Below are 123,741 nucleotides of genomic sequence, written 5' to 3'. Positions count from 1 at the left end.
CCCCGGGACGCCGCGTGTGTCCCGGGGGGGCTCCTGCTGTGGCAGGACACCGTGCTGCTCTCTCGGGACAGACGGACAGGCTGTGCCCGTGCGTACGTGTGCGTGTGTATGTACGTTCACCCCAGCCATGCTTCTCACGCGCCGTGGCATGCGTGTGCCCGTGTGCATGCATGTGCATGTGCACACCCGCGTGCGCTGAGCCGCAGTGCGGGGCGGAGGTGTGTGGTGGGTGTGTGGCCCCCCAGCCGTGTCCCCGTCCTCGTCCTGGCTGTGGGTGGCCCTGCGGGCCGGGGACGTCTGTGTGTCTGGGGGGCAGCCCCCTCCCCACGCCTGCTGCGTGCCCCCCTCGCCAGCCACCGGTGCCCCCCAGTTCCCCCGGATCCCCCCCAGCTGGGGGGCCCCCGGCCGCTCCACCCGCAGAGCCGGTGGGACGGGGCAGGGGGATGCAGCCCCCCCAGCATCATCCCAGCCCGCGGTGCCACCCCACGCACGGGGCGGGGGACACCCCAGTGGGGAGGGGGCACGGGCAGGACTGGGGGCTGTGGGGCTGCTGCCCACCGACCCGCTCGCCCGCCGGCTCCTGGTAGCGTGTGCCGTGTTCGTGCCGTCGTCCCGTAGCCGGGCGCTGCGTGTGCCCGACCTGCCGTTTCACCCAGCCCTGCATGTCGCCTTCCGCGGTAGGTGCCCCCCGCCCCCAATAAACCGGACAGACCCCCCGGCTCTGTGTGCGGCTGCGCTGCGGGACCGGGCCACGGCAGAGCCGTGCCACCGCGGCTCGCGGGACGGGAAGGGACAGGGGTGACGCCAGCACCCGTCCCACGTGGGCCGTGGCCCCAGGGGGTGCAAAGGCCGGGGGAAGGGTGCACCTTGAACGGCGGCGTCATTAAATAGTGCAAGAGCTGATCGGCGAGGCAGGGCACTCCCTGTGCCCGCACCAGCTCCGGTGCCCGCGGCGGTGCCAGGGCTGCCGCACAGCCCAGGCAGAGACGGAGCCGGAGGAGGTTGCATCGCCTTTACTGAGCCTGGGACGTGGCACGGCACGGCACGGCACGGCCCGGCATGGCACAGCACGGGCCACGCCTCGGTGTCCCCGTGGCCGCCCCTGTCCCGCACGGCACAGGGTGCCCGGGGCCCCGCCGGCCCGGGGGCAGGTCACTCCTGCCGGTAGGTGCCGTTGTAGGTGAAGGGCCCCGGGGCGACGCAGGGGCCGGGGCTGGCGGGCGTCCAGCGCTGGATCTCCAGCCGGGAGAAGGTGGGGGCGTCCAGCGGCCGGACAATGACGGGGCTGCGCGAGGCCACCGAGGGGTCCTCGTCGAAGAAGTTGAAGGGGCGCAGGAAGAAGCCGACGGCGTTGCCGGGGGTGGCCGTGTTGGGGATGTCCTCGGCGTGCGGGACGTGCAGGAAGCCGACGGTCACCCAGGCCACCAGGTCCTGCGCGGGCAGGGGACCATGGCCGTCGGCAGGGCATGCAGCACAGTGGACCCCCCCAGGACCCTCCCAGCTGCGATGCCCCCCTCCCAGCTCTGTCCCCGCCACCCCGTGTCCCCAGGCTGTCACCTGGTCCTCGATGGTCTCGTTGTTGTGGAGGAAGCCCTCGAAGCTGACCAGGGGCTCCCAGGGGTTGTTCTGGGTGTAGATGCTGCTGCTGGTGGGCTCGTTCTCGTGGTGCCGCGTCACGGCCAGGTGATACCTGCGAGGGACAGGGTCAGGATCGGGCCCATCGTCGGGGGCAGGGAGCAGACCCACGTGTGTGGGTGCTGGGGCGGGGGGAGGACCCATCTCCCACCCCTGCCCGGGGTCCCCCAGCTGTGCCTCCCACTGCCCACCCGCGCGGGGGGGATGTGGGGCTGGTGGGAGGCGAGGGGTCCCGGAGGGCTCGCCGGCTCCGGGGGGGCTCGGCGTGGCAGCCGGCACTGGTGAGGCCACCGGCCGCACCCCTGCTGTGCCAGGCCAGGGGGCCGGGTCCCCCTCAGCCGCAGTGCTCACAGCTGGGACCCGGTGCCCCTTGGGCAGATGCCACCGCCTGCGCCGGGGTGCTACAGCAGGAACGGGGGTGTCTCTCCAGGGGTCACCCAGCAGCCAGGGATGGCGGCAGCCCTGACCGTGACCGGCTCAGCCTGCAGAGGGGCTGCCGGGGGGGGTCAGGGAGCCGAGGGCACGAGGTGCCACCAGGAGAAGGTCCCCATGCCGTGACCATGGTGGCTGGGCGATGCTCGGGGCTCGGCACACAGACAGCGGGGCTGGCCGTGCCGGAGCCCACCGGGGCCGTCAGGAGCCACGTCCTCGTGCTGCAGGGAGCCCCCACCCCACCTGCCCCAGGAGACGCCCTTCTCCTCCTGCCAGCCGCGCGGCAGCACCCGCCCGGCGTGGGAGCTCTGCTGGATGCGGTAGCTGCGCGGGTGGCCCCAGCGGTTGCGCTGGTGCGGGTTGTAGAAGAGCAGGTAGCGGGGCAGCGCCTGGCCGAAGGGGAAGGCCGCCTGGCGCTCGCTGCGGCGGGGCTGCCGGTGCAGCCAGGGCTGCACCACGCGGGCGCCCGGGCTCCAGGGGTTGGAGATGTTCTCGAAGCGCACGTCCATCGTCTCGAAGCTGTTGCCGGTGCCTGCAAGCAGAGAGGCCGTGAGCGGCCGTGGGGCCGGGGTGCACCCACATCCTGCAGACGGTTGCCCACCCGGTGGCCCTTGCCCGGGGCACGGGGCTGGGAGCCCACAGAGGTGCCACCCTGGCAGGGGGTCATCTTCAGAGGGTTCGGGCGGTGCCCAGATGGCAACGCTCCCCTGGGGATGAGGCTCCTGAGCCCCCGGTGTGGGGTCCGGTCCCACCTCCCCGCACCCTCCCCAGAGCCGGGGGGCCGGCCGCGGGAGCAGGGGAGGCCCCGGGGCGGCGGGGGGCTGCACCTGCGATGTCCAGGTCCACCTTGTAGTGCACCAGGTGGGTGTGGAGGTTGCCCAGGAGGTGGCTGTGGACGCGGCTGCCATAGCGCCGGCCCTGCGGCGTGTAGAAGGTGCCGTGGATGAAGCCGGTGGCGTGGACCTTGGCCTCCATCACGCCGTTGGGGTAGAGGAGGAAGTCCCAGATGTAGTCGTAGTTGTAGACGGTGGAGGTGGTGCGCAGGACCAGCGCCTGCCCCTCCAGGCCGGCGTAGAAGTGGAACCCCCCCTGGTAGTCGCTGTCGAAGTGGCGGCGGAGCGGGACACCGGTGGGCAGCTCGAAGATGCAGATGGCGCTGGAGAAGCGCACCGGCCCGTCGGCGTCGTAGAGGTGGTGGGCGTCCAGGTAGGTGGCCGCCTCGGGGCAGTCGATGCCGCGGGCCAGCTCGTAGGAGCTGGAGCCCATGCCCCAGCCGGCGTCCATGTACTTGGTCTGCATGGCGGCCGGCGTGTGGCCCCCGTAGAAGGCGATGGCCTCCTGCACGCTGACCTCGTAGGCCAGGCGCTCGCCGTTGAAGCGCAGGTCGAAGAGCTGGAGGCCGGCGGAGGAGCGCAGGCGGAAAGCCAGGCTCCAGCCCCCGTACTCCAGCTGGTTGCCCCGCAGCCAGTACCGCTGGCCCTGGGGCTCGCACACCTTGGCCCCGTGCACCTCGGTGGGGGTGCCGGTGGCAAAGTGCCCGCGGGGCTCGTAGCTGGAGAAGAGCTGCTGGAACGGGGGCTCGGCCAGGCGGGCCACCGCCAGCGTCCCCCGCTCGTAGCGCTCGGCCAGCTCCTGCGGGCTGGAGAAGTACTGCCCGTTGTACCAGAGCTGCTGCACCGCCCAGCGCCGCGGGTCGGGGTCCCGGTGGTCCACCAGCACCTCCAGCCCCACCGGGTGCAGGAAGAAGCCCTCCACGAAGCGCTGCAGCACCAGCCAGCTGCGGCGCTCACCGGGCGCCAGCCCCCGCGGCGCGATGTCCGAGAAGGTCAGGCAGCGCTGGGAGCAGTTGTGGTACCAGAAGCCGGTGGAGTCGCGCAGCAGCCGGTAGAGCGGCTCCATCGCCTCCGCCAGCGTGCGGTGCAGCAGCTCGTACTCCAGCTGGGTCATGGGCCGGGCGGCGAAGGGGACGGTGCGGCCCCCCTTGAAGCGCAGCGGCCGATAGAAGCTGGGCCGGGGCAGGGGCCCCACGGCAAATTCGGTGACGTTGGGCTCCGCCTGGCCCCCGAAGAAGACGACGGCCCGAGCCTGGCGCCGGGGCCGGGGGCCGCCCTGGTCCAGGTAGCGCAGGGCCAGCCGCTTCTTGGGGGGCAGCAGCTCCACCAGGAAGAGGCTGTTCTTGGCCAGGGGCCCCCCACGGCTCGGGGACAGCCCCAGCTCCGGGCGGCTCATCAGGAAGGTCCGCACGGCCCGCAGCTCCGCCGGAGACAGGTCGGCGAAGATGGAGGCCTTGTCCGGAGGCGGTGCGGTGGGGCCGGGGCTGGGACCGGGGCTGGGGCCGGCTGTGACGCCCAGCACGGCCAGCGCCCAGGAGAGCCGGAGCAGCCACATCCTTGGGGGACCTGGGGGCAGAGGGAGCGGTCGGCCGCGGGGCCGTGTCCCTGCCTGCAGCCGGCCGTGACCGACACTGTCCCCTGGGACGGGGAATCGGCGATCCCCCCTCTCCGCAGCAGCCTTCGGTGCAGACCTGGCGCTCACCCCACGGCCCTTCCCCACCGGCAGCCGCTGACAGCGCCGGCATCCCGGCAAAACGTGGCACGGGCACCGCGGGATGACAACAGCACTTGCGAGCGGCTGCTGCTGCAAAGTCCGCCCCGTCCTGCCGTCCTGCCTTGCAACACCACGCCAGCAAGGCAGGCAGCGCGCTGCGCCATGCCACACCGTGCCGTGCCGTGCCGTGCCGTGCCGTCTCTCCCATCCTAGGGGAGCGTGAATCCCGTTGGGTGCTGAGCACCAGTCCCATGGGAGCGCCCAGCCCCCGGGAGGGAGCTGTCAGGGTGCTGGGGGTCCAGCTGCAGGCACGGTCCCCCCAGTTGAGGGGTTCCCGCTGCCAGCCCGAGCCTGGGGGGCTGTGCTGGAGCCCGGCCCGGTGGGGGCCCGGCCAGCCCCGCAGCGGCAGGTAGCGGGAGAGGAGCAGGGGGGACCGGGCTGGCCGCAGTAGCAGGGGACCGGCTCAGCTCAGGGCGTGATGGCCTCATCCACCCGGCACCCCCACCCAGCGCCCACTGCTCCCGCAGGCTGTGGGGTGCTAGAGGCGACGGGCGTGCGGTGGCACCCATCACGGGGGCTGCGCAGCCCCCTCTGACCCAGCCCTGCAGGGGGCTCGTGCCAGCAGACGGGACCGACCCAAAGCGGGAGCTTTGGCCTGGGGGGACGCTGGCTCGTGGGGCCGGGGGGCTTTTGGGGCTGGGGGGCTTTTGGGGTGGGGAGGGGGCCTGTGCTGCGTGGGGACGGACTGCGGGGCTCATCTCCCGTCGGCAGGACGGAGGCACAACCAAAACCCCGAGGGTGCCCCCGCCCCACTCAGGGGTCCTGCTGCGGGGCTGCTCCCCACGGAGCCCGGCCGGCCGCCCCCGGAGCCCCCTGCGTGGCGCTGGGGCCGCCCCGGCGCCCCAAAGCACGCGCACGATGCGGCTGCCGGGCAGGGTGCCAGGGGGGCAGGAGAGCTCTGCACCCACCCCAGGGCGGCTGCTGGACCCCGACCCGGAGCCAAGCACCCCACTGGGGCGGACGAGCCGGGACCCTCGCCTCCCCAAGGAGCTGCCCCCCCCTTGCAGGCAGTAGCCCCCGGCCCCCCTCCTCCGCCCCCCACTCACCTGCCCACGCTCCGGGCACCTGCCTGCGCAGCGGCTGCCCACTCTCTGCCCCGGCCCCGCCGCCCCGGGGGGGCCGACACCCCCCCCTCCTCCGCCCCCCCCGCACTGCCCGGGCCGGGGGCCAGCCCCTGCCCGGGGTCAAGGCTGCTGCCGGCGGGGCCCGGCCCCCCCGCTCCGCCACACCCCGGGGGGCTGCGGGCCCCCCCCGGCACGGGTTTCCCACGCCCTCCCCTTTCCCCCGGGGGATGCGACCCCCGCTCCGCCGCCCCGCACCTGCGCGCTCCCGCCGCCGCTCGCCGCCGCGCTCCCGCCCGACACGCCCACGCGTGGGGGGGCCGGGGAGGGGCCCCACGCGGGAGGGGGGGGCGGGGAGGGGCCCCGCGCCCCACAGGGGGTGTGGGAGGGGGGAGCGATCCCCCCCTTCGCATCCTCGAGCCGGGCACCGGGTGGGCGCGCAACCCACGCGCCGTGACAGTGGTGGGCGGTGTGGGGGCTCCTTCGGGACGCATCCCGCGGACCCCCCACCCCCCTCGCTTGGGGCTGGGTGTGAAGTAGTGTGGGGGGGTACTGCCCCGCTCCGCCTCCCACCCCGCGCGTGGGGCTGCACGCCCGGCCCCCCCGCGGGTTAATGAACACCCGGCAGCCACGCAGGCTCCGTCCGCCTCCCCGTGGCCGCCCGGTCGTTGGCCCCCCACCCCCCACTCCGGGGGCTCCGCTCTTTATGGCCTCGCTGCGATCAAACTCCAGGGACGAGGCGAGATAACAGCCGGGACAAACCCACGCGGGACCACGGACACACAAAGGGGCCGGGGGGGTGCGGGGGGGTGCGGGGGAGCCTCAGGCGCTCCCCCGCACCCCCCCGCACCCTCCCCCGGCCCCAAAAAGCGCAGAAGCCCCAAATGTCCCCCCCACCGTGTCCATCCCCCAGATGTGCCTCCCCTCGGTGGACATCCCGCGTGGGAAGTGGGTCGACCGGACACCCCCGCCCCCGGTGCCCCAGGAAGGTCTCCATGAGGGTCCTCCCCTGTGCCCCGCGGAGCCTGGGGGGGGCTGGAGGCTCTCCTGGGCGGGGGGGGGAGGAGGAGGAGGAGGCGGTGCCCTCCCCCGGCCGGGCGCTCTGTTCGTCGCCGGGTTAATGATTGCCGGGGTCCGGCGGGTCCCGCTCCCCGGCCGTGCCCGCCCCCGGGACCTGCCCGCTCGGTGCCGCTGCCCCCGGGGAGGTGACACCCCCCCCAGCCGGGACACCCCGTCCCGCTGCTCCCCAAGCCGGGGCTGCCACTGCCGGGAGCGGGGCTGGGCAGGGGTGGGAAGAGGGGTGGGGGTCTGCAGGGTGGGGGTCTGCGGGGGTGGGGGCTTTGCTGGGGTGGGGGCTTTGCTGGCGTGGGGGTCTGCAGGGGTGGGGGTCTGCAGGGGGACGCTCTGCAGGGTGGGGGCTCTGCAGGGGCAGCACCGGGGCTGGGGAAGCCCCTGGGTGCGGCGGTGCCGTGCCGTGCAGAGGGACAAGGACAGAGGGGGGGAGGACGCCGGGGGCCCGGAGCTCTCCCAGCTCCGGCCGGGGGTCGCGCAGTCAGGACAATTCCCAGGGGAAAGGCGGGTGCGTGGATGCGGGGAGATGCCGGAGCGTCCCGGTGGCTGCCTGCGGGCAGGGGGGCGGGTCTGCAGGCGCAGCTCGGTAAATCCAGCGCCGGGGGCCGTCCGGCCGGGAACGCGTGGGCTGGGCGGGGACGGGGGTCCGCAGAAGACCCGGCCGGGCCGAGCGCCGGCGGCGCAGAGCGGAGGGGAGGCTGGAGGGGGGCGACAGCCCGAGTTACGGGGGTGGCGAGCCTGGCTCTGCCGGGGGGCGGTGCAGGGAAGACGGGGGTCGCAGGGGCGGGGGGCAGCGGCGGCGCTGGGACGGCCCGGGGGAGCAGGGGCCGAGCTGGAGGCGTGGGGGGGCCCAGCCAGGTCCCTCCCTGCAGGGGGGGGCTCTGCTGGGGGGGGGCGTCAGCAGAGGACGGACGGGGGGGCGAGGATCTCCCCAGGGGCCGCTGGCTCCTCGTCGCCTGGTGGCACCCACGGCGCAGAGCACCCACGACACGGCCCGCGCGGCCCCAGCACCCACACGTGGCGTTCGCCGATCCCTGCCGGGCGGGGGGACGGGGGCTGCCGGGGGGCTCAGCCACGCGGCCCCGGGGACAAGGGGCGCGATGCGGGGTTTGCCTCACCCCTGCCCCGGGGCAGGAGTGCCGGCACGCCGCCGGGCCCCCGGCTCCCGCAGGGAGACAGCCGGGGGGAACGGGTTTTGAGTGAGAACTGGGGAGAAAAGGGCAAAACTGGACGTGTGATGAAGCGGGGGGAGCCGGCCCCCGGCCCCCAGCGCCCTTGTGCCTCCTGCCCCCAAGCTCTGCCCCGCCGGGCACCCCAGCCCCCCCGGCCGCCCAGGAGGTGCCGGGGCCCGGGTCCATCCCGCTCCTGCTCCGGGAGCCTGGCGGGTGCCCTGGGGTGCTGGGGCTGCCGCACCTGGAGGTGCCGACAGACAGACAGATGGACAGGCTCTGCCATGCCAGACGTGGCCAGGCCGCGGCCGCAGCTCCTGCCCCAGCGAGGAGATGCCCAGCCCGGGTCCAGCCGTCCCGACCAGCCCCCTCCCTCACCGCGGCCACCCAACCACCGCTCCCTGCCCTGATACGGACGGGGGAGGCGAGGGAGCGGGGTCCGGCCCCGGAGCTGGGATCAGGTGCTGTGGGAGACCTTGGGACCCGTCCCTGGAGCATCCCCCCTGCTCCCCGGGGCCACCCCCAGCCTGAAGCCTGGCAGGGCTGTGCGGGGGGAGCGAGCCCCAGGCTGCGGCACAGCCGGGGATGAGCCATGCTCCGAGGAGCCTCCATGCCCGCAATTCCCCTGGGGCCTGCAGCAGCTGCGGCAAACGATGCTGCTGCCGCGGCTGTTTCCGACCCTGTGCACCCTCTGAGCCCTGCAAAATTAAATGTTTGGGTGTTCAAGATGTGGGTGGTCCCAGAGGACTGGAGGCTTGCCAACGTGACGCCCATCTACAAGAAGGGCCAGAGGGAAGATCCGGGGAACTACAGGCCGGTCAGCCTGACCTCGGTGCCGGGGAAGATCATGGAGCGGTTCGTTTTGAGGGCGCTCACGAGCCATGTCCGGGACAACCAGGGGATCAGGCCCAGCCAGCACGGGTTCATGGAAGGCAGGTCCTGCCTGACCAACCTGATCTCCTTCTATGACCAGGTGACCCGCCTCGTGGATGAGGGAAAGGCAGTGGATGTGGTCTACCTGGACTTCAGTAAGGCCTTTGACACTGTCTCCCACAGCATCTCCTGGAGAAGCTGGCGGCTCACGGCTCAGACAGGTCCACTCTTCGCTGGGTAAAAAACTGGCTGGACGGCCGGGCCCAGAGAGTTGTGGTGAACAGAGTTAAATCCAGTTGGCGGCCGGTCACGAGCGGTGTTCCCCAGGGCTCAGTGCTGGGGCCGGTCCTGTTCAATCTCTTTATCAACGATCTGGACGAGGGGATCGAGTGCTCCCTCAGCCAGTTCGCAGACCACACCGAGCTGGGCGGGAGTGTTGATCTGCTGGAGGGCAGGAAGGCTCTGCAGAGGGACCTGGACAGGCTGGGTCGATGGCCGAGGCCAATGTATGAGGTTCAACAAGGCCAAGTGCCGGGTCCTGCACTTGGGCCACAACAACCCCAGGCAACGCTGCAGGCTTGGGGAAGAGTGGCTGGGAAGTGCCCGGAGGAAAAGGACCTGGGGTGCTGGTCGACAGCGGCTGAACATGAGCCGGCCGTGTGCCCAGGTGGCCAAGAAGGCCAACGGCATCCTGGCCTGTATCAGAACTGGTGTGGCCAGCAGGAGCAGGGAGGTGATCGTGCCCCTGTACTGGGCACTGGTGAGGCCGCACCTCGAATCCTGTGTTCAGTTCTGGGCCCCTCACCGCAAGAAGGACATGGAGGTGCTGGAGCGTGTCCAGAGGAGGGCAACGAAGCTGGTGAAGGGCCTGGAGCACAAGTCTGATGGGGAGCGGCTGAGGGAACTGGGGGTGTTCAGCCTGGAGAAGAGGAGGTGAGGGGAGACCTCATCGCTCTCCACAACTCCCTGAAAGGAGGTTGTAGCCAGGTGGGGGTCGGTCTCTTCTCCCAAGGAACAAGCGATAGGACGAGAAGAAACGGCCTCAAGTTGCGCCAGGGGAGGTTTAGATTGGACATTAGGAACAATTTCTTCACCCAAAGGGTTGCCAAGCCTTGGAACAGGCTGCCCAGGGCAGTGGTGGGGACACCATCCCTGGAGGTATTTAAAAGATGTGTAGATGTGGTGCTTAGGGACATGGTGTAGTGGGCATGGTGGTATTGGGCTGACGGTTGGACTCGATGATCTTAGAGGTCTTTTCCAACCTCAATGATTCTGTGATTCTATGATTTCCTGTTCCATGGCTACAAAACCCATATTTTTTGCCGGCCCATATTTAGGCTTCCTCGGGGCAGCGTCAGCTCAGCGCTCGCTGGAAGCTGCCTTGAATAAGCAAAAACATTCCCCCGGCATCTGCTCCCACGGGGCGGTTCTGGCACTCACGCCCTGGCTGGGGCCGTTTTGTGATCTCCTACGGGTTTTACAGCTGGCCGAAGTGACGGGGATGACGGCTGCCACCGACTGCCTGTCCCTTCCCTGCCACGTTCCCCACGGAAATTCCCGCCCCCCCGGGCAGGTCCAGGGATGCTCCATGGGGTTGGATCCCGTGGGGACACGCTTTGCCAAGCGGCTGCACCCACGGGTGCAGAGCCAGCGTGGGACACGCTCGGTGACGCCTCGCGCCTGCTGTCCCCAGGGAGGGGGCTCCGGGCCACTGGGCCTTCAGGAGCCGGCGCTTTCCTCTTGGCGCACAGCGGAATTGCAGGGAAAAGCTGAGAAACCGCCTGCGTTTGCGGGAGCGAAGCCCGCGTGCCTAAGTGGGAGCTGCAGAGCCGACCCCTGCAGCGGAGCAGCGTCTGCAGGCGAGGTCTGGCAGAGCGCAGGAGCAGGAGCAGGAGGGCGATGCCTGGAGCCGGGCAGCCTTTGCCTCGGAGGGGCGACGGGGCTCGGCGGAGCTCGTGTCAGCACGGCCGCGTGTCGGCCCTCGCCGGTGGGAAATGAGGAGGGGTCTGCGGGGTCAGCCAGGGCCAGGCTCGGAGGGGACCCCCCTCACCGAGGGATGCTGAGGGAAGCAGCTCCTCCTTCTTCGCCCCCCTCCATCCAGGGAACATGAACCTTGGCTGTGCCGGATGTGCTTAAACACCGTCTCCCCCCCGCGCTGTCCTGGCCTAGCCGGCGGCAGCCGCCAGAGCCCGGGGGTGCTCCCCACGGGGTCTTGGTGGCCACGTCCCTCCAGGGTCCTGCTGGCCCCTGCAGCTCTGCTGTCAGAGGGGTCCATCCCGGAGCAGGCCCCCGAGCTGGGAAGAGCCGCAGGGGGTTCGGCCGGACGCCTGCAGCCCCCCCCGCGGAGCGGGCATCGGGAGCGTCGGAGGACGCAGCGGTTCGGCCCACGAGCTGCCGCGGGGCTTTACGCCGCGTGGCTGTGCCGGGATTGCTGCCCTAAAGGCTGAGCAGGGAAAGCCGTCACGTCGAGATAATCCGTCACGGAGATAATCGCACCGTGCACCGCCCGTCCTGCCCTCCCCGAGCCAGGGAGCTTCTCCGGGGGCGATGGGCGCCATGGGCAGGAGGAGGGCCAGCTCCGGCACGGCACGAACGTGCGGCTCTGGGAACGCCCGGGGTTTGGCGTGCCGGGACGGGGGGAGCGATGGCGCAGGGGTGGGGGCAGGGGCCACGGGCTGCCCCGAGTGCTGCGGCGCCCGTGGGGTGTTGGTGGACAGGGGATGCTGTCCCGGAGGGGGCTCGCTCCCACTCGCCCCCTCCCCAGGGCCCTGCAGGCCCCCCACAGCAGGGCCAGGGCTCGTTTTGGGTGCGTTTGCCCCGTTTGCCCTCCGCAGCCGGGCGGGAGCCGGCACGGCCCGGGGAGGAACCCGGCGGGGAGGGGTTTCCCCCACCGGTGACGGTCCCCCCGGGCGCTGGACGGGGACCTCTCCCCGCGGGGCCACCCCGAGCCGCTGGGCCGGCGCCGTGGGGGCACCGTCAGCCCCTCCCGCGGGGCCGTGACACCCTGCCCCGCTCCCCCCGGGGGTGGGGGGCCCCGGGGGTCTCCCCAAAGCCCGGGGGGGCACAACCCCGTGGCAATGCCTGTCCCCCCTACACCCCGTCCCCATGGCAACGCCTCCCCTACCCCCCCAACCCCACAGCCACACCCCGTCCCCATGGCAAAGTGTCCCTGACCCCCCCCATCCCCACGGCTACACCCCGTCCCCATGGCAACGCCTTCCCCCACCCCCGTCCCCATGGCAACGCCTCTCCACACCACCGCACCCTCCACGCCTCTCCTTCCCGCACTGTTCCCATGGCAACGCCTCCCTTAGCCCCGCCCTCCCACGCCCCCCACGGCAACGCCCCTTCGCGCCTCTGTCGCCATAGCAACCCCCACCGCACCCCGCGGGGGCGGGGCGCTCTGGGGCGCGCGCACGCGCGGGCGGCCCGGCAGGGGTCGCGAGGCCGCCGCTCTGTGGTCGGCTAGAGCGGCTGCTGTCGCCATGGCAGCGCCGTCCGGCCGGGAGGACCGGCCTGCGGCCGCCGGGCGCTGCGTTACCCCCAGCCCGGCCGCCGCTCTCCCCTCCCCGGGCCTCCGCAGGCCGGCCCCGCCGCGGGTGGTTGCCGTCCCGGGGCGCTCCCCTCGGGCTGGAGCCCGGCCAGTACCGGCACCGCCAGCCCGGGCCCCTGCGGTGGACAGCAGGGCCCTGCCGTGCGGGCGAGGCCCAGCAGGGCCTGGGCTGGGCTGGGCTGGGCTGGCGGGGCCGGCCTGCTGCCCCCCCGCCAGCCTGCGGGAGGGGTCTGAGGGCCGGGTGGGTACGGCCTGGCGGCCTCGGGAGCGTTGGCAGGGTCCGCAGACCCCGCTGAGGGCAGAGGGGGGTGGGGGAGGCTCTACGCGGCGGTGAGGGGCGTGAGGGCTCAGGAACCAGCCGCGGGTCGGACCTCGGTCAGAAGGGGGAACCTCCTCACGCCTGGCTGAAGCCTTGGAAGGAGCCGTTTCAGACGTGCCCGTGCGTGCTCCCGGTGCTTGTGCGAGAAGGGTCCCGGAGGACGTGCGCTGTCCTCTGCATGACCGCGGTCATCGCATTCTACAGGGGAGGTTTATGGGGCTCTCTGCAGGATCGCCGTAGCCATGGCCTCGGGGAAGGTCAGGGGTGTCTCTCAAGAAAACGTACTGCAAGTCCAGCGAAGCTCGCTGTTTTGGGGGAGTAAGAGCTCTTCAAAAGCCAGAGCTCCAAAAGACACAAAGGGACGTGGCGGGCAGGCCAGGTGCCATCACAGGTGACACAGAAGGGCACAAGGACCTTTTAGAAGCAGAATAGTTTCACCAGCTGTGGATGCAGAGCGGCAGGCTGACTCGGTGAGTACATGGCAGTTCCCCAGTGGGAGTTTGAAGCACATCTCGGCAGCAACAGAAGCTCTCCCTAAACCTACTTGGCAGTTAAAAGCATTATATTTGGCATTTTATTGGTCATACCGAGCCAAAGCTGTGGTTGTAGAGCGCTTCAGCAGCATTTTAGAATCTGAGATGCTGAGACCGCGATCTCTTGTGTGACCCTGATGTGCTCCCGGAGCACGGGAGCGTTTACCATCGCAGCTCCTGCAGAGCCGTATGCTCCAGCTGCTGGGTTATAAACTCGGCCTCGCTGAGGATTTGGAAAACTGTTCTAGTTTTAAAAGGAAAATTCCTCTGTTTCTATAAAAGGAAACCACATGAGGATGTCTGGAATCAAAGGAGCCTTTGAAACAAAACTTCTGAGCGGGTGTTTATGTTTCATAGCGGATTAAGTTATCAGCCACATGCAGAGTGTGGTGCAGGTGATAAATGGCCGTGGGAGAGCGGAGGTCAGTGCTTCCTCTTGCCCTGAAGAGCGACAAAAAGGGGCAGCAACCGGGGCAGAGCTCGCGGCGTTGAAGAAACTGCTGCTGCCAAAGAAGAGGCGAGAGGAAAGCGAGTACTAAGGAAATGGCTGGATAAACTCGATAGCTCTGTGGAGCTGCTCAAGGCTGCGGAGGTTAGAGAGTCTGCTGCGGCAGGGGGGTCTGCTCCTGCAGGTTTTATGCTGCAGAAACGGGCTGGGGCGAGGTTGCACAGAGCAGCAAGGCGTATTTTACAGTGCAGCTGGTTAACTGTTCAGAGCCTCCACACACAGTCTGAGGAGACACGTGATGGGGTAGTCTGTGTCTTCAGCGTCTCCTGGATCAGCGGGGGGGTAGGAAGAGTATCTTGTGACCCCCCCCTCGTGCTCCTACGCTGTCCCTCAGCAGCTCGTCCTCACCTTCGGGCGTGGCGGGCATAAGCGTCCTTTCCAGACGTATCCCAGAACGCTCACCTGCAGGAGCTTTTCCGTGCCCTGTTATGGCATGTCCCACCGGGGAAAGGATGAGAGAATTCGGCACTGTTGGACGTGCCAAGCTGCGTTAATTCCGTTAGTGAAGAGCACGGCAATGCCGTTATCACGACAGTGAGGGTGAACCAGATGAACACCTCTCATTCTGTTTTTTAAGGTGCCAATCTCAAAACCTTCGTGTTCATAGGGGATATGTGTTCTGGTGGTGGCAAGAATTGGGGACATCCTCCCTGTGCTGGAGCCTAGGATAGACCTGGCCTTTGGGATAACCCGGTCCTCTGGAGGTGGCGGCAGCAGTTCCGCAGCCTCTGAAAGGCCATCCCTTTTAAAGAAGGAGGCTGGAGATACCGAAACACTCTGCAAAAGCAGCTGCTCACAATATTGCCAGAGGTGCATTGGACACATCTCTGGTTTTCCATAAGGTGAGATTACAGATAACTCGCTTCTGCATCGTTATTAGCCTGCAGTGAGGTTCTCGCCTCTGAACACATCGCTCTCCTCTTGACCCTGAGTTTTGAAATTGCTTCACCTGGTGGCCCCCGTTCCTTGCTGGAACAGGCAGGCGATCTTCCTCCACCCTCTCCAGCTGCTTGTGACTTAGCAGAGCTCCTTCACCTTCCTGATGACTTCTTCCCCGAAGCTGAAGCCTCCCAGCCGGCTGTTCCTCGTGTGGAAGCTGTTCCAGCTGATCCCTTTTAGGAGAAGGGGCCCAGAAGTGCTTGCCCTGCTGAAGGATTGAGTGGGCACGGAGCGAAACGGTGGGGCAGGGGCATTCTCTCTTGTTCTCCTCTGTCTCAGGTGACTCCTGACATCTGCGTTGGCTTTTGACCTCTTCTCATCTTTTGTGCCTTTGGCCTGTCTCCGAGGCATGCCCCGACTGCTGCTCACCGATTAAGACGGGGCAGGGAGCAGTCGTACGTTTCCTAAGGGTTTTGCCAGCTGACTTACGCGTGGCCGTGCACGGGGGCTCTGACAACGTGATAAACCAGAGAAGAAACGTGCTGTGTGGCTTCCTGTGAATACGCATGCCACCCTCTTCCCTCGTGGGAGATCTCCCTGCAGCGAAAGCTCGTGGATGTCTCCGGAGACCGGCTTCGTGTCAGCCAGCTGCCCCCGGGGCCTCTCACCGGTGAGTCAGAGGTGGGTGCCGTCGGCTGGTGAGCACCGGCTGGCAGCGTGCCTGCCTGCGCCCGGAGCGGGCAGGTCCCATCCGAACGGCCACCTCCCGGAGCAGAAGGGTTTATCAGATGTGGCATTTCAAAGTAAACCTCTGCAAGACTTCTGTGGCCTTGAGCCGTCGTCCCACGTTCCCTTTGCTATCGTGGCGAGGACTGCCGTCGGAGCAGGCTGGAGGGGAAGAATGTGTTGTGAAGATTTTTGTTACAAAGGGGCTGGACTGTGGTGCAACTTGTGAAAAGCAAACACAAAGATTTGGACATGTCTGGAAAGTTTCAAACATGTTTCCACAACACTGCTGTGTTTCTTGTGGGACCTTTTGCTGTCATATTTCTTAGCGGAAGACCTGTTTCTTGTTTATGAGAAAAAATTGTTTGCTGTCATCCCCCTCCAAAAGTACAGCAGCCTCCTGGAAACCTTGTACCCGCCAAGCAACAGAAATGGGGTTATTTGTCCTGTCTTACCGAACATCTCTTCTTCCTAAACCATCCCTTTATACCGATCCTCTTTAGACCCGAGCGGCTGCACTTCACTCCTGCTCGGCATGAAACAGGGTTGATTTTCCTTTGCCTTCATCACCTTGCCGTGTACATCAGGTACTTTTAAAGCACGGAGGCGTGAAGCTGAGCTTTACTGTCTCCTTTAACGCTGTCCTTTGGAGCCGATCCCTCTGCTCACGGTGCAGCGCAGTTGCTGCAGTTCTCGGCTCTCCCCCTTCGGAGGAGGGTTTGAATTGCTCCAGCTGGTGCCTTCACACCAGATGCAGTTTTTTTCCGCCTGTTCCATAACTGCAGTCAAAAACCTTGTAATCAAAAGAATAACAAAACACACAATGGCCCCGCAAACTCCCTCATCTCTTCCGCCAGCTGTTTCTTTCTTTTAAGAGAAAATCTTCCATTACTCAGGCCTTTAATGAGTTTATGCTGCTTTTTGGGGCCTGGATTCAGTGTTTCACCAAAGGGATGTTTCCTTTTAAGGCATAGAGGGCTGCTTTGGGAAGGGCAGCTACTAAATCACCCGAGCTGAGCAGCGCCCTTGCTGCTGGAGAAAGCAGGATAAGCAGTTTTAAAAGCCCAACCTTCCTCCCCTGCAAGTGCAGCTTTCCCCTTCAGCTGCCCCAGGCTGTAGCGCGTCGGTTTGCATCCGCAGCTCCTCCGTTTTACAGCACAGACTGATGTCCCCGCTGGAGGGTAGCCCTTGGGTGCGGATACTGCTAAACCTGCCCTTCTCTCTTCCCCCTTCAGACACGAAAAGGACGCGCAGAGCCTCCTGGTTGCATCTCGGTAGCTTCTGGAGAGAGCCTGCGCGCTCCAGGCTGCCTCCGGCCACCTCAGTCCCCGTCTGCAGCTTCCCCAGGTGTCTTCACCTCGGTCCCGTACGCTGGATTTGTGCCGCAGCTCCTCCCCGCTGACAGAGCGTCCTGCAGGCCGTACTGGTGAAGGCTGGCAGCGTGCGAGCTTGCCCCGGGCTGTCTCAGTTTTGTCATTTGTCACTAGCAGAGTCCTTCGTGTCACCTGTGATGACCAGATTGTTTTATTGATTGAGCGTAGCTGGTTACCTCTGAGAGCAAAAGGGTGCTCTGCAGTTCCCAGGGGACGCTGCCCGGCACCGCTGCTTGCAGGGGCTGCCCACGCGCTGTCTTCCAGCTCAACAGAGCCTTCCCTTAGCTTTATCCACGCTGTTTCGGTAAAGTAATGCTTACAGCGGGGGAAACTCCATCCCGAATTCCAGAGGGAATTCCTTTGTATGCACATGAGGTGGAGATTGAACCTTAATAACCCTCTGCCCCCTGCGACTTTATCTATGTCACCAAGGGGTTTTGTCCCTGTCTCCTGTGTCTTTTTAGGGTTTTCTCTGAGCGCAACTGAGTAGTCAAGAGCTACTTCTTTCCACCTGTCCAAGTGTGGGGTTTTTTTTCCTCCGGACTTTGCAGTCTCCAGGGTGAGCCCTTCTACTTCTGTGCAGGCCCTTCCGTCCGACGAGGTGTCCTTGCGACATCAGTGCTTGGCCGATGCCTCAGCATCTCGCCCGCCGGGTGTCGTTTGCCAGCCCCGCGGAGGCTCCCCGCTCTGCCTCGTGGCGTGCACCTACGCCGAGCGGGCGCCGCAGCGCTGCGGTGAGCCCACAACTTCTCCAGCGTGCTCCCGAGCACGAGGAGGTGGCAAATCTGTGTGAGCACGTGGATGTGATGCTCTGTGGCGTCCCTCCAAGATGTGCCCTTTATTCCCTTATTGGTATTCACGTAATGAAATCTCTTCTTCTGGGGAAAGCTAATTACAGAAAGGTTAGTTCAGATCTCGCAGGTGTGGGAGGCAGGGAAGTGTGATTTTCGGCCAAAAATACCCAACAAAGAGTTTTGAAACAACTGAGCGATTTTTCTTCCAATTAATCTATTTTTGTTGCTGATTGTGACACTGTCCTCCTCTTTTTCTTCTCTGGTACCCAGGTGAAGTGGGCACAAGGCTCATACCCCTGTGTGAGACGTGATTTTCTCTATCCCGAGAAGAGGGACTGAGTACCGCTGTGTCCTCCTTACTGCTGTAGCCAGTCCCCCAGGGCGTTGTCCCTTGTCACGGTGACGGAGGTGCTGCCTCCCTGCTGTGTGCACTGTGGTGGGAGCGCAGGGAGGAGGAGACCTTGCAAAGGCTCTGGTCCAGAGGAGGCCACGAAGATGATCAGAAGGCTGGAGCACCTCCCCGATGAGGACAGGCTGAGAGAGTTGGGGTTGTTCAGCCTGGAGAAGAGAAGGCTCTGGGGAGACCTTGTTGCGGCTTTCAATGCTTAAAGGGGGCCTACAAGAAAACTGGAGAGAGACTTTTTACAAGGGCCTGCCGTGATAGGACCAGGGGTAATGGCTTTGAACTGAAAGAGGGTGGATTTAGATTAGATATAAGGAAGAAATTCTTCACTATGCGGGCGGTGAGGCACTGGAACAGGTTGCCCCGAGAAGTTGTGGGTGCCCCATCCCTGGAAGTGTTCAAGGCCAGGTTGGATGGGGCTTTGAGCAACCTGGTCTGGTGGAAGGTGTCCCTGCCCATGACACGGGGTGGACTTTAAGGTCCCTTCCAACCCAAACTATTCTATGATTCTATGATTAACCCTGGCAATGCCAAAATAATACGAATGGGGAGCAATTTGTCATGAAAAATTTTTGAGTGATCATGAAGGCTTTTGTTGTTTGGGTTTTTTTTTCCCACAGATCAGGAGACTTCTCTGCTGGGAAGTCCTAGTGGATATTGTTGCTGGGATGAGATGTGTTCTACAGAGAAACAGTGTCGGTGCTTCCAGCATCCCTGGGCACCAGCTGCGTTGGTGACTGGATTTTCTTAGGGAAAGCTGGAAGCTCGCTGCAGGAAGGCCTCCCCGTGCCCCGCTGGCCCTCGGGGTGGCTGCCCTCCCTATCTGGGTCTGGTAGAGAGGGCTGTGCGGCAACCCTGGAAAATGGGAGGGGTATTGCAGGGAAAGCTAACGATGGGACCGTTTGCCAACTGCAACGTCACTGTCCATCTTTGATCCCCTCTGGGAATGTTTGACCGATCTAGTTTTTGTGTAACGGCGGTTGCTTGGTACGGCAGCTGCTGTAGGGACGGAGGTGCACGCCTCTGCCCCGGCAGCTGCCTGGGGGAGATGTGGGATCCGCCGGGGCCCTGAGGATGCGAACCAGCGTGCAGACACGAGGGTCGGGCGCTAGAGAGGGTCTGTGCATCGCCTGCTGTCTCAGGAGCATCCCCTTTCCGAGGCAGGCCTCTGCTGCCGTGCCCTGGTCCGTCCTGCGCAGGACGCGAGCCTGCCTCGGCGTCCGACAGACCAGAGCAGCCCCAGCTCCTCCCTGAGCTCGGCAGCCTTACCTGCCCCGTCCCTCCGACCTCCCGCAGACGGATTTCTCCTCCCAGCCGGCACCGCTGCAGGCACCAGCCTGGTGACGGTCTGTTTTTTCAGCGTATTAGAAAGTCAGAGGAAATGTCCTTTCCAGACCTCAACCCCGTCACCTGGAAGAGCCTGCGGGTCCTTCTGGGCGACAAAATGGCTGTCCAGAGACCTCGCTCCACGCGCACCAGGCTATGCCTTTGGGCGAGCCACGTCCAGCCTCTCCTTTTCCTTCAGTGCTTGGTTCACGGTGAAGTAATCGCCGTAATTTTTAGCCCTAAGGAAGTGTAGACCCAGAAATCTGTGTCCTTAAGGGTATTAAGAGGAGGATGATGGACGCTCTTCCGTGTCTTAAACTCTCCTGGCCCTTCCAGCTCTGGACTCATTCCAGAAATATAATTGGAAAAATGTCTCCCAGCCTCACGTATTCATTCCGAATGGCAAAGAAAGAAGAAAGTGAGTTTTGGACTTTTCATGATTTTTTGAGTCATAAAGCACAAACGAGCGTTCACATCTGAGCGAGCCCCCTTTCGCGGTCCTGTGCTCCCCGGCCCTCCCCGGCCCCTCCGCGTGTGACCGGCTCTTGGCCTGGTTACCCGCGGCCGAACCACGTGTACGCCCGGCACGTTGCGGGACGGCGGCACAACTAGGGCATCCCAAAAAAAACCACCTGGGGCCACGGCGTGTGTCGCGCTCGGGGGTGGCACAGAAACCGGCAAGAGGGGAAGTGTCTGTGTAATAACCGGCGTAAATCACCAGCGGCCCCCCCGAGCGCTGGCCTGGAAATGCTCCTGCCGCGCCGCTGCGGTGCTGAGCGCCGGCTTCTCCTGATCCGACTGCCCCAGTTCCTCCTGAAGCTTTCTCGCCCTGCCTAACAGCTCCGGGGGTCACGAGCAGATGGGGAGACAGGAGGCTGCCTGCAAACCCGAGGGGGGTTTGCTCCTTCTCGATGATATCATACAAGTGTGAACGCTTGCAAGATGTCTCTTCATGCTTGATGCAATCCTTCTGGCTGCTGGGTCTTAAATTCCTCGTACCCCCAGTGCGCTGAAGCAGCCTGGCCTGCTTGCTAGAAACTGAGGAAAAAAAAAATCCCCAATTCGCGCCTTCGGGACGCCCGTGTGGAGAAGAGCGGAGGTCGACACGCGCGGTGCAGGCCGCGGCTGGAGGAACGGGGTTTCCAGGCTGCAGCACGTCTGCCGGCCCTCGGGAAGCTCCCGTTCCCCCGGGAGCGGAGCGCGGGGCGGCGGGTGTGACCTAGGGCAGCGTGTGGACCGCGGACCCCGGGGAGGAGGGGAGCCGGAGCGGTTCTGTACATCGTGGTGGCGGTGCGGCGTGCCGCAGTCCCACGCGAGCACGGCTGTTATAACCAGCGCCCCACCGTTCGATGATCGACGGGGGCTCTGGACCCCCGCGGGGCTACAGGGTGGCAGGGGGGCACCTCTGGCTGTCACACTCCGGGCGTCTCTGGAAGGGGCTGCCCACCTTTCCCGGGTCTCTCTAAGCACCCGTCTGCAGGCAAGGAGGCTTCGGGGGCACTGGGGGTCAGTGCCCAGTGGGGTGCAGCCCGTCCCCGCTCCACTGCTGCTGCCCACCCGGTGCCCTCCTCTGGCTGCCTGTGCCCGGCGGCACTGCCACGCTCTGTGTCCCAGGGGGTCCCTTCCTCCAGCGCTGGCCTGTGTTTGCGGTGGCCCCCGGAGATGCTCCTCTGCTCCAGCAGCACAGGACGGGGGCTCCCCTGCGGTGGCCCGGGACTGAGGGCCCCCCGCCTGTCTGTCTGTCCGTGCCCTGGTCAGTGTGTCCAGCCCTGCCACGCTGCTCTGCCAACTTGGGAGTCCAGGGGGTCCCGGGCACCGTGGGGTGGGGGCCCTGCCCAGGCTGTGCCAGGAGCCCCGCGGTAGAGGCAGCCGGTGCCAATGTGGGCAGCGCCTGGCACCGGGCACCGTGGGACAGGGCTCTGCGGCAGCGCGGGCACGGGGCCCGTGGGGAGGAGCATGCCGAGGCACGTCCCTCGGGGGGATGCCGACTGCCGCAGACCCCCGGGACTCGCCGCGGTGGGAAGAGCCCACCCGGCACCAACCCCTGGTGCGGGTGGACAGCGTGGAGGGGTGCGCCGTGGGCACGGACACCACCATCATCAACGTCAGCGTCGGCCAGGAGTCATCACCATCCCACCTGGTCACCGCTGTTCGTCCAGGAGGCCACGGCCACGAGGTCCTGCTGGTGGCTGCAGCGTGGATCGGGCTATGCTGGGGGTGGCTGTGGGGCTGCTCCGTACGGACTGGGCCATACTGGGCCATTCTGGGGATGGCTGTGGGGCTGCTCCGTACGGACTGGGCCATACTGGGTCATACTGGGGATGGCTGTGGGGCTGCTCCGAACAGACTGGGCCACACTGGGGGTGGCTGTGCGACAAACAGACTGGGCCACACTGGGGCTGCTTCGTACGGACTGGGCCATACTGGGCATACTGGGGGTGGCTGTGGGGCTGGTCCATACGGACTGGGCCATACTGGGCTGGGGCTGGTGTGCATGGTGCTGGGCATCATCCTTTCCTTCGGCCCCGGCCTCTTCGAGACCCTGTCGGCATTCCCCTTCGGGCCGGGGTGCTGGTGAGCATCCCGGCTGTGCGCCCGCAGCCGGCTGCGTGGGGCTGCCCCAGCCCTGCCGGGGGTCCCTGGGGCCGGGCGTTTCTCCCCTGCCAAGGCTGGGCAGCCGCGCTGTCTCCTGCGTGCTGGGCGCATCCCTCCGGTCCTTCCCTCCTGCATCTCGGAGGAGATGGAGGCTCTTCTCCGTGCCCTCCTGCGTCTCCCCTGGCACTGCAGCCCCGGCCAGGCAGGCTTTGTCCCCAGGCTGGCTTCATCCCTGGGCTGGCTTCGTCCCCAAGCTGGCTTTGTCCCCAGGCTGGCTTTGTCCCCGGGCTGGCTTTGTCCCCGCTCTGGCTTTGTCCCCGCTCTGGCTTTCCTCCCGTGGTTTGTCACCTCCAGAGCCCGCTGCGTCCTGCGTGCGAAGCACGCCTGTGGCTGCTGGGTGAGCGTGAGCGGCACCGAGGGCTTTCCCGGGGGACTGGTGACTCGGTGACCCAAAATGTGCCGCTGCTGACCTGCCAGCCCGGGCCCCCTCCCCAGGCTCCCATGGCTCCCGCATGGCCGCGTGCAGGGACAGGAGCCACCCCACAGGGACCTGCATGTCCCCATGCCACGGTCCTGACCTGGAGCTGTGATGCCGTGGCCTCAGCCCCGCCAGCCCCCTCCTACTGGGGCTGGCGGGGGGGGTCCTGCCTGCCCCCCGCCTGCGCTGCCCAGAGCATCTCCCGGCAATAGAGCCCAAAGCCGCCCTTCCCGTGGCTGCCTGAGCCGGTGCCGTGGCGGGGACCGCAGGGCGGGGGGGCGGCAGCCCCGCAGACCCCCGTCAGGGGAGAGGGGTGGGGGGACTCTGGTGACACTGGGGGGGAGCTTGTGACTGTCCCCTGCAGAGACAGGCAGAGCAGGTCCTGCCGGGGCATCGCCCCTCGGGGACCCCAGGCACCGGGATGGGAGGGGGGTTTCTCCCCAGGCCTGACGTGAAAGAAGCAGGTTGTCCCGCGGGAAGCTGGGGAAGGGCCTCGCTGGGAAGAAAATGCTGGGAAAACCGGTGGGATGGCAGCGGCTCCGCGCCCCTCAGCTTCCGAAGCGCTCCAGGGCAGGACTGCCAGCCTGCCTTCCCCGCGGCCACGTTCCCAGCCTGCTGCCGGCACAGGGGCCGCCGGGCTTTGCCTCCCCAGCCCCTCGCGCAGGGACGGGCTGTGCCGCCGTGCCGCCACGCTCCCGTGCCCGGCGTGAGCCCTCCTCGCCCGCTCCTTTATTTTGCATTTTAATGCCAGGCCTGCATTCGTGGCTCTTGACCTTCCCCCTGGCCCAGAGCCAGCACCGCTCTAATCAAAGCTCGCTGTTTCTGCCCCAGTGCGTCAGCGGGTGCCCGTGCTTCCTGGCACAGCATGGCACGGTGCAGCATGGCACGGCATGGCACGGCATGGCACGGCATGGCACAGCATGGCACAGCACGGCACAGCACACCATGGCACGGCTCGGCACAGCACGGCACGGCTGCCTCCCCGGCCACCCACGGCTGCTGGGTGGGCACACCAGAGCGGGGATTTCTCACGTGTAACGACAGCAGAAGTTTGGCATCTTGCAGGGGTGTTTCTGCTGTCTGTGAAATTTCCATTCTCTTTAGCAGAAAAAAGAAAGAAAAAGGCCTTTTCTGTGTTTTCAGCATTTCTGGCTGTGTCACAGCTCCCGCAGGCGCAGCCCCGTCTCTCTCTGTACGTGCCCACAGCAACCCCCCATGGCTGCAGGCAGGGGAGGGCAGAGGGACAGCGGGATGTGGCACGGGGGGACACATCCCTCCTCCTGCCCTGGGAAGGTGGCCTGGACTGCCGGGAGCATCAGGAAGAGGTCTGTGCCAGCCCCGCGGCCTCACACGGGATGGGGGAGTGAAGGGGATGCGGGATGCACCGGGACGGGGGTTCCCAGCCCAGGACGTGTCCCTGCGCCCTGTGCCAGCAGGTCTGGGGGCCGCAGTGTGCGGAGAGCAGCTCTTGGCTCCCGGTGCCAGGAAAATCCTTCACTTGGCACCTCCCGCGCGGCGCCGGGGGTGTTCACGGCTTCCCCATCTGCTGGGCTCCTCTCTGGCTTCTCTCCACCCCGGGGATTTTGCGGCAGTCCTGGTGCCCGGAGGAGTGCTGCCAGCTCCCTGCCAGTGCTGCCTGCAGCTCAGCAGCACCCTGCCCTGCCAGGCTGTGCCCGCCGGGCCCTGGGCACCAGGATCCTCCACCTGCGGCTCTCCGGGAAAACCCCCTTCATCCCAGGCTGCCAGCGCAGGTCTGGCAGCTACGAGCTCTGGAGCAGCCCTGGGCCCCCGCGGCCGGGCTGCCGGGGCTCCCCTCGCTCCGGGCACGGAAGGTGATGCCGATGCTGGCATTTTCGGGGCTGTTCCGGCTGGGGGTGAGAAGCGCGGAGCACAGCAGGGGAAGGGGTACCTGTCCATGCACCCTGCCGGGGGAGAGCCCAAAGGGCTTTCCTTGAACGAGGCGGTCCCGGCACCACCAGCCCTTCGCCCAGCCGGGAGAGGCAGAAGCTGCAGAAGCCGAGAGCTGCCCGCGGCTCCGGGCGAAGGAGGGATGGGTTTGTAATGGGGGGCAGAGGCTGAGCCTGGCCGGTGCTCCCTCCTGGGGCCGGGGGCCGGCTGCCCGGCACGCTTCCGGGGCACCGGTGCCTGCGGGGCCCAAGGCTGGCACAGGGAAGGGCTCCCGCTGTCCCCGTGCCGCAGGGGACCCGGCAGGTTCAATTATGTTTCCATCAACCTTAGATTTATGATTTCAGGGTCTTCTAAGTTTAACTTAACACCTGGAACGGGGTGAGCAATCGCGAGGACGGTGCATCTGTGGGCAGCGCACTTTCAGGCGCCATTTCGCTAGCGGTCCCTGCATGCCGTGACCTCGGCTGCGTGCCGGCCACCCAACGCGCGGGCGCCCGACGGGAGGGAGCACGGCCCGCTCCGTCCTGGTCAAACCCGCCAGGCTGAAACCCAGGGGTTTGCAGGGTTTCTCAGCAGTTTTCCTCCCAGAGTTATTTATATTTGTCCATGTTTCCACCTGCGCAGCAGCAAGACCTCTGCGAAGCTTGTTCCTTCCCTGCCTGCGGCAAGAGAGAAGCCTGCGGTGTGTCCTGCCCGTGCCAGTTATTGCCGTGGTTTGCCCTTGTCGGCTGGCCGGAGCTCGGTGAGCGCCGGGGGAAGGCCGGGCTGGCTCCTGCCGGGTGGCTGGGGACTCCCGGGGCTCTGTCCTGCGCCCCTGCAGCCAGCGGGTCCGTCACCCTGCGGGACACGTGGCGGAGGCGCAGGGCCCCTCTCCCCGCACCATGGGTGCCCGGGGTCTCCCACAGCACCTGCCTCCCCGGGGGCTCCCACCTCCTGAGCCCCTTTGCTCGGGACCCCCGCGGCAGCCAGGGCGTTTGCACGGTTCTGCTCCTTTGTGCAAGCGCTGCAGGTCCTTGGCCTTGTGCGCAGCTCTCCTCGCTCCCCCAGGGCCGCTGGGCTCATTAATTTCCTTCTCGTTACGGCTCCGAGTACCTCCCAGGCAACATTTTTAGATGTTTGACCTATATGCAGAAGCTGATTTATCTTCTTGTTCGATGCCAGCCCGAACGGCAGCGTCCCTCCTCGGGGAGGCACGCGGATCCCGGGGCTGTTCCCTGGGTCGTGGCTCCGGGAAGGGCACGTCCCTCTCTGCCCTGCCCGGCCCCAGCTCTGCACCCTGGTCCCGGGCTGCTGCGGGTCCAGGGGCCGGTCCCCCGGGAGGGGGGGGACCCTGAGCCGAGGCGCCGGGGGATGCGGTGGGTGCCGCGCTCCCCTCGCTGCCTGCTTCTGCCCGTTGCAGAGTTGCTGGTAAAACTGGGAAGGGAACCAGCAGACGGCTCTCGGTGCTGCCCGGGCGCGGGGGGAACGTGCACGGCCCTTGCTGGTCTCTGTCCGGACAGACCCGCCCCGTGCCCTGGCCTGGGGGGTTTGCAGGGGCCGGTTCTCCGCTGAGCCTGCCCGCAGCTCTGGGAGGGTCTCAGCTGGGCCTTGCTCCCTCTCCCGGGTCTCGGTTCACCCTCGAGGCGCAGTCCCCGGGAGCGGGGTACGGTGCTGCCGACCCCGGGCCTGCCCCATCCCAGCCAGCGTGGGCTCAGGCGCGGCGTGGCCGTGCCTGGGGGTTGCCCCTCGGCAAGGGGAGAGCGGTGACGGGGGGGGGTCTGCGGGACCGGGCAGGGTGCGGCGCCAGGGCAGGGAGGGGGTCGGGGCATTGGGGTACCAGGGCTGTGCTCTGCGTGGCACCGCTGGGCACCAGGGCTGGCAGGGGCTGGCGGAGTGGGACCCCCGGTCTGCTGCGGGACAAACATCGCTGCCAGGGCTGGGGGTGCGGGGGGTGGCCGGGGCTGCGGCACCGCGCTGCGCCCCGGGGTGCCCCTTCCCCGCCACCCCCAGGGCTGCGGCTCCCGGCCGGCCGCGGCGGGGGCCGCACCCCCAGCGCCCCGGGGCTGCCGTCACCCCAGCACCGGGCTGCGCCCCGGCCCCCCGGTAGCAACCCCCCCGGGACCCCCCGCGCCCCGCAGCCCCCGGCACCCCCCGGCCCTCGGCCCCCGGGACCGCTCCCCCCGCCGCCGGGGCCCGGCTGGGCCCCCCCCCCCGCGGTGCCTCCTCCCCGCCCCGGGCGGCGGCTCCGGCGGCGGAGGGGAAGATGGCTGCGGGCACCGCGCCGCAGGTAGGGCCGGGCCGGGCCGGGCCGGGGGGACGCGGGGCCGGGGCGGGGGCGGCTGCAGGGGAGCGGGGCCGGGGGCAGCCGCGGCCCCGGCCCTTTGTCTGGGCCCCGCTCGGCGGGGACGCGGCTCCGCGCCCTCCCTTTGTCCGCCGTCGGCTCCGCGGGCTCCCGGGCTCCCCCGGCAGGGTCCCGGCACCGGCACCGCCGGCACCCCCGGTGCCCCCCGGCCCCAGCACCCCCGGCACCCCCGGCACCTCCTGGCCCCGGCACCCCCGGTACCCCCCGGCCCCAGCACCCCCGGCACCCCCGGCACCCCCCGGCCCCAGCACCCCCGGCACCCCCGGCCCCAGCACCCCCGGCACCTCCCGGCCCCGGCACCCCCGGCACCCCCGGCACCTCCCGGCCCTGGCACCCCCGGCACCTCCGGCACCCCCGGCACCTCCGGCACCCCCCGGCCCCGGCACCTCCCGGCCCCGGCACCCCAGCACCCCCCGGCCCTGCAGCCCAGGGCGGGTGGGCTGAGCCGGGCTGGCGCAGGCTGTTTTCCAGGAGCCGGTGACCTTCGAGGACGTGGCCGTCTACTTCTCGGCGGAGGAGTGGAGGGGGCTGGCGGGGTGGCAGAAGGGGCTCTACAAGGAGATGATGATGGAGAACTACCAGCTGATCGCGTCCCTGGGTGAGAGTCGTCCCGTCCTATCCCATCCCATCCCATCCCATCCCAACCCCATCCCATCCCCACCCCGTCCCACCCTGTCTCATTCCATCCCCATCCCCACCCCCATCCCATCCTATCCCATCCCATCCCCATCCCACCCCACCCCATCCCAGGGACCCATCCCGGGGCCGGGGCGATGTTGCGTGCCCCACATCCAGCCACCCCCTGACCCCTCTGCTGCTTCTGGGCCCTTTTGGGGGGCTGCTGTTAAACAGCCCCTCCTGGAGCTGGGACTGCGGGAAGGAGCCAGAGGCCGGCGGGGATGGAGCCGGGGTGGTGGGGGTGGCCGGGGGGACGAGGTGTGGCAGGGAGGTGGCGGAGGGGTGTCTCAGGGGAGCGAGGAGGGGGGCTGGGGGCTGCAGGGGCTGCCCCACGGCTCTCCCCTCCCCGTGAGCTGAGCACGAGGCACCCCGGGCTCTCTCCAAAGTGCCCGAGCAGGACGGCGCTGGGGCAGAGGCTGGTGCCAGCGCTACGGCCGCCCGTGGGGGCAGCAGGGGCTGCTGCGTCGGGGGCCACAGGGTGGAGGGGATCCCCCCACTCCCACTGGGGACGTTGGAGCGGTACGGCTGCGGTGGCAGGGTCCCCTTCTCTCCCCGGAGCAGGCTCAGCCGGCCCCAAGCCGGAGGTGGTCCTGAAGCTGGAGCGAGGGGAAGAGCCACACCTGGGGGACCCCCCGGCTGCGCCCACAGGAGGGAGCCTGCAACCCCCCGGCAGAGGTGAGCGGCGCGCCGGCCCCCGCTGCCCACCCTGCCCCTGCCCCTGCCCCGGTCGGGGCTGGCGGCGGCTGGCTGACGTCTCTCCCCGTGCCACGTTCGCCGCGTGGCGGGGCCGAGCTGCCCCTTCCCATCTCCTGGGCCGGTCTCTCCCAGCTCAGGATGGCGTGGCTGGGCCGGCAGTGGGGGCCGGCTGCTCCGCGAGCCGAGCTGGGAGCCGAGCCGAGACCTCGCCAGCGAGGAGCCGGGGTGCCGAGCGGCAGGCGCGGGGCAGGATCCGGCCAGAGGCAGTGGTCAGGGACAGGCGCACCCCGTGATCGCCCGGCGAGGCCGTAGTGCCGAGGCAGGTCCACGGCCAGGGCAGGAGGGAGGCAAGCCGGCGGGTCCGGGTTGGGGTGGTGTGAAGCCGCAGCAGGCGCAGGGACGCATCCGCGGTGCCTCGGCCCCGAGCAGCTCCCGAGGGAGAGGAGGGCAGGTCCCACAGCAGCGCTTATCGGCGCCGGAGCTGACCTTGGCCTCGGCCAGCGTGGGGGGTGCGTGCCGGGCCTGCGGCTGCCGCTCCGGCGGCTCCGGTGTGGGAGGGAGGTCGCCCCGCGGCGCTGGGGTCTCTCGCAGAGCCGTGCCCGGCCAGGCAGAGGCGTGAGCAGCTCCCCGGCTGCGCCCGAGAGCGGACCGGGGGCAACCCGGCAGCTCGTGGGGGAAAGGGTCTGTTCTGGGAGCGACCCTCAGCTGCCCCCAGCCCCGGCTGCTTTCCTGACGCGCGCCCCTCCGTCCGGCACTGCGGGCCTGGCTCTGCCTGCGGGCCCCCGGCCCACCTCCTCGGCCCCTTCCCCACCTTTCCACGCACGGCTCGGCGCGGGAAGCCGAGCCCTGCCCGGAGGAGCGCTGCCGGGGTGCCGTGCCGGGCCCCGCTGCTGGCAGAGCCGGCTGCCTGCGGGAGGGCTGCCGCCCCCAGCCCTCGTGGCGCGGGGGTCCGGCGGGGCAGGGGGCTGGCGCCGCGGCTCTCCTCGCTGTGCCGGAGGGGCTGGGGGCTCCTGCCTGCAGCACAGGGAGCGGCCTCTGCCTTCCTCCAGCTGCCTGCGTGCCTCGGTTTCCCCATTTGCGAATGGGGACGGTGGTTTTCACCCCCCCCCCCCAGGGGGCTGAGGGCAGAAGGGCCCTTGCAGGGGTCTTTGCAGGGGACCCGGAGCCGGGGGCCGAGGAGGGGCTCTCAGGAGAGGGGGTGAGGGCAGCGAGGCTCTGCGCCTGCCCGGGCCCCGACCAGGGACGTCTCTTGCAGTGGACTCCCCCGGGCGCCGGCTCTCCGGCTGCCCCGCCGCCGCCTCCAAGAGGAAGGAGCTCTCCCTGGCCGACCGGGTGAAGCTGCTGCAGGCGCTGGAGTCGTCCTCCGCCTCCCTCTCCAGCGTGGCCAAGCTCTTCGGCATCTCCAAGAGCCAGGCGGGCAGGATCGGCCGGCGCCGGGAGCAGATCCTGGCCGACTGGCGCACCAACGCCAACCCGCTGCGCAAGCGCAAGCGGGAGGGCAAAGGTGGGGAGGTGGAGGACCGGCTCTTCGCCTGGTTCCGGCAGGCGCTGGCCCGCGGCGAGCGTCTCTCGGGGCCCATCCTGAAGGCCAAGGCGCAGGAGCTGGCCCTGAGCTCGGGACGGGACTTCGAGGCCACCGACGGCTGGCTCTGCCGGTGGAAGACCCGCCACAACATCGTCTTCAAGCGGCACCAGGGCGAGAAGGTGGACGCGGACGTCGGCAGCACCCAGAGCTGGGTGAGCGAGGTGCTGCCCGCCCTCCTGGCCGGCTACCGCGCCCAGGACGTCTTCAGCGCGGAGGAGACGGGGCTGCTGTACCGCGGCTACCCGCAGCGGGCGCAGGCCCCTGGGGACCTGCCAGGGCTGGGCGGCAAGAGGGCCAGGGACCGCGTCTCCATCCTCTGCTGCGCCAACCACACCGGCACGGAGAAGCGGCGCTTGCTGGTGGTGGGCAGGAGCCAGCGGCCGCGCTGCCTGCCCAAGGACCCGCGCGCGCTGCCCGTCACCTACGCCAGCTCGGCCAACGCTTGGGTGACGGCGCGCATCTTCCAGGAGTGGATCCTGCGGTGGGACCAGGAGCTTGGCCGGCACAGCCGCAGGGTCCTGCTCCTCGTGGGCCGCAGCAGCGCCCACCCCCCCGAGCTGCAGGCCGAGCTGCGCAACATCAGGCTGGTTTTCTTCCCCCCCGACACCTCCAGCATCACCCAGCCCATGAGCGTGGGCGTCATCCCCAACCTGAAGGGCCACTACCGGGCGCTGGTGCTGGCCAGGGCGGCGCAGGACCCGGCGCTGGCCCGGGCAGGGCGGGCGGCCGAGATCGCCGGCCGGCTGACGCTGCTGGACGCCATCTACCTCCTGCACAAGGCCTGGAGGTCGGTGCAGCCGGCCACGGTGCAGAGCTCCTTCTGGAAAGCCGGCTTCCACCTGGTGCCGCCGCAGCGGTGGGAGGCTGTCCTGCCGCCACTGGCGGATGTGCCGCGGCCGCCCTTCATCAGTGAGCAGGAATTCCTGGCCTTCATCGGCATGGACGCGGCGGAGCTGGCGGTGGGCGAGACGGCGGGCGAGGGTTGCTCGCCGGCACAGCGAGGCCAGTGGGACACAGGGGCTGTGGGCAGGGAGGAGGACGAGGAGGAGGAGGAAGGTGAGCCGGAGGCCAGGAGCCCCGTCACGGCCTCCGAGGCGCTGGCCGGGCTGTCCGCAGCCATGAAGTGGTGCCAGCTCCGCGGGCTGGTCTGCCACTGGGAGCGGCTGCTGGAGACGGAGAGCACGCTGCAGATGGCCGTCGTGGCCGAGGCCGCCCAGGGCGTGCCTCCAGCATGCACCGGCTACGTGCCCGGCACGGTGCCGTAGCCGGGAGGTTGGTGTGTGCCGGGGCCTTGGTGGCCATGCGTAGAGTAGGAGTGGCGGAGGGTGCGGGTTGGATCCTGCGGCACCTCCCCGGGAGCAGCACCTTGCTGCGTCCCCCTCGCCCGGCCTGGCAGCGGGGGCTGCCCAGGGCAGGGGGGTCCTCGGGGGCTGGTGGCGTTCGTGTGCCGAGGGTTAGGCTTTAGGGTCGGCGGTGAGCGACTGCAGCGAAGGGAGGGCAGCGGGGAGACAGGGCGGCTGTGGGGAGCAAGGATGCTCGGGGGGGCCGCGCCGTGCCCCCGGCTGGGGGGCTTTGCCCTGGGACACCCCCTTGTGAAGGACGCTCTCCCGGGCGGCGTCCGGACGTCGCTCCCGGACCGGTCCTGTCCGTCCCGAGGGAGTCGCCACTCTCTGGACTGGGTTTGCAGCTGAACTCGCCCGGAGACGGCCACTGGAGAAGCTTGGGCGAGGCTGTTGCAGGAGATCCGTGGGGCGAAGCAGAGCTCTCCGCTCTTCCCCGGGGTCCCAGCAGGGAGGGGGCCAGCAGCCACCCCAGCTCCCCCGCAGCCGAGGTGGCCCCGGGCACCTCCGGGCTCTGGGGCTGGGGTGGGACGAGGTGGCCCCGGGGGTGCCTGTCCCGGCGTGGCAGCGCCTGGCCCCCGGGGCTCCGAGCCCCTCTCCTGGCAGGGCTGCTGCCGCTCCCGGGGCGAGGGCCGCAGCCCCGGGGAGGGGACGCTCCTGTCCGTGCCACCCCCGTGCCGGTGCTCTGCCCCGGGCGCAGGTGAGGTCCCGGTGCTCCGTCAGATCTGCTCCCGGGTTCCCAAAGAGGGTGCCCGGCGGGCCGGGGGGTCTGTCCCCACAGCCCCCGTCCCCGGGGGGGGTTGTACGAAGCTCACGGTGCTGCCTGGGACGGGGCACGAGAGGCGGTGCTGCTCCGGGCTTTGCCTTAAACGCCCAGCCCAGCCGTGCGGTCCCGGTTCCCCCCTCCAAGGTGCCGCATCTCCCGCCGGAGCGTTGGGCAGCTGCCGCCGAGGTCCGGGCCGTGCCGAGCTCCCGGGCATCCGCGGGGCCCGGGGAGCTTTCGGGCTTTCCTGTAACGCAGGGACTGTTGTGCTCGTCCTGCTGGTGTGGGGTTCGCTGTGTTTGCCCTCCCCCTCTCCTGACCCCCCGGCAGTAAAGGAGGTGCCCGTCGGACGCCCTGTGGTCCCGTGCCGTTCCGGGCTGGCCGCCGGACCCCGCGGGACCGGGATGTCCCCTCGGGCCCCACCGGCGAGGGGCTGTGCGGTGCAGGGACACGGACACGCCGCCCAGGGCCGGCACAGCCCCGTCCCCGGCTGCGGGGGTTGCGGCAGGTCCCGGAACGCCCCGAGCTTCCCAGGGGACGTGGCTGCACCGGCGGCTGTGGGTGCAGGGGGTGCCCGGCCCCAGCCCCTCCTGCCCGTGCCGCGTCCCCCGGGAGAGGAGGGCGAGGAAGGGTGCGTCCCTCCTGGCCTCGCCGGCCACAGCCACCGGCCGAGGACCCGCAGCCCCCTGGGCTGGGGGCAGCGAAGGTGAGGGAGCCCCGGGCAGCGGGGGAACGACGGGGAGAAACCCAAAACTGGGGGGAGGTGGCAATGAAGTGCGCGGGTTTGGGCACGGCCCGCTGAGCCGGCAGGGAGCGGAGCCCCCGCACCCCAGCCGGCAGCGGCAGGGCCCGCCCAGGGTGGGGGCGCAGGGGAGATGGGGCCTCGGTGGGTGCCGTGGGGAAGGTGCCCCCTGCTCGGTGGGCAGCTGGCAGGACCCTGCTGGCAAACCCAGCGCCGGGGCCGGCCGCCCTCTGCTCTGGTGCCGAAGACGGGCCAGTGCTCAGCACCAGCACAGCCTGCGTGCCGGCTGCGGCCGCACCTCGGTGCCAGGAATGCACCATCCCGAGGTCACCCCCAGGGACCCCCCTCCCCAGCAGCCCTGCCTGGGGGGCTGCGAGAAGGGAGGGGGCTGCAGCCGCCCGCCCCAGCAGAATCCTGGGGGGAACGGGGAGACGCAGCCCCCCCGGCCCCCGCATCGCCGCTGCAGCCCAGTTTGTGCCACAGAGGGGACGGGCTGCACCAGTGCTTCCCCTTGGGGACTTCCCACCCAAAACCCACACGTGCCCCAGGGGTGCGTGGAAGCCCGTGGTGGGCTTGGCTTCCCTCGCAGTCCTTCAAGCCCTCCCCGGTGCTGGCGTGTGCAGGCGTGGTGACACTGGTGCAGCGGGAGATGTTCCTGCCGGTGCCCGAGCCGCGCCGCCTCCGTGTGACAGAGGAGCCGGAATGGGCCGTGGCCGAAAATCGGCCCCGGCGTCCTGGCGGGGTGGACAGGAGGGATGTGTCTGTACTGTGATGTCCCTGCCCGTGGCCTGAGGGCCACCACGCCTTTCCACCTGACCCGGGTGGCCCAGGGCTCTGCTGCGGGGAATGGCGCCTTGTGCTGTGCTGGCCTCGGGCGGGGAGGGGAGCGCGGCACTGCCCGGGTCTTGTCCCTTGGACTGGGCACGGGTTGCAGGGGACACGCGTGGGGTGGGACTGGCCCACGGGAGGGGGGTAGCAGCCCTGTGTGGGGCTGCTCTTGCTCACTCGAGCTGCGGAGAGGCACGGAAGATGGTGGTGGGGCTCAGCCAGCCCAACGCAGGCGCCTGCGCCGAAGGTCTCTGGGGCTCCGATGGGCTCCGGTGAGGACAAGGTGAGAGAAAGCACCCACAGCTGGGAGGGACTGGAGGAGCCAGAGATGTCTCGCGGCTGGAGCGGGAGGAAAGCCGTGTGCCACGGACCCCCAGGAACACGGAGGGGACCTCTGCCAGGTCCCCCCGGCACGGGTGGGGAAGGCCGGGGCTGCCTGGACACGGGCTGGGGATTCCCGGACCCCGGGCACAGGCTGCAGCCCCGCGCCGCCTGTGCCCGGGACGCGAAGCCCTCCTGACCCAGCAGCACCGGCTCCACAGCCGACGTGTGGGGCTGCCCCACGCCGCAGGGAACTGGTTGTGGCACCCCAGCGCAGGGTAGGCCAGGGATTTGGGGGCTCCCCGTCCTTGCCCAGCACCGCCCAGCTCCTTAGCAGGGCCTTCCCCACTGCAGGGCCGTCCTTTTCCACCCTCAGCTGCCGGCCCCCGCAGGCAGCACCGTCCCTTGCCTCGGGGTGGCACGGGCAGGTGGTTCTCCTGGATGCGCCGGTGATGCTCATTCCTGGCACAACCTGCCTGGCACAGATCCTGGCTGCCAACGGTGCGGCTGGGCAGGATTTTCCCCCGAGAGCGCTGGAGAGGGGGTCCCTCCCTGGGGCAGACGCACCCACCGAGGGCCCAGACCTCGCTCTGCCCGGAGAAGTTCCCACCTGCATTTCCCCCAGATTTGGGGTGTGCCCCCCTCAGAGCCTGGCACGTGAAGTCACCCCCCCGTCCCTCTCCCCAGGGAATCCCCGGGCCGGCACTGACAGTGAAGCACCCACGGGGCCGGAGCCCGGTCTGATGCCAGCGGCACGAGACCCCGCGGGAGCCAGTGTGGTTTGGCGCATGGGCCCCGGGGAGCTGGGGACCCCGGGGAGCTGGGGACCCCGTGGGGGAAGGAGGCGAGGGCTTCGGCAGGGGAGCAGCCTCGAGGGCCAGGAGCGACGGCCAAGCCAGCCCTGCCATGGGGACCCGCTGCAACCCCGGCATCGGCAGGCAGCTCCCCCCTTCTCGCGGGGGACGGCACGGGGGACACGGGCACCCAGGGCGTGCCGATCTCCCACGCGCGCCCACAGGCCTGGGGGGCCCCGACAAAATGCAGGTTAGAGCGTGGTGGAGGGCAGGAGAGGACGGCCGGTCCCCGCAGAGCGGTGCCCGGGGACGCTGACCCCCGCCCCGAGCTGTGCCATGGCGGGTCCGGCTGGAGAGCCCCTGGGCCCTGCTCGGTCCCCTCTGTCCCCCCGGCAGTCAGGAGCTGCTGGCCAGCCCGGGGCTCACCGAGCGCAGCCGGGGCCGGCTCCCCGCTCCTACCGGTGCCCGGCACTGATGCTCCCCGAAGTGGGGCTGATGGTCCCCGGGATTCCCGGTGCCCGGTGCTCCCCATGACCGGTGCTGATGCTCCCGGTGCCCGGGACTCCCGGTGCCCGGTGCTGATGGTCCCGGTGCCCGAGGCTGATGCTCCCCGTACCCGGTGCTCCCCATGACCGGGGTTGATGCTCCCGCTGCCCGGGGCTCCCGGTGCCCGGTGCCATCCGCCCGCTGCGGACCCGCCCCCGCCGCCCCCTTCCGGGCCCGCCCCGGCCGTGGCTCCGCCGGCGCCATCGCGCCGCTCCGTGCCGGGGCCCTCCCCGCCCGCCGCCGGCCCCGGGCAGCGATGCAGCCGGTAAGGCCGAGCGGGACCCCCGGGACCAGCCGGGGCGGGGGCCGGGAAGCGGCGGGGGGCGGGGGGAGGTCCCGGCCCTGTTCCTGGTTTCGGTTTCGGTTTCGGCGGCAGCTCCGCGCCCGGGACCCGCCGTCCCCGCGTGGCTCGGCCGCGGCTCCTGTTCCGCGTGTGCGGGGTCCCGGGAAGCCCCCGGGGCCGGCACGGGGCGAGCACGACCCCCCGGCCCCCCCATCCCCGGTGCCCGGTGGTCTCAGCCCAGCCCGGGTGCTGAGCGGGGTGTCCGGGCGCGGCTGGATGCGGCCCCCGCGCTCCGTCGTGCCCAGCGGGGGGGTCCCCGGGGCGCAGGGGCAGCAGACCCTCGGTCACGCTGAGCCCGATCCCCCCGGGACAGCCCCGGGTCACCGCAGCCCCGGCCGTGCGGCGCTGATGGCCGGGGGCCGAGCAGCCCGAGGATGGGGACGTTTTGGGGACCGTGGCATGCTACAGCTCCGGGTGCCCCCCGGGAGAAGGGGGTGACTGTGGCTGCAGACACCCCCCTCCCCGGCTCCAGCGAGGGGACGGTGCTGCTGGCTCCCCGGGTCCCCCCAGCCCCCACTCTGCTTTTCAGGGCGCGGTGACATTCGAGGACGTGGCCATCTATTTCTCCCCCGAGGAGTGGGTAGAGCTGGCGGCGTGGCAGCGGGAGCTCTACCAGGAGGTGATGATGGACAACTATGACCTGGTGGCCAGCCTGGGTAAGGATGCACCCCTGGGGAGCCCGGGCACGGAGCCGGCAGCGCTGCTGGGCTGGGAGCGCGTCCGGAGGCTCAACCGGGGGGTCCGGAGGCTCAGCCGGGGGTCCGCAGCCCGAGCCCCTCTGGCCGGCCGCGTGCAGGCAGAGCCCGACCTGCCGTCTCTCCACGCAGAGCGGGGCTGCAGGGCGCCCGCTGCCCTCCCCGGGCTCGCCGAGTCCGTCCCCGGTGTGTGAGGAATAACGGCTCCAGGTACCCCGGCCCCGCCGTTCCCCACCCCGGTGCGCCCCGGTTCTCTGCCACGACCGGTGTTGGCACCGGCGGCTCCTGAGGGCCCTGGACGCCACAGACCCGTGGCCTCGCTGCTCCCGCAGCCGACATCCCCTGAGCACGTCCCCACGGCCCCCGGTGACGGTGACGCTCCTCGGGCAGCTCCGGGGATGCTGAGGTTTCTCTGTCCCGCGCAGGCCCCGAGTCCAAGCTCATCCACAAAATGGAGCCCGGGGAGGAGTCGCGCGGGGGGGTCCCCTACAGCGAGGGGGACGGCGGAGCTCCTGACGCCTCTGGCACCTGTGAGTGACCACGGGGACCCCCCGCGCGGCCGGGGGCACCAGGCTGGGAAATGGGTGCTGGTTTAGTAAACTAGAGACAGCAGCCCCGAGCGCGGCACAGCAGCCCCAGCCAGACCCCCACCCCGGTCGGGGTCCTGTCCGACATCCTCACTGGGTGGGTTCGGGTGTCCCACCTCGGCCCCCAGGCCCGGTTGTCCCATGGGCGTTGCAGGGGCGAGGGGAGGCTGTGGCGGGCGAGGGGCCGGTGCCGCGGGCACGGGGACTGTCGCGGGTCTGTGCTGGCGGTGCCCCCACGCCGGGACACCCCCCGCCGTGACGGCGCTCCTGTTCCCGACAGCTGCCTGGGATGGGCCGGCCGGCGAGGACCTGCCCGAGGACAACAACCGGGGACGCTGGATCCCATGCGCGTCGCCAGCCGGGGCGGCCGAGGAGTCGGGGTACCCCACGCTCTGCTCCGGCTGGTGCGACGCGGAGCCGGGGCCCTGGGCCGGGGACGCCCCCCGGGAGCTGCCGGGGTGGCAGCGAGGGGAGCAGCCGCTGGAGGTGCCCGGGGCGGGGGGCGGGGGGCTGCTCATCTGCGGCACCTGCGGGCAGAGCTTCGAGGACAGGGCCGGGCTGAGCGCGCACCAGGACGAGCACCTGCACCCGGCGCCCCCCTACCAGTGCGGCGCCTGCGGCAAGGCTTTCCGCCACCGCAGCAACCTCCTGACGCACAAGAAGCACCGGGGCCGGCACCGGCACGCCTGCACGGAGTGCAGCAGGACCTTCTGCTTGAAAGGGGACCTGCTGCGGCACCGGGCGAGCCACGGCGGCGAGGGCGGCTACGCCTGCCCGCTCTGCGGGGACAGCTTCCGCCACAAGCGCGACCTGCAGGCGCACCGCAAGGAGCACGCCGGCGAGGCGTGCCGCAAGTGCCCCGAGTGCGAGAAGCGCTTCGAGGACGAGGCCAGCCTGAGCCGGCACCGGGCCGCCCACTGCGAGGAGCGACCCTTCCTCTGCGGGCGCTGCGACCGCAGCTTCAGCTGGAAGGAGAGCCTGATCATCCACCAGCGCAGCCACGCGCAGGAGCGCTCCCACAAGTGCCCAGACTGCGGCCGCGGCTTCAGCCGCAGCGGGAACCTGCTGGTGCATCAGCGCGTGCACACGGGCGAGCGGCCCTTCGCCTGCCCCCAGTGCGACAAGTCCTTCTGCAACAAGGCCAACCTCATCACCCACAAGAGGCTCCACCGGCGCTACAAGACCTTCGCCTGCTCCCAGTGCCGGCTGGGCTTCAGCTCCCAGAGCAAGCTGCGGCTGCACCAGCGGGCGCACAGGGAGGGGGACGGGGGGACCCGCGGGGCAGGGGACAACCCGGCGGGCTGCCAGCAGTAGCTGCGGCTGCCCTCGAGCGCGGGAGGGGGCTTCTCCCCGTGCAGGGGGCTGGAGGGCTGCAGCAGGGCCGGGGGGGCCTTATCCTGCCCCCAGAGGACGTGACTTTGCTGGCACCCGCTGCCTCCGCCCCGGGGCTTGGCCCGGTGCACGTCTGGCACCTCCGCAACATCTGGAGGCAAAGGGCGAGTACCTCTGCGTGGAGCTGAAATAGCCTGTTCTCTTCCATCCCGTTCCATCCCGTTCCATCCCATTCCATCCCATTCCATTCCATATTAATTACGGCCTCGAAGGCGAGGTGCATTGGGGAGAGGCTGCAGCAACCAGCACTTTTACTGGGGCAACCCCCTGCCCAGGGAGGGCCAGTGCTGGCCCTGTGAGCCCCTGCACTTGCCCGCTCCACCCCTCCGGGAGCCGTGCGGTGGCCGCGCTGCCCTGCCCATGCCCCGCGCTCCTGCGCTGCCGCTCGGGGTCACGTCGCCCGGCCCTGCTCCTGTCCTCCCCGCTGCCCGGTGCGGTCTGGGGCCGGTGGCAGAGGCCGGGCAGGCAGAGCCGGGGCGGGAAATAAAGGAGCCCGTGCTGCGGTTTGCAACCGCCCGCCAGTTTTGGTGCCGGCTCTTTGTCGCTTGGCTGGGATCGGCCGAGTGGAGCCGCTCTGGCAGGGGTTTGTCGAGGTTTTGCATTGAATCGAGATCTGGAGGGGCTGTCCCAGGGGGGTCCGTCCTGCCAGGGCCTCTGGTGCCAGCACGGGACGCTCAACGCCCCTGCAGCCGGGCATTCCTTGGAAAACAACTATTTTAGAAACGCTGAAGAGGGGAGGGCGGTGGGCCGGCGCAGTGGCAGGGCTCCAGCGGCGCGTCCGAGGGCGGTTGTCACCGATGCAGCCAGTGACGGCGGTGGCGGGAGCCCGGCCGGGTGGGCAGCCCTGCACGGCGGGAGCGGGGTCGAGGTTTGAAGCGAGCGGCGGTGCTGAGCTCGGCCAAACACGAGCAGCCCTGAAAGGAGGGAAGGCAGCGGCTGGAACGGCAGCAGAGCCGCCGTGTCGGCGCCTGCAGAGGGACCGGCAGGTTGGGAGAGGCTGGCGAAATGCCACCGGCTGTTCGGGCAGCGCCTCGCAGCCCGCGCTGGCAGGCAGGCCTTCGCTGCCTGCGAGGAGGAGGAGGCGTGCGCGGCGTTGGGGGGCATGCCGGGTCCTGTGGCTCCTGCCCCCGGGCGAGGGAAACTGTGGGCTGCGGTGCCCGAGGCCGCCTTGCCCTCGCCCAGCCCTGGCACCCTTCCCGGGGACGTGTTTGGGGCTGAGGTCTGGAGCCCGCTGTGTCCCTGCCACCCTGTGGCACCCGCACCCGGGGGGCAGATGGCACCCATACCTGGGGGGCGGGTGGCACCTGCACCCATGTCTCGCTGGAGGCTGCTCCCGGTGCCGGGGGACTTCACGTGGCACCGCAGGAAGGACGGGGTGCCTGGGGTAGTTCATGTGGCGGAGACCCCGCTCGGGCGATGGCACAGCTGAGTTACAGGGGTGGCTGGGGACAGACAGACGGACAGACAGACGGACAGACAGACATCCTTCCCCAGGCCTCACCAAGGGGCTGGTCCCTGCTGAGAGCTGGGGAGGGAGCGGCCGCCCGTGGGACGCCCACCTCCGCCACCCCCAGAGCTGCCTCGCCAGGGCAGGCGCAGGTCCCAGGGGATTCCCCTGCCCCGGGCACGGAGCCGCCGGGGCCGAGCCGGTGCCCTCCTGGCACCCACGGTCCCAGCTGGACTCTTCTCCCACCGGCCGCAGAGCCGGGCAGGCAGAGCAGGGCCGCGAGGAAGCCCCGGTGGGGCTGGAGCCGGCGGGACGGGGCGGAGGCAAGACCCGACAGGCACCTCACGGGCGTCACCGGCAGCAGGAGCCGGCGCGGGTCAGGGCTGGCGCGGGCGGCAGCGGGATCCAGGCAGCAACACCTCCGGGATGAGCCGGGCGGCAGCGGGCGCTCCGGTGGTGGGGAGGGCAGAGAGGGAGCCCTGCGGCGCTCGTGGCACCGCAGGAGGGGTATTCGCTCCCATACAGGGAGCCCAAATGCTCCCCCCCACCCCTCCGCGTGCACGTCCCCCCTCTGCGCCCCGAGCAGCAGCGCTTCGGCCCGCAGGGAGCCACGGGATGGTGCTGCACGGGTCCTCGCGGCTGGGACCGGGCAGGAGGGTCTCAGCCTGGCGGTGCTCAGGGCCCCGCTCGGTGGGTGCTGCTCCCCGTCTCCGCTCGAAGAGCCCTCGGGGGACACCAAAGCCGGAGCTGCAGCTGCGCATCGAGGGGCTGCGGCCAACCACGGCCGAGCCGTCTGCTTCCCTGCACGGGGCTTTGCCGCGCTCGCTGAGAGGTTTCGAGTCGTGTCACATCGCAGACGAAGGCTTTGTAAATGGCCGCGTTAACCGAATGGCCGCGGCAGAGCCTCGGGAGCGGCGGTGCTCCCGGTGGCACCGTGCCCGCTCCCTCCGGCGCTGCCTCGCGCGGCGTCTGTCTCGGTGGAGGACGCTTGCTCCCTCTCTGCCAGCCGCCGCTCCGCTCGCGTTGCCCGGCTGCTGCGCTCCAGCTCCCCGGAGGGCACCACCATTTTCTTTTTTACCGGTGGTGGAATAACAAACAATCGCAGAAACGGCAAAACCTCACACATCCCATTTCCAGCCCCACTGCCCCAAAGCCGCTCGCCCGCGGCGCTGGGCTCCAGGTGCCGACACAGCTCTGCAGCGCGGGTCCCGGGTCCCTCTCGCCGCCCCCTCGCAGCCCCTGTGCCGGGAGGGTGTCCCCCTCCCTACCGCCCGACCCGAACGGAGACGCAGAGAAGCCGAGAGCCGCTTCTTGCTCCCCGGGAGCAAGCGGGGAGAGAGGTGAGGAGGAGGCTGGGCTGCGACCCGGGGAGCCGGATCCTGGGGCCGGCACCGGCGGGAGCAGAGCGGAGGGTGTGCCAGGGCTGCCCTGGGCGGCAGGCGTGGTGCAGCGCGGTGATGCGCGGCAGCGTGGAGCTGTGCCAGCGCTGGCAGGGAGCTGGCAGGGAGCTGGCACACCCCGTGCCGTGCCAGGCGTGGCCCCGACCCTGCTTTTATGAGAACTGAGGCTCGCTGGCACGGCGGCTTGATCGGTGCGTGGATTTAAATGCTCGGAGCTGGTGGGAGGCGAAGGCTCCGCCACGTTTGGCGTCGCAGCGTCGGCAGGACGGGCATCCTCTGCCTCAGGTCCTGCTCCTCCTGCTCGTCTCTGCATCGGTGGCGGCCGTTTGCCCCTCTGCAATCCCTTCCCAGACCCCCCGCCTGCTCCGGAGGCCACCCCAGCTCCAGCACCAACCCGAGGAGTGCAGAGGGTGGCAGAGCAGCGGGAGGGGGTTAAGGGGTGTCGGACATGGGGCCCTTTGCCTGCTCCGGCCCAGTCCCCGCTTCTCCGAGTGCCATGTGCCATGCTCCTGCCCACTGGCTTACCCGCCCCGGCCGAAGCCCCCCTGCCCTCCAGCCCCCTGCCCCTGCCGAGGCTGTCCCCAGCCCCGCTGTCGGGTGGGTGACAGGGGGGCGGCACGTCCCCCTCATCCCGTCGCACTGCGGATCTCTCCCTCTGCCCTCGCTGGCACCCAGACCTGGCACCCCAGCACCCCGTGCCCTGCACCCCTTCCCACCGGCTCCAACGCCGAGCAGTGCAGTTTCCCCGCTGGCCTCCCCCGGCCTCCCCCCGCCGCTCCATCACACCCCCGTCCCCACGATGTCCCCATGTCCCTTCATCCCACTGCAATGCATCACCCGCTGGCTCCTCTGCGAGCTGACATGCGTTATCGTTGTGACTATTTATTGCGCACGACTGTGTCACGGTCCCGGTAACACACGGGCTGCAGCGCCCAGCCCCGGCCAGTGCTGTCCTGGGGGGATGGGGGGCACCCCGGGCTGTGGCGGGGCTGGGCTGGGTGGGCTCCCTGCCTGCTGTGGCCCAGGGGACACTGGAGCACCCCGGGGGGCACTGGAGCATCCTGGGGACACCAGAGCACCCGGGGGGCACTGGAGCATCCTGGCACAGGGGACACCAGAGCATCGTGAGGGACACTGGAGCATCCCATGGGACACCGGACCACCTCAGGGGACACCAGAGCATCCTGGGGGGCACCAGAGCATCTCGGGGGACATTGGAACATCCTGGGGGATGCTGGAGCACCCCAGGGGACAGCGGAGCACCTCAGCCCGGGAGGCACCGGAGCATCCCAGCCTGGGGGACATTGGAGCACCCTGGGGGTCACTAGAGCATCCCGGGGGGCTCTGTAGCATCCCGGGGGGCACCGGAGCATCTCGGGGAGCATTGGAACATCCTGGGGGCACCGGAGCATCCCAGGGGACACCGCAGCATCGCAGCCTGGGGGACACTGGAGCACCCCGGGGGTCACCCGAGCATCCCGGGGGGCTCCGGAGCACCCGGGCGCGGGGGTCCCCGGCGGCGGGCCCGGGGGCGGGGGCCGGACTACAGCTCCCGGCAGGCAGCGGGGCGGGCGGGAGCCCTTTGTCTGCCTCGCCCCGTGCGCCGCCCGCCCCGGTGCGCTCCTGCGGCCGGCGGCCATCGGCGGGGCTGCCCGCGGGGACCCCCCGCTGAGCGCTGCCGGTGAGAGCGGGGGCACGGGGGGGGCACCGGGAGGGGGGTCACCGCGGAGGGGGGCACCGGGGGGGTGGGCACAGCGGAGACAATCTCGGGGACACGCACCGGCAGCGGTGGGGAGAGAAGCGGGGGGCGCGGCGGGGATGGGGACGCCGTGGGGGGGCTGCCGGGCCCCGGCCCCTTCCCCCGCGGGGGACGCCGGGGGGGAGGGGGCTGCCGGGGGCGGTGCTGGCTGCCACCCGGGGCTGAGCGCCCCCGTACCCCCCCGGCCCCCTGAAAAAAAGCCCCAGCTCCAGCGATCCCGGTAGCGGGGATGGTTCCGGGGCTGCCGCTGCTGGCGGGGTTGGGGTCCCCCCGGGTGGGGCGGGGTTGGGGTCCCCCCGGGTGGGGCGGGGGGGTGCGGGAGGTGCGGCAGAGGAGGGGGATCCTCCAGCACGGCCGCCGGGCAGGGTGAGGACGGGGCTTTCCCAGCCCGGCGTCCCGTGGGAAGGAGGGCATCACCCAGGGCAGGGCGGCACCCGCGACCCCCGCTCAGCCCCCCAGTGCCTGCCCTGGGAACACGGGCCCCGACCCCGCAGCTTCCCGCAGAGCGGGCGGCCCCTCCCGGGGGGCTGGTGGGGGCACGCCGGGGGTCCCAGCGCCGGGGGTCCCAGTGCCGGGGATGTTCGTCCGCTTCTTGAAGCGTTCGCCACAAGACCCAGAACGGGAACCCCGATAAACCGGGACGGCTGCGGCCTCGGACCGCAGAACTTCTGCCTGCGGTTTGGTGCAGGGCGCAGGTGCTGCGGGACCGGCGCAGCGGTGACCCCCCCTCTGCCCACTTTGGCACCCAGGCCGGGCAGGGGGGAGCCGGGCGGGAAGGGGGGGCCATGCCGTGGGCGCGGGGACGGCATGGTTTGGCCTCCCCAGGGCCTCAGAGGGGTGACGCCGCGCCGTGGGGTTCGCAGCTTCCAGGGTGTGGATGAGGTGGGCGCTGCGCAGGCTCCAGCTGGCTCCTGCCGAAGCACATCCAAAATTCCCTGTCCGGGGGCACCCTGGGCTGGAGCGGGATGGGGCTGGTCCTGCTCCTGTGCCCAGCCGTCAGCGCCGGCACGGGGCAGCCAGAGGAGAGAGCCTCCCCAGAGCAAACCTCTCCTTTTGGGAACAACCAAACCCCACCAACCCCCGGGCGCCCCGTCCCTGCCAGCCCCGGGCACCCCCTGCACCCTCCTGGCGCCGGGCGCTCGCAGGGTCCCTCGGCAGGACCCTGTCCCGCTGAGCGGGGTGCCCTGGGAGCAGGCGGCACGGCCTGGGCAGGAGGAGGAGGAGGAGGAGGCGGGGGGCAGCCAGCTTCCCTCTCTCCTCCCAACCCATCCAGGGTCGCTGTGGTGGGTCCCGAGGAGGAGGAGGGACGCGGTGGGCCAAGACCCCGGTGTGACTCGCTGCCTGCCCACGCTAGTGCCGGCCGGCCCGAGTCCTCGAACCGCTTGTGGGGAAGGAGCCGCTTTCGGGGGGGTCTGTCCGGTGTCGCTGGGGGAGTGCGAGGCGGGTGAAGGCTCCCGGCGGGCCCATTCCTCTGCCCCGAGCACCCGGCTCCGCGGGAGCTGGGCTATCGGGGGGGCAGCAGCACCCGCCTGTCCCCACCAGCCCTCGGTCTCTGGTCTCGGCCCCGGTGCTGCCGGTGGCTTTGGCACGATGCTGGCGTTCGTCTGGCGTGGCAGCCAGCGGCAGAGGGGGCTGATGGGGAGCTGCGCGGGGGCTGTGGGTCCCGGGGGGCTGGGGGCTGGAAACAAGTGGTTGGTGCCGGGGATGCCGCCTGTCCCTCCCGGCAGCGGTGCCGGGTCCAGCGCTTGCTGCAAAGCGTGGGCAGAGCGTTGCTGAGTCGATGCCCGAGTCAATGCCACCAGATGACCGGCCAGCGGGTGAGGGCAAGGCTGTGGATGGGTCTGCCTGGACTTCAGTGAAGCCTTTGACACTGTCTCCCACAGCATCTCCTGGAGAAGCTGGCGGCTCACGGCTCAGACAGGTCCACTCTTCGCTGGGTAAAAAACTGGCTGGACGGCCGGGCCCAGAGAGTTGTGGTGAACGGAGTTAAATCCAGTTGGCGGCCGGTCACGAGCGGTGTTCCCCAGGGCTCAGTGCTGGGGCCGGTCCTGTTCAATATCTTTATCAACGATCTGGACGAGGGGATCGAGTGCTCCCTCAGCCAGTTCGCAGACCACACCGAGCTGGGCGGGAGTGTTGATCTGCTGGAGGGCAGGAAGGCTCTGCAGAGGGACCTGGACAGGCTGGGTCGATGGCCGAGGCCAATGTATGAGGTTCAACAAGGCCAAGTGCCGGGTCCTGCACTTGGGCCACAACAACCCCAGGCAACGCTGCAGGCTTGGGGAAGAGCGGCTGGGAAGTGCCCGGAGGAAAAGGACCTGGGGGTGCTGGTCGACAGCGGCTGAACATGAGCCGGCCGTGTGCCCAGGTGGCCAAGAAGGCCAACGGCATCCTGGCCTGTATCAGAACTGGTGTGGCCAGCAGGAGCAGGGAGGTGATCGTGCCCCTGTACTGGGCACTGGTGAGGCCGCACCTCGAATCCTGTGTTCAGTTTTGGGCCCCTCACCACAAGAAGGACATGGAGGTGTTGGAGCGTGTCCAGAGAAGGGCAACGGAGCTGGTGAAGGGCCTGGAGCACAAGTCTGATGGGGAGCGGCTGAGGGAACTGGGGGTGTTCAGCCTGGAGAAGAGGAGGCTGAGGGGAGACCTCATCGCTCTCCACAACTCCCTGAAAGGAGGTTGTAGCCAGGTGGGGGTCGGTCTCTTCTCCCAAGGAACAAGCGATAGGACGAGAGGAAACGGCCTCAAGTTGCGCCAGGGGAGGTTTAGATTGGACATTAGGAACAATTTCTTCACCCAAAGGGGTGTCAGGCACTGGAACAGGCTGCCCAGGGCAGTGGTGGAGTCACCGTCCCCGGGGGTATTTACAAGACGTGTAGACGTGGTGCTTAGGGACATGGGTTAGTGGTGGGCTTGGCAGTGCTGGGTTAACGGTTGGGCTCGATGATCTTAGAGGTCTTTCCCAACCTGAACGGTTCTGTGATTCTGTTCTACGAGCCTGTGATTCTGTTTGTCCCAGGGTCAATCCCAGCCGCTCGGGGCACCAGCGCCGGTCCCGGGCCGAGGGACCGTGTGGGCGCAGGCAGGGAGCGGCGCAGGCAGCAGCTGCCTCTGGGCTTGTGCCCCCTCCGGCAGCGCTAGGGTGGGTGCCCACGGGTGCCCCATGTGCTGGAGGTTCGTCTGCCGGCGCTCATGTGCGGGACCGGCTGCCCCGCGGCGCGGTGGGGGCCCGGGGCGAGGTGTCTGGGCCCGGCAGCCGTCGGGGACGTTGCGCCTGCACGGCCCCTGCAGCCCCTCTCCCCTCCTTCCCTCCCGGCCCCCCCCTCGGGCGCCCGTGCCGCCGGCGGGCTCTGCCGAGACTCCCCTCTCCCTGGCTCTTCACCCGGGGATGAGCAGCCCTTTCCTGCGCCGCTCGCGCCCCGAATCTCTCTTTTCCCGGAGCGGGGGCCCAGGCTGCCCCGTGGCTCCGCGGGTGCCGCTGCCGGCGCTGCTGGGATCTCCCTGCCCATCCGCCCGCGGGCGCTGGTGCCCGTGCCATCCCGGCTCCCCGCCATCGCCCGGGCTCCCTCGGGCTCCGCAGCTCCCCTCGGCTTCGCTCTGACCCCGTACCGCTGCCGCCGGCGCCTGCTCGGCCACCGCTGCCGGGCTGGAAGGAGCGGCTGGGGGCAGCAATTTGGGCGACGACGTGGTGACCTGGCAGCCGTCCCGTGCCGCCTTGCGCCGTATTGTCCCGTGACGTCCTCCTCAGCCCGGCTGCTGGCAGCAGCCTCCCGGGGTGGACGTGGGGTGATGGGGTCTGGGGAAGGGATGGAGGGGGGTAATCGGCCCAGCCCGGGCGTGCCGGAGCGGGGGGCCCAGAGGTCAGCGTCCTCCGGAGCACCCGTGTGCCTGCGGGCACCCCCTGGCACCGGGGCAGGCTGGAAGGAGACCTTCCCGTCCCTCGGGCAGGTTCTTCTGGCGGGAGCCCCGGGACCCCCGACGATGGAGCGAGAGGAGAAGCCGTTTGGGGGGGATGCGCAGGACGCGAGGCTCCGGGGGGTGCCCGACGCCTGCGGCACAGGTGAGGCCGCCGAAAGCTCCTGCGGGGACTTTGCAGCTCCCCCCCAGGCCCTGGGACCCCCAGGGCTGGGCTGCCGCGTCCCACGGAGCCAGGCTGGGTGCTGGCGTGGGGGACGCCGTGCCCAGCGCCAGGCACCGGGTGAGGGTCCTCGATGGGCCGCAGGGAGGGACTGGGGCAGTCGCTGCCCCGGCTGGGTGGGGGTCCGTGGCTTCATCCCCTGGTTTCCCCCCGAAGTACCCCCGTTGGTGCCCCCGTGCCCGGCGCAGGGCTGCGGAGGGAGCGTGGAGCCCGTGGCGGCACCGCTCGCAGCCGCCGGTGTGATGCCGGGCAGCCCAGGAGCCGAGAGCAGCTTTGTCTTCCCCAGGAAAGGGCTGGGCCGGCGTGAAGTGCGAGATCGTGGTGAAGACGGAGCCGGAGGATGAGTCCTACATCGGGTGTCCCCAGGGCCTGGATGCCACCGTCCCCAGCGTCCCCAGTTACCCCAGCACTGGTGAGCAGAGCGGGCGGATGGGGGAGGGCTGGGAGCTCGGTGAGAGCCGCAGCCCCCGGGGATCGAGTCCCCGGTCACCTACCGACTGTGCGGGTGACATCCCGTACCGACTGTGCGGGTGACATCCCGTACCGACTGTGCCGGGTGACATCCGTGTGGGGACGTGGGAAAGGCCATTGCACCGGGGAGCTTTGCTGGGACAGCGCATGCCCAGTGCTGTTTGGTAACTGGGAATTCCCTTCTGGAGGAAAAGGAGCGGTTCCTTTTTTTGCGTAACAAATATTTGGTAACTCCGGGTGTTTCGGATCCCCGCGGCTCCGTGGCTGGGGCACCCCCGGGGTTTTGGCGTCCCAGCACTGGGAGATGCCCAGTGGCTGCAGGGAGCTCCTGGGAACCTGGGGTCAAGGAGCAGCGAGCCGGAGCCGGAGCCGGTGCCGGCGCGGGCAGAGCGTGGGGACGCCGTCCCCGAGCCGGACGCAGGGGCTGTGCCTTCCTCCCCCAGGCATCAAAGCGGAGGTCGTCGTTAAAAGCGAGCCCGAGGACGTGGCGTACGGCGGTTACCGCCCCGGCTCCCCGGAGGGGGACGTGCCCCAGCACCCCGCTGCCTGTGAGTGGGGCTGGGGGCCGCGGGGGCCGAGCCGGGGGACGCAGCCGGGGGGTCCGGACGCTCCGCTGCCGCTGGCGGAGCGGGGCCCCGAGCAGGAGGGGTGGGTGCCGGGGGATGGTGACGCTGTCCCGTGCCACCCTGGGGATGGTGACGCTCCGCCGGAGTCCCAGGGGAGCCCAGCCCTGCCCTCCCTGCCGGCGGTGCTGCCCGCGGGGCCCACAGCCCACCCGCGGCTCCCCTGGCCCCGCCGGCGCCCGCCGCAGCACCGCGCGCTCTGCCGGCAGGCGACGCCAAGCCCGAGATCATCGTGAAGGTGGAGCCGGAGGAGGAGCCGTTCATCGGGTGCCCCCGAGGTCTGGGTGACCCAGGAGCTCCCGGCCACCGCGGCGGCGCAGGTGAGCACCGGGGCGGCTCGGGGGGGCCCGGTGGGACGGGGGGAGGCTGGGGGCGAGCGCCCCGGCTCGCTGGCTGCGGAGCAAGGGAAGGGTCCTCGCCGGACACGGGGCGTGTCCGAAACAGGCCAGGTCCTGCCGAAGTCCATCTTTAAGCGCCGGCCGGGCTTGGCTGAAACCTCCTTTCGGCTGCCGAGGGAGTGCTGGGGGCGGCGGGCAGGGGGGCGGCGGCTGCTGGTGGGCTTGGGGAAGGCTTTTGGAAACCAGTGGGAGCTGAAAGCCTCGACCAGGGCTGGTGCGGGGGGCAGGCGCCGCCGGGCTTGGCTGGGAACGGCTCCGGAGCGGGACCTGAGCCGGGGCCGGGGGGGCTGGCGGCGAGGCGCTGCGCGGGGGCCCCTGTCCCCATCGTACGCTTTGGGTGGTGGGAGGAGAAGGAAGCCGCCTTCCTCGAGGGGGACCGCAGGTGCTGAGCCGCTGCCGGGCGATGCGGCGAGGCAGGCGCGGTGCTGAAGGGCAAAGCCGGCAGCCGTGGGCGCCGCTGATGCGCGACGCCGGCTGCGGGATGGATTTTTCCGCTTTGTGTTTGCAGCTTTATCTGGCACCTCGGAGTTTCTCAGGGCTCGCACGTTTGTGGTGTCCGTGCTCTCCCTGCCAGTCCCGGGCGAAACTCGGCCGTGAGCCGGGTGCGGGGGGGCGACGGGCAGGCGGAGGCGGCTGTGCGGGTCCCACCGGCGCCTCGCGGGTCCCACCGCGGCCTCCCAGCCGCGGGAGCAAAGCCTGGGCTGCCTGGTGAGCTCGGGGCAGCCTCGCCGCTGGCTTTCGGTGGTGATGGGGAGTGACTGTCCCCAGGGCTGGGGCTGCACCCGACACCGCTCCCGTGGCCCCCGCAGCCCCTCGTCCCTCTCCCAGCCACGTCCCAAACCCGGCAGAAAGCCGCAGGGAGGGAGCCCGGTGCCGCTGCCAGCCGGCCGGGCGAGCCGCTCGTCGTGCTTTGCACTGCTCTCCTGCTCGTCCAGGCAGCCTCGGCAGCCAGAAATGGTTGCACGATTTGCACGAGTTGCACGAGAGCTCCGAGCACCTCCCCGGGTCCCCGGTAGCGGTGCCGTCCCTGCTCGCTGCCGGCAGCGTGAGCTGGGGCAGCCGGCGGTGCTGGGCTGGCAGCCGGCCCTGCCCTGCCCCCAGCTCCCGGACGGACCCCGCGGCTGCAAATCCCGCGGGTCTTTCCCTCCTCCGCCAGGAAACCCCAGCGACGCTGCGCTGGCCCCGCTGCCGCCGCTCGCCGTGTGCCGGTGCCCCCGGCTCGGGGGCTCTCCTCCTGCCGGGGCTGCGGGGTGCCCCCCGCCGCAGGCTCAGGCTGGGGGGATCTCTGCACTTGGGCTTTGGAGGAGAGATCGCACGTGGCACCTTTGGGTGCACCGGGACCCGGCTGGGTGCCGAGGACGGGGCGGCTTCGTCCAGCTCCTCCGTCACCCGGACGCGGTCGGACGCATTGGCCCAGCCCCGGAGCTGGGACGCTGCAGCTCCACGGTGCCAGGGCGGGGGCGAGGTGCCGGTGGCAGCGGGAGCAGGTCGGAGGTCCCCGGCGGCCCCGGTGCCGCGGCTGTGCCGTGCCCGCGTCGGTAGGCGCAGCTCTGCGTGAGCCCAGCACAGTGGGAACCGTGCCGAGACGTCCCGAGGGGGGAGCGGGGCTGCGGGGAGGGGGTGAAGGCGGCTGCGGGGGTGTCGCGGGTGAGCGGTTTAGGGGCCGCTTAATTGGAATTGTGCAGAGACCGCGGGCGGAGGGGGAGCCCCGGGTCCGAGCGCACCCCTCGCCCTCCGAACGCCTGACGGAGCTCGGGGGCGGCTGGAGCCGCCGCTGGTCCCCGCCCCGGGCACCGGGTCGTGTCGCAGGGGTTGGATGTGTCTAGCGACAGCCTGGGGTTCAGTCGCAGTTTTGAGGGGGATCACAAGGTTTTAGCAACACTTAACCCCCGGCCGATTTGACGTTTTCGGAGTGAGCCAGCAGGGTCTGCTGCAGCCACGACAGGGACCCGCTTACAGATTCGAGATGGCGACGTTTATACCTGCTGTCGGTGCCTCCAGCAGCTCGCAGGCACAAATACGTATATATATAGGGGGTGCACCTGTTAAAACTTCCCCTCGAGTCCGGTGAACCCTTCACGTCAAATGTCTCGGCATTTCTCGACGGCGAGGGTGGAGCCTCGAGGCGCGAAGGGTTTCGGCCCAGGTCCCGTCGTCAGCTTTCGGCGACGGTCGTCCGCATATCGCAGACCCGAGAGGTCGCGAGCCCTGAGAGGCGTCCCGCTCCCACCCAGGGGAGACGCTGGGGGGTCCCGGGGAGCTCCGAGGGACCCCTCCCCAGGAGCTCACTTAGGGCCATGGCGTACGGGGTCACAAGGTGGTTGGCTCTCGCCAGCCGCCAAGTCCGCCCTGGCCACGTCCCAGTGGCGGTTACTAAAATTCTCAAGGTTTCGGTAACGGTGCCGCTCCACCCGAGCTGTGCCTCAGACGAGGGTATCGGGGGTGACAAATTATCCCCGCTCCCCTCCCCCACCAGGGAGTGCCCGGCACGGCCAGTGCCGCTCCGTGCCGCAGCGCCGGGGCGGCCCAGGGACGCTTCGCCGCCCGACTCGCGACACAAAGGCCCAGTCAAGGGGGATTCCTGGGATCCCAGGGCGGCCCAGGGGAGGGGGGTGCGCCGCCACAGGGGGTCTCCTGGGGGGCGGCGGTAACGCCAGGGGTCCCCTTCTCTTGGCAGACGGCGACGGCGAGCGGCGTCCCAAGGAGGAGCCGGAGGAGGTGAAACCGGGGGCGGCTGAGCTGGAGGAGAGCCGGGGGGCTGCCCCACGGGGTTCCCTCGGGCCCCGGCCCCGCGTCAGCCAGTGGACGGTGCGGCAGGCGCAGGGCGCCGTGGCCGAGCTCCGGCGCAGCCCGGCGGTGCCCGGGGGGCCGCGGGCCACCCCCGAGCCCCGGGGGCTCTGCCTGGAGAAGGGCCCAGCTCCGGTGGTGCTGGCGAGCAGCGCTGGGCAGAAACCCCCCTCCGCCTGCGGGGCGGGCAGTGCCGCGGCCCCCGGCACCGAGCCGGCGCGACGTCCCCGCAGCCACGCGGCCGAGCGTCCCTTCGCCTGCAGCGAGTGTGGGAAGAGCTTCCAGCACCGGGGGAACCTCATCACCCACCTGCGGGTGCACACGGGGGAGAAGCCCTTCGCCTGCACCGTCTGCGGCAAGAGCTTCAGCCAGAAGGGCGACCTGATGCGGCACCAGCGCATCCACACCGGCGAGAAGCCGTTCGAGTGCACCGTCTGCGGCAAGAGCTTCTGCTCCAAGCAGACCTTCATCCTGCACCAGCGCATCCACACCGGCGAGAAGCCCTTCTCCTGCACCGAGTGCGGCAAGAGCTTCAACCGCAAGGCCAACTTCATCACCCACCAGAAGATCCACCGCGGCGAGCGCCCCTTCATCTGCGCCGAGTGCGGCAAGGGCTTCTGCGCCAAGAAGACCTTCATCCTCCATCAGAAGATCCACATCGGCGACCGGCCCTTCGGCTGCTCCGAGTGCGGCAAGAGCTTCAGCCGCAACGGCGACCTGACGCGGCACCAGCGCATCCACACCGGCGAGCGCCCCTTCGCCTGCGCCGACTGCGGCAAGTGCTTCAGCCACAACGGCGAGCTGATCAAGCACCAGCGCATCCACACCGGCGAGAAGCCCTTCACCTGCACCGAGTGCGGCAAGAGCTTCAACCGCAAGGGCACCCTCATCACCCACCAGCGCATCCACACCGGCGAGCGCCCCTTCGTCTGCCCCGAGTGCGGCAAGACCTTCAACCTGAAGACCACGCTGATGAAGCACAAGCGCATCCACACGGGCGAGCGTCCCTTCACCTGCCTGGAGTGCGGGAAGAGCTTCAAGTACAAGGGCAACCTCCGGACCCACCACCTCACCCACACGGTGGAGCGGGTCTACCCCTGCACCGAGTGCGGCAAGATCTTCAGCCACAAGAAGGAGCTGACGGTGCACCAGGGCGTGCACGCGGAGGAGAGGATCCTCTCCTGCTACCGGGAGGGAGAGTCCTTCAACCCCTTCCTCCCCGTGCACCCGCTCCTCATGTCCTGCGCCCAGCTCCCCGTCCCGCTGGAAGCCTTGTCCAAGTACAAGTAGGGGGGCTGGCGGCAGCGGGGGGAGCCCGATGCCCTGCCCGGGGCTCGTCCCCGCGGCCGGCGCGGCGAGAGGAGGAGCGATGCCGTCACTGGAGACTTAGACCGGCTGCGGGGCCGGCGGCGGATGGGGGCCGGTGGTTTCCCCGGCTGTCGGGCGCCGAGGTGGAGCCCCGGGTCCCTGGGGAGGAGGCGCCGGCCGGGGATGCTGCCGGCTTTCGGCAGCGCTGGAGGAGCCGCCCCGCTGGGGACGCACGGTTGGGCTGGGACTGGGAGCGAGCACCATTCACATCCCCAGGTCCTGGGGGGCTTCGTCGTCCCCCACCCGCGAGACTCCTTTGCTGTTTAGAAACCTTTTAGAAGTGCGATGGGTAGATGTGAGGACTGGGGTCGCTTTGCCGCTCCCCGCCAGCACCGGGCTGTCCCCTCCCCGCGTTTTCTGTCCCCGATGCTGCGTCCAGCCTGGCTCGGGCACCCCCCTGCCATCCCCCGGGGCCGTGGCAGACACGGGCCCCCCGTCTTGTGCAAAGGGGCCCCGGCTCAGCTGCCAGCTGGGAAGGGGCAGTTCTGAAGCGGAGTCGTCGTTTCTCCTTGTCCCTGTCCCGCACGTAGACACTGGACTTGGAGAAGAGCGGGCGCAGCGCAGCCCTTCCCTCCCGGGCACGGCCCTTTGCCGTGCGGGAGGGCTGACCCCGGCTCGGGGGCTGCTCAGCACCCCCCTTTCTCTCCCACAACTCCCATCACAGTTTACCGAGCCGTGGTTTTGGGATCCTTCCTTCCCCGGCGCCTGCTGCTCCGTCTGGTGCATCCCCGGGGCTGGCACCGCTCCGGCGACCCCTCGCCCTGTGCCCACCAAAGCTGGCAAAAGGCTTTTGCAGCCCAGGAACAGCCTGACCCCGGCTCTCTTTAATTCTGGGAATTTCTATGCCCATCCGTTCCTCTATGGCATCTCTGGCACGGGCCGGTTGGGAGGGACCTTGCCTCAGTTTCCCCATCTGTAAAACGGGGGCAATGCCACTTGCCGTGGGTGGTGGGAGGGTTAACCCCTTCCCGACCGTGCAGAGCCCCGGGGACGGGCTGGGGGGCTGTTACCGCCGCTGGGGACGGGGATGGCTCAGATGACGCGCGAGAATCCCCCCAATGAGCCCCTCAGATGCAGCGGGCGAGGGCCGCGTGTATTTATAGCTCCTCTTTTCTTTTCTAATCTAGAAACTCATGAAAAGCGAAAACAAATACACGGGACCCCCTTTGTCTGGTACCATTTGCTGCTTGTTCTGCTCGCCCTGGAGCCGCGGGACCCCTCGTCCCTCCTTGCGGGGGGTTTCTGCCGCCTCCGCCCCATCCGGGCACCCCGCCGCCCGCCCGCGGCCATGGGCCTTCTCGGGAGTCGGAGGGCGAGCGCCGGGCGGCCAAAAGGCCTCGCCCCCACCCCGGGTTCGGGGGCTGCGGTTTGCAGGAGGGTGGGCGGCCCGGGACGGCTGGGGGCTGCCCGGGAGCTCGCCCGCTGCGGGGAGCGGGGGCCGCTGCGGAGCATCACGCGCGCTTGAGGACGCGCGGCAGCCGCGGCTGGGAGCCGCCTCCGTCGGGCGCCTGCAGCGGCGTCGACTGAACAAAACGCGTCGTGTTCTCACCGTCGGAAACGCTGCCGGGCAGGACCGCGCGGGCGGCACGGGCTGGGGTCTTGCTGCGGGGAGCAAGGGTGCCATCGTGCCGCCTGAGGGGGCTTGTGGGTGACCTGGACACCCACGAGCCGGTGTTTGCACACTGGTGTTTGGGCCGCCACCGCTGTCACCGGAGCCGCCACTGCTGTCACCAGAACGGCCACCACTGTCACCAGCGCTGCTACTGCTGTCACCGGAGCTGCACCGCAGTCACCGGAGAGCTGCCGCACCGTTCAGTTGCCCTCACTGGGTGTTCAGTGCCACTTGGGGTGCCCGGGGGTGTCAGGGCTGCCCGGGGGGGGCCGGGGGGCACAGGCAGGTGCCCTGCACCCTCTGGAGATGGGCCAGGGCCAGGCGGCTCCCGGGCACGGCCACCCTCTCCTGGGGCTCTGCCGGCTGCCGGGGCGGCAGGGGCTTAAACTCAGCCGGGCGGCAGGGCCAGCGCCGGGCCGGGGGCTCAGCCTGGCCCCCTCCTCGGTGCCGGAGCACGGCGAGGCTGAGCCGGCGGCCGGTACGGGCTTGCACAGGAGAGCAAGCAGCTCCGGTGCGGATCGGTGTCTCGGGGGGCAGTGGCTCCGCTCCCCGGCAGACATGGGACCCTCCCCGCCTTTGAGGCCCTTCCCCGCAAGCTGCCGGGGAAGGGTCCCGCCACGCTGGGGGCCGGAGCCCGCCGACATCTCCGGCTTGGGTCAACGGCTCTGCCGGCAGAGGTGCCCTGGGGCACCGGGGTTCGGCTCTCCCGCACTGACCGAGACGCCAACGCTCAGTGGGAGCCAGGGTTGGCACTGCTGGCCACGCCGCCGGCACCGTGCGGTCCCCGAGCACCGTGCGGGATGCCGGGGGGTCCGGTGCACCCACCCGGCGTGCCCTTCGCTGGTCCCTCCTCACTCATCTGCTGCCTGTTCCTGCACAATTATCCGTCGTGGTCCAATGCCGGCCGGCAATGAAGCAGCACCCGTGCCCCCCGATGGGGTGGGGGAGAATCGGAAGGGTAAAACTGAGAAAGAAACTGGTGGGTTGAGATAAAGACAGTTTAATAATTAAAAAGAAATAATAATATAAAATTGTAAGGAAAAGAGAAAAAAAGAATAACAGAGAGGGAAACCGAACCCAAGACAGACAAGTGATGCAAATGAAGACGATTGCTCAGCACCAGCCCACCGCTGCCCGGCCCCCAGCAGCCGCCCCCCCAGCCCCCCAGTTTTATTGCGGAGCACGGTGTCCTGTGGCCTGGGACACCCCTGGGCTGGGCCGGCCCGGCTGCGCCCCCCGGCTCCCCGTGCCCCCCGCCGCTCGCTGGCGAGGGCCTGAGGAACGGGATGGCTCGTGGTGCCGGGCGAGCGCAGCGCAGCGACAGCGAACCCCAAATCCGAAGTGCGGCCCCGTCCCCGCCGAGCTCTCTCCCAGCCAAACCCAGGACGTTCCCCCTCGCGGCGCTCACCGGCCTGAGGGGGGGCAGAGCGCGGCCCCCCAGGACCACCTTCCCCTGGCCGACACCAAGGGGCTGCCCCCACCCTCTGACGATGCCGCTCAGCCAGAGAGGAGGGGGGGAAGGGGGACAGGCAGTGCCCCCCACTCCTGCATGCAGCCCCCCAGTGCTGCCGCCCAGCCCGTGACAGGGCGTCTGCGTCCCTGGGGGTGGGGGCATGGGGGGCACCGGTATCCCTGCAGCTGGGGGGGGGGCACCCACATCCTCACGCATGGGGGTGTGGGGGACACCCACATCCCTACAGCTGGGAGGGGGGCACCTGCATCCCACAGCTGGGTGTGGGGGGCACCCACATCCTCACGGGTAGGGTCATTGGGGGGCCACCCGCATCCTCATGGGTGGGGGCATGGGAGTCACCTGCACCCCTGTCGGTGGGTGTATGGGGGGGCACCCGCGTCTCCACAGCTGAAGGTATGGGGGGAGCACCCGCATCCCTGTAGGTGGGGGGGTGGGGGGGTCACACACATCCCTGCAGCTGGCCGGGGCAGAGGAGCACCCGCATCCCCATGGATGGGATGGATGGGCCATCAGGAGGGCACCCACATTCCTGCGAATGGGGGCATGGGGGCACCCGCATCCCCACGGGTGGGTGTATGGGGGGCGGGGCACCCGCATCCCCGCAGCTGAGGGCACGGGGGGGGACACCCGCATCCCCGCGGGTGGGCGCGGGCAGCCCCCCCCGCCCGGGCCCGGGCAGGACTACAGCTCCCGAGCTGCCCGGCGGGGCCGGCCCGGGCTGACGCACCGGCGGGGCCCGGCGCCGCCTTTGTCCGCGGCCCCGGCGCAGGTGGGGGGGCCCCGCGGCACGGGGATGGGCGCTGCCCCCGCCCGCCTCGCGCCCGCCCCGGCCCCCCCCGCGCCCCCCCCCAGCTGCCCCCGCCGGGAACGGGCCCCGGGACCCCCCCCGCGAACCCCCGACCCCCCTCCGGGACCCCCCGCGCACCTTCCCCCGGCACCGGGGCCGGGTTGGAGCTCCCCAAACCCCCATTTTCGTCGCTGTTTCTCGCTCCGGCCCCAAGCCGGCGGCTGCGGCGTCGCTGCGTGGGCCGGTGCCGTCCCCGGTGGGCGCCGGGCGGACGGGGACGCGGCCGCGGGCGGGTAAGTGAGCTCCTGCCCCCGAATTATTCCCCCAAACGCTGCCTCTGCTCGGCAGGGACCATCGGCCTCGCACGCGGCACGCACCTCCCGCGGGATCCGGAGCATCCCACCTCCATCTTCCCGGATAAATATCGGCGCTCGCCTCCGTCTCCCCGCCGAGAGCCAGCGGCGCCGGGCCCCGGCCGCTCCGGCAAGGTGGGGGTCAGGCACAGCCGGCGCCCGCCCCGGCGCTACCGATGATCCCGTCCGCTCGCCCCGCTCCGCGCTTGCTGAGGCCGTGCAGGGCTGCGGCCGCAGAGCCCCCCCGCTCCCCGTCCGCCCCGGCCCCGGGGACGCCACGGGCTGGGGTTTCCGTGGTTGGTGCCGCGGTGCGGCGGCGGCAAAATGCCCGCGGGACCGGCCGGGCTGGGGGTCCGGTTGCGGCGGGGCCGGGCGGGAGAGAAGCGCTTTGAGACCCGGTGCGGCGCAGGGTGCTCCGCGGGCGGGAGCGCCAGGCCTCGGGCCGAGCCTCGTGCCCTGCCCCGGCAGCGGCTCCGGCTGACGGCGCGGGTGGGGGACAGGGCGCAGTCCCCGCTGCTCCGGCGTGGGTCCCCAGTCTGGCACGAGCAGGGACCTGCCGAGCGAGCCCCCGCGCCGCGGTGACCCGGCTGTGCCGCCCGGCTGTGCCGCCCGCCGCCCCTCCGCCCTCGCCTTCCCTTGCACGGGGTGCTCGAGCTCCCCCGGTGCTGCCCTGGGGACGCCGGAGCCCCCGGTGCCACCGGGGCCCTGCCCGGCCCGGCAGGGTTTCGGCAGGGGCGTGCTGAGCCGGGCGCGTTCTTGCTGCAGATGTCGGTGACGTTCGAGGACGTGGCCGTCTACTTCTCCGCCGAGGAGTGGGCAGAGCTGGCGGGCTGGCAGCGGCGGCTCTACCGGGAGGTGATGCTGGAGAACTACCAGGCGGTCGCCTCGCTGGGTGAGGACTCTCCCCGGTGCCGCCGGGCTGGGGCCGAGCCGGATTTCACCTCCTTACCCGGGCTGGAGGCCTTGAAAGCGAAAATCCAGCTGCGGCCCTTGGTGCCCGAGCGCTGGCGTGGTTACGGCTGCGGGTTTTACCCTGCAATTCGGTAAAGAACTCGGCCCGGTCCGACCCTCCCCGGCGCAGCTCGGGGCCGTTCCCCGGCGAGGCGGGGTGGCGGGAGCGCGGCCAGAGGGGGCTGCAGGCGGGGGGGGCTGGCCGGGGCAGCAGAGAGGAGCGGAGCCGGGGGGGGACGACGCTGCGGGCGGGGGGGGCCGGTGCCGCCGTCCCGGCAGCGCGGGAGAGGGTGCCGCTCTCTGCCCCGGACAGGCCTGCCCGCCGCCAAGCCGGAGATCATCTGCAAGATGGAGCGAGAAGAGACGCCGTGCGTGCCAGACCCCCCCGGGGCGCGGCGGAGGCACCGGAGCCCTGTGCCAGGCGGGTACCGGGGGGCTGCGGGGAGGGGGGGGGTCCAGCAGCACCGTCCCCTCGGCCCCGGGTGCCCCGTGCACCAGCAGGGGTGGGGGGCTGGCGGGGTGCCCCCCTGCCCCAGCGGGAGGGGTCCCACGTGCCCGTCCCGACCCCGGCGGTGACCCCGGCCTCTCCTCCCCGGCAGCCGGCGGCCCCGGGACACGGAGGGGGCCCGGGGGGGTCCCCGCGGGGCTGCCGGCACCCGCCGCCCTGCTCCCGGGGACGCCCGCGCGGGGCGGGAGGCGGCGGGGGGGCTCGGCCCGCGGCCGGCCGGGCGGGAGCCGGGGGTGCCCGTCGGGACGCCCCCGCCTCCGCCCGCTCCCGGCCCCCCGGCCGCGGGAGAAGCCCCCCCCGACGTGCCCCGAGTGCGACAAGAGCTTCAAGAGCCAGACGGCGCTGGCCATCCACCAGCGGAGCCACACGGGCGAGCGGCCCTTCGGCTGCCCCCGCTGCGGCAAGGGCTTCCCCTCCAAGGGGGACCTCAAGCGACACCAGAAGACCCACGCGGGGAAGCCGGACCCCCCCCGCCCCGGCGCCGGCCTCCCAGCCAAGCTGCTGCCGGCCCGGCCCCTCCGCGGCCCCCCGGCCCCCAGGAGAGCCCACGCCTGCGCCGAGTGCGGGAAGAGCTTCGGCAAGAGCCGGGACCTGCGGAAGCACCAGCAGACGCACACGGCGGCGCGGCCCTTCTGCTGCCCGCAGTGCGGCCGCCGCTTTCGGCTGAAGCAGATCCTGGCGTCGCACCAGAAGGTGCACGGCGGGGAGAAGCCCTTCGGCTGCGCCGACTGCGGCAAGCGCTTCGGTCAGAAGCATCACCTGCTGAGCCACCGGCGCGTGCACACCGGCGAGAAGCCCTTCGCCTGCGGCCACTGCGGCCACCGCTTCAGCCAGAAGCACCACCTGGTCAGCCACCAGCGCATCCACACCGGGGAGCGTCCCTTCGCCTGCGCCCGCTGCCCCAAGGCCTTCAGGGACAAGAAGACCCTCACCGTCCACCAGCGGGTCCACACCGGCGAGAAGCCCTACAAGTGCGGCGAGTGCGGCAAGACCTGCAGCCAGAAGCAGCACCTGAAGAGCCACCAGCGGGTGCACCGGGGCTCGCCGGCGGCGCCGGAGGGCGGCCGGCGGGAGGAGGGGGGTCCATCCCCGGCGGGGGGGCAGGCGGAGGCCAAGCCCTTCCAGTGCGGCAGCTGCGAGAAGCGGTTTCGGGACGAGGGGATCATGCTGGCTCACCAGCGCACCCACGGCACCCCCAGCCCGCGGCCGCCGCCGCAGCCTGGCACTCCCCGAAACTGCCGCTGAGGGGCCCGTGGGGTGCCGGGGGCTGCAGCGGGAGGGGCTGCGGGGGGGTCACCGAGAGCACCGTCCTCCGGCTCTGCCGCAGCAGCCACGCGTGAGCCGGGAGCGAGCGGTGGCCGCGGGCCCCTCCGCCACCGGCTCCGGCTGCTGCCCGAGAAGCAGGGGGACGGCTGGCATCGCGCCCGGCGGTCGGGGGGTGGTCATCGGGGTGATCATTGGCACCCATTCCCCACTGTCCCAGGCCCCGCGGTGCCGGCGGCTGCTGCGGCAGAGCCTTGGGCGCAGGGCCGGCTGCCAGGGCGGGGGACGTACAATAAATATACCACAATGCCAGAACAGTTTACGGCACCGAGGGGAAGATGCCGCTTTATTTTTCCACCCGGATAGGAAATAAAAAGCTTCTTGGTGCTGGTGACGAGCAGCGAGCTCCGTGGCAGCGCGGCCTGTGCCACCGCTCGCCGGCGGCAGCGCCTGTGCCTGGGTCGAGGCCGGCGTCCCCGTGCTCGTCCCTAGAAACCCCCGACCCCGGCCCATTCCTGGGACACGGCCAGCGGCTGGGATCTGCCCGGGGGCTCCGGCGGGCGGACGGGGCGAAGCCGCGTCCCGAGGGAGCCGGAGCGACGTGGGCTCGTCTCGGCGAGAGGTGCCGCCCGTGCCGGGGCTGCCGGAGCCGGCTGGAGCCGGCTGCTCTTCCCATCAGCTGCTTTTAAATTTTGTTTTCGTCGGCACAAATTCCTGTGTGCCCAAAGCCCCCCCTGCCCCCCAGGGCTTGGTGGCCGCGTCAAAGCCCGGCTCCTGGGTTTGGCTTCAGGCAAGCAAAGGCACCTCGGCGTTTCAGGGGTGCCCAGGGCATGGGGGGGCTGCGGGGCTGGGGGGGGGGGGAGCTGGCGGGGGGCCCATCCCCTGCCCGACACCGACCCCCTCCCCACTTGTCCCCGTGGCCCCAAGGCTTTCGGGGGCACCGGCTCCTCCCGTGGGTACCGGTTCCCCCAAATGTGGTTGGTGTGAGTGGCCTCGGGCGCGTCCCCGTGTCACCCACCGCCCCCACACGAGCCCACCCCCCCAACCCTCTCGCCACCGGCAGCACCCCCCGTGCCACAGCCCCACAGCCCAGCCCCACGGCCCGTCCCTGCACCCACCCCCCTGGGAGCACAGGGGCTGCTCAGCCCCTGGAGTTTGGGTCCAAACCCTGGGGGTTCGTGGCTCCTGCTGGGCTCTGTCCGTCCGTCCGTCCCTCTCCCCGGCCCAGCCGTGTCCCAGCGCAGCCCGTGGCATCGCTGTGCTCCATGGCACAGCGCGGTCCCGGCTCCCTGCGGGGCGGCCTCGTCCCCTCCGCTCCAGCCCCCCTCGCTCTCCGGCCCCCAGGAGTTACCGCCATCGATGCACGGCGATGCGGGGCCAGCGCGGTGCTGTCATGGCTGGGCACGGCACGGCACGGCACGGCACGGCACGGCACGGTGGTCATCCCTCAGCACGCGCCAGCTCTGCCCACCCCTCGGCAGCTGTTGGCCACGTCCTCAGGCAGCATCGGCACCGGCAGCGCCCACGGCACTGGCAGCACCCCGGCACCGGCAGCACCTGGCACCCACAGCGGGGCCGTGGCGGGTGGCACAGCGTGTCCCTCCTGGCCATCGGACACCCCCAGGCCACCGACCCTTCTCCTTCTGAACAGCCAAACCCCCACCCCCGTGCCCTGTGCCGCGCCGGCCTCCCTCTGCCCGGGCAGCGCCAGACGGTGAACGGGGCTGGCGCGTTGCCTGTCCCCGGGCTCGGCTCACCGCGGTGCTGCCACCCGCTCGCCCACCGGCCCCAGAGAGCCGCGTTTGCACCCAGATCTTGTGCCAAACCCTCCTGCGACAGCAATGGCCTCCTGCAGCCCCTGCCTGCAGCACAGGCAGGGAGGCAGGCAGCAGGGCAGGCAGCGGGGCAGGCAGGGGAGCAGGCAGGGGGGCAGGCAGGGGGGCAGGCAGGGGGGCAGGCAGGGGGGCAGGCCGTGGGAGCTGTGGCGGCCTCATCCGCTGAGGAAAGGGGAGACCGGGGTCCTGGCTCTTGCCAACGCCAGGGGGACGCGGCCCCTGGAGATGCCCCCGGCCCGGCAGAGCCCCCCGCCCGCCCCTCCGGCGCCGGCGGGCACGGGTGACGCCGGTTCAGAGGGAAGCGGCCGGGCTCGGTGACCAGCCGGCCCCCCCGGCCCCAGCCCCCGCGCTGCCCCGGTAACCACGTGCTGTTAAAACCGACAGCTTCAATGGCAACCGCGGCCTCGTGCCGCGGGCTCTGCCCGGCGTCCCCGGAGCACCGCCCGTCCCGGCGGGACAGGCCCGGCGAGGCTCCGGGGCGGGAGCGGGACGTGGGGCAGCTCTTTAGAGACCCCCGCACCCTGGGGCTGGGGCTGCTGCGGCCCCCCCAAGCCCTTCCCCGTCCCTCCCAGTTCCCCCCAAGACCCTCCCGGTCCCTTCCTGCTCTCCCCGAGCCCTTCACGGTCCCTCCCGGTGCCCCTCTCTGTCCCCCCGATACCTCCCCGTCCCCCCAGTCCCTCCTGGTCCCCCCCGAGCTGACCCAGGCCCCTCTCCCAAGACCTTCCCCACCTCTCCCAGTCCCTCCCTGGTCCCTCCCAGTCGCCCCCAAGCCCTCCCTGGTCCCCCCCCGAGCCCTTCCCCACCCCTCCCAATCTCTCCCCGGTCCCTCCCAGCCCCCCCAAGCCCTCCCTGGTCCCCCTTGAGCCCCTCTGAGCCCTTCACGGTCCCTCCCGGTGTCCCCCTCCGTCCCCCCGATACCTCCCCGTCCCCCCAGTCCCTCCTGGTCCCCCCCGAGCTGCCCCAGATCCCCCCCAAGCCCTTCCCCACCCCTCCCAGTCCCTCCCTGTCCCCCCCAGTCTCCCCCGATCCCTCCCTGATCCCTCCCCAGCTCCCCCGGTCCCTCCTGGTCCCCCCCAAGCTCTTCCCCGTCCCTCCCCGGTCCCCCCGGTCCCCCCGGTGCAGAGGCGGGGGCTGTTCCCGCAGGTTTATTGCAGCCGCAGCACCGGCGCATCCCGGGGTGCTGCCGGGGATGGGGGGGGAGCACCCAGCCGGGGGGGTCCTCAGCGCCGGGAGAAATCCCCACCTGCGGGGGAGGGGGTGAGGGGGGCTGGGGATGCTGCGCCCACCCTGACCCCCCCCCCCCGCTCGCACCGGCAGCATCGCGGGCTCGGGATGCTGCACCCCGGGGGGCTGCGCCCACCCTGCGCCCCCGCTCACCCTGGCAGCTGCTGCACTGGCAGCTGCGGATGACGGGCAGCACCACGGGCTCGGCCGCGCCGCCGGGGCAGGGCAGGCGCAGGACGCGGACGGGGCTGCCGGGGTCCAGGCGGTAGCTGCAGCACTCGCAGAGGCTCTGCAGGTACGGCTCCTGCCGGGGGGACGCACGGTGCCAGGGGGGGCGGCGAAACTGGGGAGACCCCTCCCCGCTCCGGCCCCCCCAGCCCCGCGGCAGAGCCCGGCCGAGCCCCCCGGCGCCGGCTGACCTCGGGGGTGACGGTGGTGCGGGAGCGGCAGCGGCCGGCGCAGTAGGCGACCTCGACGGCGGGCAGGGCGCAGGGCCCCTTGGCGATGGTGCGCAGCTCGGTGAAGCGCCGGCACGTGGAGGACGGCTCCTCTGCAAGGAGAGGGCACGGCGGTGCTGCCGCCCGCGCCGCCACGACGCCTCCCCGCCGGAGGCACATGGGGCCGGGCCGCGGGGCCCCCGTGGGCCCCCAGCCCCGCCGCGGGGTCCCTGTGGGGGCCTTACCCGGCCATTCCTCCCGGCAGACAGGGCAGCAGCCGCCCGGCTCCCGCACCTTCACCGCGCCCTGCCGGGACGGCGCCTCAGCCCTCGCCCACATGTGCCCCCTCCCCACACACCCCTCCCGGCATGTGCCCCCTCCCCACGCGTGCCCCTCCCCACGCGTGCCCCCTCCCAACGCGCACCCCCTCCCCACGTGTGACCCTCCCCACGTGGGCCCCCTCCCCACTCATGCCCCCTCCCCACAACCCCCTCCCCACATGTGCCCCCTCCCAACGCGTGCCCCCTCCCCACGTGTGACCCTCGCCACGCGTGCCCCCTCCCCACACGTGCCCCCCCATGTGTGCCCCCTCCTCATGCATGCCCCCCCCACACGTGGCCCTCCCCACACGTGCCCCCTCCCAACGCGCGCCCCCTCCCCACGTGTGATCCTCCCCACGCGTGCCCCCTCCCCACGCCCCCCTCCCCATGCATGCCCCTCCCAATGCGCGCCCCCTCCCCACGTGTGAGCCTCTCCACACATGCCCCCCCCCACGTGTGCCCCCTCCCCACGAGCACCTCGGGGCAGGCGAGGGGGGGGCAGCCGGGGGTGCAGGCCACCCGCCCGTCGGCGCAGCGGCACGTCTGGCACTGCTCCTGCCACTCGCTGCCGGCCTGGCCGGGGGGACAGGGCTCAGCCCGGCCGGGGGGTGCAGGGGGCACCCCCAGACACCGGGGCACCCCCAGACACCAGGGGCACCCCCCGGGGCGAGGGGCCGCCGGCACCGCTCACCTGGTGGATGCGGCCCCGGTGCTGGCACTCGCAGAGGGCGGCCGGGACGCAGTGGCCGGTGCCGTTGCGGTAGTGGCCGGGCTGGCAGGCGCAGCCGGGGGCCGGGGGCCCGCTGCAGTTGCGCGGCGCCTCGCCGGAGACGTCCTGGCAGCTCCGCTCGCAGCCGGCCGGCGCGTCGGGGCCCTGCCAGCGCTCGCCCGCGGGACAGGCTGCGCGTGGCACCGGGCATGGCGCCGTCACCGTCCCCGTCACGGTGCGGGACGCAGCCAAGCCCACCCGGGCACCTCAGCCCCAGACGGGGCTGGCACCCTGCGGGTGACGGCTCCGTCCCCTCCCTTGCCACCTCCCGGGGTCGAGGCACTCACGGCAGTCGGGGAGGCTGCAGGGGGTCCGGCGCGTGGGGGGCCCCCGGCACTCTGCCCCCTCGTAGCGGCGCGGCCGCAGCGGGTGCCGGCGGGAGAGCCGCTCGCCCGTCCCGCACGTCACCGAGCAGGGGGACCAGGGCGACCACGGGGACCACAGGCAGTCAACTGCGGGGGGCGAGACGTGGCGGCTGCGGCGCGGGGCCCACGGCGCGGGGCCGGGGCCGGGGCCGGGGGCGGGGGTCCCTCACCATCGCAGTCCTCCTGGGAGCAGTTGAAGGCGCCGCGGACGCAGACGCTGCGGGGAGAGGGGGGGATCGGTGCCCACCCAGCCCCCCCCCAAGCCCCCAGCCCCCCGGCTCGGGGTGACCTGCCTGGGGTGACCCTCCCCATGTGGGGGGACCCGCGTGGGGCGAGCGGGGGCCGCGGCACCCACCAGCTGTGGCAGCGGTGCCGGAGGCGGGTGCCCGGCGCGTGCTCCTGCTGCTGCTGCTCCTGCGAGAGGTTGCGGGCCCCGGGCAGGGCGGGGGGCAGCCGGCAGCGGCACAACTCGGGGGGGACGCAGACCCCGTCCTGCAGCACCTGGGGGGCACCCAGTGCTGACCGGGGACCCCCCACCTCCTCGCCCGGCCCCCACCCTGTGCCCAAGCCCCTCCCGGCCCCTGGGCCCCCCACCCCGGGGAGGGTTCCCTGGGGCAGGTGAGGAGTGGGGTGGCCGGTGGCAGCGGGGTTCCTGTGGTGGCAGTGAGGTCCCTGGGGTGGCAGCGGGGTCCCCAAGGTGGTGGGTGACAGCAAGGTCCCCATGGTGGCAGTGGGGTCCCTGGGGTGGCAGTGGGGTCCCCGGGGTGGCAGTGGGGTCCCATGGTGGCAGTGGGGTCCCCGGGGTGACAGCAAGGTCCACAGGGTGGCAGCGGGGTCCCTGGGGTGGCAGTGGGGTCCCCGGGGTGGCAGCGGGGTCCACGGGGTGGCAGCAGGGTCCCTGGGGTGGCAGCGGGGTCCCCAGGGTGGTGGGTGGCAGCAGGGTCCCTGGGGGCTGCGGGGAGGGCTCGGGGGGCCGCAGCCGTACCTGGCCGGGCGGGCAGGCGCAGCCGGGCTGGCAGCTCTCCTGCAGGCACCGCGTCCCCGGGTGGAGGTGGGCGCAGGCGCGGGGGCAGGCGTTGGCGCAGCCCCCGTACACCTGCCCGCCCGGGCACTCTGCGGGGCGAGGAGGGGGCAGCTGCGGCACAAGACCCCGGCCGAGCACCCGCCGCCGGCCCGCAGCTCCCTGGCACCCCAAGGGCCCCCCCCCAAACCTGCTGGGCCCCCCTACCCGGCGAGCAGTTGCGGGCGTTGCAGACGCGGTGCAGCAGCAGCGGCGGCAGGAGGGGGCACGGCTCCTCCCTGCCCCCCGGCCCCGGCAGCGGCTCCCGGCGCCGCTCGGAGCTGCCCCCGCCGCAGCTGGCGCTGCAGGGGCTCCACGGGGACCAGGGGCTCAGCCGGCAGCCGGCTGCGGGGGGGGTGCGGGCTCAGCACTGTCCTGCCGTCCCACCGGCCCCCCGTCCCGCCGTCCTGCTGTCCTGCCGTTCCACTGTCCCACCACCCCACCATCCCACCGCCCCACCACCCCACCATCCCACAAACCCACCGCCCCACCATCCCACAAACCCACCGCCCCACCGTCCCACCATTCCACCGCCCCACCACCCCCCCGTCCCCCCGTCTCCCCACCCCACCGTCCCACCACCACCCCGCCCCCCCGTCCCCCACCCCGCCCACCGTGGCGGCCCCCACCGGGGCAGGGCTGTGGGTTGCACTCAGCCGTCTCCTCGGCGCTGGCGGCACCGCAGGGCTCCCCGCCGGCGCTCTCCTGGCAGCTGCGGTGCCGGGTGGTGTTGCCGCCGCCGCAGCTGCGGGAGCAGGGCGCCCACGGGGACCAGGGCCCGTAGGAGGGACACGCCGCGGCCGGGCAGGCGAAGGTCCCGTTCCCGCAGGTGCTGCGCCGGGAGCGACGCCGGCATCAGCGCCAGGGGCTCTGCCAGGCGGCACAGCCGCGCCCGCCCCGCCGCCGCGTCCCCCCGCGGCACCCACCAGTTGCGGCACTCCAGCTCGGCCGCCTGCCCCGGCCGGAGCTCCCGGCTGCTGTTGGCGGCGGGCAGCCCGCAGCGGCACTCGGCGACGGCCACGCAGGCCCCGTCCTGCAGCAGCTGCCCCGGGGGGCACCGGCACCCTGCGGGGGCCGCGCCCAGGGGTGCGGTGGGTGGTCCCGAGCCCCCGGCAGGTGGGGGGGGGGGCTCTGCCGCGGGGGTGCACGGCGCGGGGTGTGGGGGCACCCGGTGCGCCACCGTGCAACCGGTGCCAGCACCGTGGGGCGGGGGGTGTCACGGCTGCAATGGGGGGGTGTGGGGCAGGGGACCGTGCTATGGGGCAAGGGGCTCTGCTATGGGGCAGGGGGCCGTGCTATGGGGCGGGGGCCGTGCTATGGGGTGAAGGGCCATGCTATGGGGCAGGGGGCCGTGCTATGGGGCAGGGGGCTGTGCTATGGGGTGAAGGGCCATGCTATGGGGCAGGGGGCTGTGCTATGGGGCGAGGGGCCGTGCTATGGGGCAGGGGGCTGTGCTATGGGGCGAGGGGCTCTGCTATGGGGCAGGGGGCTGTGCTATGGGGCAGGGGGCCGTGCTATGGGGCAAGGGGCCGTGCCATGGGGCGAGGGGCCATGCTATGGGGCAGGGGGCTGTGCTATGGGGCAGGGGGCCGTGCCTGGGGGCCGCGGGCAGTTCGGGGGGCACGTACCTGGCACGCAGGGCCCCTGCAGGCACTCGACGTGGGGCCAGAGGTCGGCGCAGGCGCGGGGGCAGCGGTTGGCGCAGGACGCGGCAAAGGCCCGGCCCCGCTGCTCGCACGCCTCCCCTGGGCGCGGGGCCGGGGGTCAGGGTGCAGTGGGGACTCGGCGCCCGCCTCGCCCCCCGCCGTGCCCGGGGGTCCCGGGGTGCTGCGGCGGGGATTACCTGGGCAGACGACGGTGTTGCAGCTCTCGGTCTGGGAGTGGGCGCCGCGGCAGTGCCGGTCGCCCGCCGGGTGCTGGGGCTGGCGCCGGCGCAGGCGGTAGCCCCCGCTGCAGGGGTCCCGGCAGGGTCCCCAGGGACCCCAGGGGCTCCAGCGGCAGAGGTCTGCGGGACACGGGTGTCACCAGCGGGGACGCCTCCGTCCTGGCACAGCGCCCGCGGCACCCTGCGGCCCCCCGGTACCTTGGCAGACGTGGGGGTCCGGGCAGAGCCGCTCCTGTCGCAGCTCGGCCGAGCAGGCGGCCCCGCCGCCGGCCCAGGGCAGCCCGGTCTGGGGGTCCAGGCAGAGCCGGTAGCGATGCTGCACCGCAGCCAGGGCCGAGACCCCCGCCGGCGTCCCCTCCGCCAGCCGCCACGGCCCCGGCTGGGCCAGCAGCGGGGCCAGGGCGCCGGGGCCAAGCGCGGCCAGGGGCTGGCAGGGGCCGCAGGGCGTCCACTCCGACCAGGGGCTCAGCGGCAGCAGCCCTGGGGGCACACGGAGCCGCTGGGGACCCCCTGGGACCCCCCGGCCGGGGGGACAGGGAGGGGGCAGCCCCCACCCGCGAGGGGCAGGCAGCGGGCAGAGCGGCCGTGCCCACCCCCCCCGGGGGGCGTGGGGGGTCCCCGAGCAGAGGGAAGGGGCTGGGGGGGCTCTGCGGTGCCGGGGGTCCGCACTCACCCTGGCAGCCCTCGCTGCCGCACCGCAGGGTCCCGTTCTGGCACACGCTGGGAGGAGAACAGCGGGTGAGCACCCCCGGCCCCCCACGCGTGGGGCGGCCCCCCGGCCCCCCAGCACCCGCCCCGGCCCCGCTCACCACTCCTTGCAGCCCAGGCGGACGCTGTCGCCGGCGGGGAGGGTCTGGGGGCCGCCGGGGTGCAGGCAGCCGCACTGCGCGGGGGGCACGCAGCCCCCGGCCTGCTCCAGCAGCCCCTGCGGGACAGGGGGCCGTGGGGGGGGGCGGCGGGGCGCCCGCAGCCCCCCGCCCCTCCTGCCTCTTGGGGGGCAGCTGGACGGTGGCACCCGGGTCTCGCCATGGGCCCCTGGGCAAGGGGCTCTCCTGCCCCCAGCCCCGCTGGGGCTGTCCCCCCCCCATCCCATCCCCATGGACCCCCCTCGCGCTGCCACAGCCCCCTCCCCACTCCTGCCCCCCCCCGCCCACCCCTGCCCGCTCTTGCCTGCGGGCAGGCGCAGCCGGGCAGGCAGGGGGGCGGCTGCGGGCAGAGCTCGGGGCGCTGCAGGCTGGAGCAGAGCTGGGCGCAGGGGGGGCCGCAGGGCTGGTACTGGAAGGGGGGGGCACAGCTGGCCTCTGCGGGGAGAGAGGTCAGGCAGGGGCACCCCCACGGGCAGGGGCAGGCAGGGACGCATGGGACAGGCAGGGACACATGGGACGGGCAGGGACAGGCAGGGATGCATGGGATGGGCAGGGATGCATGAGACAGGCAGGGATGCATGGGACAGGCAGAGGTAGGCAGGGATGCATGGGACGGGCAGGGGCAGGCAGGGGTGCATGGGATGGGCAGGGATGCATGGGACAGGCAGGGATGCATGGGACGGGCAGGGACAGGCAAGGGTGCATGGGACAGGCAGGGGCGGGCAGGGATGGGCGGGGATGCATGATATGGGCAGGGATGCATGGGACAGGCAGGGACAGGCAGGGATGCATGGGACGGGCAGGGACAGGCAGGGATGCATGGGACGGGCAGGGGCGGGCAGGGACGGGCGGGGTGACCCCGCTGCGGGCACGGGGACGGGCAGGAGCAGGCAGGGAGCCGGGAAGCGCCGGGGCTGGGCAGGGTGCGGGCAGCGGGCACGCAGGGATGGGCAGGGGGTCCCGGCCGCCCATCGCTCACCCGAGCACCCCGGGGCATCGCAGGCGCGGCTCTGCCCGTCCAGCCCGGCGCAGCCGGGGGGGCCCTGCCGGTGCCGGTGCCGGTGCTGCCACGGGGCCTGGCAGGAGCAGGGGCTCCAGGGGCTCCAGGGGCTCCAGAGGCAGGCGGCTGCGGGCGGGCAGGGCACAGGGGGGTGACGGCGGGCAGGGACCCCGCCGAGCCCCCCTCCCCGGCACCCTACCTGGGCAGGGGCGCAGGTAACAGGCCTGCACCTCCCGGCGCGTGCCGTGGCTGCGGCTGCGGTCGCAGGCAGCGCCGGGGGCCGGGCAGGGGCAGGCAGCCTCCCGGGCGGCCAGGCCGGTGCCGCAGGAGTGGGAGCAGGGGCTCCAGGGGCCCCAGGCGCAGCCCCCCGGCCCTGGGGGGGACACGGCACGTTACCGGGGACGCGGCACCCCAAAGCCGCCATCGCGGTGCCCGGGGTTCCACCGGGCGCTCCCACGAGGTGCTGGGGTCCCGCGGGCTTCGCCGCGGCCTCTCGTACTCCAGGGGGGCCGCACGGTCCCGGCACCCACTGGGGACACCGGGGACGCCCGTGCCCCCGTCCCCGCACCCCGTCCCTGGCGCAGGGTGGGCACCGCCGCGGCGGGGGGCACTCACCGGGGCAGGGGATGTCCTGGCACTGGGTGCCCTCGGGAGTGCAGGTGCTGTGAGGGGACACGGGTGGGTGGGTGGGTGGGGGGCAGCAGCTTGGCCGCGGCCCCCGGCCCCCCGGCACTGACCATCGCCGGCACTCGCCCTGCGGCCAGCTCTCGCCCAGGCGCCGCGCGCTGCCGGCCTGCGGGCAGAGGGGGGGGCAGGGCCCCGCCGCGCACCCCCGGCTCTCCTCCTGCGGCCCCGGGCACGCGCCGTCCCCCGAGTCCGGGGTGGGGGTCCTGGGGGGGGGGGAGACGGGGGTCACCCACCGCATGGGGGGGGGCTGCGTGAGCGGAGTCCCGGCTGGCACCCGCGGGGGTCACTGCAGCTCCCGCCCCGCAGCCCCCCCCCGGTGCCGCGTGTGTCCCCTGGGTGCCATGTCCCCCCCCAGCCTGTCCCTGCTGCTGTGGGTGTCCCCTGGGTGCCATATCCCCCCCTCAGCCCCTCCAGGTGCCATGTCCCCCTCCCGGTGCCGTGTGTCCCCCTCCGGGTGCTGTGTGTCCCCTCTTGGTGCCATGTCCCCCACTCCCGGGTGCTATGTCCCCCCTTGGGTGCCGTGTCCCCGTGGGTGCCGTGTCCCCCCCAGCACCGGCACCTGACGCGGGCCTGCCGCCCGTCCCCGCAGGTGACGCTGCAGGGCGCCCAGCGGCTCCAGCGGCTCCAGCGGCAGGGGGGCGGGGGGCACCCCCCCGGGGTGCAGCGCAGGCGCCCCGCGGCGCAGCTGCAGTTGTGGCAGCCGTGGCGGTGGCGGCTCCCCGGCACCCAGCCCTGCCCCCCCGCGTCCGTGCACTCGCAGTGGGTGGGGGGCACGCAGCCCCCGTCCTGCTCCAGGGTGCCTGGGGAGGGGGGGACGGGTGTCGGGGGGGGGGGCCGGGACCCCCCAGGCGTGCGCGTGTGCAGGTGGGCACGCGTGTGCCTGCGCACGCCCCGGGGCACCCCCAGCCCCAGTGGGTCCCCAGCCCTGCCCCCCGGCCCCCCCGGGTTTTGGGGACCCCCCGCTCACCCCGGGGGCAGCGGCAGCCGGGCTGGCAGCGCTCCGGCCCGCAGGCCAGGCCCTCCTGCAGGTCCCGGCAGTGCCGCGGGCACCGCGTGGCGCAGGCCACCAGCGCCATGCCGGGCGGGCAGCCCTGCCCTGCGGAGCGCGGCCCTCAGGAGCGACCCCGGGGAGCCCCCCGAGCCCCCCCGAGCCCCTTGCAGCCCCCCCATAGGCCCCTGAGCCCCCCAGAGCCCCCCGAAGCCCCCTGTGACCCCCACAGCCCCCCCAAGTCCCCTGCAGCCCCCCGTGCCCCCTGAGCCTTCCCAAGCCCCCCAAAGCCGCCCAAGTCCCCCAAGACCCCACACACCCTGAAGCCCTGAGCCCCCTGAGCCCCCCACATCCTCCAAAGCCCCCGATGTCCCCCCAAGCCCCCCAAGACACCCACAGCCCCCCGTGCCCTCCAAAACCCCCAAGCTCCCTGCAGTCCCCCAAGCCCCCCATAGCCCTGAGCCCCCCAAAGCCCCTCAAAGCCCCCCAAGCTGCCACAGCCCCCCGTGCCCCCCAAAGCCCCCCGAGCCCCCTGCAGCCCCCCAAGCCCCCCGTAGCCCTGACCCCCATGAGCCCCCCACGTCCTCCCAAGCCCCCCAAGCCCACTGCAGCCCCCACAGCCCCCGCAGCCCCCCATGGCCCTGAGCCCCATGAGCCCCCCAAACCCCCACAAAGCCTCCAAAGCCCTGCAAGCCCCCTGAGCCCCCCACATCCCCCAAAGCCCCCCGCAGCCCCCCGTAGCCTTGAGCCCCATGAGCCCCCCACGTCCCCCCGCGCCCCCGCCCGGTACCGCAGGGCTGGGGGTTGCAGGGGCGCAGGTGGTGCCGCTCGCCGGGGCAGGGCTGCCCCCCGTTTTTGGGGGGGGGCCGGGTGCAGGAGCGGCTGCGGACGGCGCGACCCCCCCCGCACGTCCGGTCACACCGCGACCAGGGGCCCCAGGCCGACCAGGCGCCGTCCACTGCCGCGGCGGGAGCGCGTCAAGCGGGGGGCACCCCCCAGGCCCCCCCGAGCCCCCCATAATCCCCCCATGCTGCCCCCAGTCCCCACAAGCACCCCATCAGCCCCCCAGCCCCCCTCAGCCTCCAGCCAGCCCCCAACCCCCCTCACCAGCCCCCCAATTTCCCCCAGCCAGCCCCCCAGCCCCCCTCGCCCCCAACCAGCCCCCCACCTCCTCCCTCCAACCCCCCACACCCCCTTGCCCCCCAACCAGCCCCCCAACTCCTCCCCACCAGCCCCCCAGCCCCCCAACCAGCCCCCCAACTCCTCCCTCCAACCCCCCACACCCCCTTGCCCCCCCCAGCCCCCCAACTCCTCCCCACCAGCCCCCCAGCCCCCCAACCAGCCCCCCAATTCCTCCCTCCAACCCCCCACACCCCCTCGCCCCCCAAGCAGCCCCCCAACTCTCCCCCAGCCCCCCCTCGCCCCCCACCCAGCCCCCCAACACCTGCCCCCCTGCCCCCCCGCCCCAGCCAGCCCCCCCCGCCCCCCCAGCCCCCCACCCTTGCAGGCCTGCAGGCTGCAGAACCGGCGCTGGGTGTTGGCGCTGAGGATGTCGGGGCACCAGCGGCCCCCCGGCCCGGGGGGGGTGTAGGCGCGCAGGCGGAGCTGCAGCCCCCCGCCGCAGCTGCGGGAGCAGCCGCCCCACGGCCCCCACGGCGTCCACTGGCAGTCGCGGCCGGCGCAGGCCTCGTCCGCACAGGGGGGGGCGGCTGCGGGGACACGGGGCTGGCACCCGCACCCCAGAGCCCGGGCGCGGACCCCCATAGCCCCCCATGCACGGGGGGGCAGGGACCCCCCATAGCCCCTCCATGTTCAGTGAGGCAGGGACCCCGCATCCCACCTGCGCAGTGGGGCAGAGGGTCCCCCCACAGCCCCCCATGCTCTGTGGGGCAGAGAGACCCCCCCATATCTCCCCTTGCCCAGTGGGGAAGGGACCCCCATAGCCCCCCATGCTCAGGGGGGCAGGGACCCCCCCATAGCCCTCCCCATGCTCAAGGGGGCAGGGACCCCTCCCCCATAGCCTCCCATGCACGGGGGTGCAGGGACCCCCCCCCATAGCCCCCCATGCTCCGTGGGGCAGAGAGACCCCCCCATATCTCCCCTTGCCCAGTGGGGAAGGGACCCCCATAGCCCCCCATGCTCAGGAGGGCAGGGACCCCCCCATGCTCAGGGGGGCAGGGACCCCTCCCCCATAGCCTCCCATGCACGGGGGTGCAGGGACCCCCCCCATGGCCCCCCATGCTCCGTGGGGCAGAGGGACCCCCCCCGTATCTCCCCCTGCCCAGTGGGGAAGGGACCCCCCCATAGTCCCCCATGCACGGAGGGGCAGGGACCCCCCCCCATAACCCCTCATGCACGCGGGGACAGGGACCCCCCCCCGGCCCCCGTGCGGCGGGGCAGCCCCCCCGCCCCACCTGCGCAGTGGGGCAGGGACCCCCCCATGGCCCCCGTGCGGCGGGGCAGCCCCCCCGCCCCACCTGCGCAGTGGGGCAGGGACCCCCCCATGGCCCCCGTGCGGCGGGGCAGCCCCCCCGCCCCACCTGCGCAGTGGGGCAGGGACCCCCCCATAGCCCCCGTGCGGCGGGGCAGCCCCCCCGCCCCACCTGCGCAGTGGGGCAGGGACCCCCCCATGGCCCCCGTGCGGCGGGGCAGCCCCCCCGCCCCACCTGCGCAGTGGGGCAGGGACCCCCCCATAGCCCCCGTGCGGCGGGGCAGCCCCCCCGCCCCACCTGCGCAGTGGGGCAGGTTGCAGGGCCGCTGCTGCAGGGTCTCCCCGCCGCAGCCCCCAGCCCCACGGCAGGAGCGGCTGCGGCTCTTGGTGGCCGGCGCCTCGGGGCGGGTGCAGGTCTGGGAGCAGGGGGTCCAGGGGGACCAGGGGCCGAAGCCCTCCTCTTCCTCGGCGCCTGGCCCGGGACGAAGGCTCCCCATGAGCCAGGGGCGCGAGACCCCCCCCACACCCCGGAGCCCCCCGGGATCGGGGGTCTCCCCCCGCGCAGCCGTTACCTGGGACGGTGGGGCCGGGCTCCGGCGTGGGGACGGCCACCGCTGCGGGGGGAGAGCCAACGCGGTGACCCCCCCGGCCCCCGCTGGGCTGGGGCGGCGGGAGCCCCGTGGGGCAGAGGGGCCGGGGCCGGGCCCCGCGGCGGGGGCGGTGACCCACCGGGGCAGTCGGGGCTCCGGCAGAACCTGCTGTCGGTGCGGGGCCCGGCGCAGTCCCGGCCCCCGTTGGCGGGCGGGGGGCTGGTGCAGCCCCGCTGGCGCGTCGTCCTCCCCAGCCCCCCGCAGCTGGGGGAGCAGGGGCTCCAGGGGCCCCAGGGCCCGAACCCCCCGTCCCGCCGGCACCCCGGCTCCGAGCAGCGCAGCCGGCCGTGCAGGCAGGTGCTGGGGTGGGGGGCAGCCGTCAGGCAGGGGCCGTGGGGCAGGGGCTGGGGGCTGGGGGCTGGGGAAGGGCAGTGGGGTGCTGGGTGGTGGGGAAGGGTGGCAGGGTGGTGGGGAAGGGCGGTGGGTGGTGGGGGCTGGGGAAGGGCAGTGGGATGATGGGTGGTGGGGAAGGGCAGTGGGTGCTGGGTAATGGGGAAGGGTGGCAGGGTGGTGGGTACACAGTGGTGGGGAAGGGCAGTGGGTGCTGGGGAACAGCAGTGGAGTGATGGGGAAGGGCAGTGGGGTGATGGGTGGTGGGGAAGGGCAGTGGGTGCTGGGTGATGGGGAAGGGTGGCAGGGTGGTGGGTACACAGTGGTGGGGAAGGGCAGTGGGTGCTGGGGAACAGCAGTGGAGTGATGGGGAAGGGCAGTGGGGTGATGGGTGGTGGGAAAGGGCAGCAGGTGCTGGTGGTGGGGAAGGGCAGTGGGTGGTGGGGAAGGGTGGTGGGTACACAGCGGTGGGGGAGGGCGCGGGCACTCACCAGTTGGCGCAGGCCAAGTGGATGGTGGTGCCCGAGGGCAGCTCCTGGCCCGGCACAAGGGGGGGCCCGGGGGTGCCGGTGCCCGTGCTGGGGGTGCTGGTGCCGGTGCCGGGGGTGCCGGTGCCGGGGGGGCCCGGGGGGGCGGCGGAGCCGTTCTGCAGCTCCCGCAGGAGCTCGGCCGTCAGCACGCAGGGGCACTCCTGCGGCGAGCCAGCCCCACACCCGCTGCTCCGGGGGGCACCTGCGGCCCCGGGGAGCACCCACCACCCCCAGGAGCATCCACCACCCCGGGGGGCACCCACAGCTCCAGGGGGCACCCATGCAGCCAGGGGCACCCACCACCCCTGGAAGCACCCACCACCCTGGGGAGCCCCCACCACCCCAGGGAGCACCCATGCACCCAGGGGCACCCACCCCCCCCAAAGAGCACCCACCACCCCCAAGGACCACCCACCACCCCCAGGGGCATCCACCACCCCCAAGGAGCACTCACCACCCAGGGGGCACCCACCACCCTGGGGAGTACCCACCACCCCCAAGGACCACCCACCACCCCCAGAAGCACCACCACCCTGGGGAGCACCCATGCACCCAGGGGCACCCACCACCCCGGGGAGCACCCACCGCCCCCAGGAGCCCCCACCCCAGGGCCACCCCTGCGCAGGGACCAGCACCCCCACCCAACGGGTCGCCCCACGGCGGGGGGGGGGGTCTGGGCCCCCCGGGGTGCTCACCGCCAGGCAGGCGCCGCGGTGCAGGAGGGTGCCGGGGGGGCAGTGGCAGCCCTCCTGGCAGCCCCCCTCGAGGCAGCCCACCCGGCCGGCCAGGTGGGCGCAGCTGTAGGGGCACCCCTCGCCCGGCTGGCACTCGCGGTACAGCCGCCCCGCCGGGCAGCCCGCCTCTGCGCCAGCACCGGGGCTCAGCACCGCGCCAGCCCCGGGGTACGGGGCAGGGCTGGGGGGCAGGGGTACGGGGCAGGGCTAAGGGATAGCGCTGTGGGGCAGATCTATGGGGCAGGGCGTGGGGCAGGGCCGTGGGGCAGGGCCGGGGCCGGTACTCACCCCGGCACACCTGGGTGTTGCAGATCTGGCTCTGCAGGCCCAGCCCCGGGCACACCGGCTGGCGGCACTGCCGCCGGCGCAGCCGCTCGCCCCCGCCGCAGGAGACGCTGCAGGGCCCCCACGGGGACCAGGCGCCCCACGGCCCCTCTGCGGACACGGGGGGAGAGCGGGATGGGAGGGGGCAGCCGCCGGCTCTGCCGGAGCCGTGCTGGGCCCGGTGCAGGGGCAGCCTTGGCCTCGCCGGCGGCGGGGGCTTTAGCCAGCGCTGCACCGGTGCCGACGCCGGCCCCGACACCCACAGCCCTTGGGAAAAGGGCTCGGGGGGGGTCTGCTGCGCCCCACGGCATCACCCACACACGCATGGCACGGCACGGAACTGCATCGTGCTGCGCTGCATGGCACCGCACCACACGGCACGGCACGGCACTGCGTTGCACCGCACGGCACCTGTGTCACCTCCCAGCTCCGCACAGCGCCGCATGGCACCGCATGGCACCACCCCGTGCCAGCGCGGTGCTGCCCTGCAGGGACTCCCCCACCCCATCCCCCCATGCCACCCTACACCCCCATCCCCGCACCCCCCGGCACCGCGGGCGCCGCGGGACCCCCACCCAACCCCGGCACCCCCGCGCCCGGCTGGTACCTGGGCAGGGCTCCGTGCCGCACACCATGGCCCCGGCCGTGCAGGTGCTGCGAGAGAGGGGGGTCAGCGGGGGGGACCCCGGGTGGGACCCCCGGGCAGGGCCGCCGCTGCCGCGTCCGCACCAGTTGTTGCAGGCGTCGAGGGCGGCGGTGTCGCCGGGCTGGTGGAAGCGGCCGCGGTGGTAGCAGAGGCAGCGGCCGGGCGGCACGCAGCTCTGGTTCTGCAGCAGGAGCCCGGCCGGGCAGGCGCAGCCGTCGTGGCAGAGCGCGGCACACTCCACGCCCGCGCCCTGGTCCAGGCAGAGCCGCGGGCAGGGCCCCCCGCCGCGCCGGCACTCCTCCGCCGTCCGGTAGACCATGTCCCCCGGGCACCGCGCTGCAAGGAGAGCGGGCAGCGGGGCTGGGCATCGCCTGCTGCCGGCGCTGCCGGGCAGTGGGGCTGGGCATCGGCCGGCGTCGGCGCTGCCCGGCGCGGGGCACCCACCTCGGCAGGGCTGGGTGTTGCAGTCCCGTGTCTGGACGTGGGGGCCGGCGCAGTCGGGCCCCCCGTGTGCCGGGGCGGCGCAGGCCCGGTGCCGCCTCTGCTCGCCGGAGCCGCAGGGAGCCGAGCACTCGGACCAGGGCGTCCAGGAGCTCCAGCCGGTGCCGGGCTCTGCCGGGGACAGACGGACACGCGGCACTCGAGGGGCCACCGCGGCACCGGGTGCAGGGGTCCCCGGGCCAGCACCGGCACAGCCCCCGCCATCGCCGGTGCCACCGCGGGGCTCGGTGGGCGCCTACCGGTGCCGCAGGGCTCGTGGCACGCTCGCACCTCCCGGGCCTCCCCGGCGCAGGGGGCTCCGCCGGCAGCCGCCGCGGGGTTGGAGGGCGACCTGCGGGAAGGCGCCGCGTGGCCGTGGGGCACCGCCGCCCCCGCGCCGTGGGGCAGGGCCCCCCCCCGGCCCCGCACCTGAACCTCTCCTGCGTCCCCGCGCCGCAGCCGCCGTCACACCGGGTCCAGGGCGACCAGGCGGACCAGCCGCAGTCCACGGCGCAGGCCGCGTCCTCGCACGTCACCGTCCCGCCCCGGCACACGCTGGGGACGAGCGCCGGGCTCAGCCGTGGGGACGGGCGAGAGGCACCCCCAAACTCCCCGGGGGGTCCCCGGCCTGCAGGCAGCGCCGGCGTGCAGGCAGTGCCAGGGTGCAGGCAGCGCCGGGGTGCAGGCAGGGCGCGGGGTCGCGGTGTCGGCGCTCACCACCGGCGGCAGCCCCGCAGGAAGACCTCGCCGGGCAGCCGGCGCTCCCCGGGCAGGTGGCACCGGCACTGGCTGGCGTTGACGCAGCCGCCGTCCTGCAGGTACAGCCCCGGCGGGCACCGGCACCCTGCCCGGCCGCGTCACCTCAGCACCCGCACCACCGGCACCCGCCGCCACCGCGCCGGGCACCGGCATCCCCCACCGTCCCCAGTCCCCGTCCTGTCACCATGCTGCCCCCAGCCCCCCGTGCCCCCCATACCCCTCAGCCCCCCAGTCCCCCCAGTCCCACCCAGCCCCACCGAACCTCCAAGCCCCCCCAGTCCCCCCCAGTCCCCTGAGCCCCCCAGCCCCCAGTGCCCCCCGTGCCCCCCACCGCCCCCAAACCTCCAAGCCCCCCCAGTCCCTTCTCAGCCCCCCTAGTCCCCCCAGCCTCCCAGCCCCCAGCCCCCAGTGTCCCCCAGTCCCCCAAGCCTTCTGTGGCCCCTGTACCCCCCCAGCCCCGCCAGCCCCTTGAGTCCCCAAGCCCCCTGTGTCCCCCAGCCCCCCCAGCCCCCTATGCCCCCCCTGCCCCCCGTGCCCCCCGTACCCCCCAGCCCCGTCTCTCACCCCCCTGGCAGGGGCCCGGGCAGGTGCCGTTGGTGCTGAGGTCTCCGCAGGTCGGGGGGCAGGGGGGCACCTGCCCCCCCTCGCAGTCCCCCCCCCGCACGAGCACCATCTGGGGGGCGCAGGCTGGGGGGGGAGGGGATGCTCAGAGAAGGGGTGCTCCCCCCAGCCCCACCCGGCCCCCCACATGGGGATTCCGGCCCCCCCGCTCCCCCCCGGCCCCCCGTACCTGGGGGGTCCCCGCAGGGCTGCAGGTTGCAGGGCTGGCTCTGGAGGGGGTCCCCGGGGCAGGGCGGCCCCCCGTTCTTGGGGGGGGGGTCGCTGCAGCTCCGCGCCCGGCTCCGCACGCCCCCCCCGCACTCGGCGTCGCAGGGGGACCAGGACCCCCAGGGCGCCCACCCGCCGGGCACTGGGGGGAGCGCGGGGGGCAGGGGAGGCACGGGTACCCCCTGCTCACCCCCCGGGCTGCCCCATTGCTCAGCCACAGGACCCCCGGCCACCCCCCAACGTGGGCACGGCCCCCCAAGCCCCCCACCATTGGGGACCCCCCAGCTGGTCTGGGGATGGCGGGGGTCCCAGCCCTTGGGGGTCCCAGCCTGTGATGGGGGTCCCGGCCCATGGAGGTCCTGCCCTGTGGGTGTCCCAGCCCATGAGGATCCCAGTCCATGAGGGGGGCCCCAGCCTGGGGATGGGGGTCCCAGCCCGTGGGGGTCCCAGCCCGTGGTGGGGGTCCCAGCCTGGGGATGAGGGTCCCAGCCCTTGGGGGTCCCAGCCTGGGGATGGGAGTCCTGGCCCATGGAGGTCCTGTCCTGTGGGTGTCCCAGCCCATGGGGGTCCCAGCCCGTGGTGGGGGTCCCAGCCTGGGGATGGGGGTCCCGGCCCGTGGGGGCCCCGGCGGCGGTGCTGCGGGTACCTGGGCAGGCGCGGAGGAAGCAGGCGCGGGTGTGGAGGCGGGGGCGGGTGCAGCCCCCCCCGGGCAGGGCCCCCCGCAGCAGGGTCCGCCGGCGCAGGGTGACCCCCAGCCCGCAGGAGCGGCTGCAGGGGCCCCAGCCGCCCCACGGGGACAGGACGCAGTCGGCTGGGGGGCGCAGGGGGGTCAGGGCTGCTCGGGGCCCCCCACGCTCCGGGGGTCCCCAGCCCCACGGGGCCCTTGCTGGGGGCACGGAGCATCTGCCCCCCCCAAACCGGCTCCAGCGACACCAGGGCTCCCTGTCCCCCACCCCAGAGCCCCCCAGCCCCGGTGCCCCCCAGCCCTGGAGCCCCCCAGCCCCAGGGACCCCCCGTCCCTGCACCCCACTTACCGCAGTCGCTCTCGTCGGAGCCGTCGGGGCAGTCGGGGCGCAGGTCGCAGCGCTTCTCGGGGGGCAGGCACCCCCCGCTGCGGCAGGGGAACTGCTTGGGGGGGCAGGTGGGGGGGGCCCCGCCTGTGGGGAGGGCCCGGGCCAGGGGGCTGCCGGAGGCGGGGGGGCCGCCTGCGGAGCGGGCAGGGAGCAGGGCTGACTGTGGGCAGCCCCCCGCCCGCTGCGGCACCCCAACCCCACAGCACCCCTAAACTCACAGGACCCCAACCCCACAGCACCCCCAAACCCACAGCACCCCTAAATCCACAGCACACAGCCCACAGCACCCCCAAACCCACAGCACCCCAACCCCACAGCACCCCTAAACCCACAGCACCCCTAAACCCACAGCACACAGCCCACAGCACCCCCAAACCCACAGCAGCCCTAAACCCATGGGACCCCAGCCCCACAGCACCCCAGACCCCACAGCACCCAGCCCACAGCACCCCTAAACCCACAGCATCCCTAAACCCACAGCACCCCAACCCCACGGCACCCCTGACCCCACGGCACCCCCAGCCCCACGGCAGCGAGCCGGGTGCTGCCCCCCCTTTGCCCCGGGGACGCCCATGTCCCCGTCCCGCTCTGGGTGCCACGTCGGCTGGGGGGGCCATGCCCCTCCTCGACCCCCGCGCCCCGGGACCCCCCTCACCTGGGGGGGTTGAGGAGGGGACCCCCGTCAGGGCTGTGTCCCAGGTGGGGGCTCCGGCGGAGGGTGGCCCCCCGGAGGGGCCGGTCCCCGTTGGCAGGGTGCCGGGGGGTGTCGGGGTGTCAGGGGGGCCCGGCAGCCCGGCGGGGGGGGCACGGCTCAGCTCCGGCTGCCCAGAGCCCCCCAGGCCGGCCGGGGCTGGCTCCGTGCCCGGCTCCGTGCCCCTCGGCACCGTGGGGCTGGGGGCTCCGGCTCGGGGGGGGGGCTCGGCCCCCGGCTGCCCTGTGTGGGGCAGGACCCGGCTGGGGGGGGCAGGAGGGTCCCCTGGCAGCCCCCACCCCCTGCACGCAGGGACGGGCTGCACCGGGGGGCGCAGCCGGGGGGGCCCCATGGCCCAGAGATGCCCCCAGCCCAGAGCCCCTCCACCCCCGAGACCCCCAAGCCCCGAGACCCCCCCCCTCCCAGAGACCCCCCAGCCCAGAGACCCCCAGCCCAGAGACCCCCCCAGCCCCCGCAGATCCTGCCCCCCCCACCCCACAGCAGGTACCTGGGGGGGTGGGCTCGGCACCTTCGGGGAGCAGCCGGGTGCCCGTCCCGGGGGACACCTGCACCGGGACAGAGAGGCGTCACCCACTGCCACCCCCTGTCCCCCCCACTGCCCCCCCGCCCCCCGGGCTCACCGCGGCCGGGGGCGCCGATGGCGGCTGGGCGGTCGGCACCAGGACACCGGCTGCCACGGGTGCCGCGGGGCTGGAAGAAGCCGAGCCGGCGGTTAGGGGTCACCCACCCCAACCCCCCCGGCCCCCGCGGGACCCCCACCCTGCCGGCACCGGTACCTGGCGCTGCCGGGGGTCTCGCAGCCGGCCTCGTCGGTGCCGTCGGGGCAGTCGGCGACGCCGTCGCACCTCCGGGATGCCGGGAGGCAGCCGCCGGAGCCCGGGCAGGCGAAGCGGGACGGGGGGCATGGCCCGGGCACCAGGGGGGTCACCGGGGGGGCCAGCCCTGTGCGGGGCGGGCAGCGTCATCGTCGAGGGCAGCCCCCCACCGTGCCAGGCCCCCACCGTACCGAGGACACCCCCCGGCAGCACCGCGCCCCCGCCCCGCTCACCGCAGGGCAGCTCGTCGGAGAGGTCCCCACAGTCGTCGACGCCGTCGCACAGGGCGCCGCGGGGATCCCCGGGGACGCAGCCCCCGTTCCCGCACCGGAACTCCCCCGCGCCGCAGGGGCGCTGGCTCGGCGGCACCGGCATCGGCACCGGCACCACCGGCACCGGCACCACCGTCGCCGTCACCGTCACGGCCCCGAGCCGGGCAGGGGGCACTGCGGGGAGAGGGCAGTGGTGGGCAGGGAGCCCTGGGGGGGTGAGGGGGTCCCCCCCGGCCCCCCGTACCTGGGGGGCAGCCCAGCAGCTCGGCGCGCAGGACGATGCGGTTGTGGAAGTCCTGGGGGAGGATGCGGACGTGCCGCGCCTGCACCATGCGGCCCAGCAGCCGCACCGCCGGCGTGCCGGCGTCCCAGTTCCCCTGGAAGAGCTGGGGACAACGGGGGGGTGTGCAGGCAGGGAAGGGAACGAGCACCCACGAGCACCCGGTGCCGGCCCCCTGCACCCCCCAACGCCCACCCACGCCCACGGTCGCGCCCCGGCGCAGACGGCACCTTGGCCTCGGGCCGGCCGCCGGCGGTGACCTGGCGGTAGCGGTGCCAGCGGGCGCCGTCGGCGCTGAACTGCAGCAGGAAGGCGGTGACGAAGGCGTCGGAGGAGCCGGCTCCCTGCACCACCACCCCTGCCAGGGGACAGCGCGGCACGTGTCGGCACCGCCACCGCCGGCAACGCCCGGGGGTCCAGATGGGCGTTGCCCGGTGGACGGGCACCCACCGGTGATGTTGGTGGGCTCCAGCAGGTCCAGCTGCAGGAAGGGGGGGTCGGAGAGCAGCGCTGGGTAGGCGTCGTCCGGGGGGGCCCAGCCCTGCAGCTCCGGCCCGGCATCACCGGCGTTGCCGGCGTGCAGGCGGGCAGCGCGGGCAGGGGTCCCTGCCTGCTCCGAGGAGGCGGCGAAGCTGCGGTCCGGCAAGGCGGCGATGCCCAGCGGGCGGTAGCAGGGATCTGCCGGGATGGAGGGCAGGGGGTCGGGGGGGACGCAGACCCCCGGCGGCCCCGCGGTGAGGGGGGGGTCTCGCTTACCGCCGAGGGGAGGCAGCGGGAAGGTGAGGAGGGGGCTGCCGGGGGGCTCTGCCGGCGTGGTGGAGGGGGGCTCCGTCGTCAGCGCCGGGGGGACGGCCGTCCCGTTGTCACCTGCAGCCGGGACAGACACCGTACAGCCGCCATAGGGTGCCGGGGTAGCCCCCGCACCGGGGGGACCCCCCACCGCGGCACCCGCTCCCCCCCGACTCACCCGCCGGGGCGCAGTAACAGCAGGAGTCCCCGCGCCCCTCCACCAGCACCCAGCCCTGCAGGGGGTCACCGTCACCATCACCGTCACCGTCACCGGCAGGGAGGGTCCCCCCGTCCCCCCGGGGGTGCCCCAGCACCCCCAGCCCTCACCTGGGGGCAGCCGGCGGCGCGGCGGGGGCAGTAGGGCGAGCACCGGACGGCCAGGCTGGGCAGGCACTGGCAGACGCGGCAGGGACCCCCGCGCCAGCGCTCCCCGGGGGCACGGCGCCGGCCCTGCTGCTGGCACTGCCGGCACGGCGCCGTCTGGCACCTGCGGGAGAGGGGAGGTCGGCGGGGAGCCCACCTGCCCGCCCGCCGCCCCCGCGCCCGCCGCCTCACCTGCGGGCCTTGCGGTAGATGCCGCGGCAGTGCCGGCCGCCGCCGCGCCGGCTGGGGTTGGTGGGGCTGCGGAAGGACCACTGGACGCTCTGGGTGCCGCAGGGCCCCGGGCACTCGCCCCACGCCGACCACGCCGACCAGCCGCAGTGCACTGCCGGCACGGGGGGCACCGGGTCAGCGGGGGGCCCGGCATCCCCTGCCCGCCGTCGCGGTGCCGCCGCGTGCCGGGACCCACCGGTGCAGTCGGGGTTTTGGCGGCAGCGCCGCAGTTGCCCGTCCAGGCAGGTGCAGAGGCGGCAGTTCACCTTCACCGGCTGCCCCGGCCGGTACCGCAGCCCCCCGGCCTGGCAGGGGCACTCCCGCGGGCGCACGCACCGGCCGCCGCCGGCATCCAGCACCAGCCCCGCCGCGCACCAGCACCCTGCCGGGCGGGCGGGTCGGTGGGTGCGCCGTGGCCGGTCCCTCGCCCACCCCAAGGCAGGGGGGTCCCCCGGGGTCTCCGCAGCCCCCCTGTTCCCCCCCCACCTCACCTGGGGTGCAGGGCCGGTCCTGCCGGCAGTCGGTGCCGGCGGCAAGGTCGGCGCAGGACGCGGGGCAGGGGGCGCAGGGCCGGGGCCGCAGCCCCCCCGGGCAGGCCGAGGCGTTGGGGCAGCCCCCCGGCTCGCAGGCGCCTGGGGAGGGAGGAGCGGGGTCAGCCCCCCCGCAGTCCCCCTGCCCCACGGAGCCCCCCGTCCCCTGGACCCCCCCCGCCCCACAGAGCCCACCCAACCCGTGGAGCCCCCCGCCCCGCCCCGCCGGCACCCACCCATTTCGAGGGTGGCGGGGGACGCGCCGGGCAGCTCGGCGCAGTGGCGGCCGCCGTTCTGGGGGGGCCGGCAGTCCCGCTGCCGCAGCCGCAGCCCGCCGCAGCCCCCCGTGCAGTTGGACCAGGTCGCCCACTCGCTCCAGGCGCCGTCCACTGTGGGCGAGGGGGGGGCGTGAGGGTGGGCAGCCCCTGCCCCCCCAGCCAAGGGACACCCCAAACCCCCCGGCAGCCCCACCCCTGGGAACCCCCGAACCCCCCAGGCAGCCTCAGCCACAGGAACCCCCAAATCACCCCAGCCACAGAACCCCCCGACCCCCTGGGCAGCCCCTCGGGGTGATCTAGGGGAGGATTGGGGTGCTCTAAAGAGGCGTCTGGGTTCTCCAGGGGATATGGGGGTCCTAGAGGGGGGGATTGGGGTGGCCTGGGGGGGACTGGGGTGTCCCAAAGGGGATTGGGGTGATCTAGGGGGGTATCAGGATGCTATAGGGGAGTATTGGGGTGTCCCTGGGGGTCATTGGGAACCCCCACGGGAACCCCCAAGCCCCCCAGGCACCTCAGGCACGGGAACCCCCGACCCCTTGGACTGCCCTGGCCATAGGAACCCCTAAATCCCTGGGGAAGCCGCAGCCACAGGGGCCCCCAAATCTCCCGACCACGGGAACCCCCATGGGAACCCCCAAACCCCCTGGGCAGCCTCGGCCGTGGGAACCCCCAAACCCCCCAGGCAGCTGCAGCCACAGGGACCCCCAAACCCCCCCAACCGTGGGGTCCCCCTGGTCCCCCGGGGCAGCCCCGGCGGGGGGACCCCCCGCGCCCCCGTCCCTGCGGCAGCGCCGCTCACCGGGGCAGGCGATGCTGAAGCACTGCCGCTCCTCCGCGGCCTGGCCGCGGCACCGGTGCAGCACGCCGGGTCGGTGCTGGTGGCAGCCCCGCGCGCGCCGCTGCGCGCCGGTGCCGCAGGAGCGGGTGCAGGCGCCCCAGGGCCCCCAGGGCCCCCAGACCCCGCAGTCCTGCTCGTCGCGGGGCGGCCCCCCCCCGGCCCCGCAGTCCGGCACGCCGTCGCACACCTGCGGCACCGGGGCGATGCTGAGCCGGGGCGGGGGGGCAGCGCCGCAGGGTCCCTGCGGCAGCACCGGGAAGGGCGGGGGTCCCCCGTGCCCCCCATACCTGCTGGAAGGCGACGCACTCGCCCCCCCCGCAGGCGTATTCGGCGCAGGGACCCCCCGTCCGGTTGCTCCCGCCGGCGGGGACGCGGCTCTCTGCGGAGGGGACGCGGGGCGGCCATGGCGGGGTGGCCGCCCCCAGCCGCGACCCCCCCGGCGCTGCCTGGCCGCAACCCCCCCTCCCGTCCCGGGGAGCCCCTCACCGCAGGCCAGCTCGTCCTCGCCGCGGGGACAGTCGGTGGCACCGTCGCAGACCCTCGACACGTTGAGGCAGACGCCGTCGTCACAGGCGAAGTGCCCCGGGCACGGCGGGATGGCGGTGGAGCCTGCGCCGGGGCCAGGGCGCTGTCAGGCGCGGTGCCGCGGGGGACCCCCGAGAGCATCCCACCGCACCGGCTGCCACCGGGCAGGGGGACACTGCGGGGACCCCCCAGAGCACCCCACCGCGTCGGTGGGGAGGGGGACGTCGGGGGGACCCCCGCCGCGTCTCACCACAGTGGTCGGCGCTCTCGTCGGAGCGGTCGCGGCAGTGGGGGACGCCGTCGCAGAGGTGGCCGTAGGGGACGCAGTCGGTGCCGTGGGCGCAGGGGAAGTGGCTGGGCTCGCAGCCGCCGGCGCAGCCCAGCTCGTCGCTGCCGTCGTGGCAGTCGGCCTCGCCGTCGCAGAGCCAGCCCCGCGGCACGCACTCCCCGCTCCCGCAGGCGAAGGCGTAGGGGCCGCACGCCGGCGCTGGGGGCGGCGGGTCACCGCGGGGTGCCCGGCCCGGTGATCCCCATCGCACCCCCATCCCCACCGGGTGCCATCCCGGCACAGAGCACGGTGTTCCCGGCAAGCCCCCCCCATGCCGGCGCCGGGGCTGTGGGGCAGGGCAGCGGGGAGCCGTGCGGGGGGTCCGGCTGCCCCACGGCACCGCCGCCCCTCACCTGCCGAGCCGTTGGTGGGTGTGGTGGGTGCGGCAGCGGGCAGTGCCACCGCGCACCCCGCCGGGCTCTCGTCCCAGCCGTCCCGGCAGTCGTGGACGCCATCGCAGACCGTGGCCTCGCCGATGCAGGAGCCGTCGGGGCAGGGGAGCTGCCCGGGCGCGCAGGTTGCCCGGTCTGGGGGAGGGGACGGTCCCATGGGGCGATGCCGCCGCGGGCAGGGGGTCCCGGCGGGGGGCTCAGCCCCGCGGCCCCTCACCTGGGCAGAAAGCCTCGTCGGTGCCGTTGGCGCAATTGCGGTTGCCGTCGCAGACAGCGGCCGGGGGCAGGCACCGGGCGTCGGGGCACTGGAAGTGGCCGGGGGGGCAGACGCAGCCACGCTCATCGCTGAAGTCGCCGCAGTCGTCGCGGCCGTCGCAGCGGTGCGGGTACGGCACGCACCGGCCCACCGCGCAGCGGAACTCGCCCGCCTCGCAGCTCGGGCTGCAGCCTGCGGCGGTGGCGGTCAGGGACCCCCGCCGTGGGACACAGACCCCCAGGGACGGGGGGCTCAGACCCCGTCGCCGTGGGGCACAGCCCATTCCTGCACCCCGCTGCTCTGGGACCCCCACAACGCCCCCCCCTCCCCGGGACCCCCGGGCGCAGCCGCGGGGCGGCCGTGGGGCCACTCGCCTGCCTCATCCGAGTCGTCGGCGAAGCCGCAGTCCAGCTCCCCGTCGCAGACGCGCTCCGGGGGGAGGCAGCGGCCGCTGGCGCAGCTGAATTCAGGGGGGGTGCAGGTGGTGGGGGGGCAGCCGCTCTCGTCGGAGCCGTCGGGGCAGTCGGGGACGCCGTCGCAGCGGGCGCCCCAGGCCAGGCACTGCCCGCCGGCGCAGCGGGGCTGGTGCGGGGCGCAGCGCGGGGCGCAGACCTCGTCGGAGCCGTCCCCGCAGTCCTCCTCGTTGTCGCAGACCCAGGCGCCCGGCACGCAGCGCCCGTCGGCGCGGCAGGCGAACTCCCACTCGGCGCAACGCGGCTCGGCCAGGCAGGGCTCCGGCGAGGACGGGCATTGCCACCGACCCGCCGCGCACGTGCTGCGGGGACGGTGACGGCTCAGCCCCGGGGTGCTCCCCGCCGTCCCGGTGTCGTCGTCCCGGCAGGGTGGGACACGGCTGCACCGGCCCGGTGCCGGCCAGGCGGGGACTCACCAGTTCTTGCAGCCCTGCTGCACCGCGGCGCCGGCCGGGAAGGCGAAGCCGTCCCAGAAACACGGGCACTCGGCAGGCTCGACGCAGCTGCCCTCTGCGGCGGGGAGGGGAGGAGGCGCCGGGCTGCGGTGACCACGGGGCCCCCGCCAGCCCCACGCTGGCCCCACGCCGGCCCCACGCCAGCCCCACATCATCCCCCATGCCAGCCCCCCACTGTCCCCCCGCCAGCCCCACACCAGCCCCACACCAGCCCCACGCTGGCCCCACGCTGGCCCCACGCCGGCCCCACACCAGCCCCACGCTGGCCCCACGCTGGCCCCACGCCGACCCCACACCAGCCCCACGTCAGCCCCACATCATCCCCCATGCCAGCCCCCCACTGTCCCCCCGCCAGCCCCCCGCCGGCCCCACACCAGCCCCCCGCCGGCCCCACACCAGCCCCCCGCCGGCCCCCGCCGTCGCCGCGCTCACCGTGCAGGACCCTCCCCGGGGGGCAGAAGCAGCCCTCCAGGCAGGGCAGGCCCCGGCAGTGCTCGGGGGGCTCCCGGCCGAGGCTGCGGCAGGTGGGGGGGCAGGGGGGGCCGCAGGCGCTGTACTGCAGCCCCCGCTCGCACTGCAGGGCTGGAGACGGGGGGTCGGGCAGGGCAGGGACCCCCCTGCCCCGCAGCCGCCTGGTCCCGCTCCCTCCCCGCGGCCCCGCGGGGGGCTCCTGCCCCCCCGATCCCAGCCCCCCCGGCCCCATCACTCGTCTGGATCAGCCACGGGGCCGGACCCGGCCCCCAGCACCGCCCGGGGGGGCACGGCACAGTCCCCAGCCCGGACCCCCTGGGGACCCCTGGCCTCAACCGGGGCCGGGGCCGGTGACTCACGGCACAGCTCCTGGCTCCTCCATCGGATGTGGACGCCGCGCCGGCCGCACTCCTCGGCGTAGGCGGCGATGGCCGTGCACAGGCACTCGCAGTCCCCGCCGGTGTCGCAGCTGCCGGCAGAGCGCGGCGGGTGGGCGCCGGGTTTGGTGGGATGGGGGTGGCGGGACCCCCCTCCCCGCCCGCGGCCGGCCCCGCGCTTACCCGCAGGCGTCGAAGACGCACCAGTCGTAGAAGCGCTGGCACGGCACCGCGTCGTGGCACGGCGCGAAGAGCCGCTGCCGGAGGACGCCGCAGCGCCTGCGGGCCCACGTCGCCCGGTGGGGGCTCTCCTGGGGGGGCCGGCACCGCCGCCATCAGACGCCGGGCGTCGCGGCTGCCCCCCACCTGCCTCCCGCCCCCGTCCCCGCGCAGACGGCCCCGGTTCCCCAAGCCCGTCCGTACGGTGCAGGGGTGCCGCACGTCGGCGCTGTCGACCTCGGGGCAGAGCAGGCTGAGGCGCCAGGAGTTGCCGAAGAGGTGGGCGGTGGGCTCCAGCACCCCTTGCCGGCTGGCGAAATCGTTCTCGGCGTCGCCGTCGAAGTTGCCGCAGAGCCCGGCCACGCGGCCCCGGTGCTGCGGCTCCAGCCGGACGTACACCCGCGTGCCTGGGACGGCACGGCACGGCGCTCGGCACCGGTGGCCCCCGCGGCACGGCTGGCCCGGGGACCCCCCCGACCCCCCGGCGGGTCTCACCTCCATCCCAGAGCACCGCCAGCCCCAGGCGGGAGAGGAGGAGGAGGAAGAGGCCGGCGCGCTCCAGCGTCAGCCCGGTGCCGCTGTAGACTTTGGGGGGTCGGACCGAGACCCCGTTCACCGTCACGTCCCTCCCTGCCGGGACAGGGCGGGCTGTCAGGGGCGAGCCCCGGCACGTCCCCCGTCCCCGCGCCCCCGTCCCCTCACCCCGCAGCATGTGCACCACCGTGTTGCCCATCACCACCACCACCGATTTGGTGCAGGTGATGCCGCTGGTGCCGCAGGGGACGTTCTCGGCGGTGACGGCGAAGAGGCCGGCGGTCTCGCGCGCCAGCAGGTACTCGCAGTCCCCCGGGAAGGAGAAGGCTCGCCCGTCGAAGGTGACGTAGTGGGGGTCCCCTGTGGCCACGCAGGTCCCCGCGCACTCCTCCCGGCCGCAATGCCAGCGCTGCCGCCGGCACACGCTGCGGGGGACGGAGCTGAGCGCCAGCGCGGCCGCGGCACCCCCAGCGTCGCCGGGGGGGGCCGGGGGGGGTCTCACCAGGTGTTGCAGTCCCGGACGATGGTGTCGTTGGGCCGGTACAACCGCCCGCCGTGGTGGCAGGGACACTCCTCGGGGGACACGCAGCGCCCGTCCTGCCAGCGCGGGACCCCCCGGTGAGCCGGGGCTGGGGGGCAGTGGGGGCTGCCGGACCCCCCAGCGCACGGGGGGCTCTGGGCAGGCACTGGCAGAGGGGCTGGGACCCCCCAGTACCCCTCACCTGCCCCCCACAGCCCACGTCCCTGATGCCCCAAGTCCCCTGGACCCCCGGCCCCTGGTGCCCCACGTCCTGGCTACCCCACTCCCCAATTTTCCCAGCCCCCCAGGAGTCCCCCCGGGAGTCACCCACCAGGAAGAGGGTGCCGGGGGGGCAGACGCAGCCGTCGGCGATGCCGGCGCAGGTGCCGTTGGGCTCGGCGCTGTCGCAGCGGCGCAGGCAGGACCCCGGGGCGTGAACCAGCCCCCCGGGGCAGAGGGCGGCCACGGGGCAGGGGGCTTCAGCGCAGCGCCAGGACCCGCCGGCACAGACGCTGCGGGGAGGGGAACGGTGAGGGCAGCCCCCCAGCACCCCCCGGCCCGGGGAGTCCCCTGCCCAGCCAGCCCCACTCTGAGGTCCCCACATCCCATCCCCATCCCATCCCCATCCCATCCCATCCCCATCCCATCCCCATCCCCTCCCATCCTCATCCCATCCCATCCCCATCCCCATCCCATCCCCATCCCATCCCCATCCCATCCCATCCTCATCCCATCCCATCCCCATCCCATCCCATCCCCATCCCATCCCCATCCCCTCCCATCCTCATCCCATCCCATCCCCATCCCCATCCCATCCCCATCCCATCCCATCCCCATCCCATCCCCATCTCATCCTCATCCCATCCCATCCCATCCCCATCCCATCCTCATCCCATCCACATCCCATCCTCATCCCATCCCATCCCCATCCCATCCCCATCCCATCCCATCCCCATCCCATCCTCATCCCATCCCCTCCTCATCCCATCCCATCTCATCCCATCCCATCCCATCCCCATCCCCATCCTATCCCATCCCATTCCGATCACTATTCCATCCCTATCCCATCCCATCCCATCCCATCCCCATCCCCATCCTATCCCATCCCATTCCGATCACTATTCCATCCCTATCCCATCCCATCCCCATCCCATCCCATCCCATCCTCATCCCATCCCCATCCTATCCCACCCATTCCCATCACTATTCTATCCCTATGCCATCCCATTCCATCCCATCCCCATCCCATCCCCATCCCATCCCATCCCCTCCCCATCCCATCCCCATCCCATCCCCTCCCCATCCCATCCCATCCCATCCCATCCCATCCCATCCCATCCCGTCCCCCACGAAGCCCCCTCGCCAGGAGAGATGCCCTGGGCTCTCCGGGGTCCACGCCACCGCCCCGGGGCTGGGTCCCCCCCCACCGCGCCGGGGGAGCCGGGGCCGGGCTCTTCGTCGATGGCACCGGCGCCGCGTGGCAGGGACGTTCAATGAAAGCCACCTATCCCGCGGTGCCGTCCCAAACGGGCCGTAGGGGGATTTCATCAGACGTCACCCGCCACCGCCACGTCCCGCGGCACCGGAGCGGCGTCCCCGGTCCTGCCCGGCCCCCGCCGCCCCCGCGGCCCCCGCCCCGTCCCTGCCGCCCCCCCGGGCCCCGGCTGGGCCACGCACCAGGGGTTGCAGCCCCGGCGGATCTGGCTGCCGGGAGGGTAGAGCTGGGTGCCGTGGCGGCAGGGGCAGGCGGCCGGCGGGACGCACTGCCCGCCCTCGGCCAGCACCAGCCCGGCGGGGCAGCTGCAGCCGGGGACGCAGAGCCCGTCCAGGTCGGGGCAGGAGCCGGCCCCGTCCAGGCGCAGGTCGGCGCAGGTCCGGCCGCAGGGACGGCCGCAGTCCAGGTACAGCTGCCCCCCGCTGCACGGCACGCCTGCGGGGACGGACACGGGGACGTCACCGACAGCGACAGCGACAGCGGCAGTGGCAGCCCTGCCCTGCCCTGCCCTGCCCTGCCCTGCCCTGCCCTGCCCGCTGCCTGCACCCCCAGCACCCGCCTGCCCCGCTGGTCCCTGGCATGTGGTGGCAGCATCCCCATCCCATCCCATCCCGATCCCATCCCATCCCATCCCATCCCCATCCCCATCCCATCCCCATCCCATCCCATCCCATCCCCATCCCATCCCCATCCCATCCCCATCCCCATCCCATCCCATCCCCATCCCATCCCATCCCATCCCCATCCCCATCCCATCCCATCTCCTCCCTATTCCCATCCCATCCCATCCCCATCCCATCCCATCCCATCCCCATCCCCATCCCCATCCCCATCCCATCCCATCCCCATCCCATCCCATCTCCTCCCTATTCCCATCCCATCCCATCCCCATCCCATCCCATCCCATCCCCATCCCCATCCCCATCCCCATCCCATCCCATCCCATCTCCTCCCTATTCCCATCCCCATCCCATCCCATCCCATCCCATCCCATCCCATCCCATCCCCATCCCCATCCCCATCCCCATCCCCATCCCATCCCATCCCATCTCCTCCCTATTCCCATCCCCATCCCATCCCATCCCATCCCATCCCCATCCCCATCCCATCCCATCCCATCCCATCCCATCCCCATCCCCATCCCATCCCATCCCCATCCCCATCCCATCCCATCCCATCTCCTCCCTATTCCCATCCCATCCCATCCCATCCCATCTCCTCCCTATTCCCATCCCCATCCCATCCCATCCCATCTCCCCTCTATTCCCCCCCACCCCCCCGCCCCCCCTCACCGCAGAGGCTCTGGTTCCTCCAGGACACGGCAGCCCCCTCCCCGCCGCACCGCCGGGCGTAGGCAGCCAGCGCGGGGCAGAGGCAGCGCCGCCCGCCCCGGCAGGCGCAGGCGTCCTGCAGGCAGAGCCGGAGGAAGGGCCCCGGCTCCACGACCTGGTGGCACGGCTGGGGGCGGGAGGGACACGTCGGGCCGCGGCGCCGGCACCCAGCGGCACCGCGCACCGGGCACCGGGCGCGCCGCTGCCCAGCCGGGACGGGGGCCGTTGGGCACCTGGAAGGCCGGGCCGTGCAGGACGGCGCAGGCGGCCTCGGCGAGCTCCCGCCGCCCGGCGAAGGCGTCGCAGGGCTCGAGGGGGAGGGGGCCGAGCGCGGGGCAGTCGCCAGACGCCTGGTACTTGTTGGCGAAGGCGGTGACGCCGGTCTCCACGTCACCCACCGGCGTGGTGAACTCGTCCTGCTGGTTCCAGTTGTAGGTGCCGCAGAGTCCCCGCACCTGCCGCGGCGGGACGCGGCTCAGGACGGTGCCGGGATGCATCCCGACGGATCCCAGCTTGGCTCTACCACCGGGCACCGCCGCCGCGGCGCGGCACAGCCGGGAGCCGGGGCTCACCTTGTCGGCGAAGGCGGGCTGGAGGGTGATGTACGCGGCGGGGGTCTCCAGCCCCCAGAGGACGTGGGCCCCGAAGGTCTGGAGCAGCAGGAAGGAGGAGGACGCCCGGCGGACGCTCAGCTCGGCGCCGGCGAAGGGCAGCGTCACCTCCCGCCCGTCCACCGTCACCTCGCCTGCGCCGGGAGAGCGGGGGCACGTCAGGGCACGGCCACCGGGCTGGCACCCACCGCCACCCCGCCGGGGCGCGGGGACGGTCCCCGCGGGTCACCTGTGCCGCGGAGGCGGGCGGTGGTCCGGCGGGCGCTGACGGAGAGGGACCGGAGGCAGCCGAGGGGCCGGCGGCCATCGCAAGGCTCGTGCTCGGCCGTGATCAGCAGCTGCCCCTCCACGAAGTCCTGGGGGGGCAGGAACCCCACTGACCCCCCGCGCCGGCATCCCCCGGGGCAGAGCCCCCCAGGGCAGGTCCCCACCGCCCCGGCCACCGCGGCGGCCGCCCTCACCTGCACCAGGGTGTAGGCGCAGGCGCCCAGGAAGGAGAAGCGCTGGCGGTCGAAGGTGACGTAGTGGCGGCCCCCCAGCACCGCGCACTCCCCCGGGCACCGGTCCTGGCTGCAGAGCCAGCGCCCGCCCTGGCACGTGCTGCGGGCACAGGAGGGGACGCCGGGCTCAGCGGGGCGGGGGACGCCGCGGTCACCGCGCCTCCTGCCACACCCGGCACGGGGTGCGCCGGGCGTCGCGCCCATCCGGCGTTGCTCACCACCGGTTGCAGCGCTGGCGGATGCTCTGGCCCGGGGCGTAGCGCTGGCGGCGGTGGCTGCAGGGGCAGGCGCTCGGGGGGACGCAGAGCTCCCCGTCCTGGTACAGCCCCGGCGCACACTCGCAGCCGCCGGCGCAGTCCTCGCGGCACGGCCCCTCCTCGGCGCTGCCCACGGCCACGCAGCTGGCGGGGCAGGAGGAGACGCAGTCCGAGAACCGCTTCCCCGCGCCGCACCGCCGCTCTGCCGGGACAGACGCCGCGCTCGCTCAGCACCGGTGGGCTCAGCACCCACTGAGGGGTGCACCCACGAGCCTTTGGGGTGCTCGCCGCGGCGGGAGCAGCGGTTGGCAGGGGAGCAGCAGCGAAGGGCTCGGTGCCGGAGCCCCCCCGGGTCCCTACCGCAGAAGCCCGGCCGGCGCCAGTCGATGTAGGTTTGGTGCCGGGCGCAGTCCCGCGCGTAGGCGGCGAAGGTGTCGCAGACGGCGGGGGGCGGCGAGGGCCCGGCGTCCCCCTCCCGGCACAGCACCTCCAGGCACGCCGCGTAAAAGCCGCTGGGGTCGACCTGGCGCAGGGGCGGCGGGTGAGGGCGGCGGGACCGGCACCCCCCAGGACTCCCCGGCACCCCCCGGCACCCCCGGCCCTCGCGGCGGCGGGCGCCTGCTCACCTCGCCGTGGCACTGGCGGAAGGGCTCGGCCAGCAGCTTCCCGCAGACGGCCTCGGCCGCCCGCCGCACCGCGTCGCCCGCCGCACAGCCGGGGCCGAGCTCCACCGCGTCCCTGCAGGCGGGCTGAGCCCGGGGGGGACCCTCAGAGCCGGGGCGACCCCCCCAGGGACCTCCAGCCGGATACGGGGGTCGGCAGCCCCGGCCCCCCCGGTGCCCGGCTCTGCCCTGGTACCTCCGAGCCAGCATCCGGGATCTTCCAGGAGTTGCCAAAGCTGGCGGCAAAGGGGGCCACGTCCCCCCCCGGCCGCAGGAAGTCATCTGGGGGCACAGGGAGGGCTGGGCAGGCGGGGGACGCAGCACATGGCCCCGGCACACGGCCCCGGCACACGGCCCCGGCTCGGCTGTGCCGGCGGTCACCGCGTCTCCCCCCGCTCCCCCAGCGCGGGGATGGCAGGGCCATCGCCCCGAGGTGACGCTTACCGGCAGGGTCGTCGTTGTAGGGGCCGCAGAGCCCCCGCGTGCCGCCCCGCAGCTCGGTGCCCACTGTCACGGTGACCGCCTGTCGTCCGTCCGAGGTCACCCGCACGCCCAGCCCGCTCGCCACGGCCACCCAGTCGCCCAGCCACGTGACGCTGACCCCTGCCGGCACCGCGCCGGGCGGCTCAGCATGGCACAGGGAGGGGGATGGGAGGGGATGGGGACCCAGGACCCCGGGGTCGGTGGCAGCGGGGGCCGGGGCATCCCGCCGCCCTCACCGTTGTGCAGGTACGGCTGTCCCTGCGGCACCGCCACGCCGTTCACCGAGACGTTTCGGCCCCAGGCCACCACCGTGTCCATCCCGAAGGTCATGTGCAGTGCCTGCGGCAGCGCGGCGTCAGCCGCGGTGTGTGCCAGGGCTGCCGGCACCTCCCCGGCTGCTGGCAGCCACAGACGCCCGGGGACGCCGCAGCCACGCCGGGGCACACCACGAAGCCGTGACGTGCCGTGGGGACAGACCGATACCCCCATTGCCCCCTGAGCTCCCGGGCCGGGCTCCTCCTCCCCCCCCCCACGAACACCCCCCACCACGGGGGCGGCCGGTACCCGGGGATTGCCGGCGGCGATGGAGACGGTCCAGGTGCCGTCGGTGGCGGCGGCCAGGCTGTAGGTGCACTCGCCGGAGAAGTGGAAGTGCGTCCCGTCGAAGGTGCGGTAGCGGGATCCGGCCCAGGCGAGGCAGCCGGCCGAGGGACCCCGGTGCCAGGCGGCCGCTCCCCGCAGGGACGCGGCAAGCGACGGCCGCGGGGACGCCTCTCCTGCGCCAGGGAGGCGACGCCGCTCGGCAAACGCCCCCGCGGGACCCCCCATGCCGCCCCCGGGACCCCCAGACCCACCGGCGAGGGGCAGGCGGGTGCAGGCCAGGCAGGGCGCGGCGGAGCTGTTCCTCCAGCTGTGCCCCCAGGGGTGCCGGCAGCACTCGGCCAGGCTCATGGCGGAGAGGTTGCGGCTGCCCGCGGTGTCCTGGCACTGCCACGTGCCGTAGCAGCGCCCCAGCGAGCCTTCGCCTGCGGCACAGGGACGCACCTCGTCTCCGCCGGTGAGCACCGGGCACCCCACCGGCTCGGCGATAGGCGCCGGGGACGGCACGGTGGTGCCACCGCGCCTCGATGCCCGCCCCTACCTTCGGTGCAGTGGAGCCCGCTCCAGCCCCGGCAGCAGGCGCGCACCGTGCGGTTCCACACCACCGGCCGCGTCTCCGGGGGCCTGTGGGACGGGGGGAGCCCCGGCGTCAGGGGGCCCGGGGGGTGCCTGGTGCGGGGATGGGGGTCCCCTCCTGACCCCCTGCCCCGGCGTCACCCCCGCGCCGTGCACCGCACGTCCCCCCGGCGCTCACCTGTAGATGTAGCAGAGGGGGGTGCTGGCGCCGGGCTGGGCGTCGCGGTGGGGCTCACCGCGGTCCCCGCCGTAGGCCTGGCGCATGCGGTCCCGGTCGATCCGCCAGCCCGCCAGGCTGTAGTGGTAGAGGCTGGCACAGGGCACCGCGTCCTCGCTCCGCGGCGTCACCTCCTCCTCCGCCATCACCTGCACCGTCCGCTCGCACCACCGCCTGCCACGGCACCGCGTCACCCGCGGCACCGGCACCCACCCCAGCACCCATCCCACCCTCCTAAACCAAGGCTGGAGCCGGCGTCCCCGCACCGTGCCGCATCCCGGCCACCGGCACGGGGACGCGGCGCAGCCCCCGGCACGGAGAACTCACCCGCTGGCCGCTTCCACCGCGGCCGCCCAGAGCAGCAGGGAGGCCAGGACCCAGCCGGGCACCCACAGCGCCCCGGCCATGCCGCACCGTCCCCTGGCCACGCCGCGCTGCACCGGCCACCTTGGCAGAGAAGGACCCGCGTTACCGGCGGCGCAGCCCCATGGCTACGTCCCCAGGGGCGTCCCCGGGGATGGGGAGTCCCCGCGGCACCTCCGGTGCCGCGGGGACTCCCCATCCCCGGGGACGCCTGGCACGTGCCACCCCGGCGGGGAGCGAGGCGTCGTGGCGGCGGCGATGGGGTCAGGGGGACCGTCTTACCCGGGACCCCCGCTCCGTCCCGGCTGGCTCCGGCACTGCCGCCGGTCGCCTCCGGGGCTGTGGGTTTTATGGGGTGGGATCGGCGGCTGGGGGCCATCTGTGGGGCCGGCGATTGGGCCCAGCTGCCGTTTGGGGGGGGGGAGCCCCCACCGGACCCCCCCATCGCCCCGTCTCCAGGGCAAAGCCCTCAGGACTGTGCCGGGGGGCCGGACCCGGAGCCCCCCACGTGGCTCGGCCCAGCGGGGCCACATCCTGCATCCGGCACCTCTGGGGATTAGGGATTAGGGCTCTGCCCCCCGCCCCCCCGGCACAGAGGAACCAGGATATGGCCCGGCCCTGCCCCCCAACACGGATGTGCCGTGACCCCCACGTCCGGGTCCCGCTCATCCCCCCCCAGGAATGCCCGAGGGGGCCCTGGGACCCTGGGAAAGGGACCCCCACACCCACCCTGCAGGGCCAGGGACACCCATGGCCCCCCCACCCGCTGCCACCCCCACCGCTGTGTCCCCCCGTGTCCCTGTCCTGTGTCCCCCCGCCTGCCCCCATCCCTATGGCCGTGTCCCCTCATGTCCCCCCGCCTCCAGCCCCACGGCCATGTCCCCCTGTGTCCCTGTGTCCCTGTCCCGTGTCACCCCCCGTGTCCCCCCCGCCTCGATCCCCATGGCCGTGTCCCCCGCCTGTGTCCCCTTCTCCCTGTCCTCTGTTCTCCTCCACCCCCACGGCCATGTCCCTCCATGTCCCTGTCCCGTGTCCCCCTGTGTCCCCGTGTCCCTGTCCCGTCTCCCCCCCCGTGTTCCCCTCACCTCCGCCCCCACGGACGTGTGCCCCCGTGTCCCTGTGTCCCTGCCCTGTGCCCCCGTGTCCCCACGTCCCCAGGCCGTGTCCGTGTCCCCGTCTCCCCGCGCCCCCTCTGGACCGAGCCGTGGGGGGGGCAGGACCCGGTTCCCGTGGGGGGCAGCTCAGTCTGGGGGGAGACGGGCACGGCACGGGCTCGGTACGGCACAAGGGGGGCGGAGGGTGGCACGGTGCCGTGGGCTGCCGGGAGATGTAGTCCCGGTGCCAGTGCCCAGTGTCCCAGTGCCCAGTGCTGGTGCCCAGTGTCCCAGTGCCGGTGCCCAGTGCCCGGTGCCAGTGCCCGGTGCCTGATGTCTCAGGGCCCAGTGCCAGTGCCAGTGCCCTGGTGTTCCAGTGCCCCAGTGCTGGTGCCTGGTGTCCTGGTGCCCAGTGTCCTGGTGCCAGTGCCAGTGCCCCGGTGTTCCAGTGCCCCGGTGCTGGTGCCTGGTGTCCCGGTGCCGGTGCCTGGTGCCAGTGCCCGGTGCCAGTGCCTGGTGCCCGATCTCCCAGGGCCCAGTGCCAGTGCCAGTGCCCCAGTGTCCCGGTGCCCCGGTGCTGGTGCCTGGTGTCCTGGTGCCCGGTGTCCCGGTGCCGGAGCCCCGGTGCCGATGCCCGGTGTCCCAGTGCCCAGTGTCCCAGTGTCCTGGTGCCAGTGCTTGGTGCTGGTGCCCGGTGACCCAGTGACTCGGTGTCCCGGTGCCAGTGCCCGTGCCCGTGCCCGGTGCCCCGGTGTCCCGGTGCCCGGTGTCCCCGTGCCAGTGCCCGTGCCCGGTGCCCCGGTGTCCCGGTGCCAGTGCCCGTGCCCGTGCCCGGTGCCCCGGTGCCCGGTGTCCCGGTGCCGCGCAGCGAGGCCCGGCGGGAGGGCCCGGCCCCGGTGGCGGCGGGGGGAGCGGGCGGGCCCGGGGGGGCGGGGGGACCGGCGGCCACCGCGGGTGAGGCGGGGCCCCGCGGCGGCGGCGGAGCAGGTAGGGGCGACGGGAGGAACGGCCCCCGCCCCGAGGCCACGGCGACGGGCGGGACCGGCACCGGCACCGGCACCGGGGGGGGACTGGGGGGGACAGAGACGGGGGGCGGGGGGGGGGGGGCAGGCAGGGCGGGGGGCGGCGGGCCGGGGGGGGCAGGAAGGGGGGGAGAACCGGGGGGGCGGGACAGGATGGCGGGAGGGGGGACCGGGAAGGGCGGAGCAGGGCGGGGACCGGAGGGACGGGGGGCCCGGGGGCCGTGGGGGGACAGAGGGACGGGGGGGGGGCGCAAGGGGCAGCGGGGGGATGGGAAGGGCGCGGGGGGGGGGCTGTGAGCTCCTGGGGGGGCCGGGGCGGGGACACCCCACTGGTGCCAGCCGTGGGTGACTCCCTGGGACGCATCCCCGGGGCGGGGGGGGCTCGGGCTGCCCCCCTGCACCCCCCGTACATCTGCCCCCTCCCCACTGACACCCCCCGGCTCCCCCCGGCCGGGGCCCCGGGACTCTGCGGGGCGGGGGGGGCTGGGGGGTCCCCGCTTGAACTCCCCGGGGACCCTCCCCGTCTCTCCCCCCCCCAAGCCCGGACCCACGCCGGAGCCGCGCCATGAGGGAGAGCTTCGACGCCCCGGGCGCCCGGGGTACGCGCCCGCCGCTCCCGGGGGTCCCGGCTCCGCTCCCGCCGCCCCCCGGGGATGGGGGACCGGGACCGGGACCAGCCGCGGAGATGGAGGCGCCGGGCTGCGACGGCTCAGGTGGGCGCCAAGGCAGCCCTGCCCGTCCCCCTGCCTGTGCCCCTGCCCGTGCCCCGGCCCCCAGGGGTCTCCGGGGGTCCCTGCAGGGCGCGGGGCCGTCCCGGAGCCGGGGGAAGACCCTGGCTTTGCCCCCTTTGTCTTCCCAGCGCGGCTGGTGGTGCCCAAGGCGGAGGCGATCCCTGAGGGCGATGGAGAGGAGCCGGGGGCCGCCGGGCAGCCGGGGGGCCTGGAGCACAGCTGCCCAGGTGAGGGCGGGCGTCGGCAGCGCCGGCACGCGGCAAACCCGCCGGCCGGCATGGCACAGCCCCGCCGCGCACCCGGAGCTCCGGCCACAGCCCCGTGGCTGCTGGGCACACCGGGGCCGCGTGGTGCCGGTCGCTCCATCCCCATTGCCGGTGGCGGTGCCGGAGCCGCCCGTCCTTAGCGCGGTGTGCACCGAGAGGTGCCGCGCATGCCGGGGGGAGCGTGCACGTCCCCAGCGCCCCGCCGTGTGTGCCCCGCAGAGGACTGGCTGGTGAGGAAGGTGAAGGTGGAGGAGGAGTACGAGGAGTGGCCGGCCAGCCCCGGCGCCGAGGCCCTGCTGGCGGGGCAGCCCCCGGCCGGCGCCTTCCCCCATGCCGCCGGCGCGCCGGACTGCGTGGGCGCCTGCAAGCCGGAGCAGCCGTGCCCGGAGGAGCTGGGCTACGGCGGGCTGCCCGCCTTCGCCCTGCCGCCCTGGCCGCTGCTGGGCCAGAGCCCGGCCGGCGCCGGCGGCTGCGAGGGCTGCTTCCAGGCGCGGCTCAGCCTGCGGCTGCCGGCGGGCGAGGGCGAGCCCCGGCCCTGCGGGGGCTGCGGGACCCCGGCCCCCCCGCGCCCCTTCGCCTGCGCCCAGTGCGGGAAGGGCTTCGGGAAGAAGGCGCACCTGACCCGGCACCTGCGGGTGCACACGGGCGAGCGGCCCTTCCCCTGCGGCCAGTGCGGCCGCCGGTTCCGCCAGAAGATCCACCTGCGCTCCCACCAGAAGACGCACACGGGCGAGCGGCCCTTCCCCTGCCCCGAGTGCGGCCGCCGCTTCCGCAAGAAAACCCACCTGGTACGGCACCAGCGCACCCACACCGGCGAGCGGCCCTTCCCCTGCGCCCGCTGCGGCCGCCGCTTCGCCCACAAGCAGCATCTCCTCCGGCACCAGCAGCTGCACGCCGAGCCGGCGCCGGGGGACGGGGACGGGGCGCTGCCCGCCGAGCAGAAGCCCTTCCCCTGCCCCGAGTGCGGGAAGAGCTTCAGCTGGAAGAAGAACCTGGCGTCCCACCGCCGGCTGCACCGGGAGGGCCGGCCCTTCGCCTGCGCCGAATGCGGCCGCGGCTTCAGCGACAAGCGGCACCTGACGGCGCATCTGCGGGGGCACATGGGGCTGAAGCCCTACGCCTGCCCCCACTGCGAGAAGACCTTCAGCCACAAGCCCAACCTGACCACGCACCAGCGCACCCACACCGGCGAGCGCCCCTTCGCCTGCCCCCACTGCGCCCGCGCCTTCGCCCACAACCAGCACCTGCTGCGGCACCTGCGGGTGCACACCGGCGAGCGCCCCTTCGCCTGCCCCCAGTGCGGCCGCTGCTTCAGCTCCCGGCCCAACCTCATCGCCCACGCCAAGGCGCACGCCGGCGCCCGGCCCTTCGCCTGCGAGCAGTGCGGCCGGGGCTTCAGCCGAAAGTCCCACCTGGCCCGGCACCAGGCGGTGCACACCGGCACCCGGCCCCACGCCTGCGCCCAGTGCGGCAAGCGCTTCAGCTCCAAGACCAACCTGGCGCGGCACCAGGCGGTGCACACCGGCCACCGGCCCTACATCTGCACCCAGTGCGGCAAGGGCTTCAGCCGCAAAACCCATCTGCTGCGCCACGAGCGCACCCACGCCGCTGCCACCATCGCTGCCGCGCCCCGGCAGAGTTGGCCGGCCCCCGCCGCCCCGGCCCCCGCCGCCTTCTGCCCCTGAGCACGGGGGGGCTGAGCGCCGGGACGTGCCGGGATGTGCCGGGGGCCCCGGCGGCTCCCGGTGATGCTTGTGTCCTCGGCACCGTCCCCCAGGCTGGGGACCCTCCCTCGGGGCCCGCTGCCGGCTCCTGCCCGTGGCCCCTCGGCCAGGCAGGGTCCTCCTGCTGCCCTCGTGCCAAACAGCCGGCTTCAGCGCCGTTCTCCCGCTGCCCACCGCAGACGCGGCACACGGCACGGAGAGCGGCTTCCGCAGGTGCCAGAGGCGACGTGGCCAGTGGCCGGTGGAAGAACCTCGGCTCTGAAACGCTCTTAAAAACCTCGGAGTGAGGGCTGGCCCGCGCCGAGCGCTGCGCCGGGGCCGGCACGGGGCGAGTCGGGGGCGCGGGGGGAGCCCCATCCCCTCTCCAGGAGAGGGGGGACTCCCCGCTGCAGTGCCGGTCGGCCGGGCTGTGTGTGGGGTGCTGAGGGGCACCCACCCACCCGGGCGCCGCCGCGGTAGGAATGAACCAAAACTGCCAATAAACCGACTTTTGTCGAAGTTTCTTGAGGGCATCTCGGGGCCGAGCGGGAGCCGCACCGCGGGGGCGAGAAGGGCGGCGCGGGGCGGCAGAGTTGCTGTGCCACGGCCAGCGCCGGGAGGCTGCTCGGGGACCGAAGCAGCCGGTGCCAGTGCCCGGCTCCTGCAGCGCTGCCGGCCGGTGGGAGCCGCTCATCGAGCCCCTCGCCGGGGCTGGGTGGGTGCGGGCAGGGGGTCCCAGCCGGGGGCCGCAGTGGTCACGGCGTGACAGCGTGCGGGTGCCGGAGGACGCGGGAGGAAGGCAGCCGTGCCGGAGCCGTGCCGGCACACGCCGCCGCCGGGCTGGTGTTTTGCCGGGCCTTCCCTTCGGGGGCCATGTGCCGGCACAGGGCTGAGGCCGCGTGGCGGGCGCGGAGGCGGCACGGGGACACCTGGGCACCCGGGGCGACGGCGGGGGACGCTCGCCCGGTGAGACGCGGTCACCCCACGGCTGGCTCCGGCGTCCCCCGGGCTCTGCACCGGCCCGGGGCCAGGCCGCCGTCCCGGGCACCGCTGCGGGGCTCGGCGTCCCCCTCGCTGCCTTTGGGGACCAGGGACGTCCCCGGGGACACCGGGGCTGCGGGCACAGCCTCTGCGTCTGCTGGGGTGCCCGGTGCCCGTGTGCCGGGGCGGGTCCCGGTCCCGGTGCCCGTGTGCCGGTCCTGGTCGCGGTCCCGGTCCCGGTCCCGGTCCCGTTCCCCCGCCGGTTGGGCGGGGCCGGGGCGGGCGCTCGTCTCCATGGCAACGGGGGGCGGGGCCGCGGGGGCCGCCGGGAGCCGCCGTGCGGTGAGTGCGGGAGGGGGCAGCGGGGGGGGTGGGGGCACCGGGGGGCACCTGGGGGAGCGGGGGAGACCGGGGGCACCGGGGGGTACCTGGGGGAACGGGAGGAGCGGGGGGGAGCCGGGGTACCGGGGGCGAACGGGAGTACCGGGGGAGCGGGGGGAACTGGGGACACCGGGGGGGCACGCGGGGGAACGGGGGGGAGCGGAGGGGAACGGGGGCACCGGGGAGGAACGGGGGGCACGGGGGTACCGGGGGGAGTGGGGGAACTGAGGCACCGGTGGGTACCGGGGGGCACCGGGGCGGGGGCTCCTCTGCGGGGGGCAGCTCTGGTCTGCGCGGGGCCCCCCCGGGCTCTGGTCCCCACGCGTGTCCCGCACCCCAGGGCCCCCACGGGTGAGCTGTGGCCGGGCCTGGCCGCCCCCCGTCCTCCCCAGCCGGGGGGTCCCGGGGCTGCCCCCCACCCCCTGCCCGTCCCCCCCCAGCCAGGAGATGGAGGGGCGCGGGGAGGCGGGCGAGGAGGAGGAGGAGGAGGAGGAGGAGGCGGGGGGGGTGCGGATCACCCCCCAGCTGCTGAAGGCCAGCACCGGGGAGTTCGCCCTGGAGTCCATCCTGCTGCTGCGGCTGCGGGGCCGCGGCATCGCCCACCTGGGCTGCCTGGGCGACTGCGCCAACCTGGAGTGGCTGGACCTCTCCGGCAACGCCATCGCCCAGCTGGGGCCGCTGGCCGCCCTCAAGTCCCTCGCCGTCCTCAACCTCGCCCGTAACCGCGTGGCCAGCCTGGAGCCGCTGGGCTCCTGCCGCAACCTCCAGAGCCTCAACGTCGCCGGTAACCGGCTGAGCAGCCTGCAGCAGCTGCGCTGCCTGACGGGGCTGCGGCGCCTGGAGAGCCTGCGCCTGCGCGACCCCCTCGCCCGCCTCGCCAACCCCCTCTGCGCCGCCCCGGCTTACCGCGCCGCCTTGGCGGACATGTTCCCCGGTCTCAAAGCCATCGACGGTGAGCGGGTGTCCGGCCGCGGCAGCGAGCTCTACCAGCTCTGCCGGGATCTCGACAGCTCGCTGGGGCGCGGCGTCGGCACCGGTGCCGGTACCGAACCGCCCCACGCGGCTCAGCCCTGGGTGGAGGCGGGTTTCTGGGAGCCGCGGCCGCCCCGGCGCAGCTCCATCATGGAGGAGGCCTACAAGCAGTTCGGGGAGGTGCTGCAGGAGTGCCGGGAGCTGAGCCGCCGCGCCGACGACACCATCGCCCAGGCGGAGCGGGCGCTGAGTGGCCGCCCCGACCCCAACTCCTACGTCTTCTGAGCTGCAAGACCCCCCCCCCCCGGGTCCCGTGAGAGGAGACCCCCCCCACGCCACCACCACCCTGGCCCGGCCTCACCAGGGGGGTGCCGGAGGAGCCGCAGGGAGCCCGGCCTCGCCGGGGGGCTGCCGAGCCCCGTCCTGCGCTGCAGCAGCACCCAACATGGCCGCGGGCTGGCCTCCGGGTGCTCCGTCACCTGGGGGGCTCCGGGATGGAAACGGGGGGTCCCCGACCCCTGCAGAGCCGCCGCAGGAGCAGAGATGTCCTTAGGGATTCTGGAGCCATCCCTGAGCTCTCCAGCCCAGAGGAGAGACTGGGGGGCTGGGCAGGCGGCAGGCGGGGACCGGGGGACATCACGGGGGACGTCGCGGGGCCGTGCAGTAAAGTCGTGCTGTCCTCGGAGACCCCTCTCTGCTGCGTCGCCCTGGGCCCCGAGCCACCCCGGGGGGGACTCGCCTGCACCCACTGCTCTGCCTGGACCCGCCGCGTCCCCGACCCTCCTCCTGGGCTGGGGGTGACGCACCCGGTGCCGGAGGGGGAGCTGGCCCAGAGCCCCCCGCAGCTGGAGGGACGTGGGGCTGAGCCCACCCCGGGCCCCCCAGCCTCAGCGATCCCCGGCGGGAATAACAGCGGCGACAGCGGGAGCCAGAGCCGGGGTTTACTGGTGAGCTGGGGGAAGGAGCGCGTCCAGGACCGTCCTTCGGTGACGCGGTGCTGGGGGGCGGCAAGCAGGGGGGCCGGGCCGGTGCCCCGTGGCAGCGACTGTCTCCGGGGCTGGTGGAGGTGGTGGCCTGGAGAGGGGAGACGGGGGGGCTGGCTGCGGGAGGAACCCCCCGCACACACGCGCATCTCCCCGCGGCCTTGTCCCTGTCCCCAGGGCCAGCCCCGGCGAGGGGGGACCCCGCTCTGGCTCCACTCTTAGTGGAGGAGCATCCGCATCCCACCAGCGCCGGGGGATGCCAGAGCTCTGCCGGCTGCCGGCAGGAGAAGGCTGCGCGTCCCCCGGCCAGCCCCGCCGTCCCGGCACCTACCGTGTGGGGACGTGGGGACGGTCCCTAGGCCGGCAGCCCCTTGGAGAAGGCGTACATGCCGGGGAGGTAAAGCGCGTCCGACGGCTTGCCGGCCTCCTCCACCGCCCTGCACTCGGCCTCGTCTCGGTGTTTGATCTCCTGCGGGGCAGAGCACGCGGGCTGGCACCCACCACGGCACCGCGAGGGTGCCGGCAGCCGGCGGGGACGCGTGCCGGTGCCGGGGGGGACAGCTCACCTTCACCGCCAGGTGATGGCTGGGGCCGCAGTTCTGGTACTTGTCCAGCACCTTGGGGACATCGCCGCGGTCAAACTTGTAGCAAGCCAGGCAGGCCGGCTTCCTCTGGGGAGAGACACGGCCCGTCACCGCCCGGCCCCCCCAGCGGGTCCCGGCCAGCCCCCTGCCCTGCCAGGCCTGGGGACGGCCCCGCGGCAGGGGGGCAGCGCCGGGCACGGCCGCACAGCCGCTGCCAGGAACCGTCGTCACCTGCAGCCCTTGCACGGGCGGCAGCGTGGGGAGGGACGGGGGGCCCGGGGGGAGGCAGAGGTGCCACGGCCCCAGGGAGGGGGACGCCGGCCGGCAGCCCCGACTCACCCGGTTCTCCAGGGTCCTGCAGTTCTGCCGCCGCGGTGCCCTCTTCCCGCAGGCCGTCTGCACCAGGCTGACCCGCAGCTGGACGAACGTCCCCGAGGGGTCTTCCTGGGGGGAGAGGGGGACAGCTCCGTGAGGCGGCCGCGGGCAGGGGGACACCGGGGCACCGCGGGGAGGGGGGCAGGGGGACCCCAACCCCTCGCAGCCCCGAGGGTAAATCCAGCCACAGAGAACGACCTCGCTGGGACTCTGCGAGGAGGCTCCCAACACGGGCGAGCGGCCCAAACTGGAGGGTCCCCGGAGCCCCCCAGCCCCTCCTGAGGAACAGGCATGGCCGAGCCGCCGCCGTCGGTGCTCCCGGCGACACCGGGATGGCCGGACACCAGCAGCCGCGCGCCCCGCGGCCGGCTGCCACGCAGTTAATGAGTAGCTGAGCTCTGCCAGCCCCTGCCGGCGTGCCAGCAGGCCCGTCCCCACACCCAGCCGGCCATGACACCCCAGCACCCTCCTCCTTGACACCCCGGCACTCTCCTCCTTAACACCCCAGCACCCTCCTCCTTGACACCCCAACACCCACCGCCCCCTCCCTCCATGACACCCCCACCCCCTCCCCACCCGCCCTGCCCGTCCCCGCCGACACTGGGCCAGCGGCTCGGCCGCCATCTCGCCCCTCCCCGCAGCAGCAGCAGCACCCCGGGGGGCCGAGGGCTCCCGCAGCCCCCGGCGCTCACCCGCTCGACAGCCCCTTCCACCGCCTGCTCCTTGAAGAGGAACTGGACGTTGCTGCGGCCGTGGAAATACTCCAGCACCTCCTTCACCACCCGCCGCTGCAGCGGGGACTGGCTGGCGGCAGCCAGGGCCACCAAGGCCAGGCAGAGGGCTAGCGGGAACCTCATCCCTGCGGCGGGGGGCTGCCGGGGCTGCCTGACCCCAGCGAGCCTCGCCGATCGACCCGCTGGTGGTTTTGGTCTTTCATTAACCGATTTCCTGGGAACTGCCCTCTTTCCGCCCCCGGGCCGGCCCCGCAGGCTGCTTGCGTGCGGTTCCCCCCGGCACGGCCCCTCCGGCACGGCCACGGGGAGGTGGGGCTGGACACGGCACGCGTGTGGGACCGCAGCCCGGTGTCCCGCGGGCCGGGAGCGGAGCGGGTCTCGGGCAAAGGAGCCGCTCGGCCTGGGCACCGAGCGTCACCGCGGCCGGCAGGGCCCGGGAGGGGCTCCCCGCCGCCTGCCCTGCCCCGGCCGCGGCGGGTGTCCGGGGGACAAACGTCCCCAAAACAAGGCCAAAGGGGGGACGCGGCTCCCCGCACCCCGAGGGAGCTCAGCGGCCGCCCACCGCCTGCCCCGCGGCCCCGAGCAGAGCCCGGGACGAGGAGGAGGAGGCGGAGGAAGGCCGGGACCCCGCAGGGCCTCCCGCCGGCCGGGGCTGCAGGGCCCCGGGGCAAGCGCAGGCCCCCCCAGGAGCCCCCGGCCAGGGCTGGCGCGGCCCAGCGGAGGCTCCGCCGGAAGAGGGAGCCCGGCCCGGCCCCTCCCGGCACCGGGACGGCGGCGACACGGGGAATGGCGGGGGAGGGGGGACACTCTGGCCCGCCCCGGGACGCTCTATGATGGCACCGGTGGGCGCTCTGGCAGCGCGCCGGAGACTCGATGGTGCCGCGCCCCGTGGGGCCGGCAGAGGGCGCCCCAGCCAGCGCTACGGGTCCCGCCGCGGGACACGCCCCCTGACCCGGAAGTGCTCTCGCGAAGCGGTGGGGGGGGTGGCCGCCCTCCTCCTGCCGCCGCCGCCGCCGCCGCCGCCGCCGCCGCCGCCGCCGCCGGGCGCGTCGCCGCCACCACGACGTCACTGCCGCCACGACGTCATCGCGTCGCGGCACGTTGTCGGCCCGTGAGTGTTTCCGCGGAGGTGGGCCTGGTGGGGGCCGGGGTCGCCATGGCAACGCGCGGCCCGGCCCGCGGGGCGGGGGTCGGGGCTTTTCCTCGGTGAAGGCCTCCCCTGGGGCCGGCCCCGCCGCGGTAACGGCCTGGGCAGGCCCCGGTCCCCGGCCCCGTGCCCCCGCGGGTGCGGGGCTCCCCGCCGGGGGTGGGCGAGGCCCCCGGCCCCCCCCGCCCCCGTTTGCCTCCGAGGGAGGAGAAACTTCGTGGTTTCCGTTAGTAAACGGGATCGGGACGGGAAAAGCGGCGGAGAGGGGGAGAGCCGAGGAGGGGCCCGGAGTGCGGCGTCCGGGCCCTGGGCACGGGGCTGCGCGGCTTTGAGGGCCTGCCCCGCCCCTGCCTGCATCCCCCTGCCTGCATCCCCCTGCCTGCATCCCCCTGCCTGCATCCCCCTGCCTGCATTCCCCTGCCTGCATCCCCCTGCCTGCCCCCCCTGCCTGCATCCCCCTGCCTGCATCCCCCTGCCTGCCCCCTGCCTACCTTTCCCCCCGCCTGCCCCCCCACCTGCCCCCCCACCTGCCCCCTCAGCCTGCACCCCTGCCTGCACCCCCTGCCACCTTCTGCCTGCTGCTCTGGCGACCCTCAGAGAATTCCCCCTTCACGCCGCTCCTGCCCCTCCTGGGCTGTGCCGGGTCCGTGAGCGGCACCGGGCAGCGATGCGGCTGGGTTAAACACACACACAGCGCGGTGGTGGGGCCGGGCTGGCCACGGGGTTGTCAGCGCTTGGTGGCACTTAACGATCGGGGGCTAACGATGCCTCCGATCTGCGTCCCCGCTGCTCGCACAGCCCCCCGGGATGGGTGTCCGCACCGGAGGGTGCCGAGCCCCTCAACTGCCGGGGAGAGTTGGCATCCCGCACCGCTCCGCAGCCGGCGCTCCTCTTGCCAGCCGGATTCCAAAACCAGCTCTAATTAAGCCCAGATGTTCGTCACAGCGTCCTGATCGCTGCCGGGGCTTTGAAAGGGCGACGTGGGACGGGGGGGGGCTCTTCCCCCGAGGGCCGTGGCTGCGTTAGCCCCCGCTTCGAGGCACCGCGTCCTGCGCCGGATGCTCGGAGCAGCGGGAACGGACCGGGCACCTCCGGGCCTTCCTGCCCGACCGAAATTGGGCAGAAGGCGTTTTGCTGGTGGATCTCAGGCTGGTTTTGGGGAGGGAAAGCCGCTCGGAGCCGGGCTGGGCGACCCTCGCATCCCCGCGGCGCGGGATCAGGCAGGCCCGCGCCTTTGCCGTTGCCCGCTGGCTGCGGCAGGGCGAGGCCGCGGCGAGGCCGGCTCCCGGCTGCCGGGAGCTGTAGTTCCCTGTCCCCGTGGCCGCCGGCGGCACTCGGCGTGCGGCGAGAGGCCTCTCGGCGTGGACTACAAATCCCAGTAGCGCTGGCTGCGGGGGAGCGTTACTGTAAACAGAATGAATCCGGGCCAGGCCCCGGGGTCAGCGCCTTCCTCCCCCCGAAACAACTCGGAGGAGGAGGAGGAGGAGGAGGAGGAGGAGGAGGAGGGACACAGACGCCAGCGGAGCCTCTGCCGAGGCGGCCGAGCTCCTCCAGCTTTGCCTCTCGGCGTGCCGTGCCGCTTCCCCCGCTCACCGCCTCCTCTCTCTCGCTCTCCCAGGGACCGGCAGCAGCCATTTGGAGGAAGTCGGGGAAGATCGGAGCCCGCGGCGGAAGGCGGAGGGGAAGGACGGCCGCCGCCCCGCGCTCGCCCCGCAGCCGATGTCCTCTCCCCTCGCCGGGCGGCCCCGAGGGGAGCGATGTCCGCAGGGGGAGCGCCCCAGGTACGCGCCGGGGGGAGGCTGGGGGAAAGGCCGGAGCGGGGCCGGCTCCGACCGCGTCCCTCTGCGGCAGAGCGGAGCGGAGCGCGCTGCCGGGGCGGTCGGGAGGAAGCCCTGCTCCTCTTTCACGTCGCGACATTTTGGGGGGGGCTGTTGGGGTTTTCCTGGGGGCTGGGAGCTCTCCTGGTGCCTTTCTCCTCCTCGTTTAGAAATAGCGACGCCGAGGAGCCGCGCTGGCCCCGAGCGAGACTTTTTCTTTTAAATTGGCGCTTCTTAAAGTTACGGCAGGCGTCGGAGCGCGGGCTGGGCTCTGCGTCTGCCGCCATCTGCTCTCCCTGCGCTCCCGCCAAGCTACGGAGGGGTTTTGGGGGAAGAAGAGAGGAATCCTGGGGAGGGAGGACGGGTGGATTGGGTGTCGAGCTTCCCGGGAAAAGCTGCTCTGGCTCGGTACGGAGGTTTCCTCCTTCGGCCCCGACCCCGGCTGGGTTGGGAGTGGGGCTGGGTGATCCCACCCAGGCGAGGGATCCGCTTGGGAAAGAAGTGATCTCCTTAGAGGGGGTGGGGAGCGTGTGGCATCAGCCCTTAGCGAGCTCCGCGCGAGGGCTTCCGTCAAGTGATGCTCCTGCTGAGGGGGAAACTGAGGCACGGAGGAGAAACAGCTTTCCTGTGCCGAAACAAGTCGGTGGCAGAGCAGGAGGTGTCACCCCGAGCCCCAGCCCTGCCCTCCCGCGCCTCTGCCCGCCCGCTCTGCCCCTGCCTCCCCTCCTGCTCCTTTCCTGGAGGATCAGGGCTGCCTTTTGGCGTTGCGCCGGCTCTGCCGGGCAGAACCAGCCCTTCCATCCGCCTCCTCTGGTGCTGGAACGGCTTTTCCCAGCCCTCCATAGGGAAAAGGGACCGGGATATCTCCCGGCTGTGCTGCTGTGGATCTGGAGTCCGAGGAGAACACCTTGGTGGTGATCCTGCCACGCCAGGACCCCTCGAGCTCTCAAGTTCAGGTTCAAGGGGGTGCGGGGGCTTTCTGAGGGCCCGGGTGTTTGAGGCGGTGTGGTGCGCCTCGCCGCGGGGCGGGTCTCGCTGGCGGTGGCCCGTGGGCTGATTCGAAAGCCCAGCGCCCGTCCTCCACAGAATCACAGAACCGTTTAGGTTGGAAAAGACCTCTAAGATCATCGAGCCCAACCGTTAACCCAGCACTGCCAAGCCCACCACTAACCCATGTCCCTAAGCACCACATCTACACGTTCTTTAAATACCCCCGGGGACGGTGACTCCACCACTGCCCTGGGCAGCCTGTTCCAGTGCCTGACACCCCTTTGGGTGAAGAAATTTCTCCTAATGTCCAATCTAAACCTCCCCTGGCGCAACTTGAGGCCGTTTCCTCTCGTCCTATTGCTTGTTCCTTGGGAGAAGAGACCGACCCCCACCTGGCTACAACCTCCTTTCAGGTAGTTGTGGAGAGTGATGAGGTCTCCCCTCAGCCTCCTCTTCTCCAGGCTGAACACCCCCAGTTCCCTCAGCCGCTCCCCATCAGACTTGTGCTCCAGGCCCTTCACCAGCTTCGTTGCCCTCCTCTGGACACGCTCCAGCACCTCCATGTCCTTCTTGTAGTGAGGGGCCCAAAACTGAACACAGGATTCGAGGTGCGGCCTCACCAGTGCCCAGTACAGGGGCACGATCACCTCCCTGCTCCTGCTGACCAAAAAACCCAAAGAAACAACCCGAAAAACCAGCGCTGGCGATCTGCTGAAACACTTCTCTCTCCTGGACCAGCCTGCCCATGCCCTGAACCTGCTCCCTTACCCCAGGCTGAGCGAGGTGCCGAGAGCCGGACACGAGCTGGATGCTGTCGGCGCGGAGATCCCGTCCGACCCCTGCACAGGTGACTGCCGAGGACGGCGGGCGGCACCGCGCCGGGCGGGCTTCGCCGGCGTGGGAGGGGGCTGTGGGTGCGCTCGTGTGTTCTCCGGAGTACAGTCGGTCCTGCGGTAACACCGAGTCCGACCGACTGCCGGCGACAGTCTCCTCTTGCCCGGGGTGGGGGGGATGCAGGGGGTGACGCAAAGATCGTATGTAAATGTATGCAAATGCGGCACTGCTGGGAGGAACCCCCAAGCCGGAGCTCGAGGCAGGTCCTTCAGCCGCTCTGCTAAAGATGGAGACTTCTCTTCTGCTGGGGAGGCTCAGGTGGGAACTAACTGCATTTTTGTGGCAGCCTTTGAAATCTGATCGTACGAGCGTTGCGCGGGATCGCGGGATGCCGGGTGAGTCTGCGAAAGGCTGTGGAAAGAATCGTTTTCCGAGGAATGGCGCTCCTTCCCACCTCTCGCCTTGCCAGGAGCAGGGAGCCTGGCGTTGGTATTTCCTTTTATCTTTAATTACACTTCAGGCAGCAGAAGCTCAAAATAGATGAAAGCGATGCCCCCAGGCTTCGTTAATTTTAGCTTATTTGTGAATTAACGCAGGCATCTCCAGCGTAACGACGTCTATGCCGAACGCGTGTTTCGCAGCGTGACGCAGTTCATGGTGACCAGCTCTTGTCCCTTCAACCAGGCTACAGGTTCTTCAAGCCCGGCGGTTTGTTCGGCATTAAACAGTCGGAGGAGCCGTACGCCGAAGGCCAGCAGATGCAGGAGGAGAGCAAGATCCTGGCGAGCCCCTGTGCGGGTAGGTGCTCCACGCGTCCCGGCGGAGGCTGTGGGAGCGGTGGGAAACTGGCCTTGGCAGGGGATGTTCCCCTCCGGGGCAAAGGCCGTTTCGGGCCAGTTTGCGGCCATTTTGTGCCAGTTTGAGGCCATTTCAGGCCAGTTTGCAGCCATTTTGTGCCAGTTTGCGGCCATTTCAGGCCTGTTTGCGGCCATTTTGGGCCAGTTAACAGCAAGTTTTTGCTACTGCTGCTGCCGCCAGCGCCGCTCTCGGCAAATTGGGGTGGAGTGGGCTCTGGGCAGGGTTCTGATCCCACTGATCCTTTGGGGTGTTATAAGCTGCAGTGATTTAGGCAGCCCTGTGGGGAGCGGGACGCGGTGATCCTTACGGATCCCTTCCAACTTGAGATATTCTATGATTCTGTGAAAGACTCTGAAATTAACGTCTTGAATCTTTTTGAAATCTAGTTGAGCCCGGGCGAGTGAATAAAGTCGAGCAGCCTGAGGAGAAACCCGGGGGAGCTGCCGGCTCCCTGGAGCTGTACCCCGCAGCCGCCGGCAGTTCCAGCCGCTGGTTTCACGGTGGGCAGCGTGCGCCCGAGCGGGCGGGCATGGAGAGAGACGGCGCCGCCGGCCTCAGCCCGCTCCCCGCCCGGGTGGCCTGCTGGGTGCCGCAGCTCGGCGCCGGCCCTTTCCGCTGCGCCCAGTGCGGGAAAGGTTTCCGCCAGAAGCAAAGCCTCATCACGCACGAGAGGATCCACACCGGAGAGAAACCCTACAGGTGCGGGGACTGCGGGAAGAGCTTCAGCCAGCGGCCCAACCTCCTGACCCACCGCCGCGTGCACACCGGCGAGCGCCCCTTCCCCTGCGCCCAGTGCGGCAAGAGCTTCAGCCAGAAGGCCAACCTCCTGGCCCACCAGCGCATCCACGCCGCCGGGGAGAAGGCGTTGGCGGGGGGCGAGCAGGAGGACGGCGCTTCCGGCAAGCCGAAGCTGCGATCCCAGCAGAGGAGTTACCAGGAGGACACCCCCTTCGTCTGCCCCGAGTGCGGGAAGAGCTTCAGGCAGAAGCCCAACCTCATCACCCACCGCAGGATCCACACCGGCGAGCGTCCCTTCACCTGCTTCCTCTGCGGCAGGAGCTTCAACCAGAAGACCAACCTGGTCACCCACTACCGCGTGCACACGGGGGAGCGCCCCTTCGCCTGCACGCAGTGCGGCAAGCGCTTCACCCAGAAAACCAACCTGGTGACGCACCAGAGCACCCACACGGACCTCCGTCCCTACCCCTGCGGGCAGTGCCAGAAGTGCTTCAAGGACAAGGTCTCCCTCAAAGCCCACCAGAAGACTCACGCCCCGCGCCAGCGGCGCTGCCCCGGCCGCAGCCCGGCCGCCGGCCTGCCCTACGGGGCTGCGCCCACCCTGCTCCAGCCCGGGGGTCCCGAGCAGGAGGCCCCCTTCAGCCCCATGCCGCCGCTGCCCGTTCAGAAGATCCCTGAGGGCCAGGAGCTGTTCTCGTGTTCGGAGAAGAGCTTTCCCCCGAAGGAGCCGCTCCTGCCGCACCAGCCAGCCCCCCTGGGCGAGCAGGCCTTCCCCTGCGTCCAGTGCGGGGAGGGCTTCTGCCAGAAGGTGACCCTCCTCCGGCCGCAGCACGGCCCGGCCGCCGAGGCTCCCGGCGGGTGCGCGGCAGCCTTCGGCCATGGCCCGCACCTTCTGGGGCACCTGGGGGTGCAGCCTGTCCTCGGGGACGCGACCGCCGCGGCTCCCCCGGCCCCCGGGGCGGAGAAGCCCTTCATCTGCAACCAGTGCGGCAATAGCTTCGGCCTGTGGCTCTCCCTCGTGGCCCACCAGAAGACCCACGTCGGGCAGAAGTCCTACCCGTGCCCCGAGCACGAGAAAAGCTCCGGCGACGAGCTGTCCCCCAAGGCTGCCCAGGAGAAGCAGGCGGAGGGGAGAGCCTGGCTGTGCCCCGAGTGCGGGCGAAGCTTCGCCCAGTACGAGCGTTTGGTAAAGCACCGGCAAAACCACCGGGGCCGAGGGCCCTACCGCTGCGACGTCTGCGGGAAGCGGTTCAGCCTGAAGACCAACCTGGTCACCCACCAGCGCATCCACACTGGTGAGCGTCCCTTCACCTGCGGCGTCTGCGGCCGGCGCTTCAACCAGAAGGGGAACCTGGTCACCCACTACCGCACGCACACCGGGGAGCGTCCCTTCGCCTGCGCCCAGTGCGGCAAGCGCTTCGCCCAGAAGCCCAACCTCATCGCCCACCAGAAGACCCACACCGGCCGGCAGCCCTTCACCTGCCTGGAGTGTCCCAAGCGCTTCAAGAGCAAGCTCTCCCTGCGGGTCCACCAGCGAGTGCACGCGGCCGAGAGACCCCAGAGCGAGCCGGGCCAGGCCCCCGGCCTGCAGACCCACCCCGGCAGCCCCTACCCCTGCTCGCTCTGCGGGGAGACCTTCGAGGAGCACGGGGAGCTGCAGCTGCACCGGCAGGGCCACGCCGGGGAGCGGCCGCACGCCTGCGCCGAGTGCGGGAAGCGATTCCGGCAGAAGGTGAATCTGGCCGTTCACCAGAGGACCCACACCGGCGAGCGGCCGTTCCGCTGCGCCGAGTGCGGGAAGGGCTTCAGCCAGAAGGCTCACCTCCTCCGGCACCGCAGGACGCACGCCGGCGGCATCCCGCCCTCCTGCTGCGAGGGGACCTGCCCGGCGCACCGGGAGGAGCCGGACGCCGGCGGCGCTCCCTTGGGAAAGGGGTCCGAGCCCCCCAGCATGCTGCTGCCCCCCTGCTCCCGCGGAGCTGCTCACGGATCGCTGGCTCGGGAGGAGCTTCGGCCGGGCGCGCAGCCCCCCAACAGACCCGAGAGCCCCTCCGGCGCGGCGGACATCCTCCTGCAGCTGATGCAGGAAGACCACCCCCTCGTGCCCGCCTCCCACCACCCGCAGGAGGGACCGGCAGGGCAGGGCCCCTGCAAGTGCGCCGAGGCGGGGGAAGGCTTGAGCCCGAAGCCGCCGAGCCTGCCGCCGCAGTGCTGCTGCGCCGACTGCGTCAGCCAGCGGCAGCTGCTCCTGAAGCCCCAGCCCGACTGCCGAGCGGAGCTCTGGTGCAAGTACAGCGGCTGCGGCAGAAGCTTTGAGGAGAAGCGAGTCCTGAGAGTGCCTGAGAGAGCGCACGGCGAAGAGAAACCCTCGCCGTGCCCCAGCTGCTTGTAACGCCTGCGCCGGCTGCCGAAAACCTGCCTCGGGGCGAGGGACCGGACCTCGTCCCTCTTGCACTAAAAAAACACCAAACACGAAGAGGCGGCGGCTCGCGCCGGGGGCCGATCGCTGACCAAACGAGGACAGTGCGGAGGGAAAGCCGCAAGATGGGACTCGCGGTGCCTGCCGGGACACGGTGGCGGTGGGGACTCGGCAGGAGCGTGGTGGATTTGGGAAGGGGAGGCTCGGAGGCCCCGGTGCAGGCGGGTGTCGGATGGGTGAGGCCGGAGGTGGACTCGGACTCACGGAGCTTTCCGCCTCGTGAACCTACAGAGGGGACGGAGCTGAGGAGCAGTGACAGGACCTGGATCCGCAGCGTTTGCCTCTGCTGTGGCCGCGTGTTCCGTAGGGAGCGGGAAGAGCTCGGGATCCGGGATCTGTTGGCTTAAAAACCACTTCCAGCGTGCAGCAGGCCCGGCAGCGGCACGGCTGCCTGCTCCTGCCTCCGGGTCCGGCTGGGTGACGCGCGGACCCAGAGACAGCCCTGGGGCAGAGCGGGGCCTCCGTGGGCCAAGAGCTTCTCCCAGAGCCCTCCGTCCTTCTCTTCCGGGCTGGATGGCGTTCCGCAAGGACGTGTTTGGGATAGAGAGCAGCCGTCCCCAGCCCACGGCGCAGGATCTGGCCCGTGGCTTCCCTGGGGGTGGAGCAGAGGAGCTGGGCGAGCACCGGGAAAACGGGAAAGAGCCGGGAAAACGGCCTGGAAGCCTCTAGGCTCACCTCTGCTTCCAGAGGGACGCGGGAGAAGCCTCTCCTCCGAGGCCGAGGGGCCGCGCAGGGTGCCGGGGGGGTGGGGAAGGGGGGGTGTAGCTTGTGCTTCTCTGCTTGCTCTGTGGATAATCTTTCTGACTCGCGCCTCTTACTCCATTAACTCCTGAACAGTGACGCCGACGCGCCGGGGAGCCGGGGCGGCTGCAGCCTGCCGTTGCCGTAGCTCCTGCTGGTGGTGTCTGCCCGTTTCCCTGCCGCGGGGCTGCCGGCAGCAGCGGGGGGCTGGCGCGGAGCCGCCAGTTGCTTGCCGGGGCTTGCCTGCCGTCTCCGCTCCCCCGTCGGTGCGGCAGCGCCCGTGGCACCGGGAGACGAAGCCGGGGAGCCGCTTCGTCAGGCGCCCCGGGAGGGACGTGGGGGCAGAGCTTTAGAAACGGGAACCGTGCGCCCGAAGGCTGTTCTCGCTTTGAAGCGCGCTTTATCCGAAAGGGGAAACGAATCTTGCCTGCTGCGCCCGAGGGGAACCGTCGTCCCGCCGCCCCCCTCCCGCACGCCGTCGGCTGCGGCGTAAGAACCGTGTCTCGCCGTGCCTGGCTGCGACCGTTGGGCAAAGACCTTCCTTGAACACACAGGACGGTGTTACCGGAGCCCAGCTCGGTGCTGCGCCGCTCGCCGCCAGCGCCCAGCTGCTCGTGTGCGTTTTGGGGGTGTATCCCAAGGGGTGTAGCCTAGGGAGAGGCTTTGGCACCTGCCGGGGCCGGGGCAGCAGCGAGGGGACACCGGGACGGTCACGACAGAGCTTCGGCCAGGGTGCACCAAGCCCACGAAGCAGCTGGGTGGGAGCTGCCTGGCAGAGGGGTCCCGGCACCCCAAGTCTGGCAGGCTGGGGTGGGCGTCCGCCCCCGCTCCCCCCACCCCGGGGCAGAGGCGCCGCCCTCCTCCCCTCCCCTCCGCTCCAGCAGCATTTCAGGTCCTTGCAATTCTATTTTTTTGAGGTTATTTAAAATAAAAGCTTTCTCACAGCAGGCTCCTGGCTCCTCTGTCCGGGGAGGTGTCGGGGCCGTACCGCAGGATGAGCCCTGGGGCCGGGGCCGGTCTCCCTTAAGCTTAACTCCAGGCCTGAGCTTAGGCTCAGGTGAAGGCAGGTGAATTTCTGGCTCAGTCTCGACCTTCAGGGCTAGAGCCGCCTCCCTGGGCCACTTCCCTGGCTGAGCCGGTGGCCACTTGGCGCCCATGGGTTGGCGTGCGTGCCGCGGGCCAGGGCCGGCCGCCGGCTGCGGCACCCGGGGTTGTGCCGCACCAGGGCTCTCGCAGAGAGGGTGTCGGCGGGGACGGCGTTGCAGGGCGGCTCCGGTCCTTCCCTCGGCTCGGTTCTTGCCGCCGGACGAGCCGGCTCTGGGGTCAGCAGGAAAACCCCCGGCCGCGGGGCCGCGGCAGGCTTAGGTCAGTGTGAGCCCTGCTCCGGCGCGTCCCCCCGGTCACGGGAGACCGACGGGTTTCCTACCAGCACCTCGGAGCAGCGGCCGCGCCGGGGGGTCCTGCTGCGGGGATGGGTCTCCCCAGCTCCTCAGCACCAGCACAACCCTGTCCCCTGCGCCCGGGGCCGCAGCTGCGCCCGGCCGCGCCGCTCACCGTGCTCCCGTGGGGGGACATGGAGCCGCGGCGGCCTCCTGCCATCCCCCTGTCGCTGCTCGGGGACAGATGTCCCCTGTCCTGTCCCACAGCAGCCCCCGGTGCTGCTACCTCCCACCAGAAAGGGAGCGACACCAGCTCTGTGGCTTCCCGGCCATGTCCCGGCTGTCCCCCCCGGCCCTGCGATATCCCCCCCAGCCGGCTCCGGCACTCGTGGTCACGGTCCCCTTGGGAAGGGGACACGTCCCCACTTGCCCCCTGGGCAGCCCCAACAGCCAGCTCCTGGCTTTGGCAGAGGCTCTGGGAGGGCAGGCGGTGTTTTGGCATCGCCCGGCCCTGGCGCGGCAGGTCCGGGCAACGGAGCGATAGCAATCTCCGCCGATGGGCATCCCAGCCGAGCGCGCTGCGCGGCTGCCGAGCGCCAGCAAGCTGCAGCCTGCAGAGAGCTGCTGCGCCGAGCACGGCTGGCGCGTGCCCAGGGCTGTCCCCGGCCGTGCCACACTGCCTGTGCCGGGCCCAGCGCCCTCCAACGCGCTCTGCGGCCGCCGAACCTCTCCAGGACACCGGGGTCTGCACTGTGCTGGGTTTGGTTACAGCCCGGAGGTGCTCGTGGCATGCACGAGCTCCCGGTGGCACCGGCTGCCCCGCTGCGGCGGCTGGGGATGCCGTGGGACCACAACGGGCAGAAACGCCTCGTCCCCGGCGGGAGCTCAGGACCAGCACGGCCCCCGAGCCGGGCACTGCGCGGCCCACGGCACCTGGCCACGGGCTTGGCCGCTCCTTCCCCCACGGCATCGCCGCAGTGGGCTGCAAGGGGCAGCCCCGGTGCTGCAGGCAGGGTGCAGGGCTCTGCGCGGTGGGGTCTGCACCGCAGCACCCGCTGCGGTCACAGCCAGCCCGTGGCTCGGCAGGGACGGCTTGGGGACCGGTGGCATGGCCGGCTTTGTGCCGGGGTCACTGTCACATCTGCTGTGCTGCCGCCAAAACACACCCCGGTGCTCCCGAGGACGGCCGGTGGCTCTCGCTCCGGCACCATCCGGCCGCAGCTCCCTGCACTGGGGGGGGGGTGGCTCAGCACCGCCGGGGTGTCCTGGCCCCGGAGCCAGCCGCAACGGTCACGCCGCGTGTCGGACGAGGGTCCCCCGACTGCGGCAGCAGCGCCGTGCACACTCGGGGAGCCCGGCCAGCGCGAGGGGGGCTCCTCCCCGTGCAAACGGCCCCGAACCGGGGTGCGGGCGCTCGGCAGCCTTGCCGCCCGCCGGAGTCACCGCCCGTGTGCTCGGCGCGCCGTGGGCACCGCGTGCCGCCGGCCAGGCCCCGGCTGCTCCGACCGGGGACACCCGGGTCCCACCGCGGGGTGGGCTGCAGGAGGCGAGGGCACGGGGGGCTCCGGGGAAGGACCCGGCAGCTTCGGTTGTTCTTGTCCTGCGGCAAACGCGCCGGCTCCGCCGGGGCCACGCAACCGCCCACGCGCCGACGGCAGCGCCGGGGCCCGGCAGGGGCCGCGGTGTGGGACCCCCCGGTTCGGGCCCCCGGCGCTCCCCGTCCCGCCATTCCCGCTCCGCGCCCCGGCTCGGGCGGCCGGGCCGGTCCCTCTGGTTTTGGGGCAATTTGGGCCAGACCCCGGGCCCGGGGGGGGGCCGTTGCCATGGGCGGGGGGCGAGCGGCCGGGGGGGGGGGCAGGCTGTCCCCGGGCGGCGGGGGGGTCGTGCCGGGCCCCGGCCCGGGGTGGGGGGATGCTGCCGGGCCCGGCTCCACCGCCCGGCCGGCCCCTCGGGCGGAGCCGCCGCAAGGCCGGGGTGACGGGCGCGGGCGGGCGCCGGTGCGTCAGGCGGGCGGGGCCGGGCGGGGCCGGCGGGACGCGGCGCGGCGGCGGCTCGGGCAGGTCAGCGCCGGGGGACGCGCTGCGGGCGGGGGGACGCGGAGCCCCGGGGGGGGGGAGCGGGGCCGGGGACCCCCCTGCGCCCCGGACGGGCCCGGCCCGGCCCCGCGGCGGCTGCGGCCCGGCCCGGCCCGGCTTCGGCTGCGCTCGGCTGCGCTCGGCCCGGCTCGGCCCGGCTTCGGCTGCGCTCGGCTGGGCTCGGCCCCGCTCGGCCGGGCTCGGCAGGGCTCGGCCCGGCCCGGCTTCGGCTGGGCTCGGCAGGGCTCGGCCCCGCTCGGCTGCGCTCGGCCCGGCTCGGCTCGGCTGGGCTGGGCCCGGCCCGGCGCACTGCGGCGCAGCCCGGCCCCCTCCCGGGGCCGCAGCGGGGGGTCCCGTCCCGTTTCCCCCGCCTCCAGCCCCACTCGGGGCCCGGGGGCCGCTGCCCACGCCCCGCCCGCGCTTCGCAGGCAGCTGCCGGCCCAGGGCCACGAGGTGCCGGCCCGGCACGCACCCGCGTTCCCGCCGCGGTCGAGGCCGAGCCCCGGCGCCTTCCTCCTCGGGGCTGCCGCAGCCCCCCGAGGGGAGACCCCGCGGCACAGCCGGGGTACGGCTCCCACGGCGGGTGGGAGCACCCGAGGGGGCCGGCGGGTGCTGGCAGTCCCGGCACACCCCAGTCCCACCAGTTCGGGAACTGGCGCCGGGAGCTGCAGCCGTCCCTGTCTGCGCTCCCCAGGGATGCGGGCGCCGTGAGCCTGGCGGCGGGCGCCCATGACGGACCTGGCTTCGCCCGCGGGCGAGAACCCCTTCGCCTTCCCGGGCGGCGAGGAGGGCCTGGGGGATGAGAAGGCGCTGGTGATCCACAGCCAGGCGGAGGAGCAGGCGGAGAAGGAGTTCAAGTGCATCCTCTGCGGGGAATGCTTCGGCCAGCAGCCCAGCCTCGCCCGGCACCAGAAGCACCACGCCGGGGAACGCGCCTTCATCTGCGCCGAGTGCGGCAAAGCCTTCAGCCTCAAGCACAACCTCATCATCCACCAACGCATCCACACCGGGGAGCGTCCCTACCAGTGCGGCGTCTGCCAGAAGAGCTTCAGCCTCAAGCAGAACCTGCTCACCCACCAGCGCATCCACAGCGGCGAGAAGCCCTTCTCCTGCCAGCGCTGCGGCAAGCGCTTCCGCGAGCAGCGCTTCCTCCTCAACCACCAGCGCACCCACGCCGAGGACCGGCCCGGCGCTGCCGCCGAGGTCCAGCCCGGCGGCAGCCGTTCGCCGGAGCCGCATGAGGCAGCCGGCGGCCCCTTCGCCTGCGCCCGGTGCGGGAAGGGCTTCAGCTGCAGGAGCAGCCTGGCCTCGCACCAGCGCAGCCACGGCGGGGAGCGGCCCTTCGCCTGCCCCGACTGCGGCAAGACCTTCAGCCAAAAGGGGTCCCTGAAGATCCACCGGCGCACCCACGCCGGCGAGACCCCCTTCGCCTGCGCCCAGTGCGGCGAGAGCTTTGCCCAGAAGGTCAACCTCACCGCGCACCAGTGCACCCACGGGGCCGAGGCTGCCCTCACGTGAGCCCCCCCCCGCCTCGGCACCCCCTGCCCGCGCTGGCCTCCCTCCGACCGCAGGTCCCGGCGGTCCCCGCGCCGCCCCCCTGCCTTCGGGGCTGCCCCGCCGGGGCTCTCCCCCTGCGTCCCCCAGCCGGTTCCCCCCACGGCGCTGCGGGAGCACCCGGCGCCCCGCTCGCTCCTGCAACAGGGAATTCTGTCGCGGGGGAGTTGGGGGTCACTAGACGCTTCCCCAGGGTTTTGGGGCACGGGACAGCACTGTCAGCATGGCGCAGAGAGCCGCCGGCACGCCTGCTCGGGGCGCACAGCCCAGCCCCGCCACGCACGCAGCCGTGCCCGGCGTGACGGGGCGCCAGCAGCCCCGGCTTGGCTTGGGAACCCCCCCGGCCGTGCCCCTCGTCCGCTTCCTGCCCCTCGTCCTTCTGCTGGGGTTTTTCTCCTGACGGTCACGAGGCCGGTCCCGCCAGCGCCGGGAGCCTCAGGCCCTCCCGTCCCCCGCACCAGGAGGGGCCTCGCGCAGCCCGCGTGGTTCCCTGGGAGCCCTTCCTCTCCTTCACCCGGCACCGCGGCGGCGCAGCCTCGTGCTGCAGCTGAAACCCCCTGGGCTGGGGCAAGAGACCATGGAGGAGGAGGAGGAGGAGGAGGAGGAGGAGGAGGGAGGTTCCCCCAAGGCATCCCCACGCGTCCCCCTGCCCTGCCCTGGCTGGCGCGGCTGCGGTCCGGCGCGGTGAACCCGCTCGCCGTCCCCACGTGTGCCGGGTGCTGGCGCGGGGTAACCTCTGCTGTGCTTCCTCGCCCAGGGAATGACGGCTGCGAATGCCAGAGCGGAGCCGGACCTCAGCAGCCGCCGGCCTCGCGCCGCGTTTCGCGGGGAAGAAGCCGCACCGCCGCGCTGCCGGGGAGAGGGGCGCGAAGAGGAGGAGGCAGCGGCTCACCCCGGCTGCACGGAGAGCCCCCACCGGCACAGAAATCACACGAAATAAAAATAAAATAAAACACAAAGCCCCAGGGTGGAGACTGCTTCCCCACCGGCAGCAGCTCCGGCACAGAGGAGGGACTGCGGCGAGGTGGGGGGCTGCACCCTGCTGCGGCGAGGCGGAGACCCCCGGCCCAGGCAGCGCAGAGGTCCCTGCGCGGTGCCGGCGGCGAGGAGCTGAAGGACAACCGGAGCCGGCGGGGAGCACCCGGCCAGGAAGGTGCGGGGTTGGGGCGCCAGGGAGGACCACGAGCACCCGGCAGGTGGGAAGGCTCCGCTCCGGAGATGTGCCAGTGCCGAACCGCGGCCGAGAGCCAGAGCCTGGCTAGGAGAGGCGAGCCGCAGCCGGGACGGGAAAACTGCCCTTCTCTGCTGCGCTGGGCACGAGTGGCTGCAGGCGGGGACTGGCGCGTGGCGCAGTCCCAGCTCCCGGTGACGGCAATGTCCCGGCTGCTGCCGAATCCTGAGGGAGCTGGGCCGGGGCTCCCTCCCGCAGACCCCCCTGCACCCTCGTGTCACCCCTCGTGCGACGCCGTGGGCCAGCCGTGGGCTCCAGGACAAGCGCCTGGGGTGAGCATCCCCGCGGCGGGGACATGTGGCACTTCGCGACACCCCGGCCCTCACCCCGCACCGGCAGCGGTGCCGGCAGCGCTGCCCGTCCCCGGGCAGGATGCTCCGTGGGGGTAACGACGAGCCGGAGCAGCAGAAATGCACATCCCAAACCCAGGGTTGTTTTTCCCCCAAACGTGTCGCTCTGCACGGGGCCGTCTCGGCGTCGGCCGCCAGCCGGGCTCGGCCCCGGCGGCTGCGCGTTGCTGGCCGGTGCCGCGCTGCCCGCGAGCTTCCCCTCAGCTCCGGTACCCTCGGACGAGAAGCGAAGCCCCGTGCGGGTGCCTGCACAGGAACCCCCCGCGCTGCCCCGTCCCCCCGCCGCTTCCCTTGCCGCTGCTGTGTGGAAGTGCAGGTACTTTGATGTGTATCATTAAATGAATTAAGCTTGGAAAATCCCGCGTCTCCATCTTGCTGGGAGCTTGCGGAGCACGGGGAGCCCCTCCAGGTCCCCAGGCTGGGCATGCGGAGCCGTGCCGGCCCTCCCGCCGGTGCTCTGACCCGCTGGGGTCTCCTGGAGAGCAAATGCAAACAGGGGAACACATATTTAGCAAAAAAACCCAAGTTATATTCCGAGTTTGTGGTTCACAATGTGCAGTCAAGCCGGGAGCCACGTTTGAGTGAAGGCTCCCGGCTGCTCTGCGGGGGCTGGGGGCCTGGGGAGCAGCCGCAGCCGCTGCTCGGGCGCATCCAGGCCACCCCTGGCCGAGGACGGAGCTGCTCGGACACCGGCGTGACCAGCTCCGCGCTGCCGGCGAGAGACAGGCCACGTGGCCTCGCGCTGCCAGGCACCGCTTCCACGCGGCTCCTTCCTCTCCGGCACGGCTTGGGGGGTTTCTCCCTCGTGAGTGGGTGTTTGAGCCTTGTGCCGGCCGCAGCGGGGTTTGCTCCCGCCTCCCGCTCGCTTTTCCGCGCTCTCCGGGCTGCCAAAGGTTCCACGTCGCTGGTGGGACGGTGGCGGAGCGAGACCCCGGCTCACCCTCCCCAGCGAGCCCCTCGCAGGCGCCCGTCCCAGCCTCTCCTTGCCCGGCTTCACCGGCTGTCGTTGCCGCGGGGCTCGGCTGGATCCTGCACCGGGGATCGGCGGAGCGCGTGCTGCACCTCCGCCGTCCCAAGGGAGGGAAGTAACGGGGACGAGCGGTGGCCAGGAGCAGGGGAACCCCCAACGCGAGCCGTACACGAGCTTGGGGACCACTCCACGGGCTCGGGCGGGGTGTGCTGGCTGGTGCGGTGAGCCCGGGCTGTGCCGCGAGCTCGGCCATCGCCGCCGGCCCCTGCCACGCCCAGCCCTGGGTGCTGCCGGCCCTGAGCACCCAGGAGATCCTTCTCGTGCTTGGCGCTGCCTGGAGCACCGCTCTTCCCTGGCATGTCGAGGGTAACGTGCCGGAGGGGGTTCCTGGCGTCACTTACGCGGCAGGCACGGGGCGTTTGCCGCCGGTGTGGGGAGCGTGGCCGAAGCTCTGCTGCCGGCGCGTGGGCTGCAGCGGGCACGAGGTTTCCCCTGTGGCACGTCCCGGTGCCCCACGGTTGTCTCTGCCCCGCAAACCCAGGCAG

At 72.5% G+C, this 123,741-nt stretch overlaps 8 protein-coding genes across 10 annotated transcripts; 5 read left to right on the top strand and 3 right to left on the bottom strand.

The window, feature by feature from the left end:
• Window positions 1-998: 998 nt before the first annotated feature.
• Window positions 999-5,756, bottom strand: AOC1 (amine oxidase copper containing 1). Its single transcript, XM_075140831.1, has 5 exons — window positions 5,721-5,756; window positions 2,895-4,466; window positions 2,311-2,599; window positions 1,558-1,690; window positions 999-1,431 (listed from the first exon to the last, which is right to left on the bottom strand). The coding sequence occupies exons 2-5, from the start codon at window positions 4,453-4,455 to the stop codon at window positions 1,153-1,155; spliced, it is 2,262 nt and encodes a 753-aa protein (XP_074996932.1). The 5' UTR covers window positions 4,456-4,466; window positions 5,721-5,756; the 3' UTR covers window positions 999-1,152.
• A 29,197-nt stretch (window positions 5,757-34,953) lies between these two features.
• Window positions 34,954-53,461, top strand: LOC142079729 (uncharacterized). Its single transcript, XM_075144468.1, has 5 exons — window positions 34,954-35,142; window positions 35,750-35,876; window positions 36,341-36,445; window positions 36,783-37,674; window positions 51,151-53,461. Exons 1-5 carry the CDS (start codon window positions 34,960-34,962, stop codon window positions 52,205-52,207), a joined length of 2,364 nt encoding a protein of 787 aa, XP_075000569.1. The 5' UTR covers window positions 34,954-34,959; the 3' UTR covers window positions 52,208-53,461.
• A 3,815-nt stretch (window positions 53,462-57,276) lies between these two features.
• Window positions 57,277-60,243, top strand: LOC142079730 (uncharacterized). Its single transcript, XM_075144469.1, has 3 exons — window positions 57,277-57,403; window positions 57,776-57,883; window positions 58,062-60,243. Exons 1-3 carry the CDS (start codon window positions 57,277-57,279, stop codon window positions 59,213-59,215), a joined length of 1,389 nt encoding a protein of 462 aa, XP_075000570.1. The 3' UTR covers window positions 59,216-60,243.
• Window positions 60,244-62,192: 1,949 nt separating this feature from the next.
• On the bottom strand, window positions 62,193-96,251 carry LOC142078427 (SCO-spondin-like). The gene is made up of 89 exons (XM_075140891.1): window positions 96,172-96,251; window positions 95,806-96,018; window positions 95,593-95,675; window positions 95,306-95,476; window positions 95,016-95,227; window positions 94,688-94,790; window positions 94,413-94,571; window positions 94,165-94,250; window positions 93,933-94,055; window positions 93,667-93,829; window positions 93,268-93,508; window positions 93,011-93,149; window positions 92,779-92,905; window positions 92,511-92,683; window positions 92,172-92,393; window positions 91,900-92,065; window positions 90,790-91,042; window positions 89,444-89,624; window positions 89,095-89,189; window positions 88,761-89,017; window positions 88,554-88,688; window positions 88,263-88,465; window positions 88,023-88,150; window positions 87,822-87,931; window positions 87,424-87,573; window positions 86,953-87,046; window positions 86,438-86,838; window positions 86,025-86,255; window positions 85,769-85,942; window positions 85,338-85,574; window positions 85,049-85,171; window positions 84,850-84,941; window positions 84,524-84,749; window positions 83,683-83,835; window positions 83,408-83,548; window positions 83,113-83,298; window positions 82,878-83,028; window positions 82,650-82,809; window positions 82,501-82,555; window positions 82,290-82,400; window positions 81,984-82,211; window positions 81,794-81,891; window positions 81,498-81,639; window positions 81,215-81,427; window positions 80,943-81,108; window positions 80,787-80,856; window positions 80,654-80,711; window positions 79,416-79,586; window positions 79,028-79,192; window positions 78,344-78,523; window positions 78,118-78,240; window positions 77,512-77,638; window positions 77,224-77,349; window positions 77,055-77,146; window positions 76,759-76,926; window positions 76,276-76,650; window positions 75,633-75,779; window positions 75,306-75,472; window positions 74,572-74,771; window positions 73,830-74,050; window positions 73,673-73,714; window positions 73,399-73,572; window positions 72,169-72,378; window positions 71,460-71,627; window positions 70,649-70,777; window positions 70,241-70,481; window positions 69,732-69,884; window positions 69,610-69,656; window positions 69,194-69,367; window positions 68,974-69,120; window positions 68,299-68,429; window positions 67,938-68,053; window positions 67,802-67,848; window positions 67,327-67,608; window positions 67,087-67,248; window positions 66,872-66,988; window positions 66,170-66,308; window positions 65,873-66,075; window positions 65,412-65,588; window positions 65,169-65,296; window positions 64,539-64,684; window positions 64,354-64,400; window positions 64,106-64,270; window positions 63,741-63,949; window positions 63,527-63,622; window positions 62,975-63,035; window positions 62,712-62,842; window positions 62,446-62,596; window positions 62,193-62,311 (listed from the first exon to the last, which is right to left on the bottom strand). Exons 1-89 carry the CDS (start codon window positions 96,249-96,251, stop codon window positions 62,289-62,291), a joined length of 13,761 nt encoding a protein of 4,586 aa, XP_074996992.1. The 3' UTR covers window positions 62,193-62,288.
• A 3,221-nt stretch (window positions 96,252-99,472) lies between these two features.
• Window positions 99,473-116,584, top strand: LOC142079731 (uncharacterized). Its single transcript, XM_075144471.1, has 2 exons — window positions 99,473-100,880; window positions 112,315-116,584. Exons 1-2 carry the CDS (start codon window positions 99,488-99,490, stop codon window positions 114,807-114,809), a joined length of 3,888 nt encoding a protein of 1,295 aa, XP_075000572.1. The 5' UTR covers window positions 99,473-99,487; the 3' UTR covers window positions 114,810-116,584.
• Window positions 102,632-104,035, top strand: LRRC61 (leucine rich repeat containing 61). Its single transcript, XM_075144463.1, has one exon. It carries the CDS (start codon window positions 102,833-102,835, stop codon window positions 103,640-103,642), a length of 810 nt encoding a protein of 269 aa, XP_075000564.1. The 5' UTR covers window positions 102,632-102,832; the 3' UTR covers window positions 103,643-104,035.
• Window positions 104,285-106,689, bottom strand: RARRES2 (retinoic acid receptor responder 2). The gene is made up of 5 exons (XM_075144467.1): window positions 105,992-106,689; window positions 105,264-105,368; window positions 104,907-105,011; window positions 104,672-104,809; window positions 104,285-104,431 (listed from the first exon to the last, which is right to left on the bottom strand). Exons 1-4 carry the CDS (start codon window positions 106,154-106,156, stop codon window positions 104,696-104,698), a joined length of 489 nt encoding a protein of 162 aa, XP_075000568.1. The 5' UTR covers window positions 106,157-106,689; the 3' UTR covers window positions 104,285-104,431; window positions 104,672-104,695.
• LOC142079725 (uncharacterized) lies at window positions 107,073-122,579 on the top strand. 3 transcript variants are annotated; one of them, XR_012672772.1, is made up of 3 exons: window positions 107,073-107,162; window positions 108,799-108,961; window positions 109,168-110,430. XR_012672772.1 is itself a non-coding variant. In XM_075144465.1 (3 exons), exons 2-3 carry the CDS (start codon window positions 119,821-119,823, stop codon window positions 121,407-121,409), a joined length of 792 nt encoding a protein of 263 aa, XP_075000566.1. In that variant the 5' UTR covers window positions 108,905-108,961; window positions 119,786-119,820; the 3' UTR covers window positions 121,410-122,579. The 3 variants fall into 3 exon arrangements, 2 of the variants coding, with proteins under 2 accessions (XP_075000566.1, XP_075000565.1); XM_075144465.1 differs by lacking the exons at window positions 107,073-107,162; window positions 109,168-110,430 and adding exons at window positions 119,786-120,605; window positions 121,403-122,579 and having other exon boundaries at window positions 108,905-108,961; XM_075144464.1 differs by lacking the exons at window positions 107,073-107,162; window positions 108,799-108,961; window positions 109,168-110,430 and adding exons at window positions 119,032-119,076; window positions 119,786-120,605; window positions 121,403-122,579.
• The last annotated feature ends 1,162 nt before the right edge of the window (window positions 122,580-123,741 follow it).

This window comes from Calonectris borealis, chromosome 2 (assembly GCF_964195595.1).
Source record: "Calonectris borealis chromosome 2, bCalBor7.hap1.2, whole genome shotgun sequence".
NCBI classification, from domain to species: domain Eukaryota; kingdom Metazoa; phylum Chordata; class Aves; order Procellariiformes; family Procellariidae; genus Calonectris; species Calonectris borealis.
The sequence above is the reverse complement of the archived record's forward strand: the minus strand, read 5'-3'. Positions and strand labels throughout refer to the sequence as shown.

Excerpts from the sequence above, each read along its gene's own strand:
- AOC1 (XM_075140831.1), bottom strand. The coding sequence starts at position 4,455 with ATGTGGCTGCTCCGGCTCTCCTGGGCGCTGGCCGTGCTGGGCGTCACA. Across the intron at positions 2,600-2,894 it reads GGTGGACCTGGACATCGCAG|GCACCGGCAACAGCTTCGAG; the intron begins GTGCAGCCCCCC and ends CTCTGCTTGCAG. Across the intron at positions 1,432-1,557 it reads ACGAGACCATCGAGGACCAG|GACCTGGTGGCCTGGGTGAC; the intron begins GTGACAGCCTGG and ends CTGCCCGCGCAG.
- LOC142079729 (XM_075144468.1), top strand. The coding sequence starts at position 34,960 with ATGACCGGGGTTGATGCTCCCGCTGCCCGGGGCTCCCGGTGCCCGGTG. Across the intron at positions 35,143-35,749 it reads CCCGGGCAGCGATGCAGCCG|GGCGCGGTGACATTCGAGGA; the intron begins GTAAGGCCGAGC and ends TCTGCTTTTCAG. Across the intron at positions 35,877-36,340 it reads TGACCTGGTGGCCAGCCTGG|GCCCCGAGTCCAAGCTCATC; the intron begins GTAAGGATGCAC and ends TGTCCCGCGCAG.
- LOC142079730 (XM_075144469.1), top strand. The coding sequence starts at position 57,277 with ATGTCGGTGACGTTCGAGGACGTGGCCGTCTACTTCTCCGCCGAGGAG. Across the intron at positions 57,404-57,775 it reads CCAGGCGGTCGCCTCGCTGG|GCCTGCCCGCCGCCAAGCCG; the intron begins GTGAGGACTCTC and ends TGCCCCGGACAG. Across the intron at positions 57,884-58,061 it reads GCACCGGAGCCCTGTGCCAG|CCGGCGGCCCCGGGACACGG; the intron begins GCGGGTACCGGG and ends CCTCCCCGGCAG.
- LOC142078427 (XM_075140891.1), bottom strand. The coding sequence starts at position 96,251 with ATGGCCGGGGCGCTGTGGGTGCCCGGCTGGGTCCTGGCCTCCCTGCTG. Across the intron at positions 81,109-81,214 it reads CTCCGACGAGCTGCCCTGCG|GGCTGGCCCCCCCGGTGACC; the intron begins GTGAGCGGGGCG and ends CGCCCCGCACAG. Across the intron at positions 62,597-62,711 it reads GCACCACCGTCACCCCCGAG|GAGCCGTACCTGCAGAGCCT; the intron begins GTCAGCCGGCGC and ends TCCCCCCGGCAG.
- LOC142079731 (XM_075144471.1), top strand. The coding sequence starts at position 99,488 with ATGCCGGGGGGAGCGTGCACGTCCCCAGCGCCCCGCCGTGTGTGCCCC. Across the intron at positions 100,881-112,314 it reads CTGCACCCAGTGCGGCAAGG|GTTTCCGCCAGAAGCAAAGC; the intron begins GCTTCAGCCGCA and ends AGTGCGGGAAAG.
- LRRC61 (XM_075144463.1), top strand. The coding sequence starts at position 102,833 with ATGGAGGGGCGCGGGGAGGCGGGCGAGGAGGAGGAGGAGGAGGAGGAG.
- RARRES2 (XM_075144467.1), bottom strand. The coding sequence starts at position 106,156 with ATGAGGTTCCCGCTAGCCCTCTGCCTGGCCTTGGTGGCCCTGGCTGCC. Across the intron at positions 105,369-105,991 it reads TGGAAGGGGCTGTCGAGCGG|GAAGACCCCTCGGGGACGTT; the intron begins GTGAGCGCCGGG and ends CTCTCCCCCCAG. Across the intron at positions 105,012-105,263 it reads GCAGGACCCTGGAGAACCGG|AGGAAGCCGGCCTGCCTGGC; the intron begins GTGAGTCGGGGC and ends GTCTCTCCCCAG.
- LOC142079725 (XM_075144465.1), top strand. The coding sequence starts at position 119,821 with ATGACGGACCTGGCTTCGCCCGCGGGCGAGAACCCCTTCGCCTTCCCG.